This window comes from Gallinula chloropus (genome assembly GCF_964237585.1).
Source record: "Gallinula chloropus genome assembly, chromosome: 14".
Lineage (NCBI taxonomy): Eukaryota > Metazoa > Chordata > Aves > Gruiformes > Rallidae > Gallinula > Gallinula chloropus.
Genome location: NC_140099.1, coordinates 1,294,735 through 1,438,521, shown reverse-complemented (window position 1 = coordinate 1,438,521; position 143,787 = coordinate 1,294,735). Strand labels below are relative to the sequence as shown.

The 143,787-nt window shown below is 49.8% G+C and overlaps 1 protein-coding gene across 6 annotated transcripts; it reads right to left on the bottom strand.

Annotated features, from left to right (window-relative positions):
* Positions 1–66,304: 66,304 nt before the first annotated feature.
* Positions 66,305–121,465, bottom strand: KTN1 (kinectin 1; the record flags this gene model as incomplete). 6 transcript variants are annotated; one of them, XM_084270745.1, is made up of 43 exons in its annotated part: positions 66,305–66,813; positions 67,894–68,017; positions 71,813–71,905; positions 73,588–73,671; positions 76,019–76,102; positions 76,316–76,399; positions 76,870–76,941; positions 78,601–78,693; positions 78,782–78,871; positions 79,338–79,418; positions 80,238–80,327; positions 82,144–82,230; positions 84,292–84,382; positions 86,079–86,116; positions 86,501–86,569; positions 86,666–86,756; positions 87,774–87,811; positions 88,627–88,704; positions 88,814–88,904; positions 90,147–90,184; positions 91,777–91,845; positions 92,010–92,100; positions 92,391–92,428; positions 93,496–93,564; positions 94,472–94,562; positions 94,694–94,728; positions 96,026–96,094; positions 98,013–98,103; positions 98,223–98,260; positions 99,358–99,426; positions 99,722–99,812; positions 100,814–100,851; positions 102,684–102,752; positions 103,393–103,559; positions 104,170–104,257; positions 105,254–105,386; positions 106,905–107,011; positions 109,184–109,324; positions 111,580–111,696; positions 114,316–114,446; positions 116,616–116,783; positions 119,222–119,359; positions 120,943–121,465. In XM_084270745.1, 43 exons carry the CDS (start codon positions 121,463–121,465, stop codon positions 66,809–66,811), a joined length of 4,092 nt encoding a protein of 1,363 aa, XP_084126871.1. In that variant the 3' UTR covers positions 66,305–66,808. The 6 variants fall into 6 exon arrangements, with proteins under 6 accessions (XP_084126871.1, XP_084126874.1, XP_084126875.1 ...); XM_084270748.1 differs by lacking the exon at positions 76,019–76,102; XM_084270749.1 differs by lacking the exon at positions 82,144–82,230.
* Positions 121,466–143,787: the final 22,322 nt, after the last annotated feature.

The window sequence follows — 143,787 nt, the reverse complement described above, 5'->3', positions numbered from 1 at the left end:
CTCTCACAGCTGATGCTGCAGGGAAGGCAGGCAGACCACAGCCATCACATTTCCTTTGCCTAGAAAGCCTGCTCTCTTTCAAAGAAAGAAGAAATCAGGTGACAGCAGGTTGGTCTGGCATCACCCACCATGGAGCCCATGACACCGCACATCCCGGTTCCTGGTACCTGCTGGCACCCAGCAAGAAGCAGCACAAGGGAAGAGCATCTTCATGCTGGGTTCTTGGGCCAGGGATTTTATTTTCAGGCAGTTCGTTAGCTCACCCAGCAGTGAGCTTGCTGCCCACACTTTATAACTCCAATTATTCCCTCCGTCCCCTTTCAGCCCCCCCAGCCTTGCAAGGAAATAAAATCATCCTGACCACTAGCTCTTTCCCTCCCCTCCCCATTTCAAGTCTTTTCTGTTCTCCAGTCAGATGATACCACCACTGACTCCTCCGTCCACAAAGGGCTAACTTAAGTATGTGATGTAAACACCACAGGGAGAAATACTCGCTCCATTTCGGGTTATTATCTCCCCAGAATACCATATATTATCTCACAATCTCCAGCTGAGCAGGGGGTCCACTGTATCATCACATTATCTTGTTTGGAGTGCAGAGATTATTCACTGTGTGGTTCTGCCCACAAAGGAGGATACATTAAAAGAGAGAAAAAAAAAAGAAAAAGGAAGAAAGAAAGAAAAAGAAAAGCATCTACTTAGGCTGCTGATAATGTCCTGGTGGGGGAAAAAAGTGATTGCTAATGGCCCTGGAGTCATCACAAACACAGAGAGTCTCCCAAAGCCTGGCTTAGAACTGTGACACCTGGTGTGACTGTTCACATGCACCCACATCTGGGAGGGATGCTGAGGTGCAAGGCAAAAGGACTAGTTTAAACCTCAGAGCTGTTTGAATGCATTGAGGGGTGGTGCCTCTCATTGGGTTTCCTCCTGGAGCCTGGAAACTTTGGGGTTTAAAATACATTTCAGAAATATTACATCACAGAATCACAGACTCACAGAATTGTAGGGGTTGGAAGGGACCTCCAGAGATCATAGAGTCCAACCCCCCTGCCAAAGCGGGTTACCAAGGACAGAATGTACACATTAAAATAGATAAATCCCGGACAGAATGTACACATTAAAATAGATAAATCCCTTGTAAATATATTATATTATTAATTATATTATAGGCCTGGCACCACAGTGTTTCACTGTGACAAGCTTATTGCCCACATCAGCCCCATCCCCAGCCAAAACCAAGCTGCCTCCACAGTCTCCACCACTACGGCCAGGGGAAAGTCCTGCTTGTAGGGGCAACGTGGAGGCACTCGAGGCAAAAATCACAGCTCTGCTCTGAAGAGGCATCAGGCAACGGGGCATCAGTCCTTGGGTTTGGTGTTTCCTAAGGGAAAGGATGCACGAGCATCTCTGCTTCCCAGCAGAACACACCTCAGGGACTTCACAGAGATTCCATAACTACACCGGTGCGAGTCATTTATGGATTTAAAGAGAGAAGAAATTTTTCATGCCCGTGGTAATCAATTCCTCTGCTCAATTAGCCTTGCAGATCTCAGAAAAGGTGGGTCTCATTTCTAAAGCAAAAAGAATCGGCATCTCCGCAGCGTGGCTGTGCTTGTGGAGGCTCCACAGGAGATGTGTCTGCAGCAGTGTGATGGGCAGCAGCCCTTCACCCTGCAAAGAGTGACAGGACCCAGGTGTCAAGGAGGGTAATAAAGTCAGCATGGGTGCAGGTGAAGGTCCTGCCCTAAGGCCGGGAAGGCAGGGAAGTTGTCCACCAATGCAGGGACATGTGTTCCCAGCTGACCACTCCTGGGATTCACCCATCATTTGCCTCTGCTGGAGGGAATGGCTTGGAAACATCCATGTACTGTGTCCCCTGGGACCACAGCTGGACACACAGCAGGGGCTGTGGCTCTGGCTTAGTGCTGAGACCAGGCAAAGGGATTTAACGTGCTGAGTATGAGCTCTGAGGAACAGGAAGAACTTCACATGCAAAGAAAACGCTCCAGAGGGTTTCCAAACACTGCCTTGCTGCCCTCCCTCAGCTGGATGGACTTTATGGGGCCGTGTCCATGCTTTGGGACAAGAGACTGGGACACTGGTGTTCCCAGGAGTGAGCAGCACAGCCCAGGACTCAGAGCCCGCTGTCCCCACCTTGTCCCAGTGCCTTTTGGTAGGGTGTCACGAAAAGAAACCCCGACCCCGGCACTCGTTGCCTATCCAGCAGCCCAGAGCAAAGCAGCCACCACCTTCCCCTTTGTCCGGCGGAGAAACAGGGCTGAGAGGCAGAGGAGAGAAAACATCTGTGGGTTTTACAAGCCTCTCCCAGATTTCCTCACACCTTCCCCAGAAACATCTGGCCATGGCCAGTATCAGTGCCTGACACTGACGGAGACGGACCGGGGCTTAATCCAGCCCGGCAGCGTTCCCGTGCAGAGCTGAGCTGATCCCTATGGACATGTGCACTCTGCTTTGATTAATCAGAGGTGATTCCTCGCTGCTCCCCCTCCCTCCTTCCCCATCTTCAATAGCAGCTCTCCGGGAGGACAAAACCCACCGTGCGGCTCAGCAGCCGGGTCGGGTGGCTCTGCAGGAGCGGAGCAGCTGTCCTCACTCCCTTAATCCCCCGTATTAGCTGTGCAGAGGTCAGGGATTAGAAGAGGTCTTGCTCCGCAGGCGCCGCACAGCCTGGGGGTTTCTCTCCCTGTTACACAGCCTGGCTTTGTACCCTACTAATACCCTACAACAGCTTAAAGCATTATTTCCCCCGGACCAAACGTATTTCAGGGCATCTGTGCTGCAGCTTCTACTTGGCTGTGGCAGCCCGGAGAGGCCGTGGCAACCCCAAATTCCCCCTCCTCCCTGACAGGAAATTTTGCTGTTCCTGTGTTCATCAGTCATTTCATCGTTTGGCTCCTTCAGTCCCAGCTTGGGAAGGGAAGGCAGAGATCCCGAGTGCTGCTGGGCTGACTGGGAAGGTACCTTGCCTGGGTAAGGCTGGAAAATATCCCCTATGTTATAAGGGGTGGAAACCAGCAACCCTTGGGCACACTGTCCCTCCTGCAAGGATTCATCCTGGTGTCTAACAGTGAGAGGTTAATTAAGCTTAACCTTGGAGGCAGGAAGATTAATATCCCCACCAGCTCTCTTGTTATCGATGGCCACTGCAATACTGGGTTCTCTCCTTTCCCACAGCAGAGTCCTTGAAACAGGCTAAACCTCAGGCTCAGGATATCCTGACATTAGCTGGTCCCTGTAGTTGGTCAGCTTTTATCAGACCTGACACCAACCCCCCAAAACCTTTCTCAAAAGCAGGCTGCCCAGGGGCTGTGGAGTCTCCTTCTCTGGAGAGATTCCAGCCCTGTCTGGACACCGAGCTGTGTGCCCTGTCCTGGGGACCCTGCTTGGGCAGGGGGGTTGGACTCTACGATCTCTGGGCATCCCTTCCAACCCCTACATCTCTGATTCTGTGATGCTCTTCCCATGCCCATCTCCCAGGCAATCATCATTATCCCAGTGCCCTTAGAGCTGGGCTGGCAGGGCATCCCCACCCCCCTGTACTGCTGGCTTCAAAATCCGTCCTCGGATTAAATAATCCTTCATTTGGTAGGGAAATAATTGGTGCTGCTCCATTTACAAGCTATTGCTCTCAGTAAGACAAGCCTCTGTTCCAGCCCAATTAGCACAATATTCCAGAAAGGCAAAGGACAGAGCTACTATAGCTCAGGGTGGGGGGAAGCAGATAGGATAGTTGGATTGGGTAGAAGCCCTCTTCCCCTCTGTGTAATTCTGGATCAGTCAGGACTGGAATGGAGGGAGGAGTCACTAAGGACCCAAGGATGCTTCAAAAGCACATCACACCCTGAGACAGGGATGCAACCCCCCCAATTCATCCCTGCCAGGAGCTGAAACACTGAAAATGCCTCCCCCCAGTTTATGGGCACCCCATCCCAAGGTGTGACCCTGGGGAGGGGAGGGCTGGAGCTTCAGCTCCCCGGGTTATTTGAAATGGAAAACTAAAATCCTCAGGCCTGAGCCTCTGAACACAATGTGTGAGCAGCCTCACATCGGTAACTATCACTCAAGGGCTGCTAAAGACAGCTTCAGCCCTGCAAAGCTTCGCACTTACATGGAGTTTATCAGGCTATAATCCGGGCTGCATCGCATAGTGGGTTGCACTACATGTAATCCATACACTAATGCACCCTAGGCAGCAGCCAGCACCAGATAGTGGACTGTTTACCTTGGAAAAACAACACACCCTGCTGCAGGCTCAGGGTCAGCATGTCCCCTAAAGACATGCTTAGGGACCTGCCTTCAAAAAATAACCCAAACCTGGATGGTTCTAGGCAAAACCTACTGCTGCCTGTAACAATTACTGATGTAAATGGATTTGGAACACTCATACAAAGCCACATAGCACATAGACCATCTATAGGATGCAGACCACGTATAGCAGACAGACGATATATATCAGGTAAGGAAAGTACAGCACATTTGTGAGGCTGTGTGGAAGGACCCGTGCAGGGAAGGAGCATGAAGGCATGGGGGCAAGGGCAGATGTGGTCCCTGGAGGAAACCTTGACCATGGGTCTAAGGGGATTCAGAGCAGAGACACCAGAAAAAAGCAAACCCAGCAAATATAGCTAAAAAACACCCCAAAAAAAAATCAAGCTGGCTGAATTTAGGGATAATGTTTTAAATTAAAAGCTTTGCAAAATGCACGGGGGGTTGTGTTTTATTAGCTGTGCAGCCAGAAGCAGCAGAAAACCATGGCAAGAGGGAGGACAGGGAGGACACGGCCCATCTTCCAGCCCCACTCACCTCCATCACGTGTGCAAACGGAAGCAACACCATCCAGATGCAAAGCAACTGGGCAACCACCAGCCCTGTACTGTAGACCCTGAGATAAGGGAAAATCAGGTTTCACCTGCTTTGGAAGAGAGGTTACAGCTGTGACAGCTTTCTGTGCTGCCTCAGTGGGGGGCAAAGAGCTTATCCCACCCCACCTCCTCCTTCACATGCGACCTCAGCACCCAGGCTGGCCTTGCCCAGGTTGAACGCAGTGGCATATCTTCATGGTAAATGTATTAGCAGCCCAAAGAAACCCCACCACCCACCAACCCCCAGACAAGTGGTTTTGCAATCCCAGAGGCTAATTAGCATTTCACAACCTAAATGATCTCTTCCCCACACGCTTCCCCCCCTCCCCGCCCCAGTTTCCAATACTCCTGTTTCATCTCCCTGAGATGGGCTGTGTCGGCTTTTTCAGCTGTTCCAGGACCAAGTGAAACCATCAGACTAAAGAAAGAAATCCTTAATTAAAGAGTTCATTTGAAAATAAAGTTCCCAGTGATTTCTGTTACTGAGGGAATGCATTTCAATGTGACATCTCTCACACCATTAAAGTCAAAGAGGTTTTTTGACCAGCCTGCTGCTGGTTCCTGTTGGGGGGCTGATGCTTTGCTTGTGTGTGTGTACACTCCTGTACACCAGCTATTAGCATCTGGGAACAGCCTTTTTACCAGGGTGGATTTATCACACAGAGAAATAAGCACAGTTGTCAACCTCTCTAATAGAGATGAGAGTTGCAGCACAGATCTAAGCACAAAATACTGCCCCAGATTCCCTGCTAAGCTGACAACTGTCAGGCTTCTCCTGTGTCTGTGTTTCTGCTCCCTTTTCCCAGCCATGATGAAAAGGAAACCATGAGGATGAAGAAAAAGCAACAGTGTTGCTCAGTCTAGAAAGAAAACTGAGTTTTCTTTGCAAGGGAACCCACTCAGTGAGGGGTTCAGAGGCAGTCACAAGCACAGAGGTGCTGGTACCAGAGCTTAGCCCACTCGGGGCTGTACAACATCTTCTCCAGAGCTGGAGAAGGATTTTGGATCCAGAAGAGTGTTCCCAGGCTGTTTCTGAGTCACTGAGTGTGAGCTCCAGAGCCTCTGGGCTCCAAATTCACACCTGACCACGGTCCCAGTTGGGTTGTAAGTGCAAATGAGCCCTAAAGCTTCAGGTCTGATTTTCCCATCACCAACATCTTTCCTACCTGCCAACCAACCCTGGAAGCAGCATCAAAAGGGTATAACCTACCATCAGTCTTCCTTTTCCTTTTTCCTTCCCTTTTTTCTTTTTCCTTTCTTTCTTTTTCTTTTTTTTTTTTTAGATTTTTATTTTTCCTCTCCTCTTCTTCTCCTTCTTATTCTCCTCCTTATTCTCTTCCATCTTCCTCCTCCTTCTTCCTTCTCTTCACCCTTTGCTAAAAGCACATCAGCATCTCATTCCCCTTTTGCAAAGCACTGTGAGATCCTGGTGAGAAAAGCCTTTGGACAGGTGCTGGGGTGCCTGTTAGTAGCAGGTCTCAGGCTGAAAAATGCCTGACCCTAAATAAATATTTAGGGAAACCTGTTCAACAAAGCCCTTGCACTGAAATCACCAGGACTTCAGTATTTGCTCAAATATCACCCCATGCTCCTTCAATGTCTTCCAACATTTTGCTGAATCCTCTATCAGCTTGATTTGGGGCTCCCCTGGTAGCTCCAAAGGTGACCTGTATCTCCTACTATGGAAATACACTGGGAGCTTGTCCAAGGATGAAGCATCTCGCTTGACATCAGGTTTCCAAAGGGCTCCAGCACCCAACGAAATGCAGCTTCTCAGGAGGCCTCAGCAACCGTGGTGCCAGTCTCAGCCCTGGTTACTTGGGGATGGCTGGAAAGCCTCTCACCTCCACTAAAGCTTGGGGAGGCCTTCAAAGGCAGAAATCAGGCTGGTGGGGATGAATCTGGAACTGATTCACCAGGCATAGGAGAGAAAAAGCCGAGCACTCACCGGTGCATGTGGCTGGCTTGCCAACCGAGCCCATCCGTGGCAGCAAACAGAGGTTTGCAGTAACTGGGTGGGATAACATACTGTACAGCAATTTGGAATATTTTTCATTTGGAGATAAATTAGGCTGTAATTAAGCAGTGTCATCTAACACACTGCCCCATAGACACAGTAATTGTTTTTTTAAGAGGCAGCACAGTAACACCTACTCAGTCGTAAAGGGATAATGATGCTAATTTAACCTAGTGGAGGTATAAGCAGCCATCCTGTGTGTCACACCCCAGTGTGACAAACCCAAAAGTTCACTTACATCATTTTGTGCACCCTCTGACCCACTCCTGCTCCCACCCAAACCAGCCAGGGCTTAGCACTGGTTTCAAGGGGAGGGACATGAGCCTTGCTCCTTCCCTGCCCCAAAAACAGGCCATGCTGGCTGAGGACAGCTTCTTAAGGGAGGAGTTTGTCTTTGAGGATGCTGAAGGTAAGACCTTACCCTTAGCTGTCTTCTCTGTATCTGTACAAGACCACCAGTTAAACCAGTATAACCCCTGGAAGTTTAATATCAGGGCATGCAAAGAGCCTGAAAGAAACCCATTTGGGTTTGTGGCTTGAGCGTGGCACAGGGCACTCTGCTTGTCCCAAACTACTCATGAGTATCTCCCCCTGCCCCAGAGAACCCTGCTGCCCAAGTAGAAGAAGCATTTCCCAAAAGTTTAAGGGCTGCCTGCATGTGTCTCACACCAACCTGCTCCCAGAGCCCCACGTGCTGGGTATTACATCTCCCTTCATCTCCAGCCTTCGCCCTGCTCCCTGCTGGGTTAATTCCCCTCGCTCTGAGCTGCCCTCTCCTTTCATACCGGTTCTAATGAGCAAAAGTTGTAGTTAATGATGCTCCCCTTTCAAGTGGGAGTGGTAGGAGCCGGGTTAATATTCGGGGCTGTTCTCTCAGGCTCCCTGTGAACTCAGTCCAAAGCAATTTGCCACGAGCACTGCATTAGTGAAGCAAGTAATTCACCACACAACTAGATATCCATATCATCAAACAGCTATCTATGGCACCCATATCATAACTGGGCATCTACATCTGCAAATGGAGCCCTAGAAACATCATTATTTAACAGGCAGCATCTCACTTCACTCCAAACAACTTCCAGGTTTACCCAGCATTGATTTTTCTGCATTGTTTTTTAGCTTACAGACCAAAAGTTTATTTTGCAAACAGAGCAGCTGGAGACTTGTAAATATATATATATATGTATGTATATATATGTGTGTGTATGTATATGCATTTGTATATACACACCAGGCCAGATATTTGAGGAGATTTTTTGCAACTCTTGGTACCAGTATCACTTCCAGCACAAGAATGGGGCTGGCAGAGTTGAGTCTTGCACAAGGTGAACCCCAAAATAAGCTGCTGTTTGGAGAGGAGCCGCGGTGTTTACTGCAGGGGCTGAGGAGGAAGGATGGAGAACAGCTCTTACTGGTTCCTTTTAACAAAGCACACATTTTTTTCTGGCTCTATCATAGCCTTGCATATTTTAACTCCTATCTTCTGTTCAGCAGCTAAAAAGAGACTTTTATTCCAGTTTTGGCTGCTGCACCTCGTTTCCCATTCAGTGGCTGTTACACAGGCACCGTTCTCACAGCCACCCTCCCGCCGGTAACAGGGCGAAGATGGGGGGTCACCCCAGAGCTGCTCCCTGAAACAGGTGGAGAGGGGGGGTGGGTTCTGCAAACACCAGCTTTTACAAGCCCATTACTGTTGTGTCTGCAGCAGGGAAGGAATATGAATCAGTACTGAGGCTAAATTAGCTTTCTGCCCACAGATCTTCCAAGGAACTCTTACAGAGATATATTTGTATTAAATAAAAGAGAATAGAGGAAGCCATATAAATGCAATCCATCATCCACAATTAGAAATAAATGAGGAGAGGAGCAAGAGAAACTTTCTCTCTTGGAGTGCTTTTTCATGAATATGCTTATGTGTACATACAAATATATATACATATGTAAAAAAGTGTTTTATATATATATACACACAGGCACACATATATATTCATATAGTCAAGATTTTTCTGTTAAAGCTATACAGTGTACATATAAATTTGCATATACCACATGTATAAATACAAATTGTATATATGTATAGCTTATACAGATATAGATATTATATAGAGAGATATAGAGATACAGATAGAGATAAGGATATGCACACTGTACATATTCACAAGCAGCCAAAAGAAACAGAAGACCTGCCTGCCTTGCCCAAGGTCAGGCACATCACCCCTCAAAAGCAAGTTTATCCAGGCATTTCACCTCTTTTTTGTCTATTTGCTCTTAAAGACTGGGCTTGTTCAGCCCAGGGAGGAGAAGGCTGAGGGGGGACCTCACTGCAGCCTTCCCGTCCCTGAAGGGAGCAGAGAAACAGGAGGGGAATGGGCTTGTTAAAAAGGTGGATAATAGCAGGACAAGGGGGATGGAGTGAAGCAGGAGGAGGAAAGGGTGAGATGAGATATTAGGGGGGAGTTCTTTACAGAGAGAGTGGTGAGGGGCTGGAACAGGCTGTCCAGAGAGGGGGTGGGTGCCCCATCCCTGGGGGTGTTCAAGGCCAGGCTGGCTGGGGCCCTGGGCAACCTTGTGTAGCTCCAGGGCTGGAGGTTGGTGTCCCTGCCTGTGGCAGGGGGTTGGAGCTCTGTGACCCTTGGGGTCCCTCCCAACCCAGACCACTCTATGATTCTATGACTCCTCTCCAGGAGTCAAGTGAACCTTTCTTGACCACTGTGTTCATCAAAAAGGCAACCAGGGAAAGCTATTCAACCAGAAATTATACTCTCACCATCAAGATCTGATCACCAACACCCCACATCCCACTGCCACACCAGGCTCCCGCTGGGTTTTAGGACCTGGGAGCATGAAGACTCTCAGAGCACCTCACCATTACAGGGGTGGGGGGGAAGAAGTGCATAACCAAACAACACTCCCCAACATAACCAAGGCATAAATCATCACAAAACTCAAACTGCCAGGCCAGCACACAGGCCCAGCACCCCTCTCTCCACCTCTCCCACCCGCGCTGCAGAAGGCACTTTCAGGAGCTCTAAACTAACCAAAACCATTTTTAAAAGACCTTATTTGTTTGGAAAGTGTGGGAGGTGAAAGGTTTCTTTAAGTAGATTTAAAGTGAAAACCATTAGTGGTGCATTGTTCATTCAGTTCCTTTATCCATGACATGAGAACAAAATGATCTGATCTAAGCAAAACTTCTGGTTCCATAGCAACAACGAATAGATACTTTTTTTGGTGGGGAAATATAATGCAAATCAGGGCTTAGGTGCATAACTTGTGACTACTTTATTTCCTGTACTAAAGTCTGTTGAAACACTATTAAAATATAATTTAACTAAATGGCTTCCTGGAAAATAATAATAATAATAAAAAAAAACCCAAAACCTTTCTAGTTTAAAAGTCAAAAAATGGCAAAAGTGCAGTTGTGAAAAATAATAATGCTGTTTAGTTCTTATATAACTCTTCCCATGAGACCTCAAAATATTTTTTGATGAAAAAAGGGGTGTATTATCCTTCCTTCAGTGCTGGGAATCAAGGGCAAGTTACAAGGAAATAATCCTGCTGTTGGTCTGAGACTATGGCTGGAACACATCCCAGGTTTCCTCAGCTCTTCCGATCCTCCAGCACCTTCTGAGAAGAGACACTGGGTAAGGAAACAGCAGGGGAAACTTCTAAAAGTGCTCAAACAGCTGAGGAAAGGACAAAGTTTTCCAGAAGGACTTTGGGGGCCTCAGTGACTTGGATCTGGTTGAGGTTGTGTCCTTCTCCAACCCCTGAACATTCTGAGTTCACTGCTGGCGTTAGGTACATTCTCTGAGACATGGGGGATGAGAAATGCATCTTTTCTGATTTTGTTCCCATAGTTTTAGCCTGTCACATGGCACCCTACCCCACAGACACTGTCTCCATCCTGTCCTTCCCTTGCCACCACTATCTAATTGCCTATTTCCTAATTCCCACAGGCCATTGCCCCGCGGGAAGCGAACCCCTAAGGTTCCTGCAGGATCCAGAGCACCTCCTGTGATGAAGATTAAGATACCCCCACTAAGTTTCCCAGCTCCAGCTTACTGTGTAGAAGGTGAACTGTAGCAGACCCTTCTGCCCTCCAAATCTGGGGTGGAAACGGCCACGAGTCCCACGCTGTGCCTCAGCTGGGTGCTGGGGGCACACAGCAGAGCGGGGGGGGGACGTGACAGATTTTCAAGCAAAAAAATACCAACACTTCAGATTAGATGTTAGGAAAGAGTTCTTCCCTGAAAGAGGTGTTGGGATGTGGCACAGGCTGCCCAGGGAGGGGCTGAGTCCCCAGCCCTGGGTGTGTTTAACAGAGGGGAGATGAGGTGCTCAGGGATCAGGTTTAGCACAGGACAGGGATGGTTGGACTCGATCTGAAAGGTCTTTTCCAACCTGGTGATTCTGTGCAAATGCTCTAGTGCTTCACTGCCCCCCCATAAGAAAAAATGCTCCTGATGTTTAATCTAGACTCCCTTGCTGCTGTTTAAACCCTTTATTTCTTTCCCTGTCCCTGGTGAACCATAACAGAGAAACATTATCACACAATATCAAATATTAAACACCTGCTGTAAATATTAAATTATACACAAATACAACCTGGCAAAGATAATACTCAATACATTGTTTACATTGCTACTGATTAATATTGGAGATTAAAATTAATACTGACATAATATAAACATCAACATGCTCTTAGCATGCAATTAAGCCCACCAATTTCATCAGCACAAAACGTTCTCATCCTTGCAAAACAAGGCAGGTCTGAAAATATCACTGAAATCAAACTCCAAATGCAAAACATTTGGAACATGAAAGACTTTTAATTATTTTTTTTTCACTTTGGAAAAGGTTTTTCCCAAACTAGGAAGGCTATGGGATCAGGCAGGCAGAAATCCCACCACTGAGTCCATCCCTCTCTTTGCTGAGACAAAAAGGCCATGAAAGTTATTGATACTTTCAGTAAAAGTTTGGTTTCAATGAAAAGTGAGATGAATTAACAAAACAGTTGGATTTAAGGAGTACAGAGTCTTTCTCTGGCACAGCTCACCACAGGCAAGGTCTCAACTGGAGAGTACAGGAGGATGCAAACAAACTGGGCAGAGCCCAAAGGGGTGAAACAAAGATGACCAGAGGTTGAGAAAATGTAAAGTCTGAAGGAAAGACGACTGAGGGAAGACATTCCAACAGTCCTCAGAGCTATAACCCCCCTTTGGAGACAGCTCTCCATGGTTGCTGCAGGTAGGACAAGAAGAGGTGAATCAGAGTGCAGCACATTCGGGTGAGGCTTGAGGAAACCTTGCTAAGGACAATGTTAATTAAGCAGGGGTATAGACTAGGTGGGGAAGTCTACATCACTGGAAATCTTTAAGAACAAGTTAGACAAGCATGCAGGAACAGTGTGGAACAGAGTGTCACCTTGGAAGAGGAGTCGTGCTAAACAGACATCTCTTCTCTCCGATTGCTCTTACCCTGCTTTTTATCTCCCCAGGAGTCAGTCCAGCTGGATTTTAGCCACATGGGAGCTAAGAGGTGCATTAGCTCCTCAGCAAACTCTCAGACATCAACCAGCATGAGCAGAGACTGAACCCAGGAGATCCCTGCAGGGAAACCTCTCCCCATTGTCCTTGTCTGGGACGTCCCACCACCCTGGTGGAACACCACTCAGTCTTCTGCCTAAAGAGCCCATGGCTGATGCCTCTGCAGGAAGTCAGGCAAGATGTAAAGCAGAGAAGACAAAGTGTGGGTGTGTAATTAGGTGATGGCACACGTCCTGGCAGATGATTGCAGTGATAAAGCATGCCATATGCTCCAGCTCCTATGTAAATCTTCCTCAACTGACACCGTTACGGAGCGTTTCAGAACATACGCCGGCCCCTTATGTTTTCCCTGCTCTTTGTAAATGTTGCCAAGCACCAAACACCTAAACACAATTCACCTCTGACACTGCAGCGAAAGGCTCTGCTACCTCCTCAAGGAGCAGGGAGCTTGTCCCAGTTATCCTCAGAAGGCACTGCCTCCACTCTGCAGAGATGCCTCCTTGGCCAGAACACACCGATGGGTGTTGCAGCCTACATGGGGGACAGACCCCGCTTGTCCCCTCCAGCCTTCACTAATCCAAGAGTCACATGTGCCAAACTGATCCCAATTTGGGATTGGGCATACAAGACCCCAGTGCAATGGTGTATCCATGCCAGCCATGCCCTGAACCTCAGCATCCACAAAGTCAGCAGTACAAGTTGTTAAGCAGTTCAGCAATATTAGATCAGGAGGAGATCGAGGGAAGAGAAATTGCCAACAGAGTTGTGGGGGTTTTATTTCAAGAGCAAATTCCTGTCAATCCTTTCAACTCTTTGACAAGAAAACCAGCCTGGCTGATGGAGAGAAGCCGTAGCTGTGACAGAGTCTCACTCCAGGGAGGCTCTTGGCACTGTCTTGGCTGACAACTTTGCAAACAAACAAGGGAAACCTGATCCAGGTGAGGTTATAAATGGGGAGCACAACAGAGAGCAGAAAAATCTGTGCTCAGCAAGTTGTTATCAGATGTTCCCTGCCAGGCTGCAAGGGGATCTGCAGGGACACTCAGTCCCCATACATTCAAAATTCACATTAGCAGCTCAGACAATGGGCTACAGAGTGTGTTATAAAGTGTGCAGGTAACTGCAGGCTACGAGGACCAAAAGGGTTTTGGAAAGCAGATAATTAGAAACAATCTTAATAAAACCATGGCATTTATTTTGAGTGAGCCAGAGGAAGTTCAGAAAGAAGAGAGCAGCACAGAGCTGTGTTTTGAACAGACAACTAACTTCCAAACCCAAGGCAGGGATCAGTTTTTGGAGAGATCTGTAATCTTAACCCCCACCAAAAAAAGACAGACTTGGGAGGTTGTAGTGAGATCCAGCTCACAGTGATGCTCAGGAGGGAAAGGGGCCACCCTTGGATGGGGGGTGGCAAGTCTCATTGTGGGTGATGTTTTGACTCACTGAGATGCACCACAGCTTAAGGATAATACAGCTGAGCTGGAGCCAGTCCAGGGATGGTCTGGAAACAAGGGCCGACACAGAAAGGATTAAAGAATTGGGGGCTGCAGACTCCTCCACCATCTGCTATTTAAAAAAAACACCACCAAAAAAACCCAAACAAGCTCAGGTTTTGTCTACTTTACCCAGAGACAGAGTGATAATTGGACATGTTCCGCTGTGTGTTGTGCAATGAGCAACACACACCGGTGCTTGGATGCCCAAAGTGTGTCTCTGCCCTGCCACGGGCTCCTGGGCTGTGGTGTCCCTGGGCAGCACCTTCCCCTCTCTGCAACACAGCACAGCCCACGAAGCTTGGTCACAATTCCCCTCTGCTATGCTGATCATCCTCAGCAGCTTCTAAAGCCCCAGAGCTCACAGAAATGCCAGTGAGTAGGTTCTTCAGAGTAATAATACAACTTCTATCAATTTTTGGGCGCTGCACTCTGAATACCCATGTGTACCTTGCAGCACCTGCCCTGGAACAGCTTACACAATTCTTCATTCAGTTACCCCTTCCTACCATTTTTGTTTTTACAAACTCATTTTCAAAAATCACTTCATTGAGGTGGCTTTTTTTTTCCTTTGGGGGTGGGGTGTCTGAATTTGCTCCATTCCCAGTTGGAGGTCTGGGCACCAGCGTGAAGGAAGCAGGATGACAGTCCCTGAAACACAGGGTGGGCAGAGTGAGCATGGTACCTATTGTTCTCCACATCCTCCACAGCTAGGACAGGAGGAAATCAGCTTTTTTTTGAAGCAAAGGCAGACATCAATTAGGAAAAGGATGAGGGAAAACTTCCTGGCAGTAGAGACCAGCAACCCATGGGAACAGACACCACAGGCAGCTGCGGAAACAGCTGAATCTTTAAGATGTATGGGAGATGGTCCCATACACCAGCTCATGCCATGCTGCCACCTTATCCTCTGTGCTCCACACCTGATCCTGTCCCACCCTGATTCTGGGGGTCCTCTCCCTTCCTGCCCTCTCACATCACCTTTTCTAGGGTCCCTGCATCCCTCCTCCTCCTCTGACAGCACCCTGCTTTGGGGTCTCACCCTGACCCTGGGGACACACTATGCTTCACCATTCCTCCAAAAGGAAGGGCTGGGAGAAGGGCAGAGCCTTCTGCAAGGCAGTGGGACCAATGGGGGGGGCAGCAAGGATGGGTGTTTTACCTTCCCTCATGAGCAGCACTTCATGGCAGTACCCACTGCAAGCCCACCGCCCCTGGCACTGGCTCTTTACCACCAGCAGCAGAGGAAGGTGCTTGAAGGGCTACTCAGGAGTCCACCCAAACCTCATCTGCATGCAGGGGGTCTGTGCTATCAGAAAAGCCACCTGTCAGCATTCAAGGGAAGAAGACAGGGTGCTGTCCTGAGCCCTGTGTCTTCCAGTGTGCCACAGGGCCAGCCCAGGGTCAAAGGCACCTCCTGGCAAGGGGGCTGCAAAAGGGCCACTGTGGTTTAGGCAAGACCAGAGTAACCTGCTGGCACACAGGTGGCTTGCACATCCCACAGCTAGCAGGTTTTGCTTGTTTGTTTGCTTATTATTTGGTTGGGGTTTTTTGAGAGAGGAGGAAATCACACAACAGAATATGCTGTTCACTTGACATTTTGGGCATCTCTCTGCCCCACATTGCCCCTAACCTGGGGCAAAACTGGGATGCTGAGCTGTAGGGCACATCTGAGCATGGAAAGGAGCACTGGGAGGGATGTCACAGGAGGTTCTGCCACTCACCACCTGTGATGAGCACATTTCCTAAAAAAACAGAGAAGAGCAAAAAACCACCACTACCCCTTGTCCTCCACCTGTGTCCTTGCTTATCCTCCCAGCAGATAGCTCAGCCCATCAGGCATGATGGAGGAAGTCCCACCTTGCCCTGGCAGGTTGCTGAGCACCATGGTGTGTGACAAAGCCTGAAAGCCCTTCAGATGCCCACAGCATGGCATGAAGCCACCTGGATCAGAGCCAGAGGCCAGCACAGACCTGCAGACCAGGAGGGTGCCACCAGGACTCTGCCAACAAGCTGCTCCTGGCATCCCTGCCCTCCAGAAGCCTTTCTGCTTCAATATACCCACCTATTCAGTAGCAAGCACTCAGCCAGGCTGATACTGTGGCTGTCAAGTGCAGTGTTCAGGGCTGGATCTCTCTCTCCTGGCTCAATGTTGGTCCCCAATATTCCCTGCTCCACCTCCCCATCTCCCCATTTCCAGCTAATAAAATTACACTGGTCATCTCCAGCTGGAAAAGAAAGAAATCCCAGAGCCCAGGCTGGTGCTCCCTGATGTCTTGCAGGGTTGGGGAGAAGTCACAGCCCACAAGGGAAGGAAGCTCCAGCAAAAAGAGGTATTTTTGTTGCTCTGGCTGTGTTTTAAGTTTCTATAGCTACCAGAAACCAGCTGCTGGGAAAAGCCTGTTGTGCCCTTCCCTGCACACTGCTCCTGAGTGGAAAAGCAGGAAATGGGGCCCATTGGAAAGGGCTTTCAGCTTCCCATGTTTAAGCATCTCCCCTCTCATCTCCATGCTTCCTTTTCTGGGTGGGATGAGCACATTTGGCCATGTGCTCCCAAAGCTTCCCCAAGCCCAGTGGTCAGATTGCAAGGCCAGATGCAGCAGTTTTCCTGCAGAGCTGGAAGAGATGGTGGCCAAGGTCTCCAAAATCAGCTGGGAAGCAGCATGCCAGGCTGAGCAGGGGCTGCTGCCAGAGGGGACAGTCCCCAGCCCTCAGGTCTCCTGTTCCTGAGCCCTGACATCACATCCTGCTGGCCATCCCCCTCTTTACCTTGCAAGGACCCTGTGACAACACAAACCCCACTTCATTTTCCATCCTTTTCCCTGTTCCCACCAATCCTTTGGCATTTACCTCCACATCCATAAACACACACAGCATGCAACAGATAACCTTTCAAACAACCAGTGACTCTTTCTGACTTGGAAGGACTCAAGTCCTCAGAACAAGAGGAAAAGAGCCAGAGGAGAGTAACCAGAAGCACCCCTCTGAGCCCACCCTGAACCCCAAACTTGGCATTCCAGCACTTGCATCCCAGCCATGAGAAGAAAATCCACCCTCCCTCTGCCCAGCAATGAGCCAGCCTGCTCTGTGATTTCAGGAATAATGTGCTTGCTGTCACAGGTGGTGCCTGAATTGCTCAGGGGGCTGGAGGGGTGCTCAGGCACAAGACCCTAAACAGGGTGTAAGGGCCATTTCCTCAGAGAGGTTGAGGTTTTTAAGTCTTACTGCTAACAGACCTGTGTCCCACCCTTCAGCTATTGATCCCCATTGATCAGATCCCCTCTCAGGCTTCTTCTCTCCAGGCTGAACAGCCCCAGCTCACTCAGCCTTTCCTCACAGGGGAGATGCTCCAGGCCCTTCATCACCTTTATAGCCCTAAATCATCTCTGTAGCCCAATGAGCAATGAGATGCTGGGCATTTGGCCACCATGGTCATGAGATCTGTTTCCCCTCTGGGAACCCAGCCTGGATCCAGGCAGACAGACACTCTGGCTGATGCCTGGGTGGGCAGAGAACCATGATACCCCTGGGTTAGACATGGGCAAACGTGACCTGATGGACAAGGCAAAGCAAACCCAGCACTACAAGCTGGTGGATTACATGGCTTTTGCTACTGATGCTTTTAAACCAATTGCTCTGTTGATGTGCCAGAGAAACAGAATGAGGAAAAGGCAATTACAGAGGAGGCCAGCATCATATTAGGGATCACTGCTGCTGCTATTAGTGTTATTGCCCTCTTCCCTCCGAGCCTTATTAGGTGCTTACATGAGAGTCAGTCTCTCCTGAAATGTCAGTGAGCACCAAGCACTTGAGAATCCAGCCCTGCAGTGCTCTGAAAGTCCTGTTGATTGCTTTAGACATGGTATGAACATGGAAAGCTACAGCAAACCTGCCCTCAGGCCACATCAGAAACAGGGACCAGAGGCAGGCAGGGCATAGGGGAGCCACACTTTACAGGCTTCTTCCTCTGAACTAGTCACACTGGGAACCCTGCACAGCAGCCCTTGGTGCCAGGGGACAAGTCCTGCCACTCACAGCTGACAGTAGTGACTGGGTGACACATCCTGCTTCAGCACAGCCAGTTCAGCAGATGTGGCACCAAGTTCCCCAGCACCACAGGTTCTCAGCACCACACCACCCTGCTCCTGTTGCTCAGCAAGGGCTGCACACAGTGACCAAAGCCCTTTGCCTGCTGGCAGTGGGGCACCAAGAAGGGCAATGTGCACCCCACTGTGTTTCCAGAGCAAACCACCTCAAAATCACTGCATCCCAGGGGTTGTATTTTGCCAAACAAATGTCCTCTGATATAACACATCCTAGAAAATATCCTCCCCTTCTCCTCATTCCTGGGTCTCTTTGATGACTGTGTGAGCTCCTGTTTTCCCATATCTCTAGAGAAGCCCCCCCCATGTGTCCATTTCAGGAAGGGGAAGGGATGCCCATGCATGCTGACCCATACCCACAGCCCTCCATCAGCCTTATTAGAGATGAAAAAACCAATGACCTGGTTCCAAAAGAAAGGCAGATTATTTCCCCCCACTTTTCCATGAAACCTGAGCAGCTGCAGAAGCAGCCCCCCCAAAAGCCTGGAGCTGAGCAGGAGCTTTCCTAGTGCTGGGTCAAACAGCCAGTGTGCTGGAAGGGGACTGGGCTTGTTCCCAGTCCCCACACAACTCTGCTCAACCAGGACTGGGAAAGAAGGGTCAGATATCCCAGTTCCCAGCCCAGGGAGCTGGTCAGTTAAGGCTGTACCTCTCTGAGGGCTGCATGGCCATGGGTAGCTGTTGACTTCCCCCAGCAGGACGTGGCTGGCTGGAGTTTCACAGCCTCCCAGGACTGAGCTCCTCACCCAGGCAGACACAGGGGGTGTGCTGTCTCCTGGGGAGCTTTATTTGCTCTTCCTTTCCTTGCTGTTTTCCTCAGCCTAAAATAAGATGTCCCAGACTAAAAAAAAGAATTAAAGTGAGTGTGTTTTGCTCCCAGTGTCTGGATAAACATATCACTTCCCAGCCCTTAAATAGAGCTAATGGGATGAGCTGTGGGGAGCGCTCTGAGGTGCAGCAGCTTCAGAGGCTGACAAGAAATGCAGAGGCAATGGGGGCCCATTCACTTCCCTTCCTCTATCTGCCCTGCCAGGCCCACCAGAGAGTTCTGCTTGGCCATACCCCCCACCACAAGGGGTGAGAAATCAGCCCCCACCCGCCTTGCTCTTGCTTCCCCACAGCACTTCTCATTATGGCTGTAATTAGCTCAGGCCATGCCCTCTGAGCCCCTCCTTGAGGACAGCTGCTGGCTGGAGAGGTCTATTTTTTCCCCCACCACAAAACAGCATCCATGTGTGAACATGTCATTTGCTGGGAGCTGAGCTCCACTGCAGGGAGAGGGAGAGGGCTTGGTGCTCCTCATCCCCCCTCCACAAACCAGAGGAGGCCCAGGAAGCTTGGGGTTGCCTCAAAGGCAACACAATGATCTGGTGTGGCCTTTTGACAGTGGAGGAGTTAGTATTTTTATTTGCTTGGATGAGCTTTTCTCTCCCTCAGCCTACCTCTCCCTGGCTTAAATGAAATGTTTAAATGTTATCAAGCACAGATAGTGCTGAAATTACATCCTCCATCAACCACAGACAGGGCCAGCTGATTAGCCTCTCACATTTTGCATCAGTTTAAGAACCAAAGACAGTGAGAGGAACCTTATTACCTCAGGGATGCTTTCAGAAAATACCTGAATGACGAGCCCAGAGGAGAAACAACTCCATCAGCCCTCAAAGGTGGGCCAAGCAGAGAAGCAGCCACTTGGCCTGACTTGGTATCCTAGAGAAGACCTAGAGGAGACACATGCACTGTCCTCTGCTGAAAACTCCTGGGGTGCAGGCAAGACCCACACCCCAGATCTTCCCACACATCAACTGCCCCATTCACTTGCACCAGGAACACCAGCCAGGCAGGCTTCAGTCCAGCAGGAGAGTGTGGCACCTCAGGAATCTGCTGGAATTTTTGGACAAGTCCTTGCTCAGCATCAGGCATCTCCAGGCACCTGAGCAGCAAGGGGACATTTGCTCACAGCACTTGTTCTCAGCTGGGACAGGGAAGATGTTCTCCTTGGTGGAGAATGGGGCAAGCTGGTTTTTGGGAAATCCTACACTCAGGTTTGCTGTTCCTTCCTGCTCCCACCTTCAAAACAGCACTGGGAAAGGGTCACTCCCCTCCCCATGGCAGTCTGGATGTAGGGACTTGGCTAAAACACCACCAAAACCACACATCTCCTACACAACAGAGCTCAAAGCTCCCTGTGCCCCACAGGACCAGCAGCCCACTACTCAGTTTTCCTCCAGGATTTCACTTCTGCCACCAAAGATAACCTGCCTAGAAATAATAGCTCCACCACCACAAGTGATGTGGGGGCAGAGAAGGAGGAAAACCTCCCCTGTACATCAATGTCTGGCATCATCCAGCCATTAAGCCAGCCCTCTGCTCTTTCTAGGTGGCTCAAGTTTGGTTGCCTTCTTATATCTTTTGGATTAATTCCCTTCAAAGCCTGCCTCACAAGGGTAACCTTGCCTCTAGAAAAAGACCTCATCTTCTGCCTTTGTGAGCTCAGTTTTGTCCCCTTGCACCCTGCTTGGGAGGATGTGCCAGCTGGAGGGGACCTTTGGCTGCCACCCCCCAGCTCTGCCTCCAGGCTGCTCACTGACCCCAAGCCAATTTCCTGGAGGTGCTGCAGAGAAAAGCACCTTCAGCCCTTTGAAACCTCCTGCTCAGCCTCTCAGAAAGCAGATGTCACCAGAGCCAGAGACTGCCAGCCTGCAGCATCCCAGCTGACAGCTAAAAGATGTTTATGCTGCTGATGGGAAACGACCCACCGAGGAGAGGAAGCTGCTCTGCAAGAGAGGGAGAGTCAGCAAAACCAGGGTGAGTCAGCAGCCAAAATGGGAAGTGATGGGAGGGCAGCAGGGACAGGCAGGGGGAGAGGTGATGGGAAACACAAGCAGCTGATCCAGGCAAAGCAGAGCAGGGCTGCAGGAGCAGCTCAGAGAGCAGCTCCCTGCAGCAGTGGGGCAGCCACAAGCCACACTCTGTCCAGCTGACAAGGAGAGGAATTTCTCTCCAATTCTATGATGAAAAATCCTAGTGGGGATTGGATGGGGCACGGATCAAGCAGTGCACCACACAGCTTCTGACCCATCATTTATTTACCATCAGGATTTAAATCATAGAATCCCAGACTGGGCTGGGCTGGGAGGGACCCCAAGGATCACAGAGCTCCAACCCCCTGCCACAGACAGGGACACCAACCTCCAGGCCTGGAGCTACACAAGGTTGCCCAGGGCCCCAGCCAACCTGGCCTTGAACACCCCCAGGGACAGGGCACCCACCCCCTCTCTGGGCAGCCCCTTCCAGCCCCTCACCACTCTCTCTGTACAGAACTTCCCCCTAACATCTCATCTCACCCTTCCCTCCTTCAGCTCCACTCCATCCCCCTTGTCCTGCCATTGTCACCCTTTTATCAAGTCAATTCCCCTCCTGTTTCTCTGCTCCCTTCAGGTTACAGAATCTCAGGATGGTCTGGGTTGGAAGGGACCTGTTTGGGGCTGAACATGAAGGATGCCTGAGTGGGACTGACTCAGCTCAACAGATGAAAGCCTGGGAAGTCCAGTGTGTTTCCTTCATCTCCAGGGCAAAATTATTTAAGGACAAGGACTTTTGCATGGAGAGTCCCACAGTGATTTCCAAACTGTCCTCACAGCCAGCTGCCTGGGAAACAAACCTCCCCATGCACTACTGAAGATCAGGAGCCTTTGGTCCCATCTGTTTTCCAAGGCAGAAGCCCCAGGTCTGCCCACCCCATTCCCTCCCCTCCCTCCACAACACAACTCAGCTGCCAGAGCTCTGTGAGACCCAAAGCCTTCAATACAAAACCCTCTGCAGCACCTCTGCACCGCCCATGGTAAGTGCAGAACCAGCTCCCTGAGCTGCCCCAGGCAGTTTTTTGCACTGCAGAGGCACCAAAACGGGTGCCCAGTCACGCTGGGTGAGGCTGGACCCTGCACTGAGGATCTCACTGCAGCCAAGGAGAAGGACTGTAACCTCCACTGCCCAGAGGGGCCTCAAACACGTGTGACCTCAGCCCCTTCACAGGGCAGTCCTCTTCCACACGACCCAGGGAGCTCTCATTGCACTTGGTAAACCATCACAGTGTTGTCTTGAAATAAAAGAATCCCTTACTGGACGTTTTCTTGGTGCAGCAGCAGGCTGGCACTCTCCTCACCACACAGTTTAAAAACCAGGCTATAACAGCAGAGCCATGCATCCCTGATCATTAATGCATTTCTGAAAGGTGTCCTCACTTCCTTGCTTTGCTTTTCACAGCCTGGATGAGGAAAAGGCTTATGTGAGCAAATCTAAAATTAATCACCTGAGTGTCTTACAGCTTTCCAGGTAACAAGGGCAACTGTGAAGCATCATCTCTGTAAGATGCACAGACCTCAGATACTGTACACCCCCTCCCTCCTCCTGCCCTTTCCCTGGGGGGGTGGGTCAGCCACAGGACAGACAGACAGAGCCTCCATGGGTTGGAATAAGGACAGTTTGCTGAGAAAAATCACCATGAACATAGAACAATCAAGGCAAATTACACTCACCCCCAGTGCTAACACAGAGCATCTTATTGACCAGACAATAACAAAGTGCTGCCCAAGAACAAGGACCAACTTACCTGCCAAGCAGACACCCCAGCCACACTCAGACCATCCTGGAGGCAACAAGCCCCTGCCCTTCCTGACCAGCCCCTTTTGTAGGGAAGTGGGGGCAGGTGGGGTGGAAACAGCCCAGAGTAACTCAGCTCAGCTGGGCTAACTCAGCTCAGCTGTGCTGGCTGCTTGGGGAGGTCAACTCTGGCCTGGCCAGAACCAGGACACCTGGGCTTTTCTGCTCTTATCCTTCCCTGCAGGCATCAGAGGCAGAAACTGTGCAGCCTCATGTGGACGGGCAGAAACTTGCAAGTATTAAGACAACTCTACCTCTGGAGCAGGTTATGGATGGGAAATCCCTTCCCATGGATCTGCCCCATGCCCATTCCTCCCTGCCTGCTGCACACTCAGGAAGCAATGAGCCTTCCCAAGCAGCCAGGATGCTCCAGAAACAGTACCAGAACCCGTGTGATAAATGGGAGCTGACAGTTTAGATTACCACTGGCACCAGCAGTGTCATTTCTGCAACCAAATAAGACATTTAGACATGCTAGACCTTGGTTTTAAGGGTGTACCAAGCTGGAACCCACACAGAGTGTGGATACACCTTCACAAGTGCCACCCACATTCCAGCTGAGTCCAAGATCTGAGCTGGGGTGGCAAGGAGAGCAAGAGGTTTAAAAATCAAGCATGCAATGCTGAGCAGGCTGGGCTGTCAGTCTGCTCTGCCAGCAGGCTCTGAGTCAAGAATCTCACCTGTGGGAAAAGAAACACCCCTCGTGAGATGTTTCTGTGGTGGAAAGCAGCCCTGGTGAGAGAGACCTGCCTTGGAGCCAGCTGACAGAGAACTACACTGTGCCAGGATTCCTTTAGGAATGAGTGGGGGGATAAAAGGGCATTAACTGTGTGAGCATGAGCGTTGGGGTGGGCTTGATCCCACTCAGTTGAGTCCAGAGGCACTGACTTGAACTATCTCAGGCCAGTTAGACTCCAGGAATCCTTACTGGACTGCAAAGTCCTTGGGGCTATGGGGCAATTTTGGGGCTGATGGGAAAGGTTTTACAAGCAGGGAATTGCTTGTAAGAAGAACTGAAACCTGCTGTTGTAAGACAGGTCCCTGAGCCAGCATGGCAGGTCCCTTTCCTTCAATGGCTATTTGAGGAATGACTGCACTTCACCCAGATGCTGCTTTGCAAAACTGCAGAAAACTTGATCTACAGCTTGGCAAGGGGCACATCTGCTGCCTACCTGCAGCCTTCACCTGCCAAGAGCGCTCTCTGAATTCCCTGGGATTCAGGCTGGAATTTGCAATACCCTGCCTGCCAAGCTGCAGAGCACAGATCCAGCTTTGCCTCTGCTTTGATAGGAGAGGGAGGAGATCCTTTCACCACATCCAACGCCTTTTGTTGCCCTGAGAACACCTCTTCTGAGGCTTTTCCCCCTCTCTGTCCAGCCCCTTCATCTGTGTTTTCCATCCTGCTGGTGTTCCCAGAGATGTAAATCCATGTGGAGTGTTAGCAGGTCTCCCAAATCCCTTGTGCCCACCTTCTCCCACACAACTGGAAATTGCAGCCCATCCAAAGAAACATTCCCAGGGTAAGCTCAACCACTCCACTGCACCTGGAGCTTCTTCCACCCATCCTGGAGGCACTGAAGAGCGTTCAGCCCACTTTGAGAACTTTTCCTTGCCTTTCTTGTCTTGCCACCACAAAACAGGCAAGTCTGACTTCCAGCAACCCACATCCAGGCTGGGGAAAACATCAATCAAACTGGAGCCCCGAAAGGAAGGAGCTGATAAAGGTGTAAGCAGAAGGGGACGTGCTGTGATGCAGAGTGTAGGTGCACATCGCTGAAGAAACTTTCCTGGCCACTGCCCAGCCACCAACCCATCCAGTCTGGCCAGATCCCAGCCTGGGCAGCACCTGTAGTCTCCAGCATCTGGAGGTGAAGCGGTTTTCTCACAGCCACCCAGGAAGCTGTAGCCAAAACCCTCCATCTCCAGTGTCCCAGCCCGGTGCCATAGCTGCCTGTAATCCTAGATTAGGCCTAAGTCAAGCAGAGCAAATTTCAGCTCATATTATGGGATACTGGTCTTCATTTGTGCCACATACAACTTCAGCACAGAGGTGAAGATGGGTATCCAGTGCTCTCTCCATCCACCAGCTGCTGGGAGTGGTGGTTCAGGGTTTGAAAGGAAAACCCAGAAGGATTCCCTTGTGCTTGGGATGCTGTGGACAGATGGGGTCGGGGCCAGCACCCGTGATCCCTTGCATCTCATCACCCTTCCTGCAGAGTTGAATGGAGGTCAAATTTCAATCAGTGCCTCAAGTGTCTTCATTAGAGGCTACTTGAAGGCCCCAGGCTGGTGCTTTGCCAGCTCCATGGGAGATGTTTGCCAGGAACTTACCTGAACTGATAAGTCTGGACATCAGCTTAAAGCATTCCAGTTTGGAGGCCCATTTCTCATCCACTCCTAAAGCCCCTTTTTTCCCAGCCTAGCCCAGTCCAACACATTTCTTACCAGGATAAGATCCAGCAGAGAGTTTTCTTTTGAATGCCAACAGCGAATTTTTATAACCACAAAATAAACCTTGAAATATGAGCTGTTTAGATAAGTGATGGGAATGCTAAGAGGCTCTCAGGGAATTGAATCCAGAGGCGTGAACAGTTCTGCTTAAAGGACACTGAGAAGTAATGGCACCAGCCCTGGGCTGTAACTTCCAAGAGGAGACATGCTGGAGGCAACAGGCAGCAGGTCACAGTAACGCTGTTTGGAGTTATGGCTCTGCAAAGACAAGCTATGCAGAAGCAAGAGGAGGTACATTATGATCATCCCTGAAGGAATGATGAGGTCCCAAGGAGATTGAGCCTCTAAAACCTGCCCCAAACCTGCATCTGCAGAGCTTCTTCCAAAGCTCCTGAGCAGCACAGCCAGTGGCATTGTGGTTGCCCCTGTCAAGCAGGGAGAGGATCATCCCCTGCACATCCACGTCACCTCACATGTCCCACTGCACTTTTTTCCAACCATTGCACTGAAGGGATTCCCAGACTTCCCAACAAAATGCTTGACTTACTCCAGTGCTTGACCTGCTCACCACCACTGCCTACATCACTACCACCAAGGTAGCCAGTGTTGGACCAGGTCAGTACCCACATGAAGAACATCTGTCTGCAGGTAAAACTGAGGAGCAGAGGTCACAGTGCAGATGGATAGTGTGTGCAAGCTGTACCCACAGCTGTCCTACCCAGGGCTCCTCAAAAGTCTGGGTTGGCCACAGCATCAGTTGTCTTCTGTAGGTGCTACGTAGCCTGAGCATACCCAGACACATCCAGGATTTCTGGACACACACCAGCCCTCAACAAAACTGCAGTGGGTTCTCAGTACTGCTGCAAAGCCCCACAAATACTAACAATTCTGGCTGAATATTTAGAAATGCCCAAGATGTGTCTAGTAGAGATTTCACACAGACCCAGATGGAGCAGTTCCTGGGGAGGAAGAGCCTGCACTCACTTGCAGGACATCACAGGCTCCTGATTGCCTATCCATGGTGAGCTGAGCCACCATGGCAGCACTCTGTCATGGTTCCCATCATCCTGATGAGCAGCTACCCTGCCCAAGCAGGCAGTGACCTGCCCTCAGGCAGACTTCTTGCCAGCTCAGGGCTGAGTTGCAGCTGCAGCACGGACCCAAACCTGAGCCACCATCAATTTGGAGACCCCAGGGAGCTGGGGGATGTTGCAGCTCACGTCCTCAATCCCGTCCTGTCCTCCTGTCTCAGTGCTTTGTTCCTCTGGGGAGTCAGAGTCTCCATGTTAATCTTTGAAGCACCCCACGGCCAGGCTCCAGACCAGCTGAACAAACCAGTAACAAGCTAAATTGGTTGTCAGTGGTGTAGCTGCAGAAAGGATGGAGCTCAGCTGTGCATTAGCTGTGCTTTCCAAGGGGGGGTCATCAGCAATGGGGATGAACTCCTCCAGGAAGCATCACAGAGCTCCCCATCGCGTGCAAAGGCCACTTTGCTTAACTCAGGAAGGCAAAACAACACATTCTCAAATTATCAGAGACAAAACAACACAAGTGGCTGCTCTTGTCGCTCCCAGAGGAGAGGATAACACGGCAAACACCCAGCAGATGCTGGCCACCTGGTTCCAGGCCGGCTCGGAGACGCTCAGATGTGAGGCACCAGCCTGCAAACAAAGCCAGGGACAGTCCAAGGATTTAACACTGAGGTTACCAAAGGTGTTGGGAGAACAGGACTCAGCGTTGCCTACCCTCAAACAGGGGTGCAAGTCACACCATGGTTAATATTTCAGGTTCTGGAGTTGCCATGAAGATGGAGAGGGCCCTGCAGCCAGTGGTGAAGCTGGAGAAACTGTTTCTCGCTTTGAAGTCAGACCCAAGGGTGAGCTGGAAGCCACACTAAGGAGCTGTATTCAATCACCCAAGCCCCGTGGATGGCTCCAAAATATCAGGTATCTTGTTCTGGCAAGAAGTCCTGCCTGGGTGTCCTGAGCCTTGAGTTAACTTTCACTGTGAATTTTTTGAAAGAAGGAGCCCCAGCCTGGGACTCTTCTCTATTTTTATCATGTTCCATCACTCCCAGCAAGAACCAGACAAACAACCCCAAGAAATGCCTCAGAAAGTCTGGAGGACAAAAATAAGTGCCCAGACTGTGGTTAGAAGGGCTGAGCTTGGCTGAGCCAGCTTGGGAGGGGAAAAAGCTGTTTTCTTTTAAAATAACTCTGGTGCCCAAAGAGGCAGAAACACCATCAGAGCGGCACAGATCTGCATGGTGGGACAGAAGGACAGGTCTGGACAACCCTGGCCTTCACATGCCCAAAGAGTGAAGCTCCTGTAATCCTGGTGTTACATTAAACAGGTCCTTTCTCTCCCTTTCTGCCTTCTCCTTTCTCTCACCTCTTGGCCAAACTGACATCTGGACACACCAAAAATAGTCTTGGAAATCCTGGTTTTGCCCAACTTCACCACCCACAGGCAGGGCTGGGGAGAGGTGTGGGGCACGGTGGGTTTGCAGTAACATGACCCAGAAAAGACCTGGGTTTATTCTCTTACTTCACCACAAGGTTTCTGTGCAACCCTGGGCAGGTGGGCACGAAACATCACCCTCTGGAGCTCCTCTTCCCTTGTATGGGCCAGGCAGGACCACCCATCTCCCTCCCTTGCTTTTTGTCCAACTTATTGTTCCAGTTGCTGAACTTTTGGAGGTTGAGATGAATAAAATGGACACAAAAAAAAAGCTGTAAAGTAAAATCTGACCCAGTGGAGGCAACCCTGCTGATGCCCTACAGGCAGATACACTGAGTTAGGGATCCTACAGCCAAAGCTTGGGTCAGGGAAGGAGATACACATGGACCTTTGCAAAGCACAGGGAGATCTCTAGAAATAGCTTGATCCTTTCAGGGTGAGACACACAGGCCTGTGGGCAGAATATAACCTGGGCAGACGTTTTTCCAGAAACTGAGATGAAGGAACAGAGGAGGGAGGGGACACTGACATCTCTTCAGTGAGGAAAAGAGATTTCTAAGGTAGTAGATACTCGAGTCCCTGCTAAATCCTTTGCTGAAGGCAGGTCTGCTGCAGACACATTCTTATGAACATAGAAAGTGCCTTGAACAGGGATAAGGATGGTTGTACCAAGCAAGTTTCAACCTGCTCCTAAATATTACCTTGTCTAGGACGCTTGATCGTTTGGAGATCTTAGTAAAGGAGCCAAGATGCTGGGATGGCCCAAGGTAGCCCTCCATCTGGCCTTGCTGGTGAAGCACAACCCTCCTGCTCTTTGTTTACTCCCAATAAAGACCTGGCTTACCTGAAGCCTTGTGTATTCTTGGTGGATCTTAAGAAATTCATGCAATCCTTAGTAGTCAAAATAATGAGATTGTCTCCTAATGTGAGATTTCCTTTACAGGATAAAGTACACCTTAGGGCTGCTGATGTAATTCTCTCATACTAAGCTGATTAAATGCTGAGGAGTTAGAGCCTTCTATAATTTTATTATATTAGATTCCAGAGATGAAATGAATAGAGATGACCAGGCACTGAAGGAGACAGAAATCTGTGTCCACAGATTTTAGAGACTATAAATTACATTCAGCCAATATAGCTAGGTGTCTGCAAGAACAAATCTAATAATAGAGTATCCCTCTGTTCAACAATATGGATAAACTTGGGCTATTGGTGCTGTACCATATTAAAAGGAGAATTACAAGCAGGACCACGGAGCACAAGTAAAGGTCGTCATATCCCAAGGATTCATGGCATCCCTTTGAGGAAGATCAGCAGCCATTAGCACTGCTTAGCAACTGCCTGCAGGATATTATTACTGTGGCTAATTGTTTTTAGTGAGAGATGAAGGTTTGTTGGGCTGGACAGCCTCATTGCAGCCTTCCAGTCCCTGAAGGGAGCACAGAAACAGGAGGGGGATCAGCTTTTTAAAAGGGTAGACAGTGGCAGGACAAGGGGGGATGGATTAAAGCTGAAGGAAAGAAGGTTTAGATGAGATATTAGGAGGAAACTCTTTACAGAGAGAGTGGTGAGGGGCTGGAAGGGGCTGCCCAGAGAGGTGGTGGATGCCCCATCCCTGGGGGTGTTCAGGGCCAGGTTGGCTGGGGCCCTGGGCAACCTTGTATAGCTCCAGGCCTGGAGGTTGGTGTCCCTGCCTGGGGCAGGGGGTTGGAGCTCTGTGACCCTTGGGGTCCCTCCCAGCCCAGAGCAGTCTGTGATTCTATGATTCTATGACAGAGGACACAATGTGAATAAATCCATCATCCATCCTGCCCAGAAGGTCTGAGCTGGACCCAGCTGGCCCACATCTCTATATGGAAGCTCATAAAGCCCTAGATTTCGATGAGTTTGGAGAGAAACAAGGATCGCAGCTGCCCCTGAAGAAGCCTGGATGGATAACTCAAAATCAAGAGAGTAAAGAGCAAAATGGTCCAAGGTGCAAATCTAGATGTGACATTGCCTTTGGGTGATTCGACTCATTTCAGCCATCCTGCCACAAAACCCTTCAGTTCCTGTCCTAGGGACCCTGCTTTGGCAGGGGGGTTGGACCTGATGGTCTCTGGAGGTCCCTCCCAATCCCTACAGTTCTGTGAATCTGTGAATTTCGCTGGTCTCTGGCTCAGACAGATCAGCTGGGGACAGAGATTACAAGCCAGGCAGCCGCTCTTGGAGCTCCTTCCCATTTTCCTTCGCAAGGAAAGCTGGATTTATAGGTGGCTTCCAGCCGGGTCTCTGTGCCACACTCCTGGGTCACATTGGCCATACTGGCCACACGACCTGGTTTGCAGTTGCCCAGCCGGGTGATTTATGTGACTCTCCAGCAAAGCAGCCAGTGTGAGCTGGACGACCTCACGCGCAATGGGAGATCCAAGGGCTCTTCATGCCCCGACGCTTTACACTCCTCTCCGGGCGCCGCCGTCAGCAAAACGCTCCAGTATTCAGATGAGGGTCCTGCAAAAGGTCAAACTGAAATTTGCTTGCATATCAGAGTGAATATTTGTGAACAAATCTCTCCATGATCCTCCGAGCTCCACGTGCTGCCCGTGCGGCTGAGAAGCCTGATCCCCTTTAAAAACACTGGTGGGAAGAGCCACGACTTAAAAAAGCTGCCTGAAAGCGATTAAGAAGCTGACTATTCAAGTGTATTTTCTTGCAAACAAAGGTTTATTTGCTGTGTATTGATAAATGCTGTCAGCGGGCTAATTTGGAAGCATTGTTGATTACCCATTGTAATGAGCCCTATTACATAATTAAAAGAGTTTTCTCCTAACTGCATTTTCCTGCTAATTAACATTTTATGCCATCTACAATGGACACTTTGGGCTGCATCAAAGACATTATTATGCAATTTTATACTAAGTGCAGCCTATGAATTATTAATTAATATCAAATCTGTTGATTAAAGGGTAATTTGTAAGTAAGCCAGTCATAGCTAGGAACATGCTTTGCCCGTAAATATTCCCCTGAAACTCCAGAATAATATGGACTAAACAAAAGGTAGAAGACTGGGAGCATGAAACATGGGAGACTGGGAAAATTTATGAGAAGCTCTGATGTTTTTCCAGAAATTCCAGTTGTTGGTGTGTTAATTAAATAGAGTCTTCTAAAACGCTCTGTCATGTCCTGGCAGGACTGAAAACCATAGAGTCCTTGTTTTTTGTGCGAGTCAAACAACAGCAGAAACCTACTGAACAAATCTGCTGCAACCTGGAAGTTCAGATCAAAAGATACCCAGGCTGAGGAGGGGTGGAAGCAGCGGATGGTGGCAGAGATTGGAGAACATCTTAAGAAAGGCTTTGGCTGCAGCATCACCTTAAAAGAAAAAGAAGAAGAACTGTGGGCCAGACCAGGGCTGCAGTATGAACAGGGGAGGGTTGTCTTCCCACCCATCACTTACACAAGCACATTTGCCTAGAAATAGGTTCAATTGGTCAAACCAATCTGTGGAACGGTTACTGGGCAAAGTCCTGGCTTACTGGGGTCATGAGCAGACTCCTTTCAGCGTGAGCCTATTCATCATCTGAATTGCCCACCACAGGCACTGACCAATGCACATCAGGCCCCGTAACATCGCATCCAGCCCAGCTGTACCCCCTGCACCTCGCCCGTGGGGAACTGGGGGGCTGGGGAAGGCAGTGTGACCCCTGGGTTTGCAGATCCCCTGCTTGGGAGCCACAGTCACCCTGACAAGTCAAACCTTGGGGCTCCATTGAAGACCAGGCATCCCACGGGACCGCAGCGGGAGGCTGGCGAGCGTCCGGCCCGCGCTGCTCAGCCGTGGTGGAGTCGGGGCTCGTTCGTCACATGCGCCGGGACACGGCATCGTCCTGGGCTTCAGAGAGGAAGGCGCAGCCTGGTGTGCCCTCCCCCAGCCCCAGCATCTGCTCACTGCTGCTGCTGCAGCCTGTTTCTGCTCTGTACTCAGCCTGAAATCAGCTGCAGCTCGTCCCAAGGTCAGGAGTGCTGGTAGTATCATAATAGTAATAATAATAATAATAGCAGCGATAATAACAGTAATGATTTGAATATGTGTAATATTATCAATGTTGTTGCTATTGTAACTGCATTTACTATTTGTATTATGATTATTAATCAGCCTGGTGAGGTGCATGCTGTAGTGTAGCTGGGGATAACCTGAAATGCACTCCCCATGCCGTGCAGATTGTGTCTGGGCAGGGAGAGGCAGCCAATGCTGCTTTTCCTCCAGCAAACGCCAGTTGGGAAATAAACTCCTTGTAGCAATCTTGTTTACCAACACGAGCAGGCTGCAGGAGTGCTGTGTGTTACCACGACAGGCACGCTGCAATCAGGCTTTGTGCTTTAATTATAGCAGGGGGAGGGCAGAGGGAAGCATTTGGGGGTGGGGGGTGATGGAGGCGTTGGCTGTGTGGTACAGCCCCAGCTCTGCAGTAGCTCACAATGTGTCTCACACCCTGTGTGATCAGAGCAGCACGTGACTCGGGTGAGAAAAACAGCAAAATAGGTCATAAATAGAAAAATAGGTCAAGCAAAGAGCCACACTTCAGGTCTTGGACATCCACAGGCGTCTTGGATGGAAAGAGCCTTTGTGAAAGCTAAAGCAGGATCTGTGACATCCCTTCCTCAAGATGAGCTCCAGCATATTCCCACCCCCAAAAAGGTTAACATCTCCCAGATCCCTGGTCCAAGCACATCCCCAGCCCCAAAGGTGAAGGTCCTCTCTCTTCCGATCGCAACAGCCACTTGTATGGACTGACCCTCCCCAAGCCTGTGCCCACACAACAGCCCAGCCAGAGGCATGTTGCTAATTCCTGCTGTACCCAGGAGCAGTAACAAAGCCCAGGACCAATTAGTCATTGCCCTCTTCCCAAGAAAATAATGGTTGGAATTCATAAGCCCTTGGATACAGAGCTGATTAATGAGAGCAGCTAACTATGGAGACCTGTAGGAAGGCAGAGCTGTGTTTACATCAGCCTTTTGCATTATGCTTTTCTCACCCTGACTTTGCCCATTGTTTTGGAAGATGCACTGAAGAGCTCCTTCAGTCATGCACAAATGAAGACAGAGGGTTGCTGAGGTTTGTGACTTGCAGAGGGGACCTGGAAGGCTTTTCTTTACAAGGCTGGGCACTTCTGAAGGCAGACTAGAGGAAAGGGGGTGATCACATTGTTTCTTTACTCTGTATGTCATCATCTCAACTTGAGCAACACGTTTTGCACTTTGGTTTGACTGGCAGGTTCTAGTTCAAGTGAAAACCCCAGAGCAGAAGGTGCAGGGGATAGCAGGTCTCCCAGGTCTGGGGGGCTTTTCTTTGGTCCCCAGCACATACAGCCCTGCTGCATCACAAAAAGGAGGGAGTGCTCCCCAAAACTGAAGGGAGATTCATCTGTACTTCTCAGTGCCACACCAGCACTCGTGGTTTCTTTGTGGGCACTGCATCATTTGGAGCCATGTGAAACAGACAACTTCTTCATTAACTCATTTCTGGCCATCAGAGCTCCAGAGGGGAGCATGAAGACATTAACAGGATGCAACCAAAGGTTCAAACAGTGGGAAAAGAGCTGCTTCATCGCTGTTTTCCTAGGATTTTAAAAGCTGTGTCTCACCTGGCTAATTTCTGCCCTTTAACTACATGAAGGTGGAGAGCATCAGGGTCCCCCATTCATTGCACAGACTCACTACAGCCTCAGCATTCCCACTCCTCGTTGATCATTCTCACAGTGAAACCACTCCATTCGGTTTTGAAGCCATGAAAACACAGATGACAGCCACCTCTCCTGTCCTGGCGAGCTGTCCAGGCAATTAAAGCCATGTCAGACTTTCTCCATCTACCAGACTAGGCTGTGGACCTTTTGACCCTGCCTACTGGAAGGAAGCCAGACCATCCTATGGACTACAGCTTTGGCTTTTGCTTCTTTCTTTTCTTTTTTTTTTTAAATAAATGTTTCCCATAGAAGAGCCTATAAATATCCAAGCAATTCACTGCAGATTTACCACTCTCCACTTCTCTGATCTCAGCACTGGTGCTCCAAGTTTAGCCCCAACCCAAATTAATACACAGCGGTGGCTTTGCATGTCAATTAGAGGGAGAAGGTTATTTTCTGGCCCGACCTCTGAGATCAAGTGCTAATGCACGACAGAAAAACGCAGTGATCTATCATCCAAACCCCAGCAAGGACCACTTTTCCTATGAGGAGGGCTTGCAATAACTTACTCCACATCATCAGTCATTTCTTGGCTGTCCTCTCAGGGGCATTCATGGCATTACGTCCAAGTGCTGCAGGACCAGGAGCAGTCAGACACTGATTCAACACACCAGCTTATTATTCATTTTATGGTAGTAGCTTTGGTACCTGGGTCATGGAGCAAGACCCAGACATGGAGAACAGCAGACCTTGTGCCCAGAGACTTTGCGGTTTGAGGATACGTTGAGTTTTGATGGTGGAGCAATAAATGCTCCTTCCTACAGAGGGGCTGTTGGAAAGGGCAGTGGGAAAGGAAGAAGCAGTGAACTGACAGGGAATTAAGTCTGGAAGCAGTTAGAAAGCAACATACTTCAGCCATTCCACTGCCTTGTGTCTTGTGTACTGGAGATCAGAGTCTGATCTGTTTTCCTGCACAGACCGAGTGGGGAAGCAGCAGCAAGTGATCCCCAGGGCCAAGGAGATGAAGCTGTGTCCCCAGAGAATGAGCTGCCCACTGGGGATACAAGGAGAAGGGAGGGGGAATCCATCACTGCCATCTCCCCCTCCTCCTCTCCTCCTCTTCCTCCCTAAGCCCCAAGCCCTGCACTGGCCCCATGGGTTGGTGAAGGGCTGTGACTCTGCTCTCCTGGGTTACTGCAGCCTCTTGCCTCCCTGGTGAGACCAACCCCATGTGTGGTCAGGACAGGCAGCAGCTGTCACACAGCCAGAGATGCTGCCAACAGCCTCCCCTGCGACATAAACCAATCACTGCCCTGGTCCCACCCCAACCTACCTGCACATCCCTGGGTGCAGCAGCCACACCTGTGGGGAATTTGTCCCTTCACAGATCAGGACATGGCTTACTGGAGAGGTGGGGCTGAGCTCACTAGAGGCCAGGGTGAGCATGGCTTGGCTGGTGTCCCATCACTCCAAGGAAGATCTTCTGAAAAGCCTGCAGGACCCCAACACAGCTCAGGTTATTCTTCCAAAGGGAATATTTGAGGGGGGAAAAAACACACAGAAAGGAAAAAAAAAAGAATCTTAATTTTCTCCCATAATGACCTTTGCTTCCCTGCTCTCCCCCCCTTCCCACCCTGCCACTCCTCTATTCTTAGAGGGAATGGTTTAGGCTGGGAACAGGTGAAGAGCTGGAAAGTCTTCCCCTCAGCACAGTACCCAACACTGAGAACTGATGGCATCCTGTCCCCGTGGGTAACATGAGCTGGGAAGTGTGCCAGAAACCTGGGAAATATTTCCAAATACCTACCTCATGGTGTGATCTGTGCATCCCCAGAGTAAAACAAATCTGCTCAGCGGAGATGCTCTTGTGAAAGCAGCAGTGGGAGATGGTTTATGGGATGTGGAGGACCTCTCTGGGCAGAATGGTGTCTGCAGCTGCTGCAGCTGGGGAAAGGCAGCAGGTGCCCCTTCATTTTCAGGAGCAAAGCACCATCCCAGGTGCCCTTCAGGGTGGCTCAGAGCCTTGTTTGCCTTTTTTCCCCAATTGCATATTCATCTGCTTAGTTTGTAAGTCCCTGGAGCCTCATTTGTCCAATTAGTGCTTGCTAAGTCTCTTGCTGCTGGCAAATAATAGGCTCTTCCATGCACTATTGCATTGCCCAGAAGAAAATTACTTGGCAGCTAAGAACGGAGGCATCTTAGTGCCACAAGGAATTGGAGGGAAGAGATGCAGCTCCTGCACCTTAACTGGCCCTGACATAAGTCCTATGTGGCCAGGAGGGCTCAGCCTCAGCCCTTGCAGGGACATGATGCCATTTCAGTGTTTTGGTCTTCTGGGGACTGGGATTGGAGAAAAAACTTGCCTGGTCCATCCATAGCCAACCACTTTAACTTCACACCTCTCAGACTTCACATTACAGGATCTACAGCCTCCCACAGCCCCTTAGTGGTGATTCACAGAATCAGACTGGTTTGGATGGGAAAGGACCTCAAAGCCCACCTATTCCCAATACCCTGCTGCAGGCAGGGACAACTCCCACCAGCCCAGGGTGCCCAAAGCCCCATCCAACCCAGCCTTGAACCCTGCCAGGGATCCAGGGTATCCCCAGCTTCTCTGGGCACCCTGTGCCAGGGCCTCCCCCCTCCCTGAGGAGGATTTCTTCCTCATGTCTAATCTAAATCTGCCCTCTTTTAATTGAAACCCATTACCCCTTGTCCTGTCACTACACTCCCTGATAGAGAGTCCCTCTCCATCTTTCTTGCTTGGCTCCTCTTACTGCTGGTGAAAGTTAATCTGGAATCCCCTCCTCCAGCCAGACCTTCTGCAGAAGAATCAATCACTCCAGTGAGTGAAGAATCAACCCCCAAGCATTTGAAGAATGAGAACACATTGGGGGAAATGCTCTTTTTTTTCCCCCCACCTCCTCCTGCTGGTGCTGTTAATCACTCAGCCAGTGGCTGTTAACACCACCAACACCCAGTCCCCTCCAGCCCACCCAAGGGGTGTGTGTTCCCTGTCCCCTCACTGTCAGTGAGACTGGTGAAACCGAATTAGAACCTGACAACCCACCCCATCTCACCCTCCTGGGAGCACAGGCTCACAGAATGGGTTGGGTTGGAAGGTGCCTTACAGATCAGCTGGTTCCAACCCCACTGCCGTGGGTGGGGGCAACCACAACTTCCCTGGGCCAGGGCCTCACCCCCCTCACTGTGAAGAATTTCTTCTTAATGCCCAGTCTCAATCTGCCCTCCTGCAGCTGAAGACCATTCTCCTGGGCCTGGCTCTCCCTGCCCTGGGCACCAGCCCCTCTCTAGATTTCTTGGAGCCCCTCGAGGGACTGGAAGGGGCTCAGAGGTCTCCCCACAGTCTTCTCCATGCTGAGCCAGCCCAGCTCTCCCAGCCTGGCTCCAGAGCAGAGGGGCTCCAGCCCGTGGGTCACCTCTGTGCCTTCCTCTGGGCTCACTCCAACAGCTCCGTGTCCTTCTTGTCCTGGGGACCCCTGAGCTGGAGACAGCACTGCAGGGGGGTCTCCCCAGAGTGGAGCAGAGGGGCAGAATCCCCTCCCTTGACCTGCTGGATGCAGCCCAGGACACAGGTGGCATCTGGGCTGCCAGCGCACATCGCTGGGTCACTCAACAGCCCCAAATCATTCTCCTCAGGGCTGTTCTCCATCCTTTCTCCACCCAGGCTATAGCTGTGCTTGGGATTGCCCCATCCACATGTAGGACCTTGCCCTTGGCCTTGTTGAACTCCATATGGTTGTTAAGTGCCCATGTCTCTCAGCTCCTCCCTTGAGGCAGGACTGAGCACACCAGCATCAGGGTTGGAAACAAGTGGAAATTAAACAGCAGACCTTGACAATTTGGGGCTGGGACATCTAGCACATCAGTGGGGCACCTTGCTGGAGACCCACCACTCAGTTTGTTAGGGGTAAAAGAAAGGGGGACAGCAATGCAGCATCCAGACACAAGAGCAAAGGGGAATATGAACTCGCCCACACTGGGATGCAGCAGGACCACAGAGCTCAGGTTAGCTTTCTTCCCTCTAACCTGACATTTAAGCTGGACATATATATTCCTTGACAGAGGTTGGTGAGCAATTTGACCTGTGCTATTTCCTCACCCCAGCTGGGAGAGCACTGCACCCCAGAGATCAATCTGCCCTGCCTCAATTTCTTGTCCACCTGCGTGTGGCTCCGGAGGAAGAGGCAAGCATGTCCTCCTCTGATTTATCACCCAGCTTTAATAAGTACATTTTATAGTTTAGGTCATATCCTTTCACGAGTCTCATTATTTTAGACTGGGTTTATAGCAACAAAAATGTGCCATAAAAGTGTCTTTCTCCAGTGGAGTCAACTAGCCCTTCAATTTAAGCCCCCCTTGTGACTTGGGGAGAGAGAAATTTGTTTGCCAGTGTTGAATAAGACACCAAGATCATAATGTAAGTGCCTAAAAAGGTGTGTAAAGTAATTGCAGCTGCATCTGGAGTCTATTGAGTGTGACTGTCCACTCCTCCAGGAGGGGGGTGGATGTGCTGTCTATTTACAGCTTGCCAAAGCTTGGCCCTGGAGAAGGCTCTATGTCCACAGGTCTGCTCCTTCCTTGGCTTGATTTTGGCTTTACAGAGGGGTAAAGGAGAGCAGTACTGGGCTTGGATCTGCTGGAACACTGTTTATCCATAGGCCAGTTTTCTATCTAACAAATACAAAGGTTGATCAGATTTCAGTGGGGATTGGGTCAAACCCTCAGTTCCTCTCCAACCAAAACCAACATCAGGACTGGAAATAAGCCAAAACCAGAAATACTTGCCCAAATTTCAAACTAAGATGAGTCTGAACCCAGTTCCTAAAACCTGGATTTCAAACTAAACCAGGGATTGACCTGAGTATAAACTCCAGCTCAAACCCACCCAGGTTTTAGGGACAGCTTGGCACAAGGGCTAACCCCACCATGTCACCTCCTTGCTAGATAAAAACACGACTGAAATTCAAACAACCCCTGCCTGGTTTTTACAGAGGGATGATGACTTCCTTTCCCCTGCAGTGCTTGCTTAGCTGTCCCTCTCCAAACAGAACAAGTGCTGCAGACTGAAACCAAACCCAGACTGAAATTTGCTTCCCCACAGACCTAGGGGAGAAATCAGTTCATCCTTGGCTGGTGGTGATTGACAAACTCCAGATATTCAGCCTCATCCTTCCACCTTTACTCAGTTTTCCTAAAATCTGATCACCCCCCACTGTTTCTCTACCTGTATGACCATGCTTTGTGCTCTCCAGGTGAGTTCAGTAGTCTCTACTGCCTAACCTTATCTAAGTAAGTTTAAATCTGGGCTTCCAGATTTGGAGGATGCCATAAAAGGAGGACACTGATCTGGAACAGTGAAGTTTGGGTACAACAGAGGTGTTCTCCATCCTGGTTTTGCTTTCTGCCAAGGCATGTTATCAGCCCTGCCCACTCTTTGGCACTGGTGGAAGAAGCCCTTCATTGCACATGAGACATCTGACCCTACATCTCTTGAAATGGGTGGGACACTAATGAAGGGAGTGAGGAAAAAAACCCCCACACCCCTTTAAGTGGTGCTGGGTTCAGAAGCTACAGAGGACTGGAGGACACAGAGAGGTGAGCCAAAGCCTCCAGAAGAGCACATCTGCAGGAAGTCCATGGGTGCAGACACCAGCTGTAGCACGAAGCCCCATCCTCCTTCACCCAGCTCATCACCACAGCTCCCCAGCATCACAGACACTTCAGGAGACCTCTCTGCCACAACGCAGGATGCGCCGTGGGGCAGCCAGGGAGAGGCACAGGACCTTTCCAGCAGGAGAGGATGGGGTGAGATGGGGACAACCCCATCCTCTGGCTTTTCAAACCATGAGTCCAGCAAGGCAGACACAGAGGAAACAGCTCTGTATTTAAAAAGACATCCCCAATTAGCAAGCCTGAACCAAGGCAGACTGAAGGATTAACTAAAACAGAGGCTGACAGTGTCTGTTAACCTACTCAGGGCAGGGTAAATATTTGCATGCTAGGTCTATTGTGCTCTTCCAGCACACTCCTCCTGTCAGCACATAAACCAGGAGATTTAGCCACTCAGATGAGCTCAGTCCGTGACTTCACGTGGATCTTGTCTTCCTCTTCTTTGCCTCACTCCAGAAAGAAATGGACACTCACTTGCAAAGGACACATTTCCTCAATGTTCTGCAGCCCAGGCTGAGGTGGGGTGCAGGGATCAGCATGGACAGGGTGAGCCCACGTCACCGTGGCTGATGGGGCCATTGAGTCGCAGACTGAGCCTTCCCCAGATACCCACAGACCTCTTCCTGCCAGGAAGTATTTCATCTTCTCCATCCCACTCATTCAAAGATCCCTTTGGAACCCACAGGAATGGGTATCTGCTGATTTTAAAGCTCGCCCTCCACTCTCCCTCACAAGCACAAAAGCTGGGAGTCAGGATTTTTACTCAACTGCCACCCAAAACCCTCCAGCAAGTGGCTGAGGACATGAGTTCCCCTTTAATTAAAAAGCAGCCAAGCCTGTCATAGCCATAACTCTCAGTCAGCCTCACACGGCAGCCGTGGGCTGCACCCACCTCGCAGGGGCTGCAGAGGTTGTCCTCGCTCCTGGCTGAGCTTCCTCCATCTTCTCCAAGGGGAACTATAGAGCAGGGCTGGAGAGGAGCTAAGCAGGGATTTATGGACTGAATTTGCCTGCTGAAGAGGCAGCTGGAGGAGTATCTGGAATTAATGAACTTCTAAAAGCACTGGATGGTCTTCATTTGAAACCCTGTGATGTTTGCTGGGAGCATCCCAGGAGTGGCAAGGGTTGAGCAAGCTGGCATCAACACCTTGAGGGGGATCTGGTCTGGTCATGCTGTGGGCACCCTGCTGTGACACAGGGAATGCAGGAAACAGGACTGATCTCCAGCCAAGGGGAATAAAAATGTACAGCTGGGTCACAGCTACAGTGCATAGATCTGGTCCTGGAGTTGGTTTTGCAGGTGCTGGGTGAAACATCGTCCTTGATCTGACACACATAAAGCTACCAGAGATGGCAACTCACCTGTTCTTAAAAGACATTGCCTGTGACAACTGGTGTTTAAAGGTCCTTTCTCCACAACAGGACTAAGACAACCTTCCCCAGGCAGTGGTTTATCTGCAGAGAGATACTCTTTTATTTCTATAGTCAGGAAAACAGGCAACACAAATTTCCCATGTGAACTAACACACATTGACTGCCAAGTGCTACCCCTCCAACACAAGGCAGGACCTCTGCTTTTGAACCACACACTCAGCATCACACTACGGTTATTCCTGAGGGCCTAAGGAGGAGCTGAGTGAGTCACAGCTCCATTGTGGGGCCAGTTTTCCTCTGTTTTGCACCTCTTTGCTCCTGAGCAACACCTTTACTCTCCTCACACCTGCAGACCAGCTCCTTTATGGAAGGCATCTCATGGCATGGAAGGAGCTTGATGCTGAGACATACAAACCACCTCCACAAACGTGCACAAACCTGCAGAGGATGGTCCAGGCCACGCTGTGCTGGCTGTTCTGCACTTGCAACTCACATGCTGCATCCCAGCACGAAGCACCAATGAGCAAAATGCCCAACAGCCACCGCTGCCCCTGTGGAGACCTTCTTCCAGCTCAAGCTTTTAATTATGTTGGTTAAACACTGTGGTCTCTACAGCCATCGTGGCCATCAGACTCTGTCCTGGCAGCTGTCAAGGAGGAGAGGTTGAGTCTAGCCGAGTTAGATCTAGTTGCTGATTGATGCTATGAGCCTGTAATATATTCTAGATGCAGATGCCAAGATGTCAGGCAGTGGTTTAGGCACCAAAATGCTTGGAGAAGTAGCTGTTCCATGAATCACAGGCTTCCAGTTTGTGTGTAACGGGTGTTTTAGCACCCTGTTCTTGACTCTGAGCTTTCAGCAGGATGAGCTGGAGCTGTGATTCATGGCTGGATCAGCTCTGGGCTCCAATGGGAAAGGCTGTGTCTCGAGTGCTGCGCCACCCTCTCCCTTCACACGCAGCTGTATCCCTCCACGCCTGGAAAAACAGCAGCTCCCCTTGTCTCCCCAGCTACCTCCAGACCTTCAGAGTGCCCCGCTCTGAAACATGAACCAACTCGAGCCAGGCTGGCCCAGGTCCATTGTGCTCATCCCCCAGTCATGGCAAACTGCTTTAAGGAGTAAAAAAATCACCCAGCCTGTGCTAAGGACAGAGAGCTGCTGTTCCCACCACCGTGTTAAAGCGCTTAGCTCACTGCTGTAAAAGGTTTCTCAGGCATTTCTGCCCCACACAAAACAACACTGATAGTATTTATCGTGTGGCTAGGGATGTTCAGGCTACAACTAGTCGTAGCTCCAGCTGGCAGAAAGCCCAGGAGTCAAATAACTCCCTTCTCTCAGTTTCGAGCTGACATCCCTCACTTGAGCGCTCCCCAGACTGTCCCCAGGGGTGGGAAGCAGCACTGAGCCCTTTGGGAAAAGCTTTTCTAATGGCCTAGATGACTGAGGCACATAATGCCCCATAAAGCCTTGGGGACTTAAAGCCAGATGTTTTAAAGCAGTTCCAGCGTGTACCAAAGCAAACATGTTCCCATGAGGGTTTGGACTGAGCTCCAGGGAATTACCCAGTTGGAAAAGGTGCAACAGCTCCCAGAGGGCATCACCCAGAGGAGGCACTGAGCGGGGTGGAGAGGAGGTGCTGGGTTCACAGAATCACAGGGGCTGGAAGGGACCCCCAGAGCCCATCAGTCCAACCCCCTGCCCAAGCAGGGTCCCTAGGACAGGGCACACAGGTCGGTGTCCAGACGGGGCTGGAATCTCTCCAGAGAAGGAGACTCCACACCCCCTGGGCAGCCTGTCCCAGGGCTCCCTCACCCTCACTGGGAAGAAGTTCTTCCCCACATTGGGGGGAACTCCCTGTGCTGCAACTTGAGCCCATCACCCCTTGTCCTGTCCCCACAGACACTGGAAAGGGGCTGCCCATTTCCCCTGCATCCCATCCTTCAGGTATTTACAAACATTGATCAGATCCCCTCTCAGTTTTCTTTTCTCCAGGCTGAACAGCCCCAGCTCACTCAATCTTTCCTCACAGGGGAGATGCTCCAGGCCCTCAATCATCTTCATAGCCCTCCTCTGGACTCTTTCCAGAACATACCTGTCTGTTTTATACCAGGGAGCCCAGAACAAAGAAGCCATCGAGGCCACAGGATGCCATACTCACCAGAGAGCGAGTGTTCCTGCCCCAGGGGCTGCAGGGTTTCCCTTCACCAAAAAGCCTCATGTTAATCAATCCTTTATTAAGACAACTATTTCAGCTCCCTAGGAGACATCACTCAAATGGCAGTGCTGCTTGTTGGAACATGCAGCTTGCTGGTGGGAAGCAGGGTGGGTTGTGGGGGGTTAGATAAACAGGATATTCCCTGCGGGGAACACTTGCATCTACATCCCCCAGCAGGCAGGAAAGAGGCAGATTCCTGAAGCAGAGTGTTTTCCACTCACTGCAGAACTAGGTGGACATACCCCCTGGCTATTCTTTTCCTGTTATGTGAGCAAAGTTTTAGCTGGGGCTCTTTTTTCTTCCTTTTTTTTTGGTGTTTTTTAATATCTCTCGGACATTCCACATTTATTTTGTTGATTCAGTCGGCCACCTGACCACACCACACCTATTTACTGGGGTTTTCACCCTGGCTTTGGGATGTGGGATGTGTTTACGTCCTCTTGAGCTGCTTGGAAAGTGCTCACCAGTTAGAAAAGCCTCCCAGCAAAGATACCAGCATAGCTCCCTGGGGTGGAGGAAGTCACACCAAATAGATGACTGTCAGCTGAAATCACAGGTTACATAAACAACTATGCATACATCCCCCTTTTTCCTACACCATTAGTCGGGGGTTCACTCACAGGGTGTAAGCAGCATCAGGCAGCTGTGTGCAAATCCATTCCCTTGTCTTCTTCACCTCAGTTTCTCATCTGGAATCTCTCACCACTGCCAGGGCCCTGAGCCTGAAACAGGAAGATTGGTGTGAGCACAGAGCATCACCCAGGCTCCTGCTGCAACCACCCCACACGCCCCATCGCCAGCTCCCCGTGGGCATCTGGGCTGGTGGTGCTACTCCTGATCCCCATGGGGATACACCACAGGGACAGGTCAGGTCTGTGGTCAGGTCTCCTGCAAGGTCCTGCTGTGCCTTAGCTGTACCATGCTGCTCAGGAGACTGTGCACGGTGTAATTAAGCTGTAAGGCAATCAGGAGAACGTGCTTATTAGGAGCCAATCACACTCCCAGGCTGTCAGTGGTTGTAGGCCTGCCCAGGAGGACCCAAATCCCTCAGGAAGGAGATTAGCACCGATAAACAGTTGGGCTGTGATTTACCTCTTTTGCATGGTAGCTGAGCCAGGAGAACTGAGGGGCCAGGAGCAGAAGGATGTGACCTTTGCTGTCCCGTTCAGCCATGCACTTCAAACAACATCTCCTGGAGCAGCACATGGTGAAGGCTGGGTTAAGCCACTGACTTTCTTTACTATAAAGGCAGGAACATCCCACTGTGGATTACAGGACTTCCAGAAGCACACACCCTACAATGCCTGTGGAGGGAATGAAATCAACAGGAAGGGGAGGGATGGGAGGTTGGGTACTGGGATTTAGAACCTGATCTGGTGTAAAATTGACTTTGGTGGAGCTGTGCTGATTCACTGGAGCTGAGGTGGGAAGGAGCAACCAGCAGAGAGGCATCAAAAAACTTCTGTACTAGAGGGTGGTATGGGCTTGGAGCAAGGGGTCAGGGTGGCTTCTGCCTCTCCAGGGTGTTCAGGGCTTGTCTAGATGAGAGTAACCAGCAAAATCCCATTTGGAGGAGCAGATTGGATAAGAAGTCTCCCAGATGTCCCTCCCCACCAGCACTGGTGTGACCTGTGACTTTGTGTGTGCTGTTCACTCCTGAAGGACGGAGCACAGTGTGACTTCTTCCCCATTAGCTCATCCCCAGCCGCCCCACAGCACCAACCCAACCCCACACACGTGCAGCAAGTCCTTACCAGGAACAGTCTGTTGACACATCTACAGCAGCCAGGCAGCCTGGGAGTCCCTTCTGTCAGGCCCAACTGTGTCAACTGTCCCCTTGTCAGGGCAGAGACCTCCCATGGTCCTTCAGCAATCCCTGGTGTGACCACCGACCCTTGAACCTGCTGCCTCCACGTGAACTACTGCCAATAACAAACCCAGCAACAAGCCTTTGGGTGCTGCAAAGCTTTGAACCCACTCCCAGCGGTGCCAGAAGTGCTGCCAGCGTCCTGGGGGCGAGGCACCAGAAAAGCCCAGGCCAGCCAGGGTTTGCAGCCACTGGGCATTGGCAGCTTCAGAAAAGCCCATGGCTCAGCCACCCGCCTCTATCTCTGCTGGCTGCCACACAGCAGCACTCCCCACCCTCCAGGTTGAGCTTTTTTGGAAGGTGCAGCTCCCCAGCCAGCGCCCAAGGCTGTAATACTGAAAGGAATCTGAAGCAGCATTGAATTTCACCAGGATCTGAGCCCCAGCCCCCTCAGGTGCCTTTCCAAACCCACCAGCCAGCAGAAGCAAACACAGCCCCAGGAGAGCAGCTTTGCTTCAGCATCAGCAACATCTCTTATACCTTGGTGCTGGCCCTCCAGCTCCACACACCTCAAAATACTCTGCTCCCAGGACAGGCAGCTCCAGCAGCACTCCCTTCCATGACTGACCCCCATACCAACAGACCTGCTGCTGCTAATTACCCCTGATATTAGTGCCACCAGGAGCTCGTAAGCCTGTAATTAGAAACAAAAGGAGGAGATGGATAGGTGGCAGAGAGAAGGGTGGGAAGCATGGGATGGTGCAGGTCAGCAGGCAGGGTGGAGAACATGTGCAACAAGAGACCTCTGTGGGTATCATTAATCTGTGTCCTTTAATTGGGAGTTTGGAAGAAGCCTTTTCCATCTGTCTTCAAAGAAGGAGGGCCAGGGCTGCCCAGAGGAGGCTGGAACAGGATGGCTACCGGCCCCTGCAAGGCTGGCATCAGCTCTCTTGCAAAGATTTCCATCTTCCCTAGCTGGGAGCAGCCTCCTGGACAAGGCACACACGTCACAACATGTCCCTGGCCCCTTCCTTCCCCCCCTGTGCTTGCTCAAGCCAGCAGCCCCAGGGGAGGATGAATTTCCATTGCAGCTTTCATGTCTTGCTGCTGGTTATTGCTTACCACTCTATCACCCATCAAAGTTCCCAGGAAAACAGTGAATAGGACACAAATTGCAAATTAGGCTTTAATTAGAAGCTGGCACCTGCTTTCTGACCAAGAAATACAATGAAGACATCTATATGTTGCTGTGGCAGTCCAGGAACACAGATTTCTGTTTCAGGACCCTTTGAAGACAAATTTACTCAGCACTATAAACTTGTATGCCAAAGTGATTAACACTTTAATGCTAATATCAAGCTGGACCAGTTACACACATTTTATTCATTAGAAGGCATCATTTTTCAACTGTGTCTTATCAGTATGTAAATGAGGGTTTGCCTGGGTCGTTGTCTGCTCCCAAAAGCAGCCAAAGTGAATTCAATTACTGCGATTTACATCCCAATGTGACACGCCAGGCTGTGCCCGGCTTGATAAGGCAGCCAGATGGGAGCTGGGCTCCCCAGCACAGACCTGTGATCACCCCCCACCTCCTCCTCTGCCCTTGACTGGGCAAAATCCCTGGCCAGCCCCAGCCCAAGGCTGATTCTCCTCCTCCTCAGGGCTCCTGCTGGTGTGGGACATCCCATCTCCTGCCACTGCCCCGGCTGCTGGAGGCATCAAGGTGGCACTGAAGCCACCAGCACCTGCAGCCACACTGGGGTAAATGAGGACAAACTCCAGCCTTTCTTTACTGCTAGACTTGATGATCTTAAAGGTCTTTTCCAACCTAAATCACGCTGTGAATCAGCTCAGCTCAGGCAAGCGCTGCAGATGTGTGAAACAGCCAGTCAAGGGGCTTCCTCTGCCAGGACAGATCCTCAGGAGATCCTGGCTCCCTCCTTAAAAGTCCCTCTAACTTTTCCCTGGGTTGGGCTGAGCTCCTGATCCTGCTTACACCAGGGCCAGACTGGAGGAAGCCTGGTGCTTTCAGCACTATGCTGGGCACCAGCCACAGATTTCAACGTGAACACTAGTGCAGGAGGATGTACACAGGCTCAGGTGATGCTCAGCTGGGCTAAGGGGATGAAGGACACTTACTACCCCCTCCTCAATCTGTGCAGCAGCTCTGCACATGGTCATTTTAGCCAGAAACCTGAGTTTTGTCTCATAGCTTGGCATTTTTCTATGGGTCCCATGGCTCTTGACACTTATTTGGCCACAGCTGGTTAGAAGCAGGGAAAGCACAGGCAATCCCCTCCTGGGACCAGCCTCATGGATATTCTGCCAGTGCCTGGTCAAAACCTGATGTGGTTGGGTGGAAGAGTCATCCCAAAACCCCCCTAAAAACAAGGCTCCATGCCTATTCTTAATGTAAAATGCAGTAATTTGCCCCAGAGAGCTACAGATCTGTATGGTGCCTGCAGAAACATGTACCCAAGAGCCCAAGAAGAAGAAGAGGAGAAAAAAGAAGAGCCTTGTCCTAATGTGACTGAGCTTCATCTGAGAGTGAAATGGGTGTTTCTGCCCCTGCTTGTGCCAGGACACTGCCCAGACCTTGCCTGGGCTGGGGGTTTGGAGGGCTGGGTGCAAGGCCTCACCACATTACTCACCAGGCCAATTTGTAGTCCGTGTAATAAATTCCCTGCTGAAGGAATGAGCCCCTGCTAACGCTGCCATAGCAGGCAGTATTTACTGCTCTGTTTATGCCATGCTCCCTGTAGCCAGGTAAATCATGTCTCACCCAGTCCCAAGGTTTGCCCTGACTCTTTGCCCATCCAATGCAGATGCTCGTGTTGGAGCCCAGGATGGGTCTGTGACGTAAATTCAACCCATGGCTCAGATGGGGCATCCATCCTGAGCTGCAGCTGCAGTGTGGCTGGGAAACACAGCGGTGAGGCGAAGCCCACACGCCTGTGGCAGCTCTTTAACCTGGGGAAGGTGCAGCCTGGCTGCGTGGGGAGGGCCAGGAGAGCCACGTGATGCTATACCCAAGCTGATGCTGTACCCAAGAGCTGTCCACCCTCTGTTCTCACCTCCCAGGCATTAGCATTTGTCCCCAGCACCCCTGAGGTCAGCCCACCCACTGCACCCTGCACCCTGCACCCCCACAGGGAAGCCCTGCCTGCCCCTCCTGTCTCCCTTCCCAAAAAAGCCTTCTCACTTTTCTTGGGGTTGCACAGCTTTCTCGTGGTCACACAGTGCAAGTGAGGACAGCTTCTACAGGAGCTTCCTGTCCCACCTGCTCCCCTTCAGCTCTCCCACCTGAGCAAGGATGCTCATCCCCCACCTCCCAACACTCCCCGACCCATTTCCACTTTATGGACCCCCAGCACCTCCCCAATCCCACCGTCTCCCCCACAGCTGGGATGTGATTTCCAGGCATGGGGTTTGTTGGGCAGACTCATTGCACTGAGGTGTTGGGCAGGGAGCTGCCATTAACTCATTAACTCTGCAGCCAACCAGCAGGTTGTTGTCATCTCACTGGTGATCAAGGTTCAACTTTTTTTCTTCCCTGCAAATAAAACTTTCCACAATAACTATTCACCTAAACAGAGGGATTGAGGAGGGAAGCGAAGAGGCAAAGACCCCTCTGGAAGGGTGAATTCTGCCTGGGAGCTGGAGAGGTCTGGACAGCCCTGAAAACAGAGGCTGTGGTGGCTCAACCATCTTCCTGTGTAGGGTTCAAAGGACAGGAGCTAAGCAAGCTCAAATCCTTGCTGGGCCTTAATGAAGTTGCCTTCAGCCTGAGCGAATTCCCTGTAACCAGCTTACACACATTATCCAGCACGGGACCTGTGGGAGATCCTAGCTGCCTGGGGGAGATTGGGAAAGGGAGCTCAGGGGCCCTGTATCAGCTGATACAATGGGCCTTTATTGTCTGAGTATGACTCTTAATGATGGGGAAAGTCCCGTGTCCCCCCCCACCTTGAGCACTCAGAACAGCCCCCAGCCCAGCAGCCCTACACATCCAGCCAGGGGAAAACAGCCTCACATTGATCAGCCAGGTCCCTTAATCAATACTTGCTTTGACTATGTGGAAATGCTCATTTATCTGTCTCGTGCAGATAATAATGAGATTGTCAGGTGGCTGGCTGAAAGAAATGCCTCCTCCTGGGAGGATCTAACAAGCCACAGTGCCAGCATCAGCAGGAAGGCTCATTTCTCATTCCTGCACCGTCGCAAAGTTTAGATACAAAACCTCGTTGGCTTTTGCTTTCTGGTAGGAGCATCCATAAGGCACCACTCACCAGAGCACACAGGGGCAGGACCGTGCTTTGCTCAGAGCAGACAGCTTCCCCAAGTTTGCTCTGGTGAACTTTGGGGACTCGGTGCCAATGACCACCAGCCAAGGACCCTCCTAAGCACAGCTTCAGCTCTGCCTGGGGGACAGAACCTGCATTACCCTCAGCAACCTCGTAACGGTGAGTCCAGGGTCCTCCCCACAGTCATCCAGGCAGAACCAACCTCATCCAAGGTGGGCTTCTGCCCCAACTTTGGCCACCGAGGCCAAGGCTGCCCTGGAGGAAACGGGTGCTGGCAGGACACAGCTCACTTCATCCTGCTATAGAGGTCCAAAATGGGTTGGTGAACCCATCCAGGACTCATCTTTCATTGATGCTTTGAATGAACATGGAGATTTACAGCCCAGGGGAACTCCTCCTTTGGTGGCTGGTAGTCCTACATCCAAAGAGACTTGGGAGACCAAAGGGAGCTACTCCAGGTGCAAGGGACACAACTCAGTGTCAGCTTCCAATGAGTGGGGTACAACCAGAGGGACCCAAGTGCAGCCCATCACTCACATTCATCAGCACTCCTGCAAGTGCTGGCAGATGAGGCCCATAGGAAGGAGCAGCCCAAGGAGCTGCCCAGAGCCTGGGTGTTGGGGGAAGTGTGAACAGCATTGTGCTGGGAACCCCAGGAATCTCATCAAACTTTGCATCTTTTTGGCAAACTTTGCAAAAAAAAGCTACCCAAAAAAAAGTGTGTTTAGGTCAAGGCCAGGGTTTGAAGAGGTGATCCAGTAGACACTGGGCAGGCAATGGGCAGGACAGCCAGGACTCAAACTGACACCCTGTCTGGGGGAGGTGGGTTCTCCATCCTTGGTGGTTTGTGGTTTTCAAGACCCCAAAACAGTCCAACCCCATCAAATTCATACTCCCCCTGTGTAAATGCTTCAGCCACTTGGTTTGTATTTGGTCACACAGTTTGTGTCTCTCCCACCAGCCCAGAAGCACCAGCCAAGAGAAATGCTGCCACAGCCCAAGCCAATCCCATGAGGAGGTTCCTGCAGCCAGGGCCAGACTCCAGCTAATCTAACAGAAAGACCCGGCTGCAAAACATCCACGTGTGTGTATAACCCTGGAAAGCCAGAGTTAATTAAGCCTCTGACTGGCAAAAGCTTTTAATTGCATAGCAGCAGCCTGGCCAGAGGCTGGGCAATGTGTGCATAGCTGCAGGGAGCTCCCTCGCTCAGCTGCCACGGCACGCCAGCCAGAGGACCCAGAGCCACAGAGGCAGAACGACACAGAGCCAAGGGGCTGGCCCTTCTCTGCAGCCACATCATCATCTCCAGCCTCCAGTTCAGGTGCAACCCTGGACTGCAGAGCTGGGAGCTGCTCTCACTCCCCTCCCTGGCCGGGATGCCCCATCTGTAAGTGCGAGATCTGCTCACACGCGTGTGCTGGAAGGAAACACACACCCCCCTGGCTCTTGGCTCCCTCATTTCCAAGTTCTGGCTTGCAAATTAACCCACATTAAGCCACTATGACCTTCCTGGCTCATTCCCACCACCCATCCTTTATCATCTCCCAGTGCCTGGACCTGTCCAGCCCAGTCCTCACAGAGATTTGTGGCTGCAATGATCTGTGTCCCTTTGAACCTCTTAATCACTGCCAGGCTGGTCCCTGCGTGGGCAGAGGGGAGGGGAGCAGCTCCTGCAGCCAATGCCTTGGGGTGGCATGATGAGAGTTATTAGGAAACAAGATTTTGGGGCTCATCAGCTGGGAACAGGGAAAGGAAGATGCTCTGGTGATGTGGGAGAAGCAGGATGCTGCGGTATCAGCTGAAAACCTGGGGTGCTCAGAGGTGGCTGTCACCAGCCACCGGCTCAGGTACCAGCTGACCCTGTGCCAAAAGCCCTGGCCCTTGGCTGCCAGGGCTGAAGCTACATCTGTGCTGCTGTCCTGGAGACCACCCAGCTCCTGAAACACGGACAATGGAGCAAACTCTGCTCTGCAGAGTCTGCACAGAGGAGGAGGAGGACTGGGATTGTCTGGGTGCTCTCCTCCATGCAAGGATGGGAGACTGAGACATAGGGACACATCTCCAGGGGACTGGGAGCACCAAGACCCCTTTCTGGGTACCAGTAGAGTTACCCCAGGACCCCTGTTCCCAGCCAGGTGATAAGCATGGAGATCCCAGCCACCAGTACCCTGTCCCCACATCCCCTTTTGCCACACAGTTTCAGGGCCCTTCCCCTGGCCCTGACACTACAGGGTGAAATTCAGCCCATGCCTGTCTCCAAGCAGGAAGGGTTCCAAACTGCAGGACAGCATCAGGTTGGGGCCCAGCTCCAAGGTGAAGATGCCTCTTGCCCGAGACACTGCTCAGCACCCAGGGATAATGGCCTCCATCCCACATGTGATACCCACTGCACTCCCCCCCTAACAACCAGAGCTGTGGCCAGTAGGGATGGTGCTGCTCCCCTGGGGCTGTCACCACCTTCCTGCAGCACCCTGGATGGCAACCTGCCTTTTCCCATTCTGGGGGGATTTTATTGTAGGCAAGACCCAGTGGCAACCCAATGGGAAACTGGGCAGGGCAGCCAGGGGTTGGGACATCCTCCCAGCAGATGCTGCCCAGGTCCCTTTGGAGGTTAGCTTTGAGCATCCCTAAGGCAGGCAGCACCATCATCCCTCCCCTTCCTCAGACCCACTGACTCTCCCCTCCCCAGGCACCCACCCCCAGCACACCACGCATCCAGATCTCCATCCCTTGGCAAATCCCAGGAGGATTTTGCACTTACAGGGACAAAATACCTCTAATTTAGCAAAAAAAACCCCAAGAAAATGAAAAACTCAGTGCTCACCTGACAGGCAAGAACACACCACGCGCATCCTCCAGCATCAGTCCCTTCCAGCAGCAGCAGCAGCTCAACCTGATGCTCCACTGAGGCTCACAGCAGCTCCTCTGCCCTGGGTAGCACCATCCCAAGCCGACAGAAACCTGCCTCTTGAAATAAATAAGCCAGGAGCATCCTCAAGGGAAGCCATCCAGCCACGGTCCCGCTGCCGCAGCGCTCGCGGCGGAGGCCTCAGAGGGTTTGCTCCTGTCTCAAATGCCTCTTGCAAAGAGGTTGTTCCAGACTTTTTTGTTGTTGTTTTGGGTGTGTTGTGGTTTTTTTTTTCCCCTGATTTCCTTCTACACTTTCCATTCAAAAAATAAAAGCAACAGCAGATCTTTTTAGGAGCAGAGAACAAAAGGGCTGGAAAATCAGGCGACGGCATCTGAGCAGCCGCTGTCTTGTGTTGTCTGGGTGTTCGGCAGTGCCCCTGCTTCCCTTTTGAAGTGTTCTTGTAAAACCCCATTATTCTTCACTCCAACACACAAAACCACTGCAGGCAGGCCCCTGTTGAAGGAAAAATATCTTTGCTTCCACTCCAGCACTCTGCTGTTAATGTTTTATTGCCTTTAAAGCACTTCACAGCCTCTCTTCCCCCGTGTTTCCCCTCTGTTTCAGGTACCGAGATGTTTTGCAGCTTCCAGAGACAGGCACGTGGGTTGCAGCAGGCCTGAGGGTGGGCTGAGCCTTTGCAGGGGCTTGGGATGAAGGGACACTGCTCAGCCTGATGCAGGAGCAGGGCTTTAAGAGGCTGAAGACCAAAAGGCAACACCTGGGGAAATTGTTTCCCTGGTTTCCATCCCCTCCTGGGTTGAAGTCAGCTCTGCATCCAGCCTCACTCTCCACACTGCGCTGCTTTCCCTGTCCTGGATTTATTTCCCATCTGATTTCTGGGGTTTTCCAAAGGCAAGGAAACCCTTTTTTTCCCTCCCTCAAGGGAAAGTTTGAGGGAAGATTTCCCAGGGAAAGCTCATGGGAGGTGCAAGCAGGGCCCTGCAGCAGGACAGGACAAGGTACCTACCCAAAACAACAGCCCTCACACTGCTGCCTCTCTCCCTCCCCATCACCCATCCAGCTGGTGTTTCCCTGCCAAAGGCAAAACAAGGTGCAAGCAACCCTCACCCCAGCACTAGCACTGACCAGCGAGCGCGTTGTCAGGGGACAGTCCTACCCCTGGCTCCCCACCGGCGCGGGATATTTATTCCCCGAGGCAGGAGGAATGAATCCTCCGAAGACTTCCATCACAGTGACATAATTCCCACTACACCCTGTGACCGGCGGAGATGTAATCGCGCCGCGTGACGGATGGCGGGTGTACGAGGCTGCCGACTGCATTATTGACCCGCCGAGCCCGGGCTGCTCCTGAGCATGGCCAAGGAGGAGGGACTGGAACGTCTTACCCACACAAGCACCTTCTGAAGGGGTGCAGGGCTCCTTCAAGCCTGTTTCTGACAGAGGGAAGTTGCTTTCCACAGCAGGAATCCCACCAGATGAGCCCCATCGATTTGAGCATCCTCTCCCCTCCACCCCCGTGCCTGAAAGGACATGTGGCAGGCACAGGGATTGCAAATGAGGTTGTGGCCACCTGCTCCTGCACAATGCAGAGCGGATTAATGCAGGGTGAGGGGGCACCTCCATCACCCCGCTGGCTGCCGCCCACCTGCCAGTCGCGCTGCCAGGAGCTCGGCGGTGGAACCGGTGCAGCACTGGTGGTCCCAAGAGGACAGGGAGGTGGGAAAGGGCACAGTACCCAGGCACATCCAGGTCCTGCTGGGAACAAAAGACTAAGAAAAGAAAAGAGAAAAGACAACTAAGAAGACGACGACTTTTTCTTGAGAAAAGAAGCCTGAGAGGGGATCTGATCAATGGGGATCAGTATCTGAAGGGTGGGACACAGGGGCCATGGGCAGCCTCTGCTCAGTGTCTGTGGGGACAGGACAAGGGGCGATGGGCTCAGGTTGGAGCACAGGGAGTTCCCCCCAATGTGGGGAAGAACTTCTTCCCAGTGAGGGTGAGGGAGCCCTGGGACAGGCTGCCCAGGGGGTGTGGAGTCTCTGGAGAGATTCCAGTCCCATCTGGACACCGACCTGTGTGCCCTGTCCCAGGGACCCTGCTTGGGCAGGGGGTTGGACTGATGGGCTCTGGAGGTCCCTTCCAACCCCTGTGGTTCTGTGATCCTGCAGGTCACCCTTCCACGGGGTACAAAGTGACCATCCCATTGCCTGGGCAACAAGAACTCAAAAAAAACCCCCTCAAACAAACCTAACCCCTAAACGAGACATTTATATGTCTCTGGTACTGGTACCGGTGGTGTCGGAGCCGCTGGCGTCACCAGCACGGGGCTGGCATGGAGCAGCACCGTCAGCACCCGGCTGTTTCCCAGCGAGCCCTACAATCAGACACAGCATCAGGGGGCATTTTAAACCCCTTATTTCAAACCCCTCCTTTAGGTCAAGGAACCGTGGCAGGGGGGTGGTTGGCTGTTTCCTGGGATGGAAAGCAAGCCCCGTGCACGTGCCATGGGCACATCCCTCAGACCTCACCTCTGAGCAGGGCTCAGCCTGACCCCCCCACAAACCATCCACCCCTCAGCAAGCAGGGTGGGTGGCCACCCAAATTTTTAAAGCAGCCCATCACCGCCTTCTCCCATCCAGCTCCTCGAAGGGAAGAGAAGAGCTAACAGTGACCAGCACTGCGCTGGGCAGAGAAACGCAGAGCACAGTAATTAGCTGCTGCAGAGCCCTGTCAATGATTAAGTTTGGGGGAGACACTAACAATCAAGCCTATTGAAAAGACTACAAGGGTTTCAAAGTGTTTCCTCCCAGCCATGTGATGGCAAATTGTTCAGGGGGTAGACGGCTCTTTAATTCAAATGCTTGTTGTCATGGGGATGGGATAACACCCCTCCTATTCAAGAATGCCACACAAGAAGCCTACTATTTGCTACAATAGGCTTTTTAATTTGAGCTGTGCTTTATAAATAGCCCCCCCCTCCCCCCCCCCCCCCAAATAATTCTGGAGATTAATATCAGTGCTGACCTTCCCCAGTACGACAGAGCTGAAGGGCCAGTGGGTCCTGGGGCTGGTGGAGGAGTTGTGAGGGATGCAGGGGCAGGCAGACGGCCATGGGAAGCGTGTGGCCCTGGCCCCGTGCTCTGCAGGCACTGATGGGGCCCCAGCCACGCGTCTCTGGGCGGGGAGGTTCTTCTTCATCCCGACATGGCACCGACAAGGCTGCCTCCTCCTCCTCATGCCAGGGCCAAAAAGCAACTTGGCTGCTGCCAGCAAAGCACCACTGTCTCCTGCAGACCTTGAGGAGGGCAGGAGCCCAGCCCCAGCCCTGGCCAGGACACCCTGTTGTCACCGAGGGTTTGGAGCAGCCCCCCCCCCGTCAGGGTGCTGGTGAACACACGGCCAGTTTCAGGTGTGGAAACAAACAGGTCCTGCTGATACACCCTGATACACCCTCTGGGTGATGGGCAGGAGCAGAGGGCTGAGGATGGGAAAAGGCATCTCCACAGTGCAAGAGGAGGATGAGGACAGGGTGTCCCAGCATCGCCCACCTGGATGCACCAGGGCTGACACCCACCCCCGACCTTGCTCCAGCCTCTCCATGGGCACATCACTCACCTTGAGCCTCTGTGCAGCAGCAGGACTGAGACCCTCTGATTCCTCTTAATCCCACCTCACCCCATCCCCTGGTCCCACCAAACAGGAGACACACTGTCCCCTGATACCACTGACCATAAGCAGGACCCCAGGAGGCTCCAGCAGCAGCTGCCACAGGAGGGGCACGTACCACTGCCCAAAACTAGGGCCACAGGGGTAAAGGTGGGAGGCACCAACTCACATCTTGGGGAAGTTTAGGGCTGAGCTGAATGAGGGAAGCCCAGGGTACAAATACTGTCGGCATCAGGAACCAGGGTTACATCAAAGATGCTCCTGAGAAAAATCAAAGAAAAACAATGGCCAAGAGCATCTCACAGCATCCTGAGCAAGAGGGCACCTGGGCTTGCTGGAGCTCTGTGCCAGCCATGCTTCTGCCAAGCTACCCTGCAGCCCCAGGCCCCCCACAGAGCCTCCATACCCCCCCACCACCCCTTCCTCTCTCACACAGATAACACCTCTGCCATGGAGCACAGCCAGGCACCAACCTCAAAGAGCTACGACATCCCAGGATGGGGCTGAGGGAAACCCCTGTGGGTCGGTATTTGAGGGAAAGGCGCTGTCCCTCCTCGTGCATGGGAGGCCAGAGACCCATCTTATTTCCTTCCTCCGAGTCCAAACCAGACTGCCACACTTCCTGGACCTGCTGCCAGCCTCTCTCCCCTTCCAGCCCCTGCCCGGCTTCACGCTCCCCCAACCTCTGAAACACCTCTCTCCCCAAAACCCCTGCATGACAACCACTGGTCCTGAAGACATGAAGAACATGAAGCCAAGGGTCACCAGGCCAGCAGCAGCATGGCTCACCCCACGGCATCTCTTCCCCCAGGTGTACTTTTGGAGGGTTCTCCAACAGCTTAGCCTTAGCCTGGAGAAGAGGAGGCTGAGGGGAGACCTTCTCCCCACCTCCCCTGCCCTGCCAGGAGGGTGCAGAGAGGTGGGCGAAGGTCTCTTCAGCCAGGGGACAGGAGATGGGACAAGGGGCAATGGGCTCAAGCTGCCCCAGGGCAGGGTCAGCTCAGCTGGGAGGGCAAAGTTCTTCCCTGGCAGAGTTGTCAGGGCCTGGCACAGGCTGCCCAGGGAGGGGCTGAGTCCCCACCCCTGGGGGTGTTTAACAGGTGCTCAGGGATCTGGTTTAGCACAGGGACAGTTGGTCTTTTCCAACCTTGTGATCCTGTGAAAAGCCACCAAGCTTTGCTGCTTCCCCAACACCAACAATCACTGGGACAACTGATGGAAGCAGCACACATGAGCCCTGAGAAGACACTGAACCTGATTTCTCAGTGTCTGCTGATGACATCCTGTGTCCAACTGCTGAGCCCCAGAGCAGTGTCTGAACCCAGCTCCTACCATGGGAAAGAGCAGCACCCACTCACCCAAATCAAGCCTGCCATGGGGGAAGTGGGTGGGGGGGTAGGGGGAGCAGGGTGAAGCTGAGGTCTTTGCTCAGAGCTGCTGAATTTGGGGCTGACCTCAGCTGTGGCATCAGCAGCTGCTGCATGAGCTGTTCCCTCACAGGGGCTGGGGAAAGGTTTGTGCTGGATGTGACATCAGCTCCCAGGAGCTGCTAAAACACACGAGGGGTTTCTGAAAACACCTCGTGGGGGTTAAGAGCTCTGGTCACACTCAGGGTTGCAGTCACAGGACTGGCAGGTATATGGGGTTTAGCCATGGATCCCAACACATGTGGATGTTTAGTCAGTGAAGCTCCTTGGCTCTGGACACCGAAGTTAGGGGCTGGGGAGCTCATGGTTGGTTACTCAACACATGGACAGCACATGTGGCTATGGAAACCCCATCCTGCAGATCTCCAGCTGCTGGGAGAGCAACGCTGCACCCCTGCTCTGCCCAGCGCTGGTGGCTGCTGGAGATGGGGAAGGGGCTTGCAGGGCTTTGGATGGATTTCCCTGAGGTGAAGCAGGAAACCACTCACTGCCCTGGGGCTGGGAGCTGTGCAATGGGACTGGAGAGCCCTGGTGCATCCACCAGGAAAGGTCCTGACCTGCTCAGGCTGAAGGCATCTCTGAAAGCTGCCAGGGCATCGTGCTGCAGGAGAGGGGGGGCTGTGACAGCTTTATTGTTTCCCCTGATGAGGAAGGAGGAGAACCACCACCTCCCCGCGTGGGAGCAGAGCTGAAGGGGGAGAGGCGACCTGCTAGACAGATGACTCATTTCCATCGCCACCTCCTCCTCCAGCATCCTCAGCAGAGAACAGGAGGCAATCCTTCCCCTTCAGGCTCCCTCTTTGCCTGTGAGAGGAGGAAAAAACCCCCAGAGACACAGCCCAAACCCCACGAAGGATGCATGCCACTGCCCAGGTCCTGCAGCAATGAAGCACAAGCTCTGGAAGCATCACCTGCACTCATCACCCTTAGGGGCAGGTTTGGACCACGTCAGCAGTCACGTTACAGCCCCCATGAATGTGATGCCCTGGTCAAGGGGTTCCCCCCACAGCAACATCCCAGAGCAAGAGGCTGGGGGGATGCCCTGGTCAAGGGGTTCCCCCCACAGCAACATCCCAGAGCAAGAGGCTGTGGGGACAGCCCTGCTCATGAGCAACCCCAGCACCCCAAAACAAGCTCCACGGGGGCAGGTGCTGCAGCAGCCCCCAGAGCAGTCTCAGTGCCATGATGCATCTCCAGCTGCCACGAGTCAGCTGCTGCTGAGGAAAATCTCTACCCTGGTTACCAAAACGACTGGAAAAGGCAAGAGGGAGGAGGGTGACGCATCTCCCAGGGGCTCTACAGCTCGCTCTCACCTTGGGAGGGCAGCAAGGGACAGCTCATGCCTCTCCCAAATCCCCTTCCAGGCTGATGTTTGTCTCATCCTGCAGCTGGAAGCCACTGAGAGCAGAACCCGACCCCACAGGTGGGAAGCTCCTGCAAAGCCAAAGCTGCCTTCGGCGCTCGCTCTGCATCTGGTAACCAAGCAACTTCAACTCGGGTAGGAAGAGAGGAGAATCCTCTGAACCCGCTTCAAGTTAGCAGGACACACCCCACCCGCCCTGCCAGCGCCCTGAGCAGCCTGTAAGTATTTTGGAAAATCAATTAAGATGCTGTTCATTAAGTGTCTGTGCTGCAGCTCTGGGGAGCAGGGGTAGGACATTGTGGAATTGTGGGCTGGTGCATGGGATCCAGCACGGGAAATGGATCTGCCCAGGGGTGGCAGCGACAGGACACGGGGCAGCGGGTGCAGCTGGTGCAGAGGAAGCTCCATGGGAATGACAGGAGGAACTTTGTCACTGTGAGGGTGACAGAGCCCTGGGACAGGCTGCCCAGAGAGGCTGTGGAGTCTCCTTCTCTGGAGACATCCAAACCCACCTGGATGTGTTCCTGTGGGATTTAGTCTGGGTGATCCTGCTCTGGCAGGGGGTTGGACTAGATGAGCTTTTGAGGTCCATTCCAACTCCTGACCTTCTGGGATTCTGTGAAAGAAAAACCACATGTGTTGGGACCATTTTCTGACAAGTACCAACTCATGTTAAGAGTCTTCCAGGATACCTCATTCTCCCCAGTCAGCTCCAGCAAGAAACGACTGGGTTTCACATAAAAGAGGGTTTTTTTTGTGGGAGAAAAATTATGAAAGTGGGGGAAAAATAATAGAGGAGTGGAAAATAGGGAATAAAACTGGGATGCAGCCATTCAAAGCCTGCGTGGTGGTTGGTCTACAGAAGCTTGGCTGCTTTAATCTGAGCCATCTCCTCTGTTTCACAAGGCACCCATCGCTCTGCTCACCACACACACGGGGGTAACAGAACACTTTAACCAGATTTTAACAACATTAAAGCCCAAGTGACCTGAGTGGGGAGGAAGGTGAACACTGGGGAGGAAGGCTTAACGTGCCTTTCCATCCTGCTCAGGTTGGGGTTGGCACGTGAACACGTGGCGCTTGCTCTGCCCCAGCTTAGTCAGCAAAACAAGGTGTCCCCACATCCCACACCCATCCCAGAGCAGTGTGATGCCCATCACTGGAGGGGTTTCTCCCCAGGATGAACCCTCACCAGCATCTCCCTACCATCACCCTGCTCCCAAAGCCCCCCACCCATCGCCGTGGCTTGCTCCCAACACTTGATCCCCTTTTCTCTCCCTATTATGCCATCCTAACAAAGGACTTTGGTGATGGGTGACAGGGGATGAGGCGGAGGAGGAGCCTCCCCTTTCCAGAGGGACTCATTAAGGAAAGGGTTTCCTATTACCGGGTTAGCGCTCCCCGTTTTGCTTAATTGAAGCGCTGCACCTCCATCCTCTGAACTTCAAGGATGACAATAATTAGCACAGCCAGTCTTCATTACTCTCATCATCTCTCCCCTTCAGGAAGTACAAGATCTAAGGTGCCAGCGATGCACATGGAAACTGGCTCTGCCAGGCACAGGCTTACGGACCTCACCAGCCACCCTGAGATCCTGTAATGAGCGGATTAGCCTGGAATACATATGTGGCCCTTTAAAAGAGGCTATTTATTAAAAATACATCAATATAGCACCGCTGCTGCACACGAGCAGCTTATTAACAAGAGGCTCCCCTCCCGAGATGGCTTTTGTCAGCAGCAAACAGAGCTGCAGAGACAAACAGCGGCTCCGGGAGCCAAGCGCGGCCCTCGCGCTGCCGCCCCGTTGCTGTGATGAGCAGCCCGCTGCTGGCTGTGGGGCTGGGAGAGCTGAGGCAAGGGCACAGGCTGATCTCAAAAGGTGGGTTTGGCCAGGGAAAGGTGAGCCTGTACCACAGGTCTGAAGTAAAAATGTAAAGGGAAAGGAGAAACTGGTGCTTGGATGTAGCTGTCCTCAGGCAAGGGTAACGGCAAAGGGGGAGCTGGCGTTCCCAGCCTTGTGGGTTAAACACACACATAAATATAGATAAAACATGTCATCACAGACTGGTTTGGGGTGGAAGGGACCTCAAAGCCCCCCTCAGTGGCACTCCTGCCACAAGCAGGGACACCCCTCACCAGCCCAGGCTGCCCAAAGTCCCATCCAACTTCACCTTAAACCCTGCCAGGGATCCAGGGGCAGCCCCAGCTTCTCCGGGCACCCTGTGCCAGGGTCTCCCCGCTCCCAGGGGATTTCTGCCTCCCAGCCCCTCTCCAGCTGCCCTCCTGCAGCTGAAGCACGTTCCCCTGCGCCTGGCCCTCCCTGCCCCTGGCACCAGCCCCTCTCCAGCTCTCCTGGAGCCTCTCAAGGTATTGGAAGGGCCTCGCAGCTTCCCCCAGAAGCCAGTCCAGCTCTCCCAGCCTGGCTCCAGACCTATGAGCATCTCCATGGCCTCCTCTGGACTGGCTCCAACAGCTCCTTGTCCTTCTTGTTCTGGGGACCCCTGAGAAGGACACAGCACTGCCTGGGATCTTATAGATGATGCACCTGTGTGTGTATGATGTGTATGTGTGCAGCTATCAGACCAGAGTCTCCACTGGCACAAGAGGTGCCTACCAGAGCCATGGTGGGGCCCTTCCCCCAGCCCCAGCCCCTTCACTCACCTACAGGGGATGATGAAATCTCTTCAGAGACCGGATCCACAGCTCTGCGAACGGAGACGTGCCAAGAGCTGTCAAACACCCGGAGATTTACAACAAACTCGCCCTGACCGGCACAACGGGAATCCCAGAGCCAAGCACAGGCGGCGGGGGTTGTTCTTCCCGCCAGCGCGGCCCCTCCGGCCCCCCGCGCGCCCGGCCGCAGCACCGCGCACCTGCGGGTGTAAAATACACCTGCGGCCTGCAGAGCTCTGCACAAGACACCTCTTGCTGAGCCAGACCAGGCACATCCCCCCCTGCCAAAGTCAGCACAGGAGACACCTGCCCTCCCCAGAAAAGGAGGGGAAAGAAGAGGTGGGGTGTGCACGTCCATAATGTCTATATAAAAACAGACAGAATAAATCAAATGTGTCACTGTGTGTGTAATACACATAGAGAGAGAACTTTGCCTTCCCAAGACCCCCATTTTCAGGCTTTACCCCCTACCTGTGCACTGGAGGAGCTGTGTTCCCCCACACGCCAGTAACGGGCTGCTCGCTGCTCGTGGGGTTTCAGAAGCCCCCTGAGAGGCAGGAGGCATCGCTTCCTCCTCCTCCTCTCAGCCAGGGAAGCACAAAGCCCATGGAAACACCTTGCTGGGCTGGGAACGGGGACAGAGCCTGCTGCTGTTGGGGCAGTCAGGAGGTCACTCTGTGCCTTTAATCCAAGACCTCAGCTCAGGAGCAACCTGAAGACTGAGGAGAAACATCCTATGGGAGAAAAATCTACCGCCTGGAGGTGGAAGTCCTGCAGGACAGGGCAGAAGGGACTTAAACCCAGGTGTTTGCAAAACAACATCTTTTTCTTCCTTGCTCCATGTCCAACAATGAGCTGAAGGCCAGTGGGCCCATCCAGACCTGCAGAAGATCCAGCGAAGCATCTTAGCGAGGCCCCGGGGGCAGCAGCGCTCACAACTTCGGCTCTTGTGCTTCCTCAGCCAATTTACAACCACATCCATTGAATTAATAATGACCAGACAGGACTGGGGTTGCTGATATGAACCCTCCACCCCCCCAACTGCCTCTCTGCTCCTGAAATATTCATTGATTTTTAAAGGATCCTATCCCAGAGCCCGACACGGCTCGGGCTGTTTCCAGCGGAGTTGGATTAGGAGAAGCCTATTTGCCTAAGCAAGGCATCAGGCCTTCAGGGCTGTCCCCAGGAGGTATTAATGCAGAGACACGGCCAGCTCCACATATAAGCTTTGAAATGGTCTCGGGCTTCTGCTCAGCACTTTAAGCCTGGCTGAGGAGGTGAGGGGTCCTGTGAGACCCAGCACAAGGTAAAGCCTGTGAAGCTCCCCAGGTCCCTGACCACCTCACAGCTTTTGGTCCAACAGCAACCATGGGCTGTATTTCACAGAATCACCAGGTTGGAAAAGACCTTTAAGCTCATCGAGTCCAACCGTCCCTGTCCTGTGCTAAACCAGATCCCTGAGCACCTCATCTCCCCTCTGTTAAACACATTTAAGGGAGACTTGGCCAATACAAATAATTGCTGGTGGCCAAGCCTGGAGAGGAAAAGCCCACTGGGACCCCTTGGCACATCTGAGCTGGGATGCTAACTCTGGATCTCTGGAAATTAATCGGATGCAATTTCTTAGTCTAAACCCTTCAGCATGGAAGGGGGTTGTGGCCACACAATGGCAGAGGTGGGGCTGAGGCTGAAGGCTGGGGTTGTGAGGGTCAGAAACAGAAGGGTTAATGCCCAGGGCTTGACCCTGCAGAGGAAGGTAAACATCTGTCCCTCAGGCACATGGTGCAGGAGAACGTGGAGCGTAGCAAAAAGGTGGAAAAACCCCAACAACCACCACAACCATCTTCAGCAACGTGGAACTGGCCCTGCTCAAGAGCCTGCACACCCCTCCAAGTTTAATTAGCTCCTCAGCCATGCAGAGTCAGCTTCCCCAGGAGCCCAAAGATGTATTTTTAGGTGCAACCACTCCAGAAATAGAAGCATCCCCGCAGGAAGCTGGAAGCAGCCATGGAGGAGCCACATGCAGGTTGCACTGGGGCTGTGCAAGCTGAGAGCAGGACCTGCAGCCTGGGGAGTCTCCTTCTCTGGAGAGAGTCAGGACGCCCCTGGACATGATCCTGTGTGACCAGCTCGAGGTGACCCTGCTTTAGCAGATGGTTGGACTGTTCTCCACAGGTCCCTGCCAATCCCTGCCCAGGGGCCCTGGGCAACCTTGTGTAGCTCCAGGCCTGGAGGTTGGTGTCCCTGCCTGTGGCAGGGGGTTGGAGCTCTGTGATCCCTGGGGTCCCTTCCAACCCAGCCCAGTCTATGATTCTGTGAAGATGTGGAAGCCACCAAAGCAGGTGGAAATGGTGTTTCAGACCACCCAGATGCTCCCTTAGCAATTCCCACCGGGCGGCAGCAGCTCTCCCCCCTCACACCTTCCACAGAGGTGTGCAGAGGAGCACCCCACAACCACCCACCACAAAAGGCAGAGCCCTGTGATCCAAAGAAAGTCCCAGCTGACTGGCAACGGTACCACAGAGAAGGGCCACGGCCACGCACCCAGCAAAGGGAAACCCGGGCCCACCAGCAGCCCCGGGGAGCAAACACAGCCAGGTCATCACAGGGGGGGTTTCACAGCGAAGTTGCCTCCAGTTTTTTGGGGTGGAATTAAGAAGTTGCAGGAGATTTCTTTTGTTCATCACAAAACAGCTGAGTGAGTCAGTGCCCGAGAAAACCCAACGGCGGCTCCGAGCGGAACAGCTCACGGCTCAAGTCTGCTGGGAACAGCTGGGCAAGGGCGGGAGGTGTGTGCTGGGGGAGGAAGAAGAGGCAGCACAACTCCAGCAAGAGCAAACAGAGAGCTCAGAGCCTCCCCTGCACCTCTCATTCCCATTTTGAAGGGGTCTGTCAGGGACAGAGGGCGAGAGAAGCGGCTTCCTACCCGAGTGAGGCTCAGCGACACCCGGCAGCCGCTCGGAGCACAAACCACCCCGGCCCTGCAATTAAAAGGCACAACCCCCCCCACACACCAACACACCACCCCCCCCCCCCCCCCCATTGCTGGCATTCCAACATCCCCTTTTGGGCTTTTCCCAAGCAGAGCATCTCCGTATCCATTAGCTATTGTCTCCCTCTAGCGCGGGCAGGGACCGAGCTGCCTCCTGCCACGGCTGCGGCTCCCAGCCTGGCTGGAAACCAGAGGGCTGAATGCAGAGAGCCAGGACCCAGAGAACAGGCTGGGTGGCTCTACCTTTGCACGGGTGAACCAGCCACCCACCCACACTTCTCTCTCTCTTTTTCCTCCTCGGTCTTGACGTTTTACCTCAGCAGATGCTCAGAGCAGACGGGATTTCTCAGTGACCAAACGGGCTAAAAGCCTTCCAAACTGGAGAGGCAGCTGCCAGCAGCCGCGGTTCATCAAGGGCTGGCTGGGTGAAACAGCATCCACCTCCCTTCCCACTGCTCCTGGGGATCCATCCTGGCGTCTGCCTCGTCCTTCAGAGAGGGGATTAGGGGTTGCTCAGCTGGGCTTTTAAGGGGATCTCTTTACAGCTGCCTTCAACATCTCCTAAAGCAAAATAAACCCCAGCACTTGACTTCCACAGTGAAAGGTCTCACCTCTCCTGGGAGGATTCCTGCTGAGGCAGAGGGAACCCATGCTGTGTCTCTCTCCCCTTTTAACCTGAGCGCTGCAGCAGCACCTTCACCCACCAGAACATCAGAGGCCTGGAGACGAGGCCAAGCTTCCACCTCCATGTCCACACCACCTTCACTCCTCCAAATCCTCTCCAGGCACTGCTGTCCCTTCAGGGAGTGCCACCATTTGCACCTCACCACCATGTGCAAGGCCATCTTTCTGAGGAGAAAGGGACATGGCTTTACCCAGGGACCCCAGTTCTCACCGCAGTGTTACCTGTGCCAAGCTCCAGCCAAGGTGTTGGAGGAGGCAGCAGGATGAAGGTGGCAGCTCCCCAGCCTCACAGCACTACCCTGGGGATGGTAATAGGTGAATCAGAGAACATGTTAGGTGGAAAGGGACCTTTAAAGCCCATCTAGTCCCACCCTGCAGTGAGCAGGGACATCTTCACTAGAGCAGGTCGCTCAGAGCCCCATCAAGCCTGATCTTGGATGTCTCCAGGGATGGGGCCTCCACCACCTCTCTGGGCAACCTGTGCCAGTGATTCACCACCCTAAAAGTGAAGAACTTTTTCCTAACACACAACCTAAATCTCCCTTTTCTAGTTTAAAACCAGCACCCCATATCCTATCGCTCCATGCCCTTGGGAACAGTTCTTCCCCAGCAAGCCTGGGGAATCAACCCTGCTCTGCTCGGTACCAGCACATCCTCCATCTCACTATCAGCTTTCCCAGGGTCTTACAGAGCAGCTGCCCCTCCTGACCACAGGGAAAGAGGCTCACGATGGAGGCAGTTCACCAGTGCCCACCTCTGCGTGCTCTCCAACCATGGCAAGACAAGCAGGAAGGCACCAGGCACCCCTAAATTAGTTACTCACATACCCTGGGAGAGTTACCTGCTGAGTCCAAGGATGGGAAACAGCTTGTGAAGGTTCCCTGCTGTCCATCACCCTCATCCACAACGGGAAAGGAGGAACAAAAACCACACAGAGGAGCCAGCCCGATCCAGGGAAGGTTAAGCTTCTGCCCAACAGCACACCAGCCAAAGCCCAAGGGCAGCTTGTGGGAAGAAACACAGGATTTTTGTTTTCTCACCTTCTCCTGACGATTTCATAGCTGACAACAAGACTTGCATCAGCCAGGAAGCCACTGGGTCCACGTGAGGCAGAAACTTCTTCACTTTCCCTCCTGTCTGGCCAAGGGGGGTGGGTGACAAAGGATCAAACTGTTCACACAAAAATCCCAGAGGCAAAAGTGAGCATGGGGAGCTCAGGGCGAGCAGTCAGAACCATTTCACCTCACTTCCCTTTGGCCACAGTTTTTCTGTCTTCTCTGATAATCACACCCTCCTGTGTCATCAAGAGATAAGCAACAGCATCTCCCCTGCTTCTCAAAAAACATCCCACACCGAAGGGAAAGGAGGGTCACCTCATCTCCCCAACACCCCCAGAAGAATCCCTGTCCCATCAAAGACCTTGCCCAGATTTTTCTCCCCAACAAAGCACCCAGCAAAAGGGTCAAGAAGATGCTCAGAGGGCTGGAGCAGCTCCCCTACGGAGAAAGGCTGAGGGAGCTGGGCTGGGTCAGCCTGGAGAAGAGAAGGCTGTGGGGGGACCTCACTGCAGCCTTCCAGTCCCTGAAGGGACCCCAGGAACAGGAGGGGAATCAGCTTGTTAGAGGGCAGAGACTGGCAGGACAAGGGGGATGGAGTGAGGCTGAAGGAGGGGAGGGTGAGATGAGATATTAGGGGGAAGTTCTTTCCAGAGAGAGTGGTGAGGGGCTGGAAGGGGCTGCCCAGAGAGGGGGTGGCTGCCCCATCCCTGGGGGTGTTCCAGGCCAGGTTGGATGGGGCCCTGGGCAACCTTGTGTAGCTCCAGGCCTGGAGGTTGGTGTCCCTGCCTGTGGCAGGGGGTGGGAGCTCTGTGACCCTTGGGGTCCTTCCCAACCCAGACCATTCTACAAGCCATCCCCATTGAATTAAAAGAAGAGAGCAGGCTCACCTGGAATAACAGCATCCCTTTATTTGCTGACACCGTTACAAAAACGATTACATTAGCAACCAAAAAAAAAGAGGGGGGAGGGGGAAAAGTGTGTTTACTCGAGGCTGAAGTCAGAGGCAGCTAATCCCAAAAATGTAATGAAGTAAAACAGTGTACAACATGGGTATTAAAATGTTATATCCCAGGGGTGACCTGACCACATTGGAGTTTTCTGAACAAGTTTTATTGAGAAGTAAGAGAAAAGATTACAGGTTTTACCGTCTCTCCAGGAACGTGAAGGTCTAATTATCCAAACAGGTTTGGTTTTATAAAACTAAAACTCCAGAGGTGTCTACAGAGTTGGGTTTTTTTTTCCTTTAAATCAGTAGTCTAACAAGGATTAGAAAAGACAAAACTCTGTTCAGTGTTTCTGACAAAGTAGAAAGGGTGAAAACATAAATAAGGCTTTAATTTGGCAAAATATAATACAATGCCTTCTGCTATCCTCAGCTTAACCACTCCCTCGTGACTTCATTCTGCAAGAGAAGCACAGATCACCACATCAGCTGAGCAGTTTCTGTGGGGCAGTGTTCAAGCACCCATCCCTGGGCAGCACTCCAGAGGCTCGTGCAGGCCACTTCGTTAGCACTGGCCACTGATGAAGCCCCAAGGGACAAGCTTGGGGTTGGTGGAGGCTGAGTAAGAACAGCCACCCAAGGCAGAGCCAGCACCTTCCTCCCATGTGCACCCAGCCGTGACCCACAGGACTGGGCTCGCCCGGTCCCCAGTACCAGCCCTGCAGACCAGCTCTGCTGCCTGCAGGGTGCTACAGAGGCAGGAGCAGGAAACAAACTCTTAAATTAGGGGAAAAAATAGTGAGTCCCCACCCTTGGTAGAGGAGAGAGCTCTGACTTCCCATCAGACACATTCATGGCCAAGGCTGCTGCCTCCTGTACCAGAGGGTTCACAACCCCCCATCACACCCTGCTCACAAGCTGCACCAGCTTCCCGAGCAAGTTCAGCTGGCCCACAGCTAACTGGGGGCCACTGAGGAAGCCACCCAGCATGATGGAGTCAGCCAGGGGGCCAGGCTTCCATGTTGGCTGTATGTTAAAATAAAAGCCTTGTTCACGTGTCTAATGGGATGAAGAGCTCGTGCCAGAGTGGTGCTTTGCATCCACAGCTGCCCAGGGGGTGTGGAGTCTCCTTCTCTGGAGAGATTCCAGCCCCATCTGGACACCGACCTGTGTGCCCTGTCCCAGGGACCCTGCTTGGGCAGGGGGTTGGACTGATGGGCTCTGGAGGGCCCTTCCAAACCCTAGCTGGGACGTATAGCTGGGACAAAGGAAGTGAGGCACAGGGAGAAGAAAGCTGAAAGCTTGGGGAGATCTGCTGCACGGAACAGCAGGGAGGGACAAGAGAGTTACATGCCCAGAGAGGGACACAAAGATGCAAAGCATGGATCCAGAGAGGGACAAATCTGGCACCTATTAGGGGTATAAATCCACATTTTGACACCTGATTTGTTAGACCTGAACAGGGTCCCAACCATGACAGACCTCCACCCCCTGACAGCCACCCACCAGCTCAGCTAGAAGGCCACCTGTCACACCTACCTACTAGCTGGTAGTGTTCTCGTCCCTTTGACAGCATTTGGCTTACTGACACAAGCAGCTTCTTGAGATGACCTACATCCTGGTTAAGATTCACTGCCACATTTAGTCTTTTATCAGTCAATTCCTGGAAGAAGGGAGAGGAAAAAAAAAAATCATTAAAAACTCATTTCCAATCTAATTACCAAGAAAGCCTAGAATTAGATCCTCTGCATTAAATTACAACTCCTCACGCAGATGAGAACAATTCTTGTCAGTCAGGGGGTTATGGCCACCTTTAAAGAGATCCTGGTTCAAAGTCAAGGAGCTGCTTCATGTTCCAGGGATTTACCTGCGTCACTGACCTCCAGCTCCCACCCTCTGTGCCCAGCACTCTTCTTGCTCGCTGCTTTCAGGAGTTATTTCCCTACCCAGATCCGACCTGACCTGAGAAGATCCTACCTCACCTCCCCACCAGCCCAGCTGAAAACCCCATGTGGATTTCAGCACAGTGTGTCTGTGGGGAGGGATGACTTCTGACCCCTCAAAATCCTCTGAGGAGCAGCTGAGGGAGCTGGGGGTGTTCAGCCTGGAGAAGAGGAGGCTGAGGGGAGACCTTCTCCCCACCTCCCCTGCCCTGCCAGGAGGGTGCAGGGAGGTGGGCGATGGTCTCTGCAGCCAGGGGACAGGAGATGGGACAAGGGGCAATGGGCTCAAGCTGCCCCAGGGCAGGGTCAGCTCAGCTGGGAGGGAAAAGTTCTTCCCTGGCAGAGTTGTCAGGGCCTGGCACAGGCTGCCCAGGGAGGGGGCTGAGTCCCCAGCCCTGGGTGTGTTTAACAGAGGGGAGATGAGGTGCTCAGGGATCTGGTTTAGACAGGACAGGGACAGTTGGACTTGATGATCTTAAAGGTCTTTTCCAACCTTGTGATTCTGTGATTCTCAGCTCCAGCAGCAGCAGGTGCTCAGCATCAGCCCCAACTCCACTCCAACCGCAAGCAGCTTCACTAGCAGGAGACTGATGCATAATGCTGCTGTAAATCTCTCCCAGGAGTTTCAGGGAAATTAGAGGGAGTTCAGAGAGGGCCACTCTCCCAGCTCCCTTGGCTGGAAGCGCCGCTGGACTTGCTGTAGTAAATCAAACTCAACCACCTGCCCCATTACAGAAACTACTCCGGGCTCAGGCAGGAGAACAAAGCAATATATTGCCAGGCTCTTACTTTGAGTGCAACCAGTAAACATTTTCCTACCGTGAAGAAATCACTGGGAATCTGTATTAAGGTAGCCTTAACCTATTTTACCTTTATTAAAGCAGAAAATCAGGTCTGTCAGGACTGAGACTTCGCTCAGCCACCTCAAGCAGATTGATGACAATGGGAAGGTAGATGCAATTAGCAGCCCCACAAACGAGCGGGTGGCAGCGCTGCCCGATGGCGCTGGGCTGGAGAGTGCATGTGCATTAGTGTAGAAACCCTCAGGAGCAGTGAGGGAGCCTCTCAATTCCCTCTCAGCCTTCATCTCCAGGAAGAGCTCTTCTCCCCCTTCTTTGCTTCTTCCCCCTTCCGTTTCGTGGCTTCCCCAGCATCAGGCAGTGTTTAGCCACATCCCCAGCCCCTCCAGCCCAATCCTGGCCAGCTCCCTATGGATTTGGGCTCGATGCAGTCATACCATGGGCTGCACTGACTCAGGCACACAAGGCTGCCTTATGCAGCCCCACAGCTCAGGGGGAAGCATGTCTTCGGGACACAGGGTTGAAGACAAAGAGAGGATGGTCACAGGGAACCCCCTGAGATCACACCCCCAAGTAGCTAAGACAGGCACTGAACCAGCAGATTCCCTTCCACTGTGTTTCACACATACAGCATCTCCAGTGGTGGAGCTGAGATTTGGAGGGGGGGCACAGGGGGAAGCACATCAGACTTCACATAAGCCTCAAGTACGTTTCCTGCCTGAGCAAGCCACCGAATACAAACAACTCCCTTAAAGCAGGCTGAAAGGCACCCCTCAGTCATCATCTGGTCCCCTCAGCGACGAGGAAGCCAAGGAGAGAAACCAAACAGTCTATTTTTAAACAGAAAGAAAAGGAGCCTAAAGAAAACACCCAGAACGTGTCTGAGGGTTTACGCAAGCGGCACCATCTCAGATTGGTGGGCTGGTTCCAGCCCCCAGAAGGAACAAATATGCTCGGTTTTGAGCATGTGTTTTCAGGTCCTTCTTTAAAAAAGCCACGCTGTTGCTAGGTGGAATGGGCTGGAAGACTTCCTTTTTTAATCTGAGAGCTATTTTAAGCTGGGTTTTTAGGCTTCTGGGGAGACAGCTTCGGGGTGTTTTTCCCCCCTCAGAAATAAAAGCAGCAAGAAGGGCTTGGGGAGGAAGATAAAGAGAACGTTCTAATTCCAGCCTCTGCCAATGGCTACCTGTCAAGACTGCTGTACAGACAATTAACATATTTTTTACTAATGAAGGCTTAATTGCAGGTTTATTAGGACTGTTTTTCCACACTCCTCTTCAGAATAAAGCAATGGATATTCCGGAGGAAACCTGGATGGGGTTCCACAGCGTGCCCACGCAGCTACAGCTGAGCAGCGCAGGAGCTGGAGGGGTGACACCAGGTAAGGCTGAAGCAGTTAAGTCAACCCAGCCTATTCAGGCCACTGCAGGGCACATCTAGTGACACCCGAGCTCAGGAGGGCTCACCAGCATCACCAGCCATGAAACACCATGGCACTGCTGTTCTGGTGTACCCCTTGGAGCAGCCATACAGGCACGGCAGAGGGTAAGAAGGCTGGCGCTGGCTGGAGGAGGCAGGGACAGAGAGCAGACTGTCACCATCGCAGGCTGGCACTGCAGGAGGGGGCTCACCACCCCTCCCAGGCACCCACTTGCTGGCACAGCCGTGACCCACAGGCTCGGGTGCATCTCTGGCTCAGGCACAGAGAGGGGTTGATCAGCATCCACACTCCATCACTCTGGAAAAGCCATTTCTTCCCTGCTAATGGCCACAATGGCTTTTCTCCAGCACTCCTTAGAGGACCCCCAAGCTTCCTCTCACAGGCAACTTATTTTCAGCAGCTAAAAAAATTTGGTATATATCATTTCTTCTACCAGGAAGTACTCCTCCCCAAACAAGAGTATTCCATTCCACTCTCTCCATCAGAAGAACATGGATAATGAGTTCCACTAACACCACCAAGCTGTGCAAAACGTGCTGGGATCTGCTTTAGCCTTTCCCTTCCCAGCTGCCTTCTGCAAAGCTGGTGCAGAAGCTCTTGTTTCCAGAGATGGAGAAGCCCAGTTACAAGTCACAACTCAACCAGCAGTACAGGTGGCCTGTTTTTAGGGCCAGCACTCGGAGTAGCAGCTGCACAAGCAGCTCACAGAATCACGAGGTTGGAAAAGACCCTTTAGATCGAGTCCAACCGTCCCTGTCCTGTGCTAAACCAGATCCCTGAGCACCTCATCTCCCCTCTGTTAAACACACCCAGGGGTGGGGACTGTTCTCTGCCTTGGGATCACGGGGCATGCCAGGCCACCTTCCTCCTCTGGCATTCCAGAACTCAGCAAGTACCCACCCAGCAGTTGGCAGTTTAGGCTCATTCACTTATGGGCAGTTATGATTTATCATCAGCTAGTGTTTCCTTTCCAGCTTCCCTCCCCAGAGGGTCATGTCTGGGGATCTTCCTGCTTTCACCCAAACCAGCAACCCACTGGGAGCCCAGATCTCACAGCCAGAATTGCTCCCCTTCCTCCTTGCAAAGGTGAGCCATGGAGAAGCAGCCACAACCCAGGTGACAGCAGAAGAGCCAGTGCATCCTTGGGATGGGGCTCTAACATCACCCTGACGACTCACAGCCTTGATTTACCCTCAGCCACACAACTCCTGTTCCTCTGCTGGACCTCACTGCCCAAAATTCATAATCCACATGGGCTGCTAAGCAGCACTCACCGACTCTGTGCAAACACCGCTGTTCTCAATGACGTTGGCATCCCCAACCACTTTCCCAATTTCTCTCTCAAGAGATGCCAGAGACTCCTGGGCCTGTTGGGGAGAAAAAAAGAAGGGGAGACACAACAGTTAGCAACCCCACCCCTTGGGGATCACTACAGACACAGGAAATCACTGCTCAGGAGGAAATCTGGTTTACACCAGGTTTGCTCAGGGGACAGGGGCCAAGATTGACGTGTCTCCTGACAATCAGCATGTTGTGTGTCAGCCTGCTGCACCAAGAGCAGCTCCACAGGGAAGCTTTAGTAGTCTCCTGTCAAGATATCAGGTAAAAATTGTGCAGCAGGTTTTTCTGTGTAAGAGTAGCAGTGCTGTCAGCTCTCCAAAAGCCTCATCATAGGTCTGTGTTTATACAGAATGTACCATGGGCACAGCTCATGTATCCTGGGCTGCATCAAAAGGAGCATGGCCAGCAGGTCCAGGGAGGGGATTCTGCCCCTCTATGAGACCCCACCTGGAGTACTGTGTCCAGTTCTGGAGTCCCCAGCATAAGAAGGACATGGAATTGTTGGAATGGGTCCAGAGGAGGGGCATGAAGATTATTAGAGGGCTGGAGAACCTCTGCTATGAAGACAGGCTGAGTTGGGCTTGTTCAGCCTGGAGAAGAGAAGGCTCCAAGGGGACCTTATAGCAGCCTTCCAGTCCCTGAAGGGGCTACAGGAAAGCTGGGGAGGGACTTTTAGAAGGGCCTGGAGTGATAGGATGAGGGGGAATGGTTTTAAATTGGAAAGGGAGTAGATTTAGATTAGATATTAGGAAGAAATTCTTCACTCTGAGGGTGGTGAGGCCCTGGAACAGGCTGCCCAGGGAGGTGCTGGCTGCCCCCTCCCTGGAGGTGTTCAAGGCCGGGTTGGATGGGGCCTTGAGCAGCCTGGGCTGGTGAGAGGTGTCCCTGCCCATGGCAGCAGAGGTGGGACTTGGTGATCTTTAAGGTCCCTTCCAGCCCTGACCCCTTCCATGATATGTCAATGTTTTAGACACATCACTACAAATGTCTCCTTCACCTCTCAGCTCCTTGCAGAGCTTTTGTGAACATCTGTCCCTGTGCCAGGACCAACCTTGCCCCACCAACAGCTCTTCCCCACTCCAGTCCTGCAAGGACACAGCCCAGTTTCTTTACTGGTCCCCTTAAAGATTTCCCACTCCAGTCCATCTTGCAAGAGCAGCCATCGAGGAAGAGCAGAGGTCATCCAGCTGCTTGTCTCATCAAGCTTGCACAGAGCTCAATTTAAAGGTTTGCAGTCTCCTGGGTCAGAGCCAATTTGTAGCTGAGCACAAATGGCTTGTAAACCAACTTGTAACCCACTCCCATTGGAGACTGGGTTTGAAAAGCTTCAGGCTGGGGTGTGGGTGGAGGGCTGTGGGATGAGCTTTTTGTTAGGCCGGGTTTCTTGAAATAAAGGATTATTTGTCAGCCCCAAATCACCACTTGTTCCCACGGGCATGAAGTTATCATGAACAAGAGACTCTTTCAAGTAGGAGAATTCAACAGAGCTGCTAGTTGCATTTTGATCATTTCTACAGGTATCTTGCATGAGCTCTTACACCCACAGTCCCAGCCACTCAAGGAACCAGTGAGCAGATCCAGACACCCCACCAGGCAGCCAGTCTGCTTGGTCTGCTCAAGCCACCATGTTCTCCAGCACCACAAAGCTACAGATCTTCCAAGTTTCAGTAACATTTAGATCTAGAGCTGTTTAAAAGTCTCTGCTTACCTTGGGCAAGTCACCAGCTACCTTCTGCCTCTCGTTCTGATCGACTTTGAGTTTCGATAACGTTTCATTCAGCTGCGTTTTCAGCTGCAAAAGAGTAAGAAAAGGAAATCAAGTTTCCCCTCACAGCCACAGGCTCTACCTGTCTGTCCCACCGACTAACCCAGCCAGCACTGACTGCAGAAGGGAGTAAGGTGACTAACAGTGACTGCACACACTGGATTAGTCAGCACGCACGGTGAGGTTTACGAGGACAGTCAAGGAACAGAGACTCCATCTGTAAAGAGAAACGTAAAGGATGGAAGCTACAGAAGAGAAAGGACATGGCTGACATCAGCTTGATTGCAAGCAGCTTCAGCTTTTAAACTCTAGTGGGAATATTAGTGATACCCTAAGTATATAAGCTCACCAGTCAGCCCAGACTTAATTCTGGGTAAATATGCAAAAATGCAGATCATCATCTTCCTAATTCAGGCTAAACAGTCCCTTTCCCACTGAATAAACGACAAAGCTCTGCTTGTCATCTTAATAAAGCACCACTTACTACAACTATGTTGACTTAACCAGCCTGTTAATGTCACATCAAGGCATGAATCACTGACAGGGGTGTATTAAGTTGTCAATTGTGTTTAGATTCAATCCAAAAGTGAAACTATTTCAGTCAAGAGGGATGAATACTTCGTGCTGGCTGCCCTTAAACTACAGCTTTCCAAAGGGTATAAACATTTTTTTAAAGAATATTTCGATTGCTCTTCAACACAGCACACAGCCCCAGCCACAGCACTTAAGGCTTGAGCCTCAAACAGGAGCACTAACAAGGAGCTGGAGTGCCAATTTTGTTGGATTTGTGCCTCTGAAGTGCACTGTGCTAATGTTCACTATTCCTGCTGTCAATCTCCTCAGGAGCCAGCGGGGGATTAAAGAAGTGAACAATAGGCTACTCAGAGCCCTGAATTCTCCCTGATTCTAAATCTATGTGTTATATTTGTCTCACCCCTGGAAGGTTTCCCCCCTTTGGAGCACCAGGACTGGCAGATGCTGGTTTTCTACATTTTGGGGAAACACTGCTGAACCCCTCTGCAGCTTCAGCTTCTCTCCTTGCTCAGCTTATAAATGAGTGGGAAATGCATTTCAAAATCCCATCACTTCTATTCCTCTGCCTACTGCAAAGCCCACTCATACACACCAGACAGCATTCCTGAGCCATTTGCATGAAGGTAGCTGTTTACCACCTCCTCCTGCTCCTACCAGCGCCATCAGATTGCAGACTCAAGCTGCCCTAGCAGGGAGCTCAGCTTTTTAAGCTATTGTTGTTACCCACATAATAGATTGTTGCCTCTTCCATTCAAGAGGTTGGCGTTTACTGATTAACTCCTAAGATATGCATTCAATTCCCATTTCCCTCACTTTCAAAACCAGAGGCTTTGGCTGCTGAGACAGGTTGCTAATCAATGCTGCACTAGACTTTCCAAGCACACTGTTACACTTAAGCAGATCGTTATTGTGTGTGTGTTTTGGGCTTTTTTTAAAAAAACAACTTTTTTTAACCCATTGACATCAGCGGCAGTACCCTGGTGAGATCAGGGGCTCAGCCTGCAGTGATAGCTGTCCCATCAACTACTCTAAATCCCACCTAAGACATGGTGACAGGGACAACATTCCCTGATTCTGGCTCCAGAGCAAGAAAGCGCTGTTCAAACATAAGCAGAGGGAGGATCTGACTGGTCCTGGAGCCTTCAACATCACTGAAACAAATGAGAAGTGAAAGGACTCAAATGGGAATGCCACACATCTTTGGGTCTGTGTCTGGTCCTGGTTAATCCAACTCCTTGAGAAGAACCTGGTGTGGGAGCATTATTGGCTGGAGAACATTGCCAGCCCAACAGGCCGAGCCAGAACAGCTGTTGAGCCACATCAGGATGCCAGCTGCTCAACAGCTGGACATGCTGAATCCTTCTAACATTGGTTTCTGTGCACACAGAGGAGGATGGAAGAGACTTGGGACAGCCAGAGCACAGATAGCACAGTTGCATCCTCCAAAGCTTTGCAGGGGGGGAAAGAAAAAAACCCAACCACCACAAATCAAACCAACCAGAGAGTAACCCTCACATTAAACCCATGAAAGCACAACTTCTGTTGCTCCAAGGACATCACACTTGCTGTTGCATTATGTCTGCACCGTGCAACATCGATTCTCAAGAAGTTTCGGGAACGAGAGTCTTACAGACTTTGGAAAAAGTCTTAAGAACCAGACATGCTATTGTTAGGAGCAGAGAAAGAGACAAATTGTAAAAGTCAGACTACATAAATGATTGCAATGGACAAAAATATCAAGCTGGAGAGGTTAGCAGAACAGACAGGATTTGAAATAAGTCTCCGCTTCGTAAGTATGCCGGGAGCCTGGTTTGTGCCCAGCGGAGAACGAGCTTCTTACCAAATTTAACTCTTCATTCTGTCTTACTGCTTCAGAATATGAATCATCAAGTTTTTTCTGCAATTCAGTCAACAGATCTTTGAGCTGAAATGAAGTTTAGAGTTTTAGGATTTGTCTCCTTAGGATGCCCACTTTTCTTCTGCTCAGTTATTAGTGTTGCTCTAGCCTAAGGTCACAAGCATACAAACTCCTCAGCCTCGGGGGCCAAGCATTAGATTAGTTTGCCAGGCAACTCATCACCAAAACAAAGAGAAAGCAACAAAAAAAATAAAGAACAGTTTGGTCAATCATGTTTACCTCTCTGACTTCTGAAACATAAGTAGATCGCTCTATTTCTGCCTTTTCTAGTTCACTTTCCAAATGTTCTCTTTCTTTTTTAAGCTAGAAACAGAAAAACAGAGTTAAAACCAGATGCTCTCACCACTTTGCTGCAGTATCATTTGCTGGATTCATTAATAACTATAAATTTCTATCCTAAATACCCCAGGACACTTGGGGAGCATTTCAGAACTGGTGACTGTGCAGCATGGATTTAAACTGTTACATTCCAAACAGGTAATAATGAGAAGAATGAAACCCCAGATCATCAACCAGCAGCGAACTGCTCAGATTCACAAAGAAAGAAAGAGCCCCAGTAGGTCAGTGAGCACAGAATTAAAAGCCAGGACAGTTTCCAGTACCCAGCTTCTCTCCTCCTTACAAAGGCCAAAAGGTTCAGATTAAACTGCAGCACAGGCTGCGCTGCTTGTGGGAGAGGAGTCCTAGGAAGTTCAGGCTTAAGGCATAAGCCTAAATCATGTCTGGAGGAACAGAAGCTTCAAAAGAAGAAGAAAAAAACCACCTGTACGTACAGTTTCAACTTCTTTGATTTCTTCCTTTAGCCTCTCTACCTCGTGCTCCAAGGAAGCGACGGAAGAACGCATCTGCAGGGTGCAAGAGAGAGAAATACATCCTCTGCCTGGGTTGCTCTAAGACAAATTCTCCATATACACACAAGGGGTGTGTGTATACAACTACTAAAAAGTATTAAGGATGAAATCACAGCGACTGACTAAATGAAGACGGTCACTGAAATAACTCAATGTGCTGAGTCACCATTGCAATGCCCTTCCTACCTCCTCCCAACACAAGAGGTTCTCACAGTTGGAGTCTACATGCCTGAAAGATTTGGAATCATAGAATCACACAATGTGTAAGATTGGAAGGGACCTTTAAAGCCCACCTAGTCCAACCCTCTGCAGTGAGCAGGGACACCCTCACTAGATCAGGTCACTCAGAGCCCCATCAAGCCTGACCTTGAATGCCTCCAGGGATGGGGCCTCCACCACCTCTCTGGGCAACCTGTTCCAGTGATCCACCACCCTTATATTGAAGATTTTTTTTCCTAATATCCAATCTAACTCTCCCCTTTTCTAGTTTAAAACCATCCCCCCTCATCCTATCGCTCCACGCCCTCGGGAACAGTTCTTCCCCAGCTTCCTACAGGCACCTTTCAGGGACTGGAAGGCTGCTATAAGAATTGAAGGACTAAGCCATTTGTCCATCTGCCACAGCAAGGGAAATACCTTTCCTAGGCAGGGAAGACCGTATTATATGGAACCCATGTATTCTACACAGCCAAACCCAGCACATTTAGCCTCATGAGAGGCTGTGCAAGTGCAGCAGGTGGTGACACATCTATAGTTGAAGACCTGACAGTCTTTTGTAAGCCCCTCAAACAAGATGGTTATAAATCATCTATCTATCTGTTTGCTCCAGGCTCATAGTCTGACACTCAAATTTACTAAGCAGCAGTGCTTCAGAAATAATTTCTTTCAAAAAAACCCAGTTTGGCCTTCTTTAGCTCTAGATTAGGAAAAAAAATGTGAAAGGCTTTTTTCTTTTGCAAGCAACAGAGCCTTTCCTAAGCAGGACAGCTTTGCAGGCAGTTTTGAGTGTAACTAGTTGACCAGAATGGATGAAGCACTATTTTAACTGCTTCCAAAAGTTATTAGGATGTCAGCACAAAGTTTGTATCCATTCACATACAGACTTCAACATAATCCCAGGTCCTTAACAGAACTACAGTCTGAGCTGCCTGGCTCAGAATAACATGTATTCCTGGGCAGATTAACAGGGCACATTCCTGAATCTTTGGCTTTCTATCCTGTCAGCACCCACATTACCCTGTGCTGTCTGTCTACCACCTGCAAGGGACAGTGACACAGACTTATGCCCATGCTGATCATTTCTTCTTGCTACTGTGAAGATGGCACTAGGGATACCCACACTATGGTGAAGTCACTAATAATTCCTCTGATTTTAACTGTCTAAAATAGGAAGATGTTCCTAAAAAGAGAGTTAAAAAAAAAAAAATCACTCTTAGCATGAAACTAAGTATCAGAGGACTGAAACATTGCCATAAGGAGGGATCATTCCTATTACACTGGTTGCTGACTTCACCTTTTTCATCCCCTCATCACACATGCCTCAAACCAGGCAGCCAAGGCAGATCTACACCTGCCTTCACAGTGCTCCAACACCCTCTGAGACTTCAAGCACAAACCGCCCCACTGCCACAAAAAGCAGATCTTCAGATATACCTGTTTGAGCTCCTTCTGTGATTCTTCAACTTTTATCTTCCATTTGCTTTCTTCCTCTTCCACACTCCTCTGTAGCCTTTGTAAAATCCCCTCCTAAGGAGAGAGAGGGGTTTGAAAGCTTACTCAGAAGAAAAGCAGCTCACAGCATCACAAGGTGGAGGCAGCCAGGCCTCCTGCTTACCGTCTCTGCCAGAACTGATTTGTATTTCTCACACTCCAGTTGCAGCAGCATGTGCATTTCCTCAGCCTCCTTCAACTTCTGCTCCATAGCCTGGCAAAGGAGAAGAGGGACCAGCAGAGTCACATCTCGGCTGACACGTCTGAGTTCTATTATTTCTCCTACTTCATCAAGCACAACAGCATCATTCACATTGGGAGGTCTTTCTTTTTGACCCACACAAAGTCACCACCAAGTGTTGGGACTGAACCCACAGCTCAATACTCCAGAAATGTGCCACAGTACAGCTGAGTTGCCTAAAATAAACCAAAACACCCCAAAAACCCCAATTACTTGAAAAAGGGAATGGGGATTTTGAATTCCACACACATTTTCACAGCTTCACAAGGTGCATTTGCAAGAGGCAAATGAATTGCTGGTTTACTAGACACCAACAGCTACAAAACAATGTTCTCACCACCCATTTGCCAGTTTGAACTTCACAATCCAGGGCACAGTTTGCTAGATTTACACTGGATAAAGGGAGCACACAATGGAGCCATCCACTGCTTCTGCCTACCTTGACCTCTTCAGATCCTGAAGTGTCTCTCAAGTATTCTTTAGCCATCTTTTCAAAGCCACATATCCACTCACTGTGACTCTGTTGGGAAACAGGTTTGGTTAAAGCTGAGAATAACCTCAACAAATCCATCATCACGACATTCACATCCCAGTCACAGGCCTTTGGAGCAGCGTTTCAGTCCCCCCATTCCCTGGAGCCAACACAGGGGCTGGCAGCAGTTGCTCAGTTTGTACAGCCAAACCAACAGCAATCCAGGAGTACAAGGTTACAAGCAAGATGGGTGACAGGTCCTCCTGCAAGCACCAGGGCTCTGCAAGGGGGATTTTGAGACTCAAGGATTTTTTTCCACAAATCCCCAAGCAGTTAAAGCAGACTCTTGCCACGTAATTGTAGGGACCTCACCACAAAACCTGCTCTATAGCCTCACAAAAACAGTCCTTTTAGAGAGTATTTCTTTTTCCACAGGAGATTAATTTTACCAACATTTGAGAATACTTTTAAATACAAGTATTAGAAGGCTTCCCTCACAAGCAACTGAAAGTCACCACGAGTATAACAATGGGAAAAATCAGTGGGTTTACAAAAAGAACATCAGGAATAACGAGCAAACACCCAACAGATCTTATCTGCCTGTGCAAATTTACTACTGAGATTAGGCATATGGCAACAGATGAAACAGGTATTAGAGTAGGAAAAGGAAAAAAAGATAATGATCATTTCTTTTCCTGGTTTAACACTTCTCTTGAAGTAACCACCTGCAGCTTTGTCTCTGCTGCTGGCAAGCACAGGTACCAGGAACCTTTGGGCAGAAGGGACTGCAGGGAAGCCCTCTGGATCGCCCAGTGCAGCAGGACCCCAGCTCCCCAGCAGCAGGGGAGGAAAGACCCCTTCTCTTACCATGTTGGAAGGAAGAGAGACTTTAGGGAACAGCTTCTGGAGTAGTTTACGCGTCTCCACCTCGGCAGCTTCCAAATGCTGTTGCTTCTCCTAAATCAAGAGAAGGGCTCGTGAAATTGGGCAACAGGCTTCACAGACCTGGCAACAGCCTCTTCTACTCCTAGGAGTAACTTAACCCAGAAAGTCACTTTAAGTGAGAGAGGTGCTATAGTCTCTAAAATTCCCAGTACATCGCTCCAAAAATTGATGTTGAATTGCTTCAGACATTGGCCTTGGCATTTATTTGTTCATGCTTAAGGTTTTATTTTCACTAAGTCCTCCTCCAATCTAGCCTGTTTGTAGGGAAATTACACCACCATGTGCAACTCAAACTACACCACTGAGCAACTGCATCCACAGATCGCGCCAACTCTGCCACTCAAGTTGAACCATCTCAAAACCAAAAAGTTTGGACAATCAGCTTTTTTCTAAAAAAAAAAGAAACAATAAAACCCCCCAAACATCTATACTTATTTAAAATAATTTGGATGGAGGAGAAAAATCACTATAAATTAATGTCACTGCATCAAAAACCGGAGAATTAAAAGGCAAAAGGAAACTTTGTGTTAATGCACATTTGAACCAGGCCAAGAAAGCAAGACTCTGTCTCCTCAGTTTTCAAGGCTCAAAAGGGAGACCTTCACATCCCCCTTCCCCAAGCTTGGATGCAATGGAAAATAATTATTGGAGCCATGTGACAACCTCCAGGGTTTTTTTGGTCACTGCTCTGCAAATACAGGTACACAGAGCCCAGGGCACCACGGACCAGCGTTCAGTTAATTCGTATTAAAAGCAGACCAGCCACAGGACGCTCCCTTGCTGTGCTTGTGGTAGATCGGTTTAGTTTAGCCACAGGATGCCCAGGCTCCCGTGGAAGTTTAAATAAAGCAAGCCTGCAGCCCTGCACAGAAGGGCAGCTTTCAGCTCAAACCCTTCCCTAAGATTTAGGGTTTGGCTGGGTTGTATTTTTCCTTTACAGGAGATCGGTGGCATTAGTAGGCTGAGATTCAGAGACAGAAACGGACAGGAGACACTAGGTTGTGAAGTTGTGATAAGCGTGTTAGTTCTCAGCAACTTAGGAACCACCCAGAAGTGGCAAATGGCTGTTGGATGAAGTCTGGGGACTGCAAGAGAAAGCAGGCAAGCGTTAGCACACAGCAAAAGCACGTACACGGCTGCTCCAAGCGTGGGGCCGAGCAAAGAGCGGACACGGCTCCAAAACACAGATGCACACCCCCAAACCAGAGCTCACCTGCTTCTAGCTACCTGACTTGTGGTCTTAAAGTTTAATTTGATGCTATTTTTTTAAATTTTCCATAGTTGCAATTAACACCAAATCAGGTTCACACCAAACACACGTTCCTTTCGGAGCAATTCACGCCCTGTATCATTTTGAGCATCAGCTCCAAGGAGACCTGTCACGCTTTATGTGCTTCCAAGGAGGAAATTCACAGCTGTGGTGACATTGTTTCCCTGAGAAGTTCCCAGGTTTTTAATGGATAGTTTAGTCCTAGATCTTCACGGGTCCAATAAATTGATTCAAGCACAGCAAAAGCCCAGTAGATGAAAGCAGGTTGCTCACCCAGCAGAGTTTTGATCCTAGAGCTCCCCACAAAGAGAAAAATCAACCAACACCAGCTCACGACAGCGCTAATGATTACACAAACAGAAACCACGAGTCAGCATGCCCACAAAGTAAGGGTAAAAATAAGAAACCTAAAGACAACGGGAAGAAGCAGAGGTGAGAGTATAGGAGCACTCCCTTGGAACAGACTATATTTAACTGCAGTAAAAGTTTAATTTAAAAAAAAAAAACCCCAGCTGCAGATCTGCTTCTAGCTTAATGCATCATTTCCAACATTACAACCTTGGCAGTCTTGTTCACTTTGTCCTGCAGCAATTTTTCAGTTGATGCCAATGCTTCCATGGCTTTCCAGTTTTTCTTCCGAAGCTCCTAATCATTTTTAGAAAGAGTTATTTCAGTTCAGCCAATATTCAAAACTGTTGTGCTTTTATTTCAGAGACGAGATACTTTGCATTACATTCCACCCTGTGCATTTAGGATGCTGGTTACTGCGAGATGATTTTTGGCATGGGAAGGTGACATACACTACTGAAAACAAGTGTGATGTTCAAAAAGAGTTTGAGTTAAAAAAAAAAAGGGGGGGGAAACCACAAAGTAATGCAAATTTCTCTGCCCAACCTGCCCCCAATATCCAAAAGTGATCTGGGTGTTACTGCAGAGCGTGTCGCTGCAGGGACCCCCCCACTTTGACTGCACTTGTAAGAAGAAAGAGGGAAGTTTTCAGAAGTAGTGAGGAACACAAGACACCAAACCACAGATCACACAACAGTGTTAGGCATGTCGCGTTGCAGAACCCAGCATGGACCCCAGGAGACATGGAGGCATAACACATTTAGGTCCCTGATCTTGCAGCCAGATCCAGCCATGTAGATCCTCAGCCCAGCCAGGCCTCGGCCCAAACCAGGCCTCGGCCCAAACCTACTACGCCAAGGGGGATCGTAGCAACACAGAGCTCAGGGCCTTGGTTCGCAGCGTTTAACCATGCAGCTCTTTCTGCTGTGCCCAAAGAAAAACTGGTTTGCTCACCAGTGCCCTCCTGGGAGGTTCTGGGGCTTCACCAGTGGCGAGCACACCCCAGACCCACAGGGAAACATCACCGCGCCGTGCTGCGCTCCTGCATCTTTCTTGGCGAGGTCATCAAACGTGTACTCCACAAGACAGCCACATGCAAGCTCAGTTACGAGGCTGAGAGCTCTTGTGACAATAATAAGCCTCCTAGCTGTTACCTAGGGAGGACTGTGAGCCTTGTGGGGACATTATGATTCTTGGGACTTGAGATTGTTTTAGTTTTTCCAACCCTCAGAACAGTCTCCTTCAGCGACAGGCTGTGTTGAAAGGCTGTATTTTAATTCACCAACAAAGTGGCATTCAAACCCTAGTGTGTACCTACACTAGTTTTACTCCTCCACTTCCATTTCCCTGCTACACGGGACAGAAACCCAAGATTCGATGAAAATGCAACGGGGAAAGCTGGGACCCACAGGCATGGTCTTTAGCTGCCAGATTCTCACCCACACCACAAAGGGTGTGCAGACCTTACAATTACCCAGGTAACAAGCAAACATGTTCTACCTTTCCAGCTCATCTGCCTTCTGCGAAGGCCCAGACACTTTCCCTCTACTTTACTTCAGCTGTTAAGCAATACTACTTGCTCAAAAGCTCACATTCTTCAAATTTTCCTTGTGCACCTTCCCTTATACCATCCAACTTTCAAGCAATAAAACGTATTGCACAGTATTCAGGCTATCAAGGACACACAGGGAGTTAAACCCCCTGTAATTTAACAACTTTCCTCCATATGCCTGAAGAGATGCCATTCTCTTGCACTGCACAGGTGATTTACTACAAGGAGGTAACTTCACAGCTCTGTGAGAGAAGATAGAGCCTTTACTTCCACCCACAAACAACCTGCTCTGCACCATCAGTACGTGCTATGAAGGAAGGTTCACTGTCCTTCACCTCCTTCAGGTGGTCAGGATTAGTCCCGCTTCAGAATAAGAAAAGCACAATCCAAGATCCCTGAAGGCAATGCCTCCTCCCATGTCCATGCACAAGGACCATGCCTTGCTCAGAGCACAGCCCCCTTTATCGTCCCACCCTCCCTTCTTCTTCCCTTGGCTGAGCAGGGCTAACAAGGCTTGAATCCAAACCTGAGAACTTGCTAAGAGATGTGTCCCCAGCCAAGTCTCCTCCCTCTCATCAAATCAGCAGCTTGTCAAAGAGCTGACAAAACCCGGAGTCCCCTGGAGTAAGGTATGCTTAGTTCCTCCCAAGAAAACAGGAGGAGTGTCCTGGGGACACCATAAAGCAGACAACTGTCAGAAATATTTTCACAGCAGGCAGCCCTAGGGGAGTGCTGGGCACGTGGTTGTTCTTTGGGGGAGGGTTTTTTAGGTGGGGGGGTGGGAGGTGGGAGAAGAGTTTCCTTACATTGTTCTTTTTCCTCTGCTGCTCAAAAGCATTTCTCTGAGAGGTGAGCTCATTTTGGAGACTGGTGATTTCCTGCTCTTTCCCTGCAACCCTGAATTAGCAGAAAAAAAAAAAAAAGAATCACAAACAAGTCAGGAGACACTTAAGAAATTCCAAGTGAAGCACTGACACCCTCTCATCTACACTACACTTCCCTTCCCTTCCAGCAACACGCTCTTTGAAAAGCTGCTCTCACTGACTTGGCAGCACCACTTACTTCCTACTGCTCTGCGAGCCGCAGGCTGCCAGAGCAAAGCCCATTGTAAAGCTGTTGTTTGCCTACAACAGCCATCCACACACAGTTATCAAGGCCAGGGAAAGGCAACACGTTAGATGAGGAGAAGTCAGCCAGCCCACGCCCGTACAGCACAGGCGCTGCCTGCTGGAGAGGAGCAGTCTTTCCCAAGCACCTAGTTCACAATTTAGAAGTCATTTAGCTGAGAAGAAAAATACTTCAGCCAGCTAAAAATGCACCACAGTGGTGATCTGTGCTGCACAGTATAAGCTGGCACAGCACTAGCTTCCACATAGCTGCAAAGAGGACTTCAGTTCTATGTCCTACCATGCTTCTTCCCTCCCAGGGAGAAGATTTTTAACAGACAGATGATCACAGAACCACAAGGTTGGAAAAGACCTTTAAGATCACTGAGTCCAACCATTCCTGTCCTGTGCTAAACCAGATCCCTGAGCACCTCATCTCCTCTCTGTTAAACACACCCAGGGCTGGGGACTCAGCCCCCTCCCTGGGCAGCCTGTGCCACAGCCCCACAACTCTGCCAGGGAAGAACTTTTCCCTCCCAGCTGAGCTGACCCTGCCCTGGGGCAGCTTGAGCCCATTGCCCCTTGTCCCATCTCCTGTCCCCTGGCTGCAGAGACCATCGCCCACCTCTCTGCACCCTCCTGGCAGGGCAGGGGAGGTGGGGAGAAGGTCTCCCCTCAGCCTCCTCTTCTCCAGGCTCAACACCCCCAGCTCCCTCAGCTGCTCCTCAGAGGATTTGCCCTCCAGTCCCTTCCCCAGCCTGGCTGCCCTTCTCTGGGTGTGCTCCAGGACTCAATGTCCTTCTTGTAGTGAGGAGCCCAGAACTGGACCCAGCACTCGAGATGCAGCCTCACCAGTGCCCAGTACAGGGGCACAATCCCTGCCTTGGCTCTGCTGGCCACGCTGGGGCTGACACAAGCCAGGTTGCCATTGGCTTTCCTGTCCACCCAGGCACACTGCTGGCTCACATTCAGTCTTCAGTCACCCAACACCCCCAGGTCCTTCTCTGCCTGACAGTTTTCCAGCCCTCCTGCCCCAAGCCTGTAGCGCTGCATGGGGCTGTTATATCCCATGTACAGGATTCTACACTTGGCCTAGTTAATTTTACAATACGAACCACCACCATCTACTAAGCAGAAGTTCCAAGAACAAAGCCTGTCACTTGTGCTTGAAACACCACCATTTAACTCTTCAGGCAGACAGCTGAGCTGGCTCAGGTTTTGGATTAAATCAGTGGTGTCTCGCTTACACTGCAGGCACAACACACCGCAACCACTCTCTGCAGAAGGCTGCAGCTGAGGATTATCAGCGTGAGCAGCATCTCATCTCTGCATTCAAGTTTTATTAGATAGTAAAGTGGGGTTTTTTTACTGGCCACTTCTCACACACTGATATTGTACATTTGACACTCGTTCCATCCTGTAAATTTCCTGAGCACTAAGTGAAAGGAAGTGCTGATCTATCGCGTGGAACTTTTGGCAGTACTCACACTTGCAGCAGCTCCTCGCTTTGGACAGCCAGAGATGCCTACAAACAGACAGAAACTCGTTAGGAGCAGATCAGCAGAGAGTGATGCAGAGGGCGTGATCTACCTCATTAACCAGCCATCGCTCTTGGCCCTCAAGGGAGTCCTGTCCAGCCACCTTCAGCCAGAAGAGCCCTGGCTGTGATACAGCGTGGAAAGACAGGGTGGAAAGCTCGACAAGAACACAGCAGGAGAAGGAAAGAACACAAGACTGCACAACTCACACGATAAAGGGAAGCTAGAACAGATATGGAACAGCCAGAAAAGCTGGCTTAGCGCAATCCAACCCTGACACTTGTCCCCCAGCACATGGTTTGCCATGCCATCCACACAAGCTCTCACCACCCACTGACCTCACTGGGTAACACTGCAATTGGAAGCTGTACCTGTTTGCAATTCTCCTGCTTTAATTCTTGAATTTGAACTCTGAAAGATTCGTTTTCCTTTTGCACGTCCTGTTGAAAGAAGCAGTATACTCAGGTGTATACAGAGACACATACATTCACAGTACATTCTCTCCTCAACACAAGACACTTGGATCAAAACTTTACCTGCAGCTGCTTTACTTGGCTCGCAATTTCTCTCTCCTTTTCTTCCACTACAGCTCTCAACTTCTTCATTTGTTCCTCTTCCCCTTTCAACCTACAGAGGTGGTTTAGAAAGGACGAAAAGCAAAGCTCAGGTGAGAATTCATGCTACAAAGGGACAGCTGCTCTAGCTGGGACAGTTTTCAGCAGCAGAAGGTAACTATTTTGTATGCTGCATATAAGCAATCCATCAACAGGAGAGCACATAGAGAAGAAACCATTGCATGATGGCTGCAACCCAAGAAAGCTAACAGAAATACACGCCAGTCGCAGCAAGACGTGTCGCAAACGCTTACCTCTAAGAACTGGCCTGGGGCAAGAGAGCCCTTGCACATGTCATGTTTAGTCATAGCTGACCTCAGCAGCGTTCCCAGCCGAAGTGGGAGGGAAGTGACTGATCACACAAGTAAATCCCACAAGCCAGCTGGCTGCGAAGGTGCCAGGGACAGTTTTCCAAAGGTGAGGCTGCCTTAGGCACCACATACTGGCTACAGAGGAGCTCTGCCAGGAGGGCAGGGTGCTACAAGAGCTGCATTGAAGACACAGTCCTTTTTGGCAGTCTTGTACAACTTCCCTCTGACTTAGAGCAGCCAGACAAGGCAGCATCAAAGCAGAGGGAAGCCTGGCAGCGCTTCTCCATAAAACAGAAGCCGGAGAACCAGCTATTGCATCTCAAACAGCAAACTATTTGTTCATAGCTTGTACCGATTCTGCCACAGGCACTTAAATCCCCACTCCCTTAAACATGCTAAGCAGAAGGAGAAATTATCACCAGACACAAGAAGTGGGAGCAATTTCACTAGTTAGGAAAGCCCTGGGCGATCATTCCCCTCCGCAGAGCGTACGAGTGCTGCTACTTCGGCAGCCCAGGCAGGGACGCCAGCCGCTCGCTGTTACCCACGGCAGCAGACGTGCTGGCTGGGCTACGTCCTTCAGCACTAACGACTTATTTTAGCAAAGCCCATAAAATGCTTGAAACCAGCTCAAACATTCCAATTTCAGAGGAACGCCAGCACCAAACACTTAGCGTCAACAGGCGCTCGCTCCAGAAACTGCTAGCAAACATACTCACAGGCTCTCCAGGTGCTGGACTTGGGATGCAGCAGGTACCTGGAAAACAAAGCGATTCCCAACCTTATTTTGATGGCACAGCAAAGCTTTCAAATGAACAGTAACTCTTTGCATGAGCAGGGGAACCCTGCAGCTCAAACGGTACTCGCCAAAGAAACTTCTCGAAGCATTGCTTACAAGCATCCCAAACTTCACACCAGCCAATTTCTCTCCATTCCACCTTTCCCCTGGGATAAATGCCTGTCTAGACATCCACTGAAAAGAAAAATGCAACTCTGTTTCTCCCCTTTATCTTCAATAAAAATCTGAACTGAGCCAGAATACGGCCTTACTGGAAAAATTCTTCTGACTCCAAAGGATGTCCAGCTGCCTGTGCTAGAGGCCAGTGCAGGAAATCAAAATCTCTAATGTTCCAGCCAGTTGCAACTTCTGCAACAGGTAAATGCAGGGAGGAACCACAGCAACACCTGAACACTTCAAGAGGAGCTGTTACATTCAGTTCCTCCAGGACCTGAGTCCTACAGAGACGCTACCTCAGCCCAGTGACCCATGACAACTGTGATTCTGCTGATGACCTTCAAAGCTTTCAGACTGCTATAGCTACACAGTATGGACAGCATCACCAAGTTAAAAGCCCCCAGAACTTACTATCTGTGTAAGAACTACTTCAACTGTGTTAAATTGAACCACCAGGCTCTCTGCCCTGTAGACATTATCAGTTTAGTCCAGTAGGATTTAAAATAGCTCTCTGGGTTGAAACCAACACAACCCCTTTGCAAGAGGTAGAGGATAAATAAAATCTTCCAGTACAACCCAGCAGCATTCCCAAGCCCCATCCCCTCTGTGGGCCATACCTGTTGGAGCTGTTGCAGGTTCTGTTGTTCTAACTCCTTAACTTTACTGGTTAATTGTGCAATTCTATCTTTCTGACCCTTTGGGGAAGAAAAGAAAAAACGAGTTTAGAAGTGTAAATGTAACTTTCCTACAGCCAGAAATACTGCAGCAGAATTTATTTCCCTTTAGAATACCAAGGGAGCTCACCTGCAGACATTCTGCTTTTGTAGCAATCTCTTTCTCCTTCTCTTCCAATAAGGCCTCCATGGTTTTCACCTGCTTTTCCTTCCCCTTCAACCTGTACCATTTCAGACAGACACACAGCATAAACCCCTGCTCTTTTATCCATCTGTTAAAGAGATGACCTGTGCTTTGCAGCACGCAACAAGAGTGGAGTACATGATGAAAGGCACAAACAATTCACCCCCTAAAAATCAGGTGTGAACACTTCCACTTCAGGCTGGTTTAGCAGGGGATGCCCTTCATCAATGTACTGCTTGTTACATGAAAGCAGACAAATTCTGCACCAACATACATATTTAGATTGCAGGGATTTCCCATACATGCACTCTCCTCATCTAAAAATACCTTTTTCTCAGAATCCCCAAGTGATTGGGGTTAGAAGGGACTTCTGGAGATCATCTAGTCCAAGCCCCTGCCAGAGCAGGATCCCCTCGAGCAGGCTGCACAGGGCAGCGTCCAGGATCACAGGGTTTGAATGTCTCCAGAGATGGAGATTCCCCAACCTCTCTGGGCAGCCTGGCCCAGGGCTCTGACACCCTCACAGCAAAGAAGTTCCTCCTTTTGGTTAGGTGGAACTTCCTCTATTCCAGTTGGTGCCCATGGCCCCTTGTCCTGTCCCTGGGCACCACTGAACACAGACTGACCCCATTCTTCTGGCCACCGCTCCTCATGTATCCATCAGCATTGATAAGATCCCCCCTCAGTCTTCTCCAGGCTAAAAAGCCCCAAGTCCCTCAGCCTCTCTTTGTCAGAGAGATGTTCTGGTCCCCTCAGCCCCTTTTTGTCCCTTGTCCACTAGCTTCCTGTCCTTCTTGACCCAGGAAGCCCAGCACTGCACACTATATTTCAGATGAGGCCTCACCAGGGCCGAGCAGAGGAGCAGGAGAACCTCCCTCAATCTGCTGGCCACACTTTTCCCCCCTCCCTGGTTGGGGACACAAGTGACTGACAACCACAATGACTCAATTCTCATTCATCCACCCAGCTACAGCACGGGCATTACCAAAGTGACCTTGCCACAGAGCCTTGCCTACAGCCTTCCATCCTGACTTGAATTTTAATTAGCCCTCTCAGCTAACTGGGGTTCACACAGCACTTCGCCCTGTTTGCTGGCTCAGCCAGGACCAGGTATTTAAGAAGGACACCTAAGAAGGATACACATCTCCTAAGACCAGTATTAACAGCCTGGCTCACTTCATGTGAGGCACAGCCACCAGGCACGACCTTTCTAGCTTAAACCAGACAGGAGCAGGGAGGGGTGCACAGGGCATGTCAGGCATGTAACATCTGTACTTACTGAGTCTGAAGCTCTTTCACTTGTGACGTAATCGACACCTAAAGAAAACAATCAGTAGCTGAGTCTGGTGCAGAGGGAAGAGGCCTGTAAACACTATAAACTGCTTTAGGGAGAATTAGGGGAAGGGAGTCCTTAGACATGACTAAAATAGGCCCTGTTTGTGGCAGTTATGTAAGCATAAACATGCTGCTTGTTTTTTTTTAATGGGAAAATAAATGCTGAGGAGCCAAGTGTCTCCACTATTCACTCTCTCCACATTTCAAATGTGACCTCCAGTGCCAATGGGAACACCAGCAGGGCCAGCAGAGCACCCTTCTGCCAAAGGGCACAAAGGAAGAAGCAGATGCCAGTAACAACCATCTCACTGGCAGCTACAGCTCAAATCAGAGAGATCATCCCTGGGTACTTAGACCTTTACACAAGCAGGGGCTTTTGAGATGCCAGCACTCCCTTCAATTCCTATTCTAAGGCTGGAGATGGATTGAAGAAACAACATTTAGTGGTAACACTCCCTTTGAATTTTGCAGCAAAGGCTGACAGTGGCTGGCTGTGTAGATACCAGCTATCCAAGCAGCTTCATCCTCAATCACAGCACAGCAGCAGTTTCCACATCCCCAAAAGCCTCTATTCTTCATGCAGGGTATCAAAACCTGGGTATACCCTACCTTTGGAGCAAGCATCCCTCATCTCCCTCATCCCTCATCTCTCTTTTCCCCATGACAGCAACTCTAAAGCACATTTTATTCTGGGTTGTGCTGCAGTTCCAGGGAAAGGGGAAAAAAAACCCACCCAACAAAAACCACAACACAAATAATTCTTCCAGTTCCTGGGAATCTGCTTTGGAGGAAAAGCCCAGGATGGAAACACATTCTATGAAGCTTTGCCTAAAAAAGGACAAAATTTGAATGCTAAGGCAAGAAAAAAAGGGGGTGACACGTTGGAATGTAGCTAGAAAAGACCAAACCAAACAACACCCATATCCCACACAAACAAGCAAACAAACTTCCTGACAGCACGATGGATTAAGCTGCCAGCAGAAAGGGCTCCCTAAGGAAACATGAGTTCCCATTATTTCGGATGCTAGACAGCAGGCATGCCAAGAAAGCCAACATTCCTCCATTTCTGCATTCCTGATAGCTAGAATAAAACTCAACCTGCCAAGACAAGCTTTCCTTGGATGCCGGAAAGAAAACAGTCTTGGTTTTACCTGGAAGCCTAATCCTGTTTGGGCCAGGAGTATTGCTGAGCAACACAGAAAGGCCAACAAAAGGAGCAGCACTTGAGATCTCCAAGGTGCCAGACTCAAAGGAGTCCCAGGGTTTCACAGCAGGGATAGTGCATGATACGTCCAGCCAGAGCTAACACTCAATGCCTTAGGGAATAGCAAATCTCAACAAATCTCATACTAAAACATCCAAAAAGCTTTGGAATGTGGTTTCTGAAGGACAGGAGGAGTTTCAACACATATTTATGGCTTTATACCCAAGAACAGCATGGCTCTACCTCTAAAGAGCTCCACCATCACCCAGTGGCATTCACCAGTGATAGACAACACACCAGAACAGAAACGAGTGAGCAGCACATCCAAGGCAAAGGCTGTTGCACACTTCTTGGCACTAAGGTATTTTACCTGTTTTTCCATCTCAAGCTGGGAATTTCCTACTTCTTCTTTCAGAGCCTCTATTTCCTGTGTCAAAGCCTTTTCAATGACAAAACAGACAGGATTGGACAATGGAAACACAAAAAACCACCACAGAAATGGACGCTACAAATTCATTGCTATAGAATGCCATGCAGTAACAAGTAAATGGTAGTCAGTGGCACAGACACAGAGAGGAAGGGAGGTACTGCAGAGGTAGATACCTGCACAGTCTTCTCCTTGTTTGCTACTTTAAGGATTTCAGCTTGCAGGAGTTCTTCCACCGATTTTATTTTCCCATCCTTCTCATGGATGCTTGGAAAGAGCAGAGAGAAACAATTATCTGACAATTCAGTGTGATCCCTCCTCTAGTCAATGTTAGGCTTATGAAGTTAATTGCTTAGCAGAGAAGCAACTGGATTTTCAAAAGGTATTGATCTGACTCGACGTGTTTGCGAAGCGGTAACGCTTCCTGCCACGCACACAGCCACCCTTCATCCAGTTCAAAGGAAATCATTTCAGGGAAGCAAAGCACACTTGTTGTCATGGAAGAAGGAGACAGACAGGAGTAACGATCAGAAACTAAATCTGTGCAGTAAACTTACACTTTCTGGAGTTCTTCCACCAGTGATTGGAAGGAAACCTGTTCAAAACAGAGCCTCAGCTTAGAGAAATGCAAGAGAGAAAAGGCAAATCGAGTGATGAGGGGTAAGGAAGGGGAGAGCCAGAGCTCTATGGCACTGGGTAAAGTCTACTGCTACTACATGGTTTAGCTCTGCAGCTGCTCCTGGGACTGTGGGTCTCTAGTTCTTGGCAAACACCAGGTCTGCTGCAAGTTCCAGGAACACAAAAGCCTACATTGCCTTTACCAGGAGAGGCTGAGGTTCAGGAGAGCAGCTGGTGCCTCCCACACTTACTGTGCTACTCCTCCCCCATAAACGATTGTCTAGAAACTAATTGTTCCCTTGAGCTGTCCAAGCAGAGCTGGATGTTACAGAAAGGCAGCCACAGCCTGTAATACTGTGCCAGTGTCCCAGAACAGAGACCTAAGCAGAAGGGGTGAGTCACATCGGCACAAGTGCTGATTTAAAAGGGTAGACAATGGCAGGACAAGGGGGATGGAGTGAAGCTAAAGGAGGGAAGGTTTAGATGAGATATTAGGGGGAAGTTCTTTACAGAGAGAGCGGTGAGGGGCTGGAACAGGCTGCCCAGAGAGGGGGTGGGTGCCCCGTCCCTGGGGGTGTTCAAGGCCAGGTTGGATGGGACCTCCAGGCTCCAGACCTGGAGGTTGGTGTCCCTGCCTGTCGCAGGGGGTTGGAGCTCTGTGATCCTTGGGGTCCCTCCCAACCCAGACCAGTCTGTGATTCTATGACTGAAACTAGAAAGCTTAAGTACACATCACAAAGCTGCTGGAAATGAAGCTTCTGGAAAAAGGCAACCCTCAGCCATTTCAGTACACAGCAAACTCAAACCAACACATAACTGCTGCTGATTGGAGCCTTTACATCTCCAGCATTTCTGATGCTTATGCAAAGGGAAGTATTTGACAGAAGTACCAGCTTCCATCCCCACGCTGGAAGAAAACAGGATGCTTTGCCAACAGGCTTCAAAAAGACGTCTTCACCTTTTTCCCCTGACTTTTGCAACCACAGCAAGATTCTTTCAGATTTAGTTTAGGTGCAATAAAAAGTTTTAGATAAAAAGTACTACCTGCTCTGATTGCTGAATTTGCAGACTTTGAAGTTCTTTTCTCAAGGATGAATTTTCCGTTCGCAGCGCCTTTGAAAGCAGAAGCACAGATAATGAGAGACTCATTTGCTGGGGAAAAAAAAAGTGTTAAGCTTGACAGAAAAGTCATTTCTTCTAGAACAAGTGAAACACTTTGAAAGCCTGAAAGAGACCTCCCTCCACAGCAAGTTGGAGCCAAAGTATTCAACGGACTAATTACTCATTGCAGACAGCTCAGAGTGACTTTAAGCTATAGGAAAATAGAGGCCAGGGAAACAAGGAGGTGATGTGCTCCTAGCTTGGGCTGGTTAGTAATATGACAGGTTACTGCTGTGCAGCCCCTTCCCAGCACAGGGGTGTCAGTGATGCAGCTGGAATTCAGGGGCATTAAGAAAGGGTTGTCTAGGCTGTGTTTAGGTAAACAGGACACGGCTTTCCAGCAAAGCCCAGTGGAAAACAGAGAGGGATGTTTGCACTGGCTTTCCAGATTTCTCATCACTAGCTTCTTTGTAAGCAGAAGAGGAATGAAGTACCTTCAGCACCACCCCCAGAAGCATTGCTAGTTTAGGATCCTTTTAGCCCTGCAGATTACTAGTGAAGCAAAGCGATGCCAAAGCCCCATACTGCCAAGTTTTGTCAAAAGACCCTTTCCTAAGGGCAGATTTGTTGCAGATCAGGCCAAACATGAAGGTCTGAAGATGCATTAACTTTATTCCAAAAGACACCAGGCAAACACACTAGCAATATCTGCTCTAGATTAATCTGAGAGGAGCACTTACTGTAGGCCATCACTGCTCACACTTAGCCTGTGTTACTGAAGAGGCTTTAACCTTGCCTTCCTGAGGTGCTTCTCCCATTCAGAGGGAACGATCGCAGCCTACACTATGAGCACTCAAACCCACACTTTGCACAAGAGCCCTTAATCTTTACTTCCCCATAAAAATATGAGAAATCTTACCTTCAGCTCCTCCTCTTTATTAGCCACCTGTATGAGTCCTGCCTCAAGCAGATCTTCAACTGTCTTGATTTTCTCATCCCTCTCTCTCACGCTGAGAAATCAAAAGTAATAGGAAAAAGTGAACCTTTGAAGGTGGTTTAGCCATCAACAGTTGTTTTGTTGCCAACAAAAAAAACCAGATGTTTACTTCAGCCTCCAATTGAGAAGGGGAAAGTTTCTTACCTTCTTTCCATGTGCTCTAACAAGTCTTTGTTTGCCTATGAAAAACAGAGTGGGGGGAGTGTTAATTGGATCAATAATGGCTTAGAATTTTAAAGCAGAAGTAACTGCAGAGTATCAACTTCACCAGAAGCTGAGTTACCACACTAATCCAGAAGGTAAAATAAACCATCATTGTGGCATATGTGGCTAATATTGAAGCTGGAAAGATGTCACTCTTTCAGAGGAGGCACAGACCCAGCCCAAACACCTCAATGGTTCTACGCCGATGGATGACAGGAGTTCTGGTGACACAATGCTGTGGGACACAGGATCCCAGTGATCCTGGGGAGTGCCAAGCACTGTGCAGCACCTAATCCACAGCAGCCAGCTCAATACCCAAAAAATCTGCCCCTTTTGAGCATTTCTCAAAACCACAAACTCTATTTGAGGATCACACAAGAAACATAAGCCAGCTACCAAGAATGAAGTCAGCCCTGCTATTTCTGACAGGGCATCAGGGGGTGTTTGTTCCCCAACAAACCAGCCAGACCCAAGGGAATAAGGCTGCAAATCTGGTTCTGCAGCAGAAGAAAGAGAGCAGCTCCAGACAGGGAGCTGGTGACTGGCAGACACCAGGGCAGAAGAGGAAACAAGTTTCCTGTCCTGCAAGTCTTTTTCCAGCATTTCAGGAAGTTTTCTCATCCCACAATGGTACAAAGTCAGGGGTGGTCACAAGAGCTCTCCCAGGCAACACTCAGAAAGGAGATGTGGCCAAGCAGCACGACAGCTTTGAACCCACAGCATCCTGTGTGGGTACCAGTCAGACTGGCTGCAGCAGGTGCATCACAGGCAAAAATACCTTTTGTCCCTCCTCTTCTGTATCAGGACAAACAGCTTTCTTGTTCCATGAGTCTGCTGGTTGGTTACTACTGGTTTGAGAATTCATTCCAAGACGGAAGAAAACAAGTAGGTAAAGACCTTACTCTGGTTTTCCCACAGCCTGGGAAGAGCACTCACTCCCAGAAGGGCTGGTGGTTTGTGGGTTGGTTTTTTATTCTAGAAACTGCCAATAAACCTGGGAGAGGTTGCAGAAATAAGTTCCTGCTTGTGTTAAGCTAGCATTCTTCAGGAGAAGGGGAAAAAAAAGTCCACTTTTTATTCTGGACACTCCTGAGTAGGTCTAGTGGCCAGCTACAACCACCTTAGTTGAAACCTCCACAGAGGAGAAAACACCTGAAAAGCAACAGGCTTTGACACCAGCTAGCTCAGCCCCAGGCAGCTTGAGAGGAAAAAATACTCAAGTTAAAAAGAACAGAATGTATTTGATACAACCTCAACCAACACTGGCTATACCTGCTCAGACAGGAGGGTCTGCAGCTTCTGTACTTCAGCTTGCAGAGATGTGTTTTGATCCTTGAGAACCTGGAAGGGAATTTAAACATTGGGGTTTGCAGTTCTGAACTGACATAACTACAGCATTTCCAGAACGGCAATGAAGCTATTAAACAGCACAGAAGTTGTTACAAGGAGTCCTTTGGAAGCTACAAGACTACAAAGAGTCCTTTCCCCCTTCTTTCTTGCTTTTCTATATTAATACTTCTGTTCCCATGAGAAATTCAGCTGTTACCATCTTTATTCCCTGGCAGAGAATCAGACAGCACCAAGTGTGAGAGGCAAGAGAAACTGCATTTTCCTCCTAAAGCACTTTCAGCATCCCCTCAAGATTCCAAAATCCTCCTCTATTACTGCTTTTTGATTTATTAAGTCTTTTTAAAGACCTGTTAGGCACTTTACAAGAGTAACAATTAGAACATGTGATTTGTGCTTCAGACACAAAGTCATCCAGGGACAACACAAGCAGGAAGGGACAGCAACAGTGAGGATTAAAAGAACTGCTCTGGTTTGAACCTGGCTGTTCTCTGACACACATGGGAACAAAGAAAAGCAGCACTTCCTCAGGTGGAAGCATTCAGTGGAGAGGGTCAGAGACAGGAGGAAGAGGAGGCTTGAGGAGCACACACTATCCATGCTGAGCGTGCGCTGTGGACTTCCACAACGAGCACAATCTGTGTTCAGTTCTCTATTCACTTCCCAACAGCTGTGAGATTTGTCTCCAGGTGGCTTCTGCCATTACTTTGCACCAAGTTATTTCAGCACATAAGCACCCACAACACCTCTAAGGTCTTTTTCCTGTGGAACAATTACTACAGGAGCCATTGCTCCAGAGGAAGTTCAGGTTATTCCTCCTCCCATTCGTTTTCACCATTCCACCTGTCACTTTAAAGTGTCCCACCACCCCAAAAGCCTTACTTACTCAAGCCTGCCACCTCCTCCCACACCATTTACCCACCCATTACCCAGCACTCCCCTCACTGAAGAGTCAGAGGACAGCTTTATTACAAAAGCCCACCAAAGTCACATCATTTCCTATTCTTCCAACTGAGCCAGTTTCTTCCCTCTTATTCTGACAGCTTAGAGGAACTACAGTGCTTGCAAAGGACTCATCAAAGCCTCTTTCACAGTGCCACCACTTCAATACATGACCCAAGTTTACTACCTGCTTGCTAACACCCCTTCAAAGAGCTCCAGAAGGAGACTCATGAGGCACAGCTTCCCCTACAAAAGCCATGCTGCTCCTGCCACTGCCACCTCTGCTCCTCCTTGCTTCCAAAATTGACACGATGAGATTTAGACTGACCTTTCACCAGAAAGCAGCACTACTCAACAAGGGCTTTAAAGGAGTTAAAGAGACAAAGTCATCACCTTTCACATGAAGCAGATCTACTTCTAAGAGGTAAAGGTGGCCGAGGGCAAGGAGGAGTGTTAAGCAGCTCTCTGCATACACCACCCAGAAACAAGGATCAGCTCTGCTGCACAGACTCCAGATGTCAGCACTAAAAGCTTTGGCAATTTAGCTGCAGCCTTACAAGAAACAATTTGGAAGACTGCAGGAGAAAAATAAGCATTTTTACACCTACCTTGACAGAAAGAAGAAAAAAGGCCTGACAGCATGATTACCCAAGCAACAAAGGCTCACACTGAGGCCTTGGAAGTCACACTAGAAGGTGGAATGTGGGAAAACCACAGCAGCTTTTCCTGAACAAGCTCCTCTCCCAGACTCCAAAGCCCTCACTCTTCACATCTGCAGACACCAGGCTTAACCTGTGGTGCCCCATCTCCTACTCTGCTGCACAGTCTGTTGCTACTACTGGGGCCTTGCAAACAGAACACTCACTTAACACCCAAAAGTCAGTTCTGCTCTACAAATCCACATTTCACAACCCCCAAAGTCTGGAAAACCTCCTGTAAATAAGCCAGGGAGAGCTATTCTGCATCTTACCTTGAATTCTTCCTTTGTGTTTGAAATCTGAGCGAGTTCTTCTCGAAGCTGATCTTCAAGAGTTCTTATTTTGTCATCTTTGATGTGAATGCTGAGATACAGCAGAACAGTTAAATCATTTCCTCATCCAAGTCTTACCAAAAAAGCACCAATTCAAAAAGAAAACAAAAGCCTGACAAACGTTGTTTATCAAATCCCAGAGCTATTTACCTTTTCTGCATCCTTTCCAGCTCATGTGCAGCAGCAGCCTAGATATAAAGAGGATTAAGACAGACTTAGGATACATCACATGATTCAATCAACCTTTCATTCCATAATATTAAAAAGCCAGGACAAGTCATTCAGCCCCTCAGCACATGACTCGCCAGCAAGAGCGCAAGGACTAAGCTTGTGAGTCCAGAACACCCATAGAGACTGTGCAATTACTCAAAGAGAAGATGATCTTGAAGAGATTCATCTGACAGCCAGGATTATCTCTAATTAAACACTTCATTTCCACCTCTAACAGACAGGCCACATGGCTGTAAGAGAGGGACAGCAGGTCTTTTGGTTCTAAAAAGATCACAGAATCACAGGGGTTGGAAGGGCCCTCCAGAGCCCATCAGGCTCCCTCACCCTCACCAGGAAGAAGTTCTTCCCCAGATTGGTGGGGAACTCCCTGTGCTCCAACTTGAGCCCATCGCCCCTTGTCTTGTCCCCACAGACACTGAAAAGGGGCTGCCCATTTCCCCTGCATCCCATAATTAAGATATTTATAAACATTAATAAGGTCCCCCCTTAGTCTTCTTCTCTCCAGGCTGAACAGCCCCAGCTCACTCAGCCTTTCCTCACAGGGGAGATGCTCCAGGCCCTTAATCATCTCTGTACCCCTCCTCTGGACTCCTTCCAGGAGATCCCTTTTTTATACCAGGGAGCCCAGAAGATGCCTATGGTGAGGCAAGGGTTTGCATGTGCTTTTGGGTTGGGTATTTTAGGGGTGGGGTTTTTGAGACAGATGCTTATGACCCTTGCATGGGAAAGCCAGGGCTGCACTTTGCCTCCTGGGAAGCACCCTGCACTCCATACGCCTCCAAACTGGAGCTAACCACACAGATCACTTCTTGGATTTCACAGAAACTTGGATATCCAAGTCAGAAACAGTTTGCTGGTGAAGGAAGGGTAAGGAGAGGAAGCCTCTCACCAGTTTGAGAATTCCAGGGAATCATGTATTAGCCCAGTTTGGTAGACTCACATCTTTAATGTGCTTAAACACAGCTTAAAGACAACAGACCTGCACTTGCATTTACAACAGAATACACAGTGGGAAGACAGTAAAATTAAGTATTTAATGAAACAGTTCCTTTACCTGTTCATTTGTCAGAGCCTGTAACTTCTGTACTTCTGATGTCAGGGACAGGTTCATATTCTGTAGGACCTGAAGGAAGGAGAAAGAGAAACATACTTGCACTTTGCACCGAGATGCTACTTCAGGTAAGTTCACCCTCCAGTGCAAAGTATTACAGGTTACTTTTTGAAGGAGTCTAGAGGTAATAGCAAGGAAAAAACTTGAGCTTTCTTATCCACAGCTACCCAGCATCAAGCATGGGCATTGCCTAGGACAGCTGAAAAACCTCTTTGTAGGCCCAAAGGCTTTGGGGGCTTCGTGTTGCACCCAGAGCCAACAAGGCTCTCCCTGTACTGGTTGGCATTTACACGTGCTTTTATCATACCTTGAGCTCTTCCTCCTTGCTGGTTAAGTTGGCATGTTCATTGCCTAACGAGTCCTCCATCTGCTTTATCTGTTTGTCCTTTTCTGCAATCCTGCACGAACGAGAAGCGATGACATCAGCACCAAAAGGTCTTGGATGAACGTGGCACACGAAGACATGCTGACCCTCCAGTCCAGCTCCTCCTCTACATCCTGCTCACACTTTGGGTCCAAAAGCTTCCCCATCTGTTTTAAGCACTGTTTCCTTGCCAAAAGTTTATGGGACTTTCTCCAGCTCTGAAGCACAACTACCACCTCCCAGAGGGAGCGATCTGCTGGCACAGCCACCCAGGCCAAATAATACTGCAGTTCTCATGGCCACACACACTCCTGCTCACTGCACTGGTCCCTGCACACAGGCAGTGGCAAACAGCCCTCAGTGTGCAGCCTGTAGCCTGCCACAGGCTCCACACCTGAGGCCAGACATGGAAGAGAAATCCTCAGGAAGTGGTTTCCCAAGTCACTCTCATGGTGAGAAGCTGAAAGCACAGGCAGTGTTTCCTTCAGCAGTTCCACACTGCACATGTGTGGAGGAGAGGAGACACGGGTTAAGGCTGAGCTGTTGGAGCAGGTCCAGAGGAGGCCATGGAAATGATCTGAGGGCTGGAGCAGCCCCTGCCCTGAAGACTGGCTGGGAGAGCTGGGCTGGCTCAGCCTGGAGAAGAGAAGGCTGCTTCTGGGGAGAGCTCTGAGCTCGTTACAAACGGGGCTCCAGGAGAGCTGGAGAGGGGCTGGTGCCAGGGACAGGGAGGGATTAGACAGGGGGAATGGCCTTCAGCTGCAGGAGGGCAATGGAGAGGGGCTGGGAGGCAGAAATCCTTCTGAGGGAGGGAGGAAGCCCTGGTACAGGGTGCCCAGAGAAGCTGGGGCTGCCCCTGGATCAAGGCCAGGTTGGACAGGGCTTTGGGCACCCTGGGCTGGTGGGGGGTGTCCCTGCCGATGGCAGGAGTGGCACTGGGAGGCTTTGAGGTCCCTTCACACCCAAACCAGTGAGTGACTATGTCACTGAAAGCCTGTAGCACCTCCCAAATACCAGAGAAAAATGAATGCTCACACTTTGTGCAGTTCTTCTGCCAAGACTGAAGCTGAGGTCTGCAGAAAGAAAGAAAGGAAAAAAAAAAAAAGCTAAATTGAAAGCAAATCAAAGAATCTTCATCTACAGTGAGCCAGGAACAGCATTTGTAAGATTTCTCTAGTCATTTTAAACTGGCATAGGACAATTCCAGCTATTTCCTGGATAAGGAACATTGAAGGAATACCAGCACACACTCATCTCCTTTCTGCTTTGCCCTAAGGCAACATGAAAGGAAAAATGAAGCATTTCACTTGCCTTCTACCAGGTTTAAACAAGCCATGGGGATCACCAGCACTTGTCCCTCAAGGACTAAGTGCTTTACAGGACATTCTGCTGACAAAACCACTCAAAGAATTTGGGAAAGAAAACTTTGCATATTGCATGAGGACTTGTGTTAGAAACACAAACAGCAGCATAAAGCCAGCAAGTGGCATCTTCCCCCCTTGGAAAACCCTATTCCTATGTGGTCACCCACAACAGGGCAAGAGGCACCCATCACTCTGGTTATCAAGGGACTGTTTCACTTCCAGTTTGGTAGCAGCTCTGGAGGAACTTCCTTGTTCACTTGTGCTTCAGGTACACCAGTCCTCTTCATTCAGCCTTACCCTCCTCCAAAATCCTGGATCTCACAGAACTTGTGCCCATGGGACCCACTAGCAACTCCTACCCTGCCTTATCTGAATCATACCAGAGAGAACAGCATCAGAGGAGGGGGAAATAAAAAAAAGTCAAAAGGGAATGAATAGCTCCAGTCCCACAGCGTCTCCTAAATTACCAGTTTCACCAACCACAATGTCCAGAGTGGTACCCAGTCTGACCTGGCTTCCCCAAAGTGCTATTTTCACACCCACCATCCATGGAGGAAAAGTGCCCCTGCATTTTCTTGGCTAATGGGGCTACATGGGGAAAGCACACACCTCCTAACAGCCTCCTTGTGCACCCCAGAGCAAAAAAAAAAGGTAACATTTCCCTAGGGATTTCTTTTCAAAGGCCTGTTAAGGGACTGGGATAAGAGGAGTAGGTCACAAACACACTGGAAATCCAACAGCCTCTTCCTTTGCTACTCTCCCCACCCAAAGGCTTAAAGCACCAAGCTCTTCAAACAAAGCCAGACGACACATTGTCAGTCTGGCTATTGAATTTAATCAAACTACATCAAGCACATCAGTGATTAAAAGAACACAGCACCCAAGTGCACAGGAACTGTCTCCACTGGCGCCCACAGAAGTTACAGCCTTTCTGAGCTGATTTGTGACCTGCTCTGCATGGAAGCAACTGCAGCAGCTCTTGATGTTTTACAGTGGTCACAACAGAAATAATTTCTCAAAGGCAAACTAAAATTTCAGGGATTAAAGGAACCAAGAAAGGCACCATGCAGGTTTAGGGAGGTTTTTGGAGGTTTGTTGGGGTTTTTTCCTCTCCACTGGAGTGAACAAACACCTTTATACACAGGCTATCCTAAGACACTGTTTCTCATCCCGATGCACAAGGGAAAAGCCTGCTCAGGTGTTTTCAGAAGAGGACTGCAAAAAGACCAAAGAACCACAAGACAGAACTGTGCACACACCAATCCAGAGCAAACAAACATCCACAAAGGTATTCTGTGCTGGGGTTATAAAGAAAAGCTGCTGCAGGAGGAAACAAGCGAGTTTTTCCCTTCCAAAAGGACAGAAGAAGCCCTTAAGCCACTTTGAGAAACATTAGAAAAGAGAATACTAACAAGTCTGTGCTTTCAGCATTATATCCCTTGTATCCAAAAAAACCACAAATAAAATCTGACAATCTGACCTGTAAGATCAGATTCACAAATTCAAGACCACAAAAGAAAGTCTTTGAGAACATGCTGTACCTGTGCTGCCATTTGTGAATGAAACTTCTGAAGCTGAGCATTCAAAGCATCATTCTGTTCTATCAGATCCTTGTAAGAGAGCAGAGAAAGAAAAGCAGGCTGAGATCTGCAGCTAGGATTAGCTCTTAGCCGCGGTCACGTTAGTACGAACAGTTTAGCATTTACACCTCAGATGCTCCAGACACTGGTTTTCTCCCCAGTAAGATCAACCAGTTTGAGTGGAAGCGTTAAGAACCTGTTCTGCATCAAGAGAAAAAACATTCCCTGCCCCACCACACACCATTTGGTTTCCCTGAAGCCCTCAAGAGCTATGTCCACACTGCCTGGCACCACTTGGGGAGAGAGATCACTCCAGAAGAGCTCACACAAACATCAGAGGCACACAGCTGCTCTTCAAAGGTGTCCCCCCCAGACCACAGCATCGTTTCACAGCTTGGGAAACTAACTGGGGGAGCACGTTTTACTGACTTGCCAAGAGTGCTTCTCAGGTCTGAGATGGCCCCAGACCTGCTCACAGCACCCCACGCAAGGTCTCGCTCCATAAACTGCCAGGGATTGCCTGGCAGAGTCTCTTCTCATTCTTTATTCAGAGGAAAAGTCTTACCAAAGCAGCACTTTGAGGACATTACTGTGTTCCCACAGGCACAAAATGAGGGAAAATAACCCCAAACCAACCCACAAACCCTTCAAGATACTTGAACAACACTACCTGCACCTGCATCTGCAGGGACTCCTCTGCAGAAGCTCTCTTTTGCTCAGCCTCCATTAACTGCAGCATCCTCTGCTCCAGCTGCTGCTTGGACACCATCGTATCTGTAAGTTTGCTGCGCAAGTTCAGGATTTCCTTGTCTTGGGCCACAAGTTTAGTCTGCACATCTGCAGCAGAAATGGCAGGATTTTAATGCAGAAGCAAATTTTTTAACTTTGGGGGGAATCTGTAAAGAGGGAGGCTGATGAGAAGCCTTACTCCAGCAAGCTGAGGTTCTGCTCTCTCATCAGCATTCAAATTCACTGGTATCAAACTATTTCCCCAGGGTGCTGAAGCAGTACTGACTTCACCTGAGCACACCGAAGCCATTCACTTATCACCACCTACAACTACCTGAAGGGAGGTTGTAGAGAGGTGGGTGTTGGTCTCTTCAGCCAGGGGACAGGAGATGGGACAAGGGGCAATGGGCTCAAGCTGCCCCAGGGCAGGGGCAGCTCAGCTGGGAGGGAAAAGTTCTTCCCTGGCAGAGTTGTCAGGGCCTGGCACAGGCTGCCCAGGGAGGGGGCTGAGTCCCCACCCCTGGGGGTGTTTAACAGACGGGGAGATGAGGTGCTCAGGGATCTGGTTTAGCTTAGGATGGGAATGGTTGGTCTTTTCCAACCTTGTGGTTCTGTGATTTACTCAATAAAGTCCCTTTCAACAAGTAGCAACAGCCAAATCACTGTGGTAAGTGTCATTTAGGAACATTGTGCTACACAGGAAATGTCCCATACGTACCTTTCTGTGCTGCTTCATGTTCTGTTATCCTTTTCCTGAGAAATGACTGAATTTCTTCCCATCTTCTCTCCGAATCCTGGTGCTGGGCCTTTCACATTGAAGAGAAAGCAGATGAAAAGTCCAACCTTTAATTTATTTCTGAAACGTTCAGAGCTCAACTCTTCAGTGCTATTCCCAAAACATATGGCAATCAAGTAAAATTGGTTTGTGTTTCCATTAGGGCACATCAGAGAGACAGAGGGGCCTGTAATCCTCCTCCTAGAGCAGTTTAGCCTATTAATTTGAAAGGCAAATTGCAAACAGGATTTCATTACGGGCTCGTAGCAGAATGGTTTCTCTAATAACAAAGTGTAGCATCTTTGCCCTTCAAGTTCAGCACTAACAGCAGAAGCCAGACTAGCCACACATCACATAAATCTGCATCTGATCATTAGAACCTGTCTCAGAGCTCTAGATACCAACTCTTCAGCTGGAGACCCAGGAGAACTTCTGGTAGTTAAGACTTGATTGCAAATATGACCCAAGTAACGAGCTCTAGGTTGGAATTCTTACCCAAAACCACCAGGTTTCTTTGCTGAAAAAATAATACACGAGAGACCTTTTCTTCCAAAGAAAAGGAGAGAGGTGCAGCCAGAAGCTGCTCTTAAATTTACTTTAACAGTTAAAGTGTATTTAAAAAATTAAATTGAATGCAAAGCATGTGGTTTCAAATAAATAATATTTTTAAAATTCCTCACACCAGGACAAAACCATCTGCATGAACTACCCCAAAATACCAAGTATTGCTGGAACTGTGAGCTTCAAACATCAGTAGCTAAGCTTTTTAAAAGATACTCACCTAGCAGGGTAAGTTTCCCTTCACAGGGAGGTTTGTCATCACTCAAAATACAGACTACTGTATAAAAACATTAAATAAGGCTGAGGCAGCCTATGGCCTATGTGAAAATAGATACTGGCACATCTAAACACGACAGAGATTTAGTGGCCAGGGAAGCAGCTGAAGCAATTCCCATATGCCTCACATCCCACCCAACTCAGAACTTGGCTCACACACAACCTGACAGGCAGAGAAAACCCAAGTCACCTTTAGCTGAGCAACTGCCTGCTCTGCGTTCTTCTTCTGGATCTCCTCTTGCTGCAGTTTACTGTTCTTCTCTCCCAAGTCGTTCACCAGCCGAGCACAGTCCTGGCGCAGTTTGTTCAGTTCGGCTGACTGCCTAAAAATAAACAGGTTCCCAGCTTTTATTTTACAAGCAGCACAGGCCATAACAGCAGCTACTCAAATATCAACACTATCTGCAGCCAGAGAGCTGGACTGGGTTGGTTTGGTGGTTCCTCCCCACCACCAACACACACACAGTGCTTCATCCTCAGAAAGGGACGAGGGTCAGGTACTCTTGATCATCAGCACAGCAGCTACAACCCACTGAGTCAGAAACAGAAGGTCGGCAATAAGCCACAAGCATCAGTTCCTTTAAAATCTTTGCAAGCTGATGGGCTCAATTTGGACAGGCTGATAGAAACTAGAGAGGCTCAGTGTAAGGAAAGGTCTTGCATTGAGATTCACATTCCTTTCCTCTTCCTGTAAAGGATTATTGACCTCAAGCTTACTCAAGACTACTCCTCCTGCACACATCTCTTCAGACTATATGATGGCCCCTGGCCTTGACTTATCTATTAAGGTATGGAGGTATCTGATGCACTCTCTCACTTAGGGAGAGAGGATGATTTTGTATAGCCCCAGGGAGGAATTTTGAAAGGCTCCCCTCTGCATCTAAGTAAATGAAAAGCACTTCATTTTCATCTTAAGTTTGCCTGAATTAAGGATTTTGAGATAACTAAGAGAACAATGCTTCATTTCTGAAATCAGGGTACCAGTACCCCACTCTCTTGTTCTACCAGCCTGCCCCAAGAAGCCAGACACACCTCTGCTGAGCTGCACTTAGCAGCACAGAGCCTGTTAACAGCAATACCCATTTAGAAACAGCATCTCTGCAGGAACAGCGTAGCCAGAAAAGAAGACACAGAGCCCTTTCCAAGTCCTGACAGCAGTCTAGCTGTTCTACTCTCCCACAGTAACAAACCAACATCTGAGAGCACACGAAGTGTCCGTGTTGCTCTGTACGGGCAGAAGCCCCCTGGCAGCAACTCACCCATCTGACCACACACCTCATCAGGGTGCTCAGCTTCTACCACCACTCAGGGTCCTCTCTGCCTGCTCAGAGGCAGCCCGAGTCATAACTCACAAGAGAGGAAACCTTGAGATGCTTTCTTGTTTCTCCAGACACTGGCAATGCCAGCAGATAAATGCAAGTGCTGCCCCAGCAAAATCATTAACTGCTGGGTCCTGGTTTGTCATGGTTTTATTACTGCAAGACTGATGAGTAACTTTAGAGCTGCTGTCCTCCCAAGACATCAGCATCAGCACCTCTCCTAAAGCCCCAGGGGAAAGGATTCATACCCTGCAGAAGACACCAACCGTGGCTGAGCACTTCTGCACCTCTGTTAGAGCCTCAGCACCCACTCCCAAAAATCTCAGGCTTTGAATTGATAAGACACAGTAACCTGTTTTGAAAACCTTGGCTCAACACAAACAGCTGCCTCCCCAAGTAGCTGTGTTTCTAGCTTAACCACACATTCAGAGACAGCCAAGGAGACGGGAAGGAGCAGAAGCCAGCACAACTCTTCAGGGAAGGTTTAAACACACACAGCACTCCAAGTAGCTGCTAACATACTTGCTCTCCATTTGATTGGTAGAAGTACTGACAGCATCTCTCAGGATACCGTTTTCCTGCTTCAGGTGGCTTATTTCTGCCTCCATCTGCTCACGGAGCTGCTGGAACTGATGGGGAAAGAAGATCAATTCCAAAGAAAGAAAAAGATTACACCAAGGAGCAATAAAAATCCCAATGACTTAAATATTGTGGTATCTGTTAGAAGTAAAACTAAGAAGGTTTTTTGGGAGAGGGACAGCTTTACCTCCCTCCCTCCTATCATACCCACTCTTAAACTGTGCAACTCAGACCCTCTTGCTTGAATAAAAGCATCATTTCCCTTTTATAGTGGTGTATGGACTTATTTCAAGGCAACCCCTGTTCAAAGCAGTACACAGGTGTTAGGATACTGATCACTCTGCTGTTTAACTTTAGATACTTGTCAATAAGTGCACATCCATAAATTACTTTTCCAAAAGGGAAATTAAGTAAAGGCACCATGAATTATCATGAGCAGCTTACAAAGCCTTTGAACAAAGCAGGGGAAATATAAAAATAACCAACACTACACAGATTCTAGCACATAAACTGCAGAAGGGTTGTCCTCCTTTAATACCCTGAAGTCAAGATTGGGAAATGGATCCTTTACTTAGACAGTATGTTCCAAACAGGCAGAAAGAAGTCCTGATAACCAAAGGCTGCTTCAGAAGAGTGCAGACACAAAAATATATCACAAGAGTCATAGGATCATGGAATTGTAGGGGTTGGAAGGGACCTCCAGAGCCCATCAGTCCAACCCCCTGCCAAAGCAGGGTCCCTAGGACAGGGCACACAGGTCGGTGTCCAGAAGGGGCTGGAATGTCTCCAGAGAAGGAGACTCCACACCCCCTGGGCAGCCTGTCCCAGGCTCCCTCACCCTCACTGTTACAAGACAGGATTTAAAGGAGTAAGAAATGGGCTCTGTGCACAGATGACATCCTAGCTGGTCTCAACGCCCCCCAGCCTGCTCTGAAGCACATACAGAAAAAATACAGCACCAGTCTGTAGACATGACTGACACCATTTCCAAGACCCAGTTACATCAGACTCATGACTCACCCATGAGGATTCTGTATATTAAAAAATTCCAAACAGATGTTTACATAACAACCACAGCAGGATATAGTGACCCCTTGTAGGGCAGCCACCTCCACGTGTAACAAGCTGTTCCTTGGACATTTCTTGGGGGAAGGAGGATCTCCCCCACCCCCTTTTTTTTTTTAAGCTGCCAACAGATATGTGAAATGCCAAGAGAAGCAGAGGCACAAGCCCCATACTGCTGGAAGTCTGCGCAATTAAGCTTCAGCTCTGCAATACCACAGCATATCAGCAGAGGGAGAACCACCAGTGCACTGGTTCCTCTGAGGTTCCTTTCTCCATCTCTGACATCTCCAAAAGCCACCCAGTCCTGCTCAGACGCCCTTCACTCTCCCCAGCCAACAGTAAGACCCTCCCATTATGCAGTTGGCTGTGTAGGTTCAAAGGAAATCATCCCTGGAGAACACAGTTCTGCTCCAAAACTGCAGAGATGCTATTCCCCAAAGTGTCGAGCCAGAAGACACTGTATTAGAACTGGGAAGTTCAAAGGCTGGGCTTGGTGCTCTGACATTTACACAGGAAAAAATAATAGTAGATTGCCAAACCTAAGCACCACTCAAGTTGCTACATGAGGGGTCGATTTGCTTAGAGAATTAAGTCAAACTTTTTAATCTGATGAATGAAACTCTTCTGAGGTCACTCCACCATAGTGCAACTTCAGGAGAGAGTAACGAGGGTCTTGAATTGCAAGTGTTTGCCCTTCAAATATTTTCAGCTCTCCCAGGCAATAATATCTCTTGCATATCATGCTATGTTGTCAGCCTGTACTCTAACTCTTAAAAAATGAGATTTATCAGCTGTAAATTACCATCAGCATGAGCAGCTCTCTGAAGCTGAGTATTTCAGTCAGATTTTACACTTTGAGTAGCATTCAGCAGAACACTACTAGAAACACCACAAACTAGATCAGATGCAGGCTGCCTAACACCAGTCTTTCACAGACTACAAACAGTCCCCTGTGAAAACATCTTGTGTTTCCTTCAAGCCAGGAAACCACCACAGTTCCCCATCCTCACGCAGGTGCATTATACCACTCACTATGGGCTCAAGGTAACTAGTGAAACAAACACCACATGCTGCAACCTGGCTAAAAGTAAATGTTTCTCAGCACCAGTCTGCTTGTGCATGAGCATAAATTCAAACAGTTTTGGTAAAGCACTTACCTTCATCTTCATCTGCTGAGATTCTTGGTAGCTAACGTGCATTTTATTCTGAAAAGCATTCTGGTCTTTCTCTAGTGTGGTGATGCGCTCTCGCATTTTGGCTGTAACCAAGCTGTTCCTCTCCTTCTCTGCAACCAGCTCCTTGGGTGGGAAGGGCAAGGGAAAAAGGGAAACAAGTCATCCAATGTTCCTTCCTACAGTCTAAGAGTCTCTGGGTATTTAAGGTAACTAAAAACATAGCAGGCCTGCATCAAACCAGTCAGCATCAGTCTTCACTCTGAGACATTCCAGCCTTAGACCTGACCAAACTTCAGCATGATTTCACATTTATGGAAAAGGTTTGCCAGTTGAAATGTTGCTCTTCTGCTGTCTCAGAAGAGCAGGAGTCTCAGAAAGTTTCTATCGTGTTCAGCCAAATTAGTACAATCCTAACAATTAAACCCATGGATATCCCACAGGGCAAAGCTTAGCTTTTCATCCCAAATTATTCTAGATGGAGGAACACAGGTGAATAACTGTGGCACAAAACCAGAGCATTTTGGAGCTAGTAATTGCTTTGTAGCAGGTTGCAAAGCCAACTGTTTTGCCAGAGAAGATGGGCTACTAGTACCCACCAACAGCCAGAGAACCTCTGACTCCTACCGACACGATGCCACATGACAGCTTTCAAATGGAAATACACATTGCTATTTAGATTAATCATTTATTAGCTAGTAATTCAACCCAGACACCTGAGAAATCCATAGAGCTGCTTCTCTGCAATATAAATACACTTGCTGCAGTAAGCAAAACCATTAAGCAGAGCCTTCAGCAAGCTCCCATCACAGAACAAGGTATTTGCACCATCTAAGCCTCAGGTGTCTCCAGCTATGCAGGAGAGCACGTAGCTCCTCACAGTGCCAGGGAGCTTGAAACATAATTTAAGTGCTCTAAATTATCAGCCTGAATATCCTCTCTCTCTTTGAAATAATTATAGCACTTTTTTCCACATTTTAATTCAAATAAAAGCTGTTCTTTCCCTCAGACCCAACTTCCTAAGCTTCAGGAGGCTGTTCCCCCTCAATGAACTAAGTGACCTAAGTTCCCCAGCCCTTGTTCACAGAGGCATTTAGGAAAAATTTCAGAGTGGCTCAAGCCACTTCTGTGAACACAATGCAAACAGCTTGACACAAAGCCTTCCCCAACTTCTATCTGCATCTGCAAAGATAAAAAAATGAGGCCACCAGGACATTTTGCAGCTTCCTTCTCCTCCACCAATTCCAGCATCGAGCATCAGCCCTCACCAACCCAGCTGCAGCCCTCACTAACCCAGCTGCAGCCCTCACTAACCCAGCTGCCCTGCCAAGGCAGCACCAGAGACCTTGGGAAGATCTTTCACCTAGCTTGTGTTTTGCCCAAGTGCAAGGTCAGGCAGCTCCTGCTCCCATTTATCCAGTCAGCATCTTTATCAACACCCCCACAGAGACACGCCTGGACCTTAAAGTCCCTCTGGAGCTTTCAGCAGTGTTTTCAGAGAAACATGTTAATTGGAAGGCAACAGCTTTGTGCCAGGCAAGCTGAGCTCTTCCCCTTGTTCATGCCAGCACTGACTTTGCTCTTATCTGTTTTCTCCCTGCTTTCAGCGATGCCCAGTTACTTCTCCCTATCCTCCCACAATCCAGACGGCACAAACCCCGATGACCACTAGTTCTCTGCAGCTCCCATCTAGCCCTCAACAAATGTCACATTCCAGATGTTCTTTGCCCAATTACATCACCTTCCTCCACACCCAGACTCCTTCGTACATTCCCTCCATCTCCCAAGCCACCAAATACCTTCCCCTTTCATTCCACAAGCCTGAGCTGCTTTTCTTTTCACAGAATCCCAGGTTAGAAGTTGGAAGGGACCTCAGAAGATCCTCTAGTCCAACCCCCCTGCCAGAGCAGGATCACCCAGACTAAATCCCACAGGAACACATCCAGGTGGGTTTGAATGTCTCCAGAGAAGGAGACTCCACAGCCTCTCTGGGTGAAAACTAGTGACTGTTGTGCCTGGCAGCACAGAAGCACAGAGAACACATACCAAATTAACAGGGCAATGTAGAAAAGGTGTTTAAATTTGCCCATAAAACAGTTTTGTACTCGCAAAGGAAGCGTTTGTACAGTAATCTTTTGAAAAGAAAAGTAGCCTCAGCTTAAAAGTCTTGGTAAATGAGCATTCTGGAAAAACTACTGGAAAAAGAACTCTGCACAAGTACATTAAGAGCATCATAAAACCAAACCCGGTGTCTCAGTAAGCTTTCCCACCACACAAAGTATTCCACCTTGATACTAAGCTCAGTGAAGCAGCATTTGCTGGCTGCCAGTCCTACAAGCCCCTGGCTCCCCTCCCACGTGCCCAAACCTTTCCACACTTACCTGGGTTAGCTGCTTGCACTGCTCCTTTGCAATGGCTGCCTCCTCCTTCATCATAGCCAGCATTTTCTCCTTGTCTTGCAGCTGATGTACAGCTGCAGCCGACTCAGCCTTGCTAGCCTGCAGCAGAAGCACACAGAAACGATCATACATGCCAGAAGGACTTATAACACCACACTAACGGGCAGAGGAGAAAACTGGAGAGGAAGAAACACCCCCTCCTGCCCCCAAATTGTCCATCTGCACGGCATACACGGCACCAGCAGCGCCCAATTCCACCGCTAATGGATCCTGTGGTGCTGATCTCATCAGACAAGGAAATGCATTTTCAAACACACTGAAACCAATTAGGAGAATAAATGGGCTCTTAAGGTGCTTTCTGTGTTGGAAGAGAGATGATGTGGTGGCACTGGGGAAGGCAAGGAACAGCCATTAGGAGAAATAAAGGAAAAGAGACGCAGAGATGCCAAATCATCCAATGACTGAGGTTGGAAGGTTCTTCCCAGATCACCTGGTCCAACCCACGCTCAAAGCGGGTATAATCCAACAAGCTTCATCTCTTGAAATATCTGCTTACCAATGGAAAGAGGGGACGCTGACCTGTCTCTCCTGCCACTTCACAGGACAGCCTCCAGCTGACGTAGTGACACTTCACCAACACACAGAGTTTGAGACACTACAGGGAGCAGAACTAGAGGAACGATCCCCTCAGACCTGCCACTTGTACACTGGTCCTAAAATGAAGTAAGTGCAGTAAGGGACAAACCTAAATGTTTGTGCTCAGCCTTCACTCAAATGTGAAGCAGCAGCTTGAGTCCCATAAATGCACCCTAAAGGTGTCTGGAAGCTCTCCTTCAGTGGTACTGCGGACACAGGCCATACAAAACACTTTGTTGGTATCTCATGAGCTACAGATAATCACAGTCACAGAACTGTAGGGGGTGGAAGGGACCTCCAGAGATCGAGCCCAAACCCCCTGCCAAAGCAGGGTCCCTAGGACAGGTCAGTGTTCAAACAGGTCTGGAATCTCTCCAGAGAAGGAGACTCCACACCCCCTGGGCAGCCTGTCCCAGGGCTCTGTCATCCTCACCAGGAAGAAGTTCTTCTGCATATTGGTGTGGACCTTCCTGTGATCCATCTTGAAAACCCTCCCGCTTCCACCTACAGAAACCTGCATTTTTTGGTTGTATAGAACCACAGGAATCCATCTGGTGTCCTAGAGAGGTTTAAACTTTAACACCAAGCTTTCCTTTAGAAGTACAGCAAGCAAGCTGGCCACGGTTCTGGATAGAGCAGGGAATCCCTCAGGAAGAGTACCGTACCGTTGGGTGGTACCGTATGGTCAGCACTGAAACGGGCCCAGAAAGAACATGAAGTCTCTGTCCTTGGAGGGTTTTAAGGCCTAACTGGACAAATCCCTCAGCAACTCACTCTGAATTCAACGTTGACACTGCTTCAAGTGAGCAGCAGGACTGTGTGAACTCCTCAAGTTCCTCCCAGCCCAAACCACACGACACAGTATTACACACTGTGGTAACCAAGCTGACACGTTCTAGTTCTGCTTTTCTGGTCTTGTACTCTGTCTGTGTAGGAAAACAGAACTGCAAAGCTTCAAGTGTGACACACAGGACGTTACAACCACAAAACTACATCGTGATGAGTCGTCATGGGAGGGAGGAGTAAGACATTGGTGGTACCACTATTTTCTGTCTTAATAGACAGAAAGGGAGGGGGGATCTTATCAACACTGATAAATCCTTGAAGGGTGGGCTCAGGAGGATGGGTCAGTCTGTGTTCAGTGGTGCCCAGGGACAGGACAGGAGGTGATGGGCACAAACTCGAATAGAGGAAGTTCCACATAACCATGAGAAGGAACTTCTTTCCTGGGAGAGTGGCAGAGCCCTGGGCCAGGCTGCACAGAGTCTCAATCTCTGGAGACATTAAAAACCCTGTGATCCCAGACACTGCCCTGCGCAGCCTGCTTGCAGTGATCCTGCTCTGGCAGGGGGGGTTGGACTAGATGATCTCCAGAGGTCCCTTCCAATCCAGCTCATTCTGGGATTCTATAATATATTTAAGAATTAAAAGTCAAGAACTGCCAAGCACTGGCACAGGCTGCCCAGGGAGGCTGTGCAGTGTCAGTCCCTGAAGGTTTCAAGCCAGACTGCATAAAGCCCTGTGCAGCCAGGGCTGACCTCAGAGCTGGCTTGGCTCTGAGTAGGAGGTAGGACTAGAAGCCTCCCCTGAGGTCCCCTCCATGATCCTATGAAAGACACCAAAGGAGTCTGCAGACTAGAATGCACAGATCTGTAAGACTGAGGGTCTTGCAAAACACAGCTCTGGCTGTGGCACAGCCACCACAGCTTTTCTTCATTTCTGCTACAGCTTCTGTGTTATTTGTGCAAGATCACTCCTGAAAGCCACCAGACAGCCTTCCCCATGCCAACACACATGCACCAGCAGCCCTGTGTCATACACCTTATTCTCCATGGTTATGTCTGCTCTTTATGAACAGCAAAAAGCCATCAGCCCATCGAGCCAGCCCATGGCCTGGCAGATGGTAGCACACAGACAGCCGACAACTGCTTTCTGCAGGCAAAGCAAGCACAGACCAGCTGGGAAATAAAAGCTTTCCAAAGCCAGAACACAGAAGTCACAACAGAACACTGATACAGATAATTTGACAGCATATCTCAGGATTTCCACGAGTCTCTTCTCTCCCCACCCACAGCCACTCACCTTCTGCAAGACATCATGAATCGCGCTGGATTTCTCCTTTAACACCTCCACGATGCAGCGGGCCTCATCCTCAGTGAAGATCATGTTCTTCACAGCCATTACAAAGTCTTTAAATTTTACTTCAGCATTCTCTGCAACATAGGAGGGAGGATATATTTACTTTGGACTCCACACAGAACTATTTGCTTTGCCTCGAAACAGCGTGAGACGGGGTCTCGTTACCCATTAGACTTCGTTTCAGCCTGAAATGCCAAGAAGCAAAAGGTCATGAACATTCAGCAAAAACAACAGATCTCAGATTTAAAGCTGATAACAATCTGCCAGCTGACAGTTTTGGGGAAAAAAAAGGAAAGTCCCACTAATTTGTTTGTACAGTTGGTAACGTTTATAGTGTCGCTAGCAAGACAAAGCACAACACAGATTTGGGGGGGAAAATAGCATTAATGTGAAAACCTGGAGAGTCTTTTTTAGCTTATTGTGACAGTAATTCAAACTGAGCTCTCAATTTAAAGGACAGCCTGGCTCCACAAGCAACATGCAAGCGACAAGGTAATGAATTCAAGAACTGGCACACTTCTGATTACAATATATGGAAAGCAGAAGAATATTCCATGGGCCTAAGTTTGGAAATGAAGTGCAGCAGGAGGAGTTCAGCAATGAAAGATAAGGCAGCGTTTAAAAAGACACAAACAAGGAAACAATTCAACTTGTTAAGGGTCTTACAGGAAACAAAATGCATTTGTTCATCAAAACCAGGCTGCACACGGCCATAGGTCATTAGGTGGCCCCCTAACTTAAGTAAATGGAAACACAAGACAGAGGCATCCAGTATCTCTGTCAACTACTCAACAGTGCACAGACTGGAAGGGGTGGAGGGAAATGAAGGAAAAGCTTAAAATTGGTGTTTGGTTAAGAAATTGTCCCAGAGATTGTGGAGAAGGGTCCACGTTCCCACCACAGCTACTAAATGTGCCACTGAACCCAAGCCATGCATGAGACCAAACCCCTCCAGAACCTGAGACATGAATGAGGAACACACCAGTGCTGGTGATGCCAAGCCCCCAGCATAAACCCAAATCACTGAATAACAGAGCACAGGGAGACATTCTAGTGCACTTCCTCCTAGTATTACATCCAACTTAGTTTTGGCCACAGACTTGAGATCCCATCATTGCTGCACTGACACCATCAACGATGTTTTTATCAGGAATATGCCAAAATCCTGAGACCCAGAGTCTAGTCTGCCAGAAGCCTGGAGCAGCTTGGCCTGGCCCAGCCTGAGCTTGATGCTCCCTGAAGGCAGGAAGACCTTGCCCTTGCACCCAAGAAGCTTACAATTAGAATAGGGAAGATTTCTATATTGGGAGGACAAATCCCAGCTGACTCAGGAGAATTAGGAGCTCATATAGAAGGTTACAGCTCGCAACGGGTATGAGAAGAGATGGGTGCACTGCAGGGAAGTAATATGCAGCCACTGAGACAGCAGCACAAGGGGAGCCTCAGGCAACTGGGAATCCAACCCAGATACCATGGAGAGTTGCTACAAAGCTTTCAAGTGGACATTTTGGAAGACAAGTCTAAAAAGAGAGGTTTCAAAGGGTGACCAGGCAGACCAGCCCTCTACTCAAACCAGAGGAGGGAGTCACTGCTCAATCAGTCACCCGGCTTCTCCTCTCCAGCTGCCCACCAGCACCAGGGTCCCACCTCAGGGCACAGTGAGGTCAGTGCCCCAGGCATATCAGTGACCTGCTTCTGGGACACAACGCTCCTTAATCACTCCAGGCTTCCATGGGACAGTCTGAAGGAAGTTCCCCCGTCCCAACCAATTCCAACCACATTAAAAGGCAAATTTTCATTTTAAAATTAAAAGTCCTGCTGGAAGCTGCCACACTCGATCCCCACCAGGTAAGAGACATCATGCTGGCTGACCAGCCCAAGCTGGCTCCATGAAGAGCCAGAGCTACACTCCCAGCCTCGAGCAGACTCTGAGAGCCCGTGCTGAAAGCTCCAGAGTCCATCCCCTTAGCGATGCCTGACCCACACTGTAAGAGGAGCTCACATGCATCTGTGTGGTCTGTGATCACCCATTTCCTCACTGCCAGGACACAAAAGCCTACAGTCAGCATTAAAAGGATTCAGATGGCACAAAGCCCTTTGAACACTGCCAAAGACAGGGGAGAAATGAGCACGGACAAGGCCCAACAGTCCTGCAGCCACAAATGTTTTCCCCAAGTCGCTTCTTCCCTGTTCAGGTTTCCAGGCAGGCTATGCCAGGGACAAACTGCATTACAGTTCCTTACCTTTATCCGTTTCATTCTTTAGTTTCTTGCCACTGCTCTTCTGGATCCCCTCACTCACGTTTTGTTTCACTACTTCAACTGCTTCTTGCTTGTCCAAAGTGCCAGCATCAGAATTATCCATCAGAGGAATGTAAGTAGTTGCTTGAATCAGAGGTTCATCCACCAAAACTGTAATCAGAAGCCCATCCACAGGATGGTTAAAGCTTTGTAATAATCAACATTTTTAGAAAAGGTGCATAACACATTAGAGGGTTGGATTAAAGCATCTCTAACCTCAATAACTCGTTAGTTACACTCTCTGTTTCTATTATCCTTCACAGCTTAACTCATTAAAGCTCTGCAGGTAAGTTCATTAAACGAAGGTCTCTAATGCATAGCAATTTAATAGCTTCGATTAAATTTCTATTTCCAAAGCTGCCTTTTAGCATTTTAACAAGCAGCAGAGACCCACCTTTAGATTGTGACTTTCATTTCACTTTCTCATTAAAGTCCCACACAGCATCAAGGAGACCAGTTTACTCATGGCCATGTATGCAGCTAGTCAGCATCCCTGAAGTGTGAGCACAGTAGAATCTCCTGCCCCTGCTCTGTTAAAGGCTGGCACCTTCCTGCCAACGTTTTCATCCAGATTCCATCACCGGTGAACTAGTTAGGTGGGGGGGACAGCGAGCAAGCCTATTTCACATGCAGACTCAAGTGAGCTCTATGAAGTTCTCTCATCTGTCAGAGGAGGCTTCGGGCATCATTAATGTGCAGGAGGCAGCCAGAGGTACTGACTGACCTCGGGTCTCCATTCACACAGCACTGCATGAACCTGGTGAGGATCAGCCTCTGCCCCAAGAGCTTTCTCAGCCTGCACTGCCCAGATAAAAGCCGGGGAGGGGAGAGGAGGGGCAACACATAAGGCCAGCAACAGAGCTAACCGAGATGGTTTGCTGCTTGCCCAGTGCCTGAGCTGGTGGTTCCTGCTGCCTGAAGTGAGACATTGCACACAGAGCCACGCCACAGTGGGAAAGCTCACTGACCCAGCCAGCCCAGACAGAAGGGCTGATGGAAACAGATGCCATGCGGCAGACCAGAGAGAGGAGGAATCAGGTGGGATGCAAGGTTTCAGGCAGCAGCACAAGGCAAACACACATTCCTGGCTGCCTGAGAGCTGGTTAGAAAATACTTCCATATTCTGACTGCTGTTAAGGAAGAAATTAAGCTTACAGACCTCTTGTGTCACCTGCTAGAGTCTTTCCACTTCAGCAGCCTGCAAATACCTACACGTACACTGCTGAGTTCAGAAGGGAGGAGAGCTCTCCTCTGGCAGAAATATCCACCACTTAATCTAGTTACCACCCTCACCTTTTTCTTTCCTCTCCTTATTAACCTCCCCTCCTCATTTTATTCCCTTCCTTTCAAAATCTATTTAGCATCAGTGAGACATTCTGCAGCATCAGTAACATCCGAAATCCCCACTGTGGTGCCTTGGCTAACACAGATGCTCACCACAGCTCATTTTTTGCTCTGTCATTTTGGAGATGTGGCTTCAAAAGAAGCCAGCTCATGTTCAAATAATGCACAGGCTGTTCCTGTGCAGCCCTGACAGCTTTGCTTTAACACTGGCTGAGCTGGTACCGACACTCACTTGAGCATTACCCCTGTAGAAGTAAGTTTGTGGTCCATAAAGCGGTCCCTCAAGAAAGGGTGATCAGGAAAAGCACAAGAACATCTGTACAAGGCAATCACACCTTAGGTTCCCCATGAGAAGGTTTCAGGAATAACTTGAAAGTTTTTCAGCTGTTGTAACATACAGGGACCCTACGCTACCTGGAAGCCCACCCTGGTCTAACTGGGGCCTAAACTTGATCTGGACCCTGATGACCTGATCGTGGCATAAAGGAAGCAATGACTGACACTGCCTACTCCAGGAGCAGTCCACCAGCCAACTTCTTCATAGCTGTCCCAGCAAAGAAGAGTTGTGAGAGGCTAACAAGGTGGCCTCACAGAACTTCATGGTCATGTTCTTCCCAAAAGCCACAGACAAAGGCACTCATTGTAGGGGAAAAAAAAACAAACACAGAGGCCAACTGAGCCAAGAGGAGACAAGAAACAGCATCTTGGCAGAGAACGAGGGACGACGAACAGTAAAGGCCTTGACAGCAAAGATGAGCAGTTTATGTTGGAGCAACAGCCAGCTAACAAAGGGACAATAAGTGGGGATCGTGGCTGAAGCAACTGGCTGAAATAAAAAAAACCCACAGTCTTGTTCAGGGCTGATGAGTGCAGCAGCTCCAGACATGCCCTGCTCAGAGCAACTCACTCAGAGTACAAGCTGAGCAGCCTCTAAGTCAGCATATTACTCCTCAATTCCAGCAGGGACATTCGGAGCCAAAAGAGCTCAGAAGGTTTTGCAGCATCATCCCACGTGCAGTGCAGATGTTTATAAAATAACCCACTATCTCAGGCTGAACAATCCTTCCTACCTGCAATTCCTGTTTTTTCAAATTAAGAGTTATCCTTCTAGGAGTTCCTTTCCCAAAGGAAGAGAAACTAAAGTATGGGTTACGAACAGGTTGAAGAGTCAGGCTTATCTGACCCATCTCAGCCTGTATTCTCACCGTTGTCAACTTTCTGCTTCTTTGCAGAGACTTTCTTCTTTCCTGACACGTTTTCTGGCTTTACCTCCTGGTGGAGCAGAGCTGGGTCTTGCTTTTTGGCAGGAGGCACAATAGAATCAGTCTTACTATCTTGATCATCTGTAAGAGAGAATTAAGACGATATGCTCCTCTGTATATTCTCATCAGGACTTTTAAATCAGTAATAACCACTGAAGTGCAATCCCAGAAGAGAGAAACCCATGCACTTTAAATCAGAACACAAAGTTATCCATCTATTCACAGACACACACACGCTTCCCATATCAGGGGAGACCCCAAAGCAAGAGAGGCTTAGCAGACTCAGGAGCCGCAGCACCTAGTGTTATGACAGGCAGGAATCTCATCCAGAAGCAGAACACACAGCAAGGTAAGGAGCAGTTTCCCAAATCCAGGTTTTACTCTCACAAAGCAAGCAGCACATGTTACCCAGCTTAGTCCCTCGTTATTCCCACCCCCAACACACACACACATACACACAACCCCACTCAGGTAGTTTCCACACACACCCCAACAGCTACTGGGACGGTGAGAAGCAGAAAATAAGTGTTTCACATGAGGGAACTGTTCTTTTTAGAAGTTGTTTCTAGTGAGAATTTCCTTTACCATTTTGGACAGGCTGTGCTATGGAATATTCTCCTCAGAGCTGACACACATGATGCAGGGTTATGGTGTTAGCTCCCATCATCAAGGATAAGAGTTAGTCGTGGCTGCCCTCAGACCACATTTTAAACCATGCCACAGAGATTTTTTTCAGAGAACACCCACAAACAAGCTTTGATACAGTTTTGTTGGGTGTGGGTGGGTCTTTTTTTCCTCCCCTTTTTCACAAAAAGAAATAATATCCAGCACATCAAGCAGCAACGGTGCCCTTTTTCCTCACTCCACACAGCAGGCTTGTTACAAATCTGGCATGCCTGCAGCTCAAAAGGGTCATCAGCACATCCCCTAGGCTCCCCCTCTTTCTAAAACTGGGTGTTTTTACTCTTTAACTTCTTATTCATAGTCAAAGACACTGAGACACGTCGACTTCTGCTAAGGATACAGTCAACACAGTCCCAGGTGATTCTGACTACAGTTTTCAGTCTGTTCTAGGGTGGATGTTTCAGTTCCAATGGCTAAAAGAGCATCAGTCCCATTCAGTTACAGAGGTGCAGCAGGTAAGAAGCAGCTGTAAGCACTTCTGTCCGTGAATCAGCCACCAAACACCTCTTTGTACATTAAGCCTGCACTTAAACAGCCATTTATTTTGCACACACTTGCTCTGAGGTGCCCATCCTTCTCAGAGCAACCCCTCTCCTGACTCTGCCTTCTTAGTGCTTGACATCAGAACACACACAGCAAATAGCTAATGATTTCTTTCAGGTAATCAAAATTTTGACAGCTTGAGAGCAAAGTAACCAAACGACAGAGCAAGGCAGAGAGAGATGAGTTGCCCTATTTCCCTCAACAGTCTTTAGTAGGAGAAAGCAAGGACAGGAGGAGGAAAACCAGAGAGCATTGCTGCCAGATGAGGACAGGGAGGGGGGTGGAAAAAAGCAATAGCTCATCAAAAAGGAGAAGGTTAGAAGTGAGCTTTGCCCCATAAAGATAAGGCAGAACAGTTGTGAGAGACTCTGTGGCCTTGCAGAAAGCAGAGCACAGTTGTGGCGTCCTGTGCAAGAAGCATATGCAACATCAGATACCCATTCCATTTTTCTGCTTCTTCTGCCCAGGCTTCTTCTTAGACGCTCCCGATTCAGACGGTGGAGTGGGCTGTTTTGTAACAGGGACTGGTTCTACTCTCTTGCCTGAAGACTTGGATCCTTCTGACTCCTTATTGACGTGATCATCTTGAGGGGCCTTGTGCTTCTTCTCCTTCTTCTTCCGTTCCCTGACGCCGGCAGCCGCTTCGGTCAAGCTCAAGGGAACGGGAGCGCCGTGTTCTTCATCCATGGTCAGGGCGTCAGAGAGCTTAAAGTCCCGAGGTGTACTTTCAGAGTCAGACTCGTGGATGTTCCCATTCTGAGCTTCTTTCTTCTTCTTGTTCTTCTTCTCTGTCTTCTTTTTATCAGTCTTAGTAGGAGGGAACTTTAGGTCCCTTTTCTGTTTGGCGAGAACCTCATCGTACAGAGTTTCTTTCATGAAGAGCCAGAAGAAGAGGAAGATGACGGTGATAACCACCGAAGGAATGAGGATGATGAAGTAGGTAGACTCATAAAATTCCATTGTGCTTTTTCTTAGCTGTATGTTTTTAAAAAAAAACCTATAGGGGAGAAGAAAGAAAGAACAACAATGAGGTTTTCACACAGAATCGTGGGGGCTGGAAGGGACCTCAGGAGATCCAGTCCAACCCCCTGCCAAAGCAGGGTCCCTGTTTTAAACAGGTTTTCCTCTGTATTATTCCCCCCACCAACTGCAGAATAAAAGCAGCTTTGTCATTGTTCTAGAGAAGCCTTAAAACACCTTTTAATTAAATTACTCTATCAATCCCAAAACAACTTCTGGAGTCACTGACACTGTTTGATTCCAAGCTCTTACCAGGGACAAGGAGGAACCACAGCTTGTAAGACTGATCCAGGAAGGGAGCAGTACTCTTTCCATGCTTTTATCTCCCTCATTCTCCCTTTCCCAAGTGAATTTCATAACATTAAAGCTTTTGGTTTCAGAAATACGTGAGACACCATTTCCAGAGGCTCTGAAATAAGGACCAGTACGTGCAGAGCAACATTTTTTTCTCCTATTTCCTTTGTTTTCCAAGTAAATCAGACATAAGGAATTAAGATTTTTATCTTAGCAAACAGGGAGTTAAATTTCAACTTCCTTCTGTTCCCAGGTTTAGGACAGCTTCAGAAGTGGAATGGCTGGGGAACAGGGAAAGAGCCCAAAATTTTTGTTAACCAGGAACAATCAGGTATTTTCTAAACTGCTTTTTGAAGTCTAAACCCAGCTTTAAAATTCCACATGTTTATAGGAAAACAGGAAGATCTGGTCCTTATTTTGCACATGTAACACCACACAACTTCCAGGGCACTAAGAGACCAGATGACTCCAGGATCATTTGCTGAAAACACTATTTGTGCCCCAAGCATTATTTCTTTTAAAGCAGGAACCACAGAGTTAAATCAAAAAAGGCAGAATGAAGCTAAAAACCACACGAGTTTGGGGCCAAGACAAGCCAGATTTTCCCATTTTACAACCGATCACAATGAACAGACCTGGATTTTTGCAGGAAGAATCCAAATCCACTCCAGATTGTTTGTGACAAAGGGGGCTGGGAGGGGGAAAGCACCAACCATTGATAAAAACACCCACAATCAAAACTGTAAGCAAATGCAGTTCCTGATTCATCACCTCAATTTAAAACCTCCATGGAAAGCACGTGCTTCCACCACATCTTCCCCTACACAAGAGAAGGGGACTCTTCAACTTTCCTGTCCTTTGTGATACCCCAGGTTGGATGGGTCCCTGGGCAACCTTGTGTAGCTCCAGGCCTGGAGGTTGGTGTCCCTGCCTGTGGCAGGGGGTTGGAGCTCTCAGAGAGGGTCCCTTCCAACCCAGACCAGCCTGTGATTCTATGACACCCATTCTCTTGGGAATGGCAGACAAGAGATGTAAGCCAGGTTGTTTCTCAAGCTTTGGGCAGTCACTGCCCAACCACAACAGCCCCCACAGCACAGCCAAGATGTGCAAAGGTCCCCAAGAACATTTTGGGAAGCCAGTACCATTAGCAACTCCACGCACAGTTAGTTCTGTATCAGGCTGCCCCTCTGCTTCTCCTCACCCACGTTGAGGACAAGAGTTTCACACAGGCTTAGAGACCCCAAAAGTCATAGAGAGAGAACTGTCCCACACATTAATTCCATGTTGCTCACAATCTACAGCACAACTACAGCCTGCGTGGAGAATGGATGGAGAACAGCCATGAGGAGAAGGAGTTGGGGTGCTGGGAGATGAGAAGCTCAACATGACCCAGCAAAGTGCACTTGCAGCCCAGAAAGCCACCTGTGTCCTGGGCTGCATCCCCAGCAGTGGGACCAGCAGGTCAAGGGAGGGGATTCTGCCCCTCTGCTCCACTCCGGGGAGACCCCCCTGCAGTGCTGCATCCAGCCTGGGGCTCCTCAGGACAAGATGGACACGGAGCTGTTGGAGTGAGCCCAGAGGAAGGCACAGAGGTGATCCATGGGCTGGAGCCCCTCTGCTCTGGAGCCAGGCTGGGAGAGCTGGGCTGGCTCAGCATGGAGAAGAGAAGCTGCTGCTGGGGAGACCTCTGAGCCCCTTCCCATCCCTCGAGGGGCTCCAGGAGAGCTGGAGGGGGGATGATGCCAAGACCACATGCTGCTCACCAAAAAGGCTTGGCTCTAGCGTCACCTCTGACACAAAGCCTCAGAAGGGCTGAGAGGGATGGGAGGAAAAGCTCGTCTTTGGGGATGAAAACCCCAGAGCTGCTCCAAAGTAAGCTGGAGCCCTCAGGGTGATTAGTTAGGCTACTCGACAACGCCGGCTTCCCGCAGCAAGCGGCCGAGCCTCGTCACCTCCTGGAGGAAGCAGAGCCAGAAAACTTGCCTCAGCCAAAGTCAATACTGAAAGCTCAGGGGAGATGCTAATCCCCAAAGCAAATACGTAATTAAGCAGATTTTTCCAGGAGTGTAATTAAGTTGATGGTTACAATACACGACTGCGATGATTACAATACCCAACCACAGAGAGCCCAGAGCAGCCCACCTCTGCCTTGCTGTAAATGCATCCGACTGCTGCAGCTGAGAGGGGATGATCACACCCCACAGCTGTCCCTACACATTTCCCAGCACCAGACTCTGGATGCTCAGGTCAAAACACATGAGGTTGTAAAGGCTGGAGACATCAAGTCTCAGGAGGCATGATGGTCACGCCAGGACCAAGTACCACAGGAAATGATGGATGCTTTGAGATCAGAGAGGCTCAATGCATCTAATGGCTTTGGTTGCTTTAAGAGGAGTAAAACCACATCATTATAGCAGCTAGTCTGAGGAGGGGGGTATATAAGGGACTAGACAAGGTGCGACAGGAGTGTTTGAACCCAACAGATCCGGAGTGCAGGACTGCAGTGATGAGTTTCTGAGTCTCCTCCTCCTCTCACTCATCAGGGAGTGCCAAACAAACAGTTTTCCCCCATAACACTGATGAGAGGCACATGGGTTTGATCTCTGAAGTCCAGCAAAGAATTCCACAAACACAAATCCAGCTCTGCACGAAGAAGCAGGATTCAGAAAAAGACAAAGATGAGTCAAAGCGTCGGGACGTGACCAGGCTGGACTCAGCACCCCCAGGAACAGCAACGGGCAGCTCTGCTGTGATGGCAATACACCTGCTTCCTGCCTCAGCCCAGCACATGCCTTGCACTTTAAAATCACTTCTGGGACATCCCTGCTGCTGGCTTGTGTGCAGCATCACAAGGTGACGTCCTTCACCATCCGTGGGGTAAACAGGCAGTGATTTGGCTCCCAGGGTTTCCAGTTGTCCTCCTACAATCACTAAAAGCTTCTCTGTTCCCGTTCACACTTCTGCATTATGTGGCCAAGTGGTCTAGGAGAAACCAGAAGCATCTGTAGGGAAGAAAAGCCCTACACCATGCAAAAAGAAACCGGGCAGAGAAGCTCCTTTTATTGAACTAGAAGAAAACCCAACATGCTCCACATTAAAACACCTTCACATACCAGCTTAACTGGTGCTCAGGATTTAGCTTTACCATTCCCCCCATCCCTGTTAGCTCCACAAACACAAGACACCCTCACAAAGATATTACTCCTCCCCCCTGCAAGGGAACTTTCATCACTCACAGCCCTCCCTCGGGCAGCTTCCTGGGGCAGCTGCATCAGCCCTCTACCCACCCAGAGCTGCAATCCCCAGGCAAGGCACACCCAGGCGAAATCGCACGTCCACACCCCCTCGCTGCTGCCAACCCCAGGCACACCGACTCCAGCTCCGTTAGGATTAAGGTAGCTGGTTAAATCCCTTTTACCCACACCCCATATCTAACCCAGCGTTTATCGGGCACTTTTCTCAGCGCCCCAGTGCCCGTGCCAGGCTCCCCACCTGCAGACACGCTCCCATCTCATTCCTAAATCCAGCAGCCCCTCACAACATCCCCTTCAGTCATGCCACAGAAGGGGAACAAACCGCATCTGTCCCAGCCACTGAGCTGATGTGGTTGATTACTGGTTCCATTCCATGTTTCACAAAAGAATTGTACTTTTGTTCCCCTCAACACCACAGAATGGAACTGCTTCAGGACTCCAGGGCAGCATTATTCCTTGCACCTGACTTCTCCTGCTGGTTAACACTGCCCTGGATTTTATAACACACCCTTGGCTGTCTGCATTTAAGTCTCAGGTTTCACCCTGCACAGATACCGCGTTTCAGGGGATATTCACTCAGCCGCGGTCCAGGGGATTAGCTTACTTGAGAAGACAGAAATAAATTATAGCTCCATCTGGCTAATGAGTCACCCCCAGCTTAGTCCCAGCACGTTAAAGAACGGCTTCTATAAACGCTTGGGTCCCAAGACACACATCACCCCCCAGGACCTGTGTCTCTTCAAAAAACTGACATTAAAAAGGGGCAAATATAGGTACCAAGGTGATGTTTTTATTATATACTTCAACACTAAGCTGTTTAAGAGATCCCATGTCTGCTTTAACCAAGGCAACAGCTCCTTTAATTGGGATATTTTCCCTGGGATTTTCTCAAGCTGGCAAGTGGACGAGGAGAAAGCCCTCCCATTCAACAGCCACTGGAGGAGTATCTGTATCCAGTGAATTCCTCTCACAGATAACAGTATTTTCTCCCCTCAGCCTGCACACAGTTAGCAACATGCTCCATGCCAGCCAGCTGCAAAGAGCAGCTCCCAAATCTTCCCCCAAAGCTCTTATGGAGAGGATACCCAACACCTTGGGCTAGACAAGACAACTAAATCCATACCAAGGGAAGGTTAAATTTAATATTAAAAGAGATGTTTAGCCACTCTGTGCCTACTCCTCATGCATACAGTGCTCACTCTGACTTTGGTCATGAGTATTAACTAAATGAAGTGCTGCTGGGCTCAAGCTCTAGGAAGGTGGGCTGCCAAAAATCCTAAAGGCACTTAATTTAACATCACTATTCATGCAGCAGTAGGAAAAAAATGCACTTAGAACCTTGGAAGGCTTAGGTTTGGGGTTTTTAAGCAGCTCTGACACTGTTTTTAAGACAGAAAAATAAGAGAATCCGTGTAAGTCTCACAGGCCACTGACATAGAGAGGCACAGCTTCCAGTTAAATCACACACAACCTTCCTACAAACCACTCAGAGGTGCACACCTGAGAAGTGTGCACAAAGCACCCAGCACCTACAAAAGCTGAATTTTGCCAGGAGGCAAAATTTAACCTACTTTTCTGTGTACTCTCTTTAAACTCTGCTTCACAGCGACGCTTCCATGCTCCACGTTTGCAGAAGTCCTCTCAAAGCTCAGGCTGGGGGAGAAGCATCATAAACAGCACTTCAAGCTCTGTGTTTTTCATTTAAAATACCTGCTCTGACAGCAAGATTTATGCAGCAACAGAAGAAAGCTGGAGACACCCAAAGTTACACCCTGAGCCACTGCCACTCACGTATTAAAGTCACTCTCCCTGGGAAGGAGACCTGTCCAAGTGAAGCTTGGTGATGGACACCCCTCCCCCCCCAACAGCAAGAGGAGAATGAGACTCCTTGCTCTTCACTTGATTAGGCTGATACAATTAAGCCATTTGCAGAGCAGGATCTCAGTGCTTCCAATCCCCTCTAGGTAAATGTTTCCCATTCCAAACATGCCGCAGTTGGTACCATCTGCTGGGCTCTGGCTGCTCTCCGTTGCTTGATGTTAGTTAACACAGACACGCTATTTATTAAATTCCAGGAGAGACAAAAGCCTTCGCTTTTAGGGGGTTTTAAATACCTCTTTAGAGCTGACACCTGACAAAAATGCAGCAACCATGCCTAGAGCAAGCTGGGAGCACTATCTGGCAGATGACCTTGCTCTCATCCAAGCGCCGGCAGCGCAGAGCAACCGGGTACCTCCCGCAGGGGTTTCCACCGCAGCCCGGCCATCCCGACAAGTTCCTGCAAGCTAAGGGAGGGCAAGGATTCACCATGTGGCAACCCAGGCCCCAAAACCACCTGGGCTGTGGGATAAAGCCCAGAGTTGGAACCAGTATCATGGAAAAGTGGAATGAGCAACCTCACATCTACCCAGGGATAAAAGCGTGAGCATCAGGTGTTGGTACAGAGTGAGGAAACAACTGCACCGTGCCCTCCTGCCCAACCCAACCCTGGGTTATCCTCCCAATACCACAGAACCACACAGACCCCTTTCCACCAGCAACTGATAAGGTTCACCAAACCATGAGGCTCTGAGGGGAACTTATAGCAGCCTTCCAGTCCCTGAAAGGTGCCTGTAGGAAGCTGGGGAAGAACTGTTCCCGAGGGCATGGATCAATGGTACCAGGGAGATGGTTTTAGAGTAGAAAAGGGATTTAGGTTGGATATTAGGAAAAAGTTCTTCAATATGAGGGAGGTAGATCACTGGCACAGGTTGCCCAGAGAGGTGGTAGAGACCCCATCCCTGGAGACATCCAAGGTCAGGCTTGATGGGGCTCTGAGCAATCTGCTCTAGTGAAGATGTCCCTGCTCACTGCAGGGGTGGGACTAGATGGGCTTTAAAGGTCCCTTCCAACCTCACATATTCTATGATTCCCTGAACACAAGTGTACTGACTGTGTTTGGGATCAAAAGTCTTAGGAAATGAAAACATTTCTTGCATTTGTGAGGGTGTGTTATTTGGGATAAAACCCAGCACCCATCAGGGCCAGAGGGAAGTGTCCTTGGCCCCACTGGGCTCCAGAAGCTACAAGCTTTCCCTTATAATCACTCGTTTCTAACACACGTGTCTATTATCTCCAAAGGCAGGAGATAACACATTCTCTTTGCCCTTCTTCCAAAGGGCCTGGAAGCGACCAAAGGTTCCTGCACACACTCGTGTCCAGACCTGCTCTGCCCACACCAGTGAGCTCCTCGAAAGGGACTGAAGCATCCAAGCAGCACACTCACATCTGGAGAAGCATTTCCCCTTCCCTGCTCTCCTTGCAAGCAGTGACAGGTCCAACATCTGCTCTTCTCAACGGGTCCAGAGGAGGTCACAAAGATGATGAGAGGGCTGGAGCACCTCTACTATGAATCCAGGCTGAGAGAGTTGGGCTTGTTCAGCCTGGAGAAGAGAAGGCTCCAAGGGGACCTTATAGCAGCCTTCCAGTACCTGAAGGGGCTATAGGAAAGCTGGGGAGAGACTTTTAGAAGGGCCTGAAGTGATAGGATGAGGGGAAATGGTTTTAAATTGGAAAGGGAGTAGATTTAGATTGGTTATTAGGAAGAAAATCTTCACTACATGGGTGGCACAGGCTGCCCAGGGAGGTGGTGGCTGCCCCCTCCCTGGAGGTGTTCAAGGCCGGGTTGGATGGAGCCTTGAGCAGCCTGGGCTGGTGAGAGGTGTCCCTGCCCATGGCAGGGGGTTGGAACTCGATGATAAAGAAGATTCCTTCCAATCCAAACCATTCTACAATTCCATGATTCTTCACTCACCACTCATTTCCACACACAGGGAACCAAGAAACTAAACTTCTCAAGGTATGGAGGAAGAGACACTCCCTGTATGTTCTCACGCTCTCAGGAAGCACCACAGAGCAGCAAAATCTAAAGGTTCAACACAGACACTGATTTTCTCAGCTCCCAGTTTTGTTCCCATCCCAGCGATGGCAGCCAAGGTCAGTCACTCACAAAACAGCCAGCAGATCCCCAGCTACATCTGCTGCTCTCCATCACGTGCCTTACTGCAGAAGGCACAGCTCAACAGCAACACAGGCTGCCAATGTACCTGCACAAATCCAACAGCACCAACAATCCTGCTGATGTTCAGGCAAGGAAAGGTGTCAGCACAGCCGCTCAGGCAGCACACGAGCATCACTCCTCCGAAGCTGCCAGAGAAGAGTTGAACCCAGCCAGTTGTGGCACCTCAAATCCATATTTTAAAAGAGAATAGAGTTTATATTTCTAATAGTCTCAACATACTCTTAAAACCAGCCCTTGCAGCCCAGCTGCACTGCAATGCATGGCTCTCATGCATTTCCTGGGATGCTCCAGGTAGAGCGAGACATTGCAATGAACCCAACCTTGAGGAACTCGTTGGGTCTGGCTTCACCAGCAGTGCCAGAACCCGGGCTTGTGCCAAGGCCATGCTAATGCAGGATTACACACTAAAAATAAGAGACACAGCTAGGAGATTAATGGCCAGAGCTGAGTTTAGATTACCAGTCTGAGCAGCAGGTCTGCGTGCCGTGTGGTTTTCGAGTATCAAGAGGTCTCCTGCAAACCAAACCCTGCCAGCAGTGCAAGCCAGGTACAGATTTAAGCCACAACTCTTGGGCCAGCCAGGGAGAGGCACCGAACACCCACACCCAAAATGTGTTGGTGCCCAGCAGCTGGACAGGAGGGAGGAATCAGGCCATGTCGGGTTTGTTGTTCTGGGAAGCTAACGGGGGTTTGTACAAGCCAAGCTGGTGTGACAGCCCATAGCAGCTCGGGTTTACCACACACAAAAGCCATTTACACAAGCAAGGCCTTTTGAATTCTGTTGCAGGACGCTGTATAAATAAATATTCACAGCATAACCTTCACCTCTGCTCCATACAAAGGCCCAGCTATGGTTCCCCAAGTCCAGGGGCAGAGCCCAGCTGGGTTTGCACAGCACCCTTGCCCAGGGCACAGCGTTTCTGCACTGCCAGCACAACTGTCTGCACGCCCTTCAGCCTGGTCACAGAGCTGCTTCTTACCCACCTTATCACCCATCTTATCCCCTTCTCTATCAGCTGACATCACTGCCTGTAGCGACCCTCCCAAACTTGGCTATGCCCAAAGGAGGCAGACAAAGGGGATGTGGCTCAGTTACTTACTACTACCTTACTCCAACGCAGCTTAAGCCTTTTCTGACACAGGAATAAGTTGCACTAACAGAAGAATATTTATTCTGTGACTCCTGACATGCTCTATAACTTGATTAACATGAGCTCAACAGCACCCACAGCAGTTACACCATTGACCCGCACACACCTCTGGTCACAAACCAGGCAAAGCCTCAAATTCCAAGTAAAAAACAAACTATGAAGATCATATCTTGAGAAATTTGGGGCTGCTCTAACCTTTTCCTACATCTAATTCAGTCTCTGCAAGCACGGAAGGACAGAGGAAAGCAGGTAGCTTCTCAGTACTCAGATTCCTCTCATACTTGCACAGCAATCTAAGAGAAAACAGCTGGAATGGAATCTTTTCCCTTCCCTGGCATATACAGTAAACATAGCTATCTAAATATACATTCCTGTATTGTGCATTCTTGTTTATATTTTAAAAAATAAATGTAAAATAAGAGGGGACAGGAACAAAAGAGGAAAATGCTTAAGTCCAGGGGTTTTTTTGGTTTTGCCTTTGCAGATCACTGAAAGTATGAATGGCATCTGAGAACAGGGAGGCTAACACTCATTGGAAAAAGAAATACACCCAGGTTTTTATATACAGGAGCTGCTAAGAGTCAAGGACAAGACCCAAGCATGTTACCTGCCCATGCACCCCAGAAGAGGTCATTACCTGCTTGGAAACCTCACGCAGCCCCACCAACACAATTATCCCTCCGGCAGCCAGTGCCTCACCTCCCCAGGAAGGCACAAGCTGTCCTTCACTTCAAATCCAGGGCAAAGCAGATGTCCCCAGCACCAGGGTGGCAGGAAGACCATGACAGATTGCTAACAAGGATGGCATTTTGTTTAGAGGATGTATTTCTGAGGTTTGCACATAACTACAGAGAGGTCTTAGCTCGATTCACCAGATTTCTACTCAACTTTCTCCTCAACAGTATCCATCAGACAACATTTTAGCCTTCTCCCTTGAATCCCTCCAGGCACAGGGCAAAGGTGTAAACCTACCACTTGCTGTCTGGGTCTCTGGACCACTCACTGCTAAAGCTTTGCTCCAAAGTTCTCACCAAAGCAACAGCAGCAACGGAGAAGCAAAAACCAAGATCAAAAACCCAAGATCCAGCCTTGAAGGGTTAGCAACTGACTCAGAGCAATGTTTTAAGTAAATCTATGCAGTCATATTTACTAACCTTTGTACCTACACACCCTGATGGTGGGGAGACTGCCAAAACCATCCCTGCGACCGAACCACACACAGCCTTACACTGGCACACTGGTGCTTCCACTGAGTTTCTGCCCACGTTGAACAAGGTCTCGCAGGAATTTGGGAAGGGGGAGAAGCACGCAGAGGTGATGGCACAGGAGGAGAGAGAAGAAGCCTCAAAATAAATGAGAGAATTGGGAATTTTTCCTGTAGCTATGCAGGAAAATGTCCCAGTGTGGGACGCAGGGGGACATGGGCAGCCCCTTTTCAGTGTCTGTGGGGACAGGACAAGGGGCGATGGGCCCAAGTTGGAGCACAGGGAGTTCCCCACCAATCTGGGGAAGAACTTCTTCCCAGTGAGGGTGAGGGAGCCCTGGGACAGGCTGCCCAGGGGGTGTGGAGTCTCCTTCTCTGGAGAGATTCCAGCCCCATCTGGATGTCTCCCTGTGTGACCTGTCCTAGGGACCCTGCTTTGGCAGGGGGTTGTTCCCAATCTCTGGAGGTCCCTTCCAACCCCTGCGATTCTGTGAGTCTGTGATCAGTAAAGTTTCCCTGCAGGTATATTTAATTCACAGTAGGAGTATTAATGCTGCTCCAAATAGAGTTTCTCTTCCCTACAAAATCAGGCAGCAACGGCACTCTTAGTATGAGCACCACAAAAGTGACTTTATCCAGACTGATTCCTAAATGGGTATTTAACGGATGAGAACATAAGTTGCCTTCTGCCAACAAAGACAGGTATTAACCCAGGAGAACGCATTTAGCATCCGACTTCTTAACCATACAAGATGCCACTGAAGCGTGTGCCTGCAGTCCCTCACCCCTCTGCGAGAGAAACAAAAGGAAGAGGAAGTGACTAATCAAAGCAGCACCACATCAATACAGCTTTAGGTATGTGGAAAGGGAAAATTGTAGCAAGTATTTGAATGTCCTGGTGAGGAGAAAGCACTGCCATGTGCACACCAGCCACCACGGAGCCTCCGCAGCTCCCTGGAAGGGGAAAAAAATACCCCACAGAGGTTTCCCAGAGAGGAGATGTGGATTTTCCGTTTCCCACTGCGAGTGATGCTGGAGTGCAGCACACACACAGCTCGTCAGTCGGCCAACAACACCTTCGCCTAACGACAGGCCTGGAAAGGAGCAACACCTCACCGACACCGGGTGCTCTTTGACTCCAGCCATGGGTGACAGCCAGCCTAGAGAAGCGCTCCGGAGGGAAAAGGGGGAGTTTCTGAGTGTTGCCACCGGGCAGGCACTCCGGCGAGGTAAGTCCCACTGGTACCCAGCTCTGCTGAGCAAGGGATGCCCTCGCCTGCAGGCTGCTAAGAGACAGGGGAAGCAAAATCACTCCTTGCCCTGGGGGGCATCTGGCAAGTCACAGCTCACCCACATGCCACAGAGCACAAGCCCACACAGCACCTTCCCAAGGCCAGTTCCCCTCGGCTCCCCACCGCTGGCACAGGGAAAGGGGACAGACTGCCAGCACCACGCTGCACCTTCGAGTCTCTCCTAGGAGTTACTTTGCCACAGCACCCACACAAGCCAAGCCACTAGTGTGCCAGTATAACTGGATTTAACAGCTGGGGTTTAATCCTGCAGTTCCCTGCCAGCTGCCTCCATGGGAAACTCTGGGACAGCCCCGGTGACAGATCTGCTCAGAGAAACAGGGCAGAAGCCTGAAGGACTACTGTGATAAACCTAAAACCAGCGTTTTCAAACCCCTTCCTAAAATGGATCAAACCCAGCTACGGTCATTTGTGCGGTGGGATGGTGCAGCACAAAAGCCCTGCTCACTCAGTAAGAGAGGAGCTGGACCGCTGCCTGTCCAGCCAGCCACGATTGTTCCTGCACTTCACAATTAAGGGCTACGATTCACCCTTTTTCTAATGCCAAACCCCAAGACTCATGATAACAAATACTAAATGGGAAGCTACTGGTGAACCAACCATCATCATTCAGATGCCCAATGCTGCTAAAAGGTACAGAGAAACTACTACTTCGTGTTTCTGCGGAGGGATTTGGAATCAGCCACCCCGTACAACTGCTTGAACCCTGAAGCTTAAGCAGGTCTTTAGCCTGGCATTGCAAAATGACAACCCCAGGCATTTCACCAACAAGATTTTCCCATTATTTCTGTTCAGTCTCCTGTTTGACACAACTGTACAGACAGATTGGACCACTGACAAGAAAACAACCCCACCACATTGTGCTTCGTTAACCTCTCTGTGACTCGCCGATCCTATTGTTAAATGGATGGACAAAAGGAGAAGCCAACAGTAGATGGATGTTCCCCTCTGCAGGAATTCCTAGAGGAAAAGGAGATTGACCTGCCTTGGAAAAAACTGTAAGTTAAAAGGGGGTGGTTTACTTGTAGCTGGGAAGTAATTGTGAATCTTAGATCTAGAGGCTTTCTGTGATTTCTTGTCTGCTTGAATTTTGAAGATAGCATTTACTGCAAATACTGTTCCTAAGCAGTTGAGTGACTTCAGTATTCTCTAAAGGGAAAGCAAGTGTGATTGCTGTATTGAAATTAGTGTAAATAGGCTGCCATACCATGTTATTAGGCTAAATCTTGATAATCCTTCAGCAGGAAAAGGGAGATGAAATCATCAGGCAAGATTTTCCCCATCTCTTTTTTCCCCCCTCATCCATCAGTGAAACAATCAAAGTTCACAGAGCGGTAATAAACCTTCAATATGCCAGGGGCTGAATGCTCAGGGGTAGGCAGTTAGTTCCCAACCCTGTGATTTTCCAAGGGCATCTGCAGTTTAGACTACAGGAGGAATGCAGACTCAACATAGGTAAGTCAAAGTTCCTCTAAGCTGACGGAGGCATCAGAGTTACCACCACACACACAGCCCAACCACGACTTAGGAAGTACAAGTACTACGAGGCTCCTCCGGCTGGAATCGCCGCCTCTTCAGCCCGCACAGCCGGGTAAGCACTGCACCAGCGTGCCTGTGTTTGCTTTCCACACTGTATACCCACAGGTGGGGTTCAGAAAGACACAAAAACAGGGGAAAAAACCGCAAGAGCCAGGCTTGAGCAGGCACTGCTTGCTGCTCCCCTTGCTTTCCCTGTACAACCACCCTGCCCTGAACTCCACCCAAGCGAACAGGGGCCATACCCAAGAGCTCAGCTTCCTCCAGCTCATACCTTGCAGGGTGGGGTTCAAGCCAGAGGACAATGCTGGCGTGGGGACAAATGGGCAGTAACGGGCCATGAATGCATTTGGACTGCAAGTTGGGAAGGAAAAAAAACCAAAACAAAGCACACAACCACAGAAAACCCACCCCTCAGTGCCATGAGGGTGAACCTGTGAACTCATGATGTGTACAGAGTGGGTGCTGTGTTTTATTTCACCGGGGCACACAGCAGCATAAGACTCCTACTCACCACCCCTGCCACCCAATTAGGGGAAAACCAGAGCCCCAGGATTGCAGGGAACACGTTCTAACCACAACAAGAGGCATCTGCCACTCTCTTGCTGGTACAATGGAGGGATTTTAATCCCCAGGCATATCAGGAACACCACCTGCAAAAGAGGGTTGAATTTTATTACCACCACACATTAAATTTAAAATCATTTTGCCAGATGAGAACATAGCTCATGTAGTGCTTATAAAGCCCTTTAAACACAGGGAATGTGTAGGGGCACACTCAGGATTGAACACGGACAGCAGAAGTTTCTGTGGGGCTTCCTTACAGCACAGGTATTTCGGGCTTTCCACCCCAGCACAGACTCAGACCAGCCAAAGTCCAAACAAAGCCCCACTGCCAAGACTTCTACAGCAGATATGAGTTAGCTTGATTGCTCCACAGCAAAGCTGTCCTTTAACATGGATCTTGAAGTACAAGAGCAAAGACAGCACTTCTGCATCCAGGCTAGATCCCGCCCGCTGCAGCACTCGGTGCCACTGACACTGAGAAGTATTAAAACTTCAAAACGTTTGAGCAAGAAAAAAGGCTTCAGCAGCAATCCCTCCAGAGCTGCCACCAGACCAGCCACCCCGGTGCATTTCACAGTCTGAATTCCAGTATGAGCTGGGAGGTTTAATTCAATTTCAAAACACAAGGTGAAGGGTAAGAAATCGCTGAGCTGTGGCTGTTTCCCTACTGAGCCAGGCGAAGCATTACAGCCCCTCTCCTTTCTCCTTCCAGACACTGCATGCAGCCCATTTGGGGAGGGTGGCACTAGAAGCTCACCTCATCATCCATCCCAAACCTCTCCTGCACTACGACAGGGACCTCGCTGGCAACAGCTCCACGGAGACATCATCCTTCCAACCTCCACGCTGAGGATGCAAACTCAACAGCAGCACCACACATTATGGTTTATTTTCACCTTGTTCACCTCTCCGTGCTTCATTTCACAGTCTGCTGAAGGTACTCACACACAAAGCAATGACAGACAGTGTCACCTCAGCCCACAGACCCACAGGGATCTGGGCAGGCAGCTTAAGGTCACACACACTCAGGAACCAGTGCGGGATGTTTGCAGACTCCAAGGCAATATTTGGATCATCTCAAACACCCAGACCAGGAGCCTAAGCTCCCCTCTGGCATCAGGCAAGAGGTTCCAGCTCCTCCGTGGACCTGCTCGACACACCTGAATTACACCTGCTGAAGGAGCTTTCTCTTACCACCCTTCTTACAGGGCTGTCGATTCCCCAGGCGAGCGATGCTCAGGCTTGCAGATGCTTCTCTGAGCAGCAGCAGACCCTGCAACATCCTCAGCCACACTTGTCCCAGTTCCACAACCCAGTTCACCATATAATCCCACATATAGTGTAACTTTGGGAGTTGGGTAACAACACACAAGAACCCCCAAAAGATGCATTCAAGGTGCAACTCTGGGGGTTTCCTCATCTTCTCCACTCGGGAACATAAGCACCAAGCTCATAAGAGTCTCCTAAAGGGACTTCAAATAGGAATTTCACTGTTTTCAGAGTTTTGAGTTCAACAACCCAGAGTTCTCCCCCCAAAACTGCTTTATATCACATGCACACAACACCCGCCCCGGCACACTGATCTGGACTGTACTGATCTGAACTCGAGAACATGCCAGGTTGTTAAAAAGGCCTAAAAACACTCAGCAACAGAAACACAGAGCAATTGAGGTCACTTCTCTCATGCTTCTCCAAGTTCTCACTCTCCCTGCTTTGCTGTCCCACAATCTGCTCCTCCTTCGGCATGTGATGACTGAAGAACCACAGCGCTGCAGCCACACAGATCTAAACTTACTTGCCTCCAACTTGGGTTACACCTCAAACTATTAATCCAGTAGGCTGTAACGGAGAGCAGGGATTAAGCAATCAACTTATAACACCAGACCTGAAGCCAAGATATTTAATTCTGGCACACAAACAGTGTGGAAAAAGGGTAGAAACCAGGAGAACAAGGGCAGGGAGGGGGGGTTGAAGAGGCAGCTTTGTAATGGAAACATCTGAGGGAGAATTTTCACAAGGCTTTAAAAACTTCTGAAACCCAACCCCTTCTCTAGCACCCTTCACATGCCTCAGACTGCAGGCAGCTTACGCAAGTCTTAATTGTGCCCCAGCAACCTTCCCTCCCTCCTTCCCTCCCACAGCGCTCCGCACCTCACCAGATCTGCACGTTGAAGTACACCAAGGTGAAAAAGCAGCGTACCTGTTCCTCCCACAACTGCCCTGGCGTGCTGCCACCCGTGCAAAGAAAGCCTGGATTTGTGGGGGATCTTCAACGAAGTTCTAACCCACCAAAAGGCACTTTAAAAACACTAACAAAGAAAAGAAATCTGGGGTTTCCATACACACACACACACTAAGCTGTAAAGAGGTTTACTAAATTTAGCACGCAACCCAATCCTAGCAGGAGGGTGGCACAGGCTGTGGATATGGAAGTGACCTTACGTCAAGGTGGCATGCAAGGGCTGGTGGCATTCCCCACTGAGCTGCCGTGGGAAAGCCCAGGGCACCCAGTAAAATCCCAGCACACCCTCCATAAATCCTCCCAGCAGCTCGGTGGTTTCCAAGGTATTGAGATGCTACCTCTGCCACTCCTCTGGACAATGCTTTTCCATCATCCATGCTAGGACAGGCTCAGGGAGGAGACCACCTCAACAAACAATAGGGCAAACAGGTTCTCCTCAGGCAGAGTTTGAACCCGGAGAAGTGAAGCTCTGAGGGACCTCTGCCACTGCTGAGAGGAACAGCAGCACAGCCCTTTATCGGCCCATCACTGCTGAAGCCACACATGCTGCCAACAGGTATTTACACAAACAAAGGTCAGTAGGTGTGACACAGGATACAGCATTCACCCATAAACTCCACTTGCTGCCAGCTTCCCAGCACCACACCCCGCTGAGGACTGCGGATGCTGCCTGGTCTGAGAGAAGGACATGAGAACACTCTGAGCCTCCCCCGAGGGCAGGAAGTTAAAAGAGGCAGAAAAATCCCTGGAAAGGGCCCTCCTGGCACAGCACTGCAGCACTCAGATCATCTCCTTGATCGGAAGATGCCCTGTGAAAGGCCAGTTGGGTACGACCTGCTGTGACCGTGGTGCTGTAGGTGGAGCTGAAGAGGGCTGAAGGGATGCTGCAGCTGGCCTCACGTACCAGCTACACCTGTGCACAGAGCAGCACCAAGGCAGGGCCTGTATGAAAGCTGAGGGGGGTGGGAGGCCCCCACACAACACAAGCAATGGCTTCATGGCCAAAGCAGTGCTAACTACCAAGGCAACCTTCCAAACTGGTTCAGGAGGCAGGTCCTCCATGAACATCCTTTTGTGGGACCAGGCTTGGGCCCCTGCGCACATTCTCCCTTCCAGGAGCTCTGCCACGTGTACCTCAGTCACTGCAGAAGAGCCTCTTCCAGCTCATCCACCAGCTAACTGCTGGTCCAAAGCCAGGGCACCATGCCCTGGGCCAGCACGCCCTAGGGCCAGGTCATGAATGGGACCAAGAGAACCATCAGCAGCTGGTCTGCAGATGACGTGGCATCTTCAATCGCAGGCACCTGGCCTCAGCTCTCCCTTCTGCTAAATGGGAGGGTAAGCATACTCCATCCTGCCTGTGCACCAGGGCAGGCAGACAATGCCATGCAAGACCCTGGCAGCAAAGCAGAGGACAAGCACCTGGAGAGCCATCCACACGAGCTGAATGCAAGTCACCAGCTCTAAGCACTCCTGCCATCCCATGCTTCCCACTGGAAGCTCAGGAACAGTTTGCTTCCTCCTATAAATCGAGATTTTTATTTTGTCCTCACCAAGTTCAGACTTTTCAACTCAAAACCCCACAACAAATAGGCTGAGGATGAAAAGCACTTGGAGCCAGGGGGCAGATTAAACCAGCAGTAACAGAATTACCAGCTGACTGATATTATAGGCTCTCTTATCAGTCTGTCACGATCCAGCCCAATCCTGGCAGACTCCCTGAGGCGCTGCACCTTGTGCTTAGTCATCATCTTCCTGGACAGCGACGCACTTGCAAACAGATTACAAGTCCACTCACATTTTCCCATGGAATTTTTTCCCCCTCCACCCTACCTCAGGCAGGACGTGAGCAGAGTGCAGCCAAGCCGAGGAGCAGGCAGCTCACCCCAGCGCAGGGAAGGAGATAGCTCTGTCTCCTGACCTCAACAACTTCATTCCCATGCAGTTGCAGGCAGACAAAAGACACCTTTTCACATCACAGAGAGGAATGAGATGTACTAAAATCTTTCACAGCCCTGAAAGAAGATATTCTGCTTACCATTTTCAGTCCATATGGGAGAAAGAAGCAGAATTAAGCCGGTATTTCTTCTACAGGAAACCCTCGTTGGGGTGGGATTTGGAAACAAAGGAATAAGGAGTCCAAAATAACTCAGGTTCAGTTTATATTGCTCTGGCAGGTGACACAGCTAAATGAAAGATGATAACACCGGGCCAAGGTATTTCCCCTCCGCAGGATGAGAGCTGGATTGTTTTTGGAAGCACCATGAATCACAGGCATAAATATACCAGGCTTTAAAAGCCTTCGACACCCACAGAACTCTGAACACAGGCTTTATTTTCCCTGGGTCATTCAACACATGCTCAGCAGGCCGGACATCAGGCAGGCAGGCTGAAAAGGTTAGTTAATTAATACATTAAATCCAAAAACAAGGACTTGTGTTCCACAGAAAAACATCCACACACCTCTTCCGAGCTAGAAAAAGCCCTCCCTGATCCTCAATTAGTCATTCAACTCCAACTTGAAGGAAACCAGGAGTTTTGCTCTGTTTCCTCAACTTCTCCACATAAAAGGGGGCTTAAAAGATGTTTCCTGTAGCAGGAGAGCGGTTAGCGATGTACCGGCTGTTCCTGAGTGGGGAGCAGTGATTTGCAGGACTGCCAGGCTGCGAGCAGATCCAGACAGGGCAGCACAAGGGTCAGCCAGGAGGGAGGGTGCTCAGTGGGAAGAAGGAGCAAGATCCTGCAAGAATTTCTGCTTCCTGTATTTTACTACCACCGCAAGTCAGGCGTACCCAACAGCAGCGGGGAGGTGCTGGCGCTAGCGGAGGAGCACGCTATTTATAATAGGGATTATCAGAGCAAGAAAATGAGTAGCTTGTTCACATGAGCAATTTGCAGGCACTTTTTCTCAGAGTCAGAACGCAGCCTCAGCGATCTACAAGAGGTTTCATGTGAAAAAAAGCCAAAGTGCTGTTTCTTCTGAATACATTATCTTGGGAAAGGAGAAGGAACTCTGCTACTTCTTCTCTGCAGTAACAGGAATTCAGAGCTGTGAATTTCTATAAGTGGGGTAGTCACAAAGCACTAACAAAAACAAAGAATGTTGCTGAAAACAAGGAGGAGAGCTGCATAAAAGTAACTGTTTTCTTCCTGGTTAACCCACAAACTCCACAGTTCCCATCCCTCCTCCCCCTCCTATCACCCACCCCCCTCAGATTGCACAGCAAAATTCAAGGCTTGGAGATCTGCATGGAAGAGGCAGTATTATTTGTGCTAGAGAAGCTTTCCAGAGTTTCCATGTGCATATGTGCAACAGAACCCACTTCTTTTTCCCCTGTTTGCCACAGTACCAGACTTACTGAACAGAAAAACCAAACAAACCAAAATCACCTTGAGCAGAACGGAAAGCATTAAACAGGATCAGGAGATTTGCGTTCTTTAGCACCTCAGATTACTGCAGATTTCCCCTTCCAACAGCCCAAGAATCTATGCCTGTACTGGGGTGGATTTGGGCACTTTTTGTACCAAGACACCAGAGCACACAGGGCAACAAGGCAGCACAACTTACACATTCCTGGGAGGCCTCCATTTAATTTTCCTGTACAGATAGATACCACAGCAAGCCTGCACTCTGCCCAACAACTATATTTAGGGTGCAGGTTGACCTGACAGTGCCCCTATAAGCTCCTTTATTAAGATTCACTTCTTCATGCTCATATAATCTAATTAGACCACAGCATTCCCGCACACAGGCAGCGGCAGTGACCGAGAGAGGATGAGTTCAAACACAGGGAGCCCAGTGCAGACACCGTGTTAGCTCTTGCACAGAGCAGGAGGAGGGGGGAAACCCACCCTTGCAGAGGCATGGCAGGAGTTGTGGATGCCTACATACTGTCTTCCTACTCAGAGCAGCACCTGGATCCACATTGCTACTCCTTCCCCACCAGCTAAATACCAATTCTTCAGCTGGAAGCAGCAGCTTACAGCTCTCATCAATGCAAGGGCTCCCACTCTGAGTTAACTGGGAATACTTGCAAGCATTACGTGCTGGGGTGAAGGTCAGCAGCAGGAATCGGGTCTCCCAGGCTCTCAGGCAGCACCCACAGATGTGTTCCCAAACCAGAGATACAGGCATCAGCCTGACAACAGCGACAACAAGCACACATTAGATAAAGTTACCTTCAAAGCCCCATTCCAGCAAGAAATAGAAAGTTTTCCAACCTCCCACCCCAGAACCTGCTGTAGCTCAGACATGAGAACAGGGAGAAGGTTTTACATTTCTAAAAAACATAAATAAATATCTTCTCTCTTTTTTTTTAACAGGCATCATGTGTTTTAGTTGCTTGGACATCTTGTATACCGATGAGAGGAGAAACACATTCCTAAGAGTCATGAGCTGGTAATTCTCCAATCTATCATCTCTGTAGTTTATGCACAGTCATTAACAAGAAGCCATTGGGCTGGGAGACGGATTTAGCCCAGCAACTCCCTGTCTCATTAGCCTAGAACGATCACCCAAGGAATGTCAGAAAGTTTGAGAGCTCAGTGAAGCAAGTAGGTGTCCATTCCCCCCCAAGATATTAATTTTTAAAAATAGTCCAAGCCTGCTGTTTTGCCAAAGCAGAGCAGGAAGTTTAAGAGCTAAACATGGATGCATAAAATTCCCTTTATATTAAACAAGGTTTGGATGGGGAAAAGGCAAAAGGTTTTCACTGAGGAGGAAACCCTGGGAATACTGACAGGATAACAACAAGAGGAGACTTAAAAGACTTTGACTTGTTTAACCTATCAAACTGAGTGGTTGAGAGGGGATCCGACTGCTCCTTCTAATTACATCAGGGAGGGAAAACAACCCTTCAAACCAAATAGCAATGCTAGAGCAAAACTGAATTATACAAACCAGATATAAACACCATGAGGATGGAAATTCAGTGGTTGCTTCAAGATGGGGAGGAGGCTCCTTCAACAGCTCTCCTGGCCAGAGTGGGGCAGAGGATAAACCGATCGAGTTTCACCTTAAAACCAGTGGCGTTATGAAAGGCATCCACAACATGCACGGGGTATAAGGACAGGGAAAACCTCAATCAAGGGCTCTCTGCCACTCTCAGGCTCTTATCAGCCCACTTGCTGCCACAGCTTTTGGAGCAGAGAGCAGGAATGAAGAATTACCCTCCCATCTTCTCCTCCTCCCCCCTCCAGGACAGCAGCAGGGGGGACGTCCCCACTACTTACTCAGGCACGTCTGGGGTATGATCAGGGAACTAAACTTGGGAGCTGAAGCTCTCAAGAAGTCAATGGTGAGAGGTGGGTGTCCTGGCAGCAGTGAGGGAAGGGATTAGGAGCAACCAAGTTCGATGCTTAAAATAAAACAAACGTCCTCTCCCTCCATGTCCTTATGCTTAAGGGTCTCAGCCAAAAAATCCTATTTAATCTGTACCTACTGCCTCTGAAATACACAGGGGCTTTCAGTTTCTGAGGGATTTTGTTAACCCTGGGTTTCCAGTACTGACCATCCAGCAATGATTAGACACTTTTGAGCCACAACCATCATCTCCTCTCCAACAGGACGAGCAGGCGACGCAAATGAGGAGCTGTTGGTGTGGCTAACCGAGCAACGCCACAGTTCTGCACAGGCTTGAGCAAGCCTTTTCCTTTTCTTCAAGGGGTTTCGAAACCAAAGCAGTTTGCAGGGTAAGTTGTCTGTAGCAGGGGGTTTGGGCAGTGAGGGATAGAGGATCAAATAGAAACACTCTGCTTTTCATATCCTACTACTGCTGCTTCCAAGAGCGGGCGGCATCTTCTTGAGACTGGCCAGATATAGAAAATAAAATTTTCTATATGAAATGAAGAGGGCACTTGGTAATAACTCTAACAGAGAATTAGCGTTTCTATCCAAACCCCAACCTTCCCCTGCTGCAGCTACACACCAAAGTTATTTTAATCACAGTATGCAGAAAGCAGCATCAGCATATGAGGCAAGAGAAAAAATATGTGGTAAAGCGAGTCGCATAGCCTGTTCACAGACAGGAATTGCAGTGCAGTTATAGGGAAGAGGTCCGTGAAGCAGAGAAACGCTTCCAGCCCCAACCACACAGGAGGACATTAGCAAGCCACCAAGAGAACAGGCAAGAAAAGCATCTGACAGAAGGCGGAACATGGGAATGGAGCCCCCTTTTCACTTCCACAGCAACCAGTTTGGGCTGTCCAGTAAGGGATCCTGCCTTGTCATAAGCAAGAAAGTAGAACTTGTTGGGTTATTTCTACTAAATACCGTGTGTGGTGTCGGAGGGAGGCAGCAATTGAAACCAAAAGTAAGGAGTTTTAAACAGGGAAGGGCTACAGCAGAGTATCAGCTCTGCTCCTCTTCCACTGAGCGAGAAATGACCATCTTCGAGTTCTTCTAACAGCACTAAAAAGCCAGACAGCAGAACTGTTGGGGGATAAGGCTGTAAAGCGAGAAACCTGGAGTGTGCACATCACTAGACACCACGGTACCCACTCTCCAGAGCCACCCACTGCACGGAAACGCTCCGTCCACATCCACCACCGAAAGCAGCTGGGTACAACGAAAACAAACCACAAAACCACAACCCTGATAAGCTTGCCATCTTCACTTCTCCCTCCCCTCAACGGCCTGCGTACCG